At 40.9% G+C, this 144,179-nt stretch overlaps 3 protein-coding genes across 7 annotated transcripts; 1 reads left to right on the forward strand and 2 right to left on the reverse strand.

Annotated features, from left to right (window-relative positions):
- Window positions 1–211: 211 nt before the first annotated feature.
- efhc2 (EF-hand domain (C-terminal) containing 2) lies at window positions 212–11,007 on the reverse strand. 3 transcript variants are annotated; one of them, XM_006805968.3, is made up of 16 exons: window positions 10,869–11,007; window positions 10,432–10,620; window positions 10,063–10,213; window positions 8,776–8,999; window positions 8,384–8,635; window positions 7,608–7,715; window positions 6,427–6,565; window positions 5,559–5,724; window positions 5,295–5,437; window positions 4,963–5,159; window positions 4,723–4,856; window positions 3,773–3,967; window positions 2,823–2,915; window positions 1,644–1,743; window positions 996–1,080; window positions 324–412 (listed from the first exon to the last, which is right to left on the reverse strand). In XM_006805968.3, the coding sequence occupies exons 1-16, from the start codon at window positions 10,908–10,910 to the stop codon at window positions 408–410; spliced, it is 2,223 nt and encodes a 740-aa protein (XP_006806031.2). In that variant the 5' UTR covers window positions 10,911–11,007; the 3' UTR covers window positions 324–407. The 3 variants fall into 3 exon arrangements, with proteins under 3 accessions (XP_006806032.2, XP_006806031.2, XP_087685781.1); XM_006805969.3 differs by lacking the exon at window positions 996–1,080 and having other exon boundaries at window positions 212–412; XM_087829655.1 differs by lacking the exons at window positions 324–412; window positions 10,869–11,007 and having other exon boundaries at window positions 949–1,080; window positions 10,432–10,686.
- Window positions 11,008–11,715: 708 nt separating this feature from the next.
- Window positions 11,716–14,735, reverse strand: fundc1 (FUN14 domain containing 1). The gene is made up of 5 exons (XM_006805967.2): window positions 14,633–14,735; window positions 14,012–14,162; window positions 12,781–12,856; window positions 12,566–12,694; window positions 11,716–12,462 (listed from the first exon to the last, which is right to left on the reverse strand). The coding sequence occupies exons 1-5, from the start codon at window positions 14,700–14,702 to the stop codon at window positions 12,385–12,387; spliced, it is 504 nt and encodes a 167-aa protein (XP_006806030.1). The 5' UTR covers window positions 14,703–14,735; the 3' UTR covers window positions 11,716–12,384.
- A 1,044-nt stretch (window positions 14,736–15,779) lies between these two features.
- Window positions 15,780–61,136, forward strand: kdm6a (lysine (K)-specific demethylase 6A). Of its 3 annotated transcripts, XM_006805966.3 has the most exons (30): window positions 15,781–16,277; window positions 16,428–16,491; window positions 20,857–20,965; window positions 21,253–21,302; window positions 25,172–25,230; window positions 33,458–33,578; window positions 39,718–39,772; window positions 40,240–40,274; window positions 41,822–41,915; window positions 45,475–45,601; window positions 48,045–48,143; window positions 48,423–48,642; window positions 49,642–49,782; window positions 51,495–51,587; window positions 51,669–51,722; window positions 52,886–52,990; window positions 53,632–54,018; window positions 54,400–55,283; window positions 56,903–57,032; window positions 57,194–57,299; window positions 57,825–58,030; window positions 58,249–58,301; window positions 58,391–58,462; window positions 58,572–58,720; window positions 58,806–58,920; window positions 59,020–59,207; window positions 59,297–59,438; window positions 59,525–59,651; window positions 59,761–59,931; window positions 60,013–61,136. In XM_006805966.3, exons 1-30 carry the CDS (start codon window positions 16,108–16,110, stop codon window positions 60,037–60,039), a joined length of 4,353 nt encoding a protein of 1,450 aa, XP_006806029.2. In that variant the 5' UTR covers window positions 15,781–16,107; the 3' UTR covers window positions 60,040–61,136. The 3 variants fall into 3 exon arrangements, with proteins under 3 accessions (XP_087686317.1, XP_006806029.2, XP_035770298.2); XM_087830191.1 differs by lacking the exon at window positions 60,013–61,136 and having other exon boundaries at window positions 15,780–16,277; window positions 59,761–59,979; XM_035914405.2 differs by lacking the exons at window positions 15,781–16,277; window positions 16,428–16,491; window positions 20,857–20,965; ... (1 more) ...; window positions 25,172–25,230; window positions 33,458–33,578 and adding an exon at window positions 37,393–37,669.
- Window positions 61,137–144,179: the final 83,043 nt, after the last annotated feature.

Raw genomic sequence — 144,179 nt, forward strand, 5'->3', positions numbered from 1 at the left:
TTCTCTCCCCTAAAGCACCAATTTTCCAGTTAATTCAATTGTTTGAGCTTTGCGCTTTAACCACTGCTGCCAAACTGTACACACACACACACACACACACACACACACACACACACACACACACACACACACACACGCACGCACGCATACCACCTCTCCTGTGGTTTTACACATCTTCACTGTGACCCATTATGAAAACACAAGAGGCTGGTTATGTGATGTACCATGTCCTTTAATTGAGGAATGAGCAGTGTGTGTGTGTGTGTGTTTGTGTCCATGAGGTAAGGGTATGTGTCTATGCTGAGGTGTCACTGCTGTTTGAGGGCAAGCTGAATGCATCCTGCAGGAAGGCAGAGTAGTTGATGTTTTTCACGGCTGCTCGGCCACCATCAAACCCCACATCGACTTCAAACTGGAAACAGGAACAGGAACACACACGTTACTTTGAGCAGATTCAAATACTTAGTTTTGTAAATAACTGATAATTCTGGTGTCCAGCTTTATTTTACTATTTCTTTCTCTCCTCTGTGACTGTTTGTGCTTTTCTGTGATAAAGCTCTCCTTTATTGTTCTTTTATTTGCTTGACTCTGCACTATGACTTGACTATGCACTTTTGCACAAATGAAACATTTCAGAGTGTAGCAAAAAGGGCTATTTCAAAACCTTAACAAAACTGAGGGCTGTCTTTTACCTCCATTATACTGATTAAACCCTAGGAAACAAAGGAAAATCCTGCTTACAAAAGTGCCATTTAGCACTTTCCACTTTTTTTTTGAATTGTTTCCAAGATAAAGTAAAATGAACAGAACAAAAGAATGATAACAGCAGAGGCAATAAGAAAATCAGCAATGCTAAACAGTGAGTTGGAATGCAGCAAATACCAAAAAGGCACCCAAGGAGAAGTTAGTTTGTCTGGACCTGCCAACGTGACATTCCTGTTGTTCTTGACACCTTAAAAAATGTTAAAAAGGTGCAGTGGCCATTTTTGGTTTACCTTGGAGCTTTTTTAGGACGGCAGAGTAGTTGAGCAGAGACTGAGCAATGAGTTTGGGCTTAGAAGCCGGCGAGGAAAAAAGCAGCTGGAAACCATGGCAGAGGAAAATGGAGAATAAATTAAGCACAGTGTCAGTATACACATACACACACACACACACACCGTGAGCACATACACAGATTCCTTCACTCTTGTTCTATTCACGCAAGTCTGGTGAATATCTCTCCTGCTCACCTGTTTCTGCTTAGATTTGGCTGTAGCGTAGCATGCCGAATTTGTTTTACACAGGAAAGATACAAGTAAAAGAGAGAAGAAGAGAAGAGCTACTTCTTTTTGACCACCTCTGTATGTATGTCTCTCTCAAGACACTTGCCTTACACACACACACACACACACACACACACACACACACACACACACACACACAGATTGTCTTCTTATCCGATGACTGTTCCTTTCCGCTCACTTGATTCTGCCTTTGGCTCACTCATCCACTGAGTGATTGCAGGTTAGAGGAGAACGTAAACTCATTTTCAGTTACCCCTATTTAAAAAAGCTGTGCACATGCTGTGAAATCACTTACTGTCTCTCACTGAATTGACTCTTTCTTCTTGCTTTATTTTCTTTATAGTTACTGCTTTTTCTCACCTTTAAGGTGTCTTCAGGCATCACGGGTGGAGCAGGGTGCTCTAACCAGTTAATACCAGCAAGGAAGGCATGGTAGTCAATCTCATCTCCATCTGCAAACCTGAATAAAAGATGCCATCCACTTGAGAAACTGTTTTTTTTGTGCTTCATGGTCACAGGCGCTGGATCTTATTGAACCATTTTGCAAACTAAAATTTAAGAATTGCTTCCTTTCCAAAAATAACTCACAGATGGAATTACACATTAACTATCAGTCCCCTGCAATTTTTGCTTATTCTTCCAGTTCCAGCTGCCCCAAAGGTGCTACAATAATCATGTACTTTCTGTTTGTCTGTGGCTTCTGGAAAATCCAGTCTGAGACAGAATCTCTGTGGCTTTCATACATTTTTTGTTGAAAGGTGAAATATTTTCAGTTTGCATGGATGCATATTGGACTGTATTCACACCACCTGGGCCAAGTGTAACCCATATTTCTGCACTGTATCTGCACTACTTCAAAACTTTTCTTCGCAACTTGTAACCACAACTGTAAAGCCAAGTATGATTTTTTTTTTAATGTGGAATAAAAATAAACAATATAGACTTCAGAGAAAACAGAAACTACCAAACAATATTCTGGGCTGACAAAAGCAGCCAATAAAATATGTAGAAATTGTCTTTAAGATTTTTAAAATGTAGTTTTCTCAACCATCAGGAGATGTTAGTGCGGATCGTGATTGGGATGTCTACTTGATGTCTTATATTTCTTACCCAGTCAAATATCCCCAACACAAATAATAACAAATGAAACAAATAAAAACTAAACTGAGTCTAAACACTGAAACTAAATAAATCAAGCTGAAACAAAAAAATCAAACGCACACTGGAAACCAACTAAAAATAGAAACCAACATTTCAAGTTCAATTAAAAAAAACAACTCTGGTCAGAACACACTTTTAAATATTTATAAGATATGTCCCTGGAAAGATTGTAACAAGGCACCATTTCTTAATTTTTGTGGTTTTCAGTTCGGTAGAGATTTTTTTTTTTTGTATGACAAGAACAATCCTGGGCACAGACTGCGGACTGCACTTCACCTCGGTGAAAAGAAATCTTTCTGAAAAGCCTTCTGAAAATGTTCTGACATTTTTGAGGGGACCTTGAACTGCTCTACTCTAAACTGATTTGTGGGCTCTTACTTGCTTAGAAGACCTTCGAGCAGGCTGTTGGGCACGGGAAGGTGGAAAGCTTTACAAATGGTCCTTATCGCTTTTGTGGAGAGACGTTGTGTCCTAAAGAAGAAAAAAAAACAAGCGCACAACATATCCAACATATGGTAGAGCCAAGAGCTGCAGCTAGAGTTCAGACTTGCATTGGCTGTGAGCCTGCTGTTTGTAGAGACATTTGAGAAAGGCTCAAAGAAAAAAAGCAAAACAAAACATGTTGGTTAGAGGCCAGTACATTACATCAGAGACAATGTGCCATCAGCAGCAACACGAGCTGGCCTTTGTTGTTAGTTTAACATAAAGTACATGTAATTCCCATAAGGACTGACATAAATTCAGTGCTAGTGGAAAACGTTTTAAAGTGATATCGTATTTGGACAATGTGTGTAAAACAGAGGATGTCTGTCCTGCAAGAACACTTATTCTCCACAGTAATGACCGCGAGTCCAGAGGCGCCATTCTTGTCATGCCTTCCTTATTACAGGGACGCTGATGAACAAGTTGATGCCTATCAAGGGTGTCTACACTTGTGTCACATAAACAAATCAGCAAAAGTGGGTTAAAGGTTCTATCAAATGGATGAGCAGTGTGTGCGCATTAAATATGTGATTTTATGCACAAAAACAAAATGAAGGTGACAGACAATGAGAAACACACATAGTAGACTCAGGAGACTGTGTGTGTGTGTGTGTGTGTGTGTGTGTGTGTGTGCGTGTGTGCGTGTGTGTGTGCGCGTGCGCACTGGGCTAAACAGGTCTTAAGGATCCATCTGGTTCCCATGCTCCGCTATCGCATTGCTGGAACTAATCGTTGCTCTGAGGTATGGGGCCACAGGCTGCACGATTGATGCCTTGTTGTGACGCTATCTGCCTGTGTGTTTTTCTGTGTGTCTGTGTTTATGTTGCAATAGTATTTTGCCTTACTTGTGTCTATCGTGATCCGCGAATGCTCTGGCCATTTTAGGGAATTCTTCAAAGGCCTTCTTCTTGAGGAAGTCCTGGGCCACAGCCAGCATCAAGCCCACGTCCACCTGGGTCTGCTCACGCTCTGAGAAACACCGGCCCAGCACCAGCACCTCATGCTCAGACAGATTGCAGTCCAGTCCCAGCAGCAGGCTCCTATGTGGGGAGAAAATAATACACAAAAACTGATGACAAATGAACTAACCCACATCTCACAATCCTTTAAGGTTGTTTTCACACCTACAGTTCACTTACTCTGGTCCAAATCAGCTCATGAGTCTGTAAACTTGAAGATTTGGTTTCTGGTTACCAGATAAAACTTGAAGGGGAACTCCAAGTGAACCAAAATGTGTCGCTACAAAATAAGTGAGAACGTGTAGTATGCTTATTGGTCAGATGTGTCTGGAGCAACAAAAGTAAATAGAGGAAAGAGGTTGAGGTTATGTTCTCGCTGAGTGGATAACATGGAGAACTTACATTCAATTTATAGCTGGCCCATACTAACTGTTTTATTCTCCATTTTCCATAAAACAAAGAGAGTTCGACTTAGAATTTGATTTAAACTGACTAAACCCTGCAGATGTGAAAACACCCTTAATATACTGTGCACAGGATTTCTCTTTTATTTCATGTGTCACTTATTACATTTACATCCCTAGAATTGGACAGGAACAAATTAGTCTCCAGTAAATCACTATTTAAACTCCACATATGTAGTGATTAACTGTCCTTTTCATCACTTTATGGTTGGGAACTAGAACCCTTCTCTCGGTCTCGTCCAAGTTACCACACTCTGCTAACAGGAGGTGCTGGCAGTAATTTCACCTTGGAGAACTGAATACATTGATCACGTACTTCAACACTTGCGGGCAAGAGATTAAACTGCAAGTGTTTTTGCTTCATTACTGTACCTTATCGACTCAAAGGGGATGAAGCCAGTGTTGCTGGGGTCACTGAGAGTCAGAAACTTCCTGATCTCACACTGTTTCTCCTCCGGAAGGGACCTTAGTTTGCTAATGATGATGCCCATGTTGGCTCTGGGAAACTTTAAAGGGTAACACAGAAAACATGCTTAATAGCACTTAAGCTTCATGCCCCCGAGGCAAAAAACTAAAACCAGCTTGTGCAGATTTCTTATTTTTCCTCCTTACCTCCTCAGCATGCTGCTCCATGTACTTGAATGTGTATTCATCAGCATCCAGAAGCTGGAAGTTGATGCTGTTAAGGCAGAGGGTAGCTCCCACATACAGATCCTGAGCTGTAAAGTACTGAGACAGCTGACTCTTAAACAGCTCCTGGCCTGGCTTCTTTACACGACCGCGCTCCAGAAACTTACCACCAAGAACACCTACAACATGGGACAGAGTGTAGAAAGAAAGCATCGGTAATACTTAACTACATGTATCCGAACCATGAGGGTCATCGATTTGTATCTCAGGTCCTACGAGTGTCTCTGTTGCAAATGAGGACGGAAAGTTTTTACCTGAGTTCTTCTGTGGGCGTTCAAACACACTGATGGTGTCATTGGAGAGGTAGAAGGAGATGATGAAGACCCGCTCTCTGTCAACTGGATCAGCTGTAATCATCTTAGCTTGGAAATTCAGCATTTTACTGTCCAAGCCATACCTGTGGAGACAGGCTCACAGTAGAGTTCGGGGCTAGCACTAACACACATAGAGTGAGAGATAGAGTAGAGCTAAAAACCTTTCACTAATTTGATTGTGACTGTGACTTAAACTCATCGAACCTGTCTTTCTCCATAAATTTCTGGAAGTCTTTCCGTGGTGGCTTGGGCAGGAGGCGCTGGCAGAAGCTCAGCGAGTCCTCCTCTGAGCCAAAGCCGTTGTAGGGGGGCACAGGTCTCGGGGGCTTAGGGGCTGGCGGAGCTTTGTACTGCAACGGGGTGAAGTCCTCTAAGAGGAAGCAGAAGAAAGAAGAGACAAAACATTTAAAAGAAGAAAATAAACCCAGGAGGAGAGCTTAAATGATCACAACAAAACAGGTAATCTATCCCTGAGCTGACCCCTGACTACTCAGAGCAAGAAGGGACACTTCCATCACAGTGACCTGTCAGTGGGGCCTCTATTTTGTTTCCTACTGTGACTAATGCAGCAAGCCCCCAAAACCTGCCCAGGGTGGCAGTGAGCAAGGATACACTATAAGGTTTTTCCCTGCTGGGGAGTAAGTGCCTTTAACTTTAACTGGAGGCCCACGTGTCTTTTGTCAGTTCATCAGTGGTGTTGAACACTTTCTGTTTTTCTAATAAGCATCAAGCAATAAGCGCTAGCTATAGCCAGAAAGACTTCATTATCCAAGCAAATCTATCCTGTACCATTGGATTCAGGAATAACCTCCACAAGAAAGACGGATTTGGCAGATGCTTGCTCTTACTGCCCCCAAGTGTTCAGATTAATGCAATGCAAGACACAAGTGAAAATCCCCAGGAAAAAATATGTCACTGTAAGCATTTTCTTACATCATTTATTCCATAGGTGTATACTTAATGCAATTAAATGTTTTTTTCAGTTGACAATCCTGTCCAAAGAAACAATGGAAACATTTTTAGTAATACAGAAATAAAGAAATCAACAGCACTTCATTAGTGTTTACCGTACCTATGCCGTATTTGGCGCGGTAGTAGTGTTTGGTGAAGTCATCACAGTCAGCGAGGATTACTCTCCTGCCCCACACATTCACTTCCCCACCTATGATTAAATCACAGTCCTTGTAGAATTCCTCGTGGACAGCTCCGGTCTGCAGGTGAGAATGGAAATAATGGAGATAATGACATGAGTAAACAAAAAAAAAAAAAAAAAAACTCATATAGAATCTTACTTGTTGAATTGAATTACTTAAACACACATGAATTGGATGGTTATATCTATTAAGAGCCTGGTGCTGAGTGGATACCGGGACATTGTAAGAGTGGGACATGGTGATCGAAGAATCCTGAACTAAAATCCACAGCAGAAATTATATCAGCAAAAATAATGGAATAAGATTAACGCTCTGTGGAAGCATTTTAAAACCTTATTTTGGGTCAAACTCAGGAAACCTTTTATTTCTGATTAGACTGATGGTTGCATACAGGCAACACTGAAAATTGATGGAATTATTATTTAATACAGAAAAGTGTGGTCAAACATAATCTGTGTTTGATTAGCAACAGTTTCTTTTTCAGCATGACACTGCCAATGCAGTAAAAGCATATCTGAATAGAGAAACACACAATGGAACATTATCAGTCATGGACTGGCCTCAGCAGAATCATTTTAGCAGTGTGGCATCATCTTCACAGAGAACAGAACAAAAAGCAGCCAACATCCAAAGAAGAGCTATTCCTAAAGGATAGTTAAAGAAATTAGAAGAAAACCCACCTAAGAGAGTTCAGACTGTGAAGTATAAAGGTGGTCATACTTTGACTTTCAAGGTCTTGTACAACCTCTGTTTTTGCCTTATATATTGTATTTCCACATATGTACACACATGTTTCAATAAATTGCCTCTATTTCCCAATTTCCTAGCAAAAAATGGAGGAAATGAGGAGTGACACAAGAGGTTTACACAGTATTGTATTAACTGAAAAAGGAAGTGGCCTTCCCCATGACTGGATTACTGGATTGTAATTCGACGCATATTTTATCCTCTAACTCTAATCGAGTGTCTTAATAGCTCGTTTTAGGTTTAACCTCTGAGATTCACGAAAATCTCGCTAACTGCCTAGCCTCTCGGTGACCTCTCAAATAACATCCCGTTAGCATGTTTGTAGTGTGAGCGTGGCTGAGACAGGACATACTTTGAGGCTGTCCAGTATGTAGCGGTTTCCCATAGTACTGGAGGTGAGCACGTTGAGCACCGTGCGGTCTGTTATCTCTCCAGGCTGCTTGACTTTGGCTGGAACATGCTGCAAAAGGGAAACAAGTGCGGACAGGAAAAATACAGAAACTGTTAAACAAAAATTATTCTTTATAAGTAAATACCATTCTGCATGCACACAACTGGTAAGAGAAATAAAAAAACGGACAAAAGACTGAAAGAGAGAGGGAGAAGCAGATCAACAAAATAAGACTGAAGAAGGAAACGAGATCTGTCGTTAAGGACACAGTGATTTCCCACTGGATGGCAAAGTCCGCTCAACCTTTAAGGCTGACATTTAATAAAAAGGCATCGGAGCAAACAACGTTACTGGACTGAAAACACATAGTTATACACTGACATGATTGATGCCTGGATGTCCTTCAGGATGAATTAAGCTTGGTCAGTCAGTAACTGGAGGAGAAAGCCTACATGCTTGAGGGAAACTGGGTGCTAAAGCAGTCCTGTCAGAGTGAATGAGGTCTCCATGAAAGCAGGAAGACGAAAAGAAGCAACACAACCAGAAAGAGGGACACTGCAAGCCTTTAGGTTAGGAGTAACCATCTTTAAATGTTAACAAAAACAACGAAATAGCAAAACTTAAAGCTCAAAAAAGCCCTTATTTATCCTTTTGTATAACCCGGCCTGTGCTTTTTTCCCTTACTCTCTCATTTCTCGACAGCTGTTATCGTGCTCTTATCACGCTGCCTTACCTACCTTAGGTAGTCTGCAGCGACGAAGAAATTTGTTCACTTTGTCTCTGCCAGAATTTGGGGGGAATACCTCCCGGATCTCTATGGTGTCATCAACCAGGAAGTAGTGCAGTATGAGCTCCCGCATGTCAACATAAATGCTCTGTGAGTCATCCCAGAAGCAGTAGAAGCGCAGGACTTTGCGGTCATGGTCCAAGAACTGCTTCAGCGTATCATGTCTCTCATATGGCCGAAGTGGCTGCATACTCTTTGTGAGCTGAGAGCGTGAAACAAATAGATTATTCACTATAACTTTCTTTAAAAAAAATAAATAAAGGAGGATTAAAATATATTTCGACAGAGTTATATGAGTTAAAATAAAATACAAACAACAAAAAATGTCTTTCGGATGCCCACCTGTTCCCGGAGGCTGCTGTAGGGGTCCTCAGGTACAGTTGTAGGGTTATTTACATGCACCCCAAGTTTTGTCAGAAAGTTCCTTGTGAAAGAGTCACAGTCAGTCACAGTGAATGTGCGAGAGTACAGCTTCATCTGTTGGTTGATGTTGAAATGAAACAGGTTGTAGAACTGGCCTTCATTTGGAGGAGGCAGTGGGATACGGTGGCGACGAATGAGTGTTCCTATGACAGGGATCACCAACACAGAATTGGTAACAAATGGGTCTGGAAACTCTCATCATATTGCAGATTTTTGGGCCACTTGGGAAAGAGCAGAAGATGAACAAAAATCCAAACCCAACTCCAAAAGAGTTGGGACGCTGTATAGAATGTAAATTAAAACAGAATGCAATCACTGACAAACTCATAAACCCATATTTGTCTGGAGAAATGTCTTTTTGCAAGACACAAAGCTGAAAATCAATGCTGGATGCCCATGATCATCGCCACCCCGAAGGCATCTAATACAGGCATGGTTTTATCATGGAAATCGCTGCATCAGCTCAGGAACGCTTCCAGAAATCACTGTTCACTGTCCACAAATGGTTGGCAGAAACGGTTAAAGCTCAATCATGCAGAGAAGAAGCTGTATGTGAACAACGCCACCATCTTCTCTGAGCAAACACTCATTTAAAATTTAGAGAGGCAAAGTAGACTGCATCTGCAGTCAGACGAATTAAAATGCAATATTTGATTTTTTATTTCTTCACAGTGTCCTTGGGACTAAAGATGAGAGGAACCATACAGGTTGATCAGCCTCACTTCAGAAACCTGCGTCTCTGATGATATGAGGGTGCATTAATGACTATGGAATTGGCAGTGTGTACATCTGGAAAGGTGCAATCATTGCTGAAATGCATATACAGGTTTTAGAGCAACATATGCACCCATCCAGATGATGTCTTCAGGGAAGGCCTTGTATACTTGCAAAACACTGCTAAACCACATACTGCCTCTATAACAACTTTCACAGGTAGAATTCTATAACAGCTTTTCTTCTGCCTTCTCTTCTTCTTCATCTTCCTCCCATCAAATTCAAAAGTGACCTTATTTTTTTCTTAAAAATGTTACAAGTTTTTATTATGAGTAATATGTGAGTTTATCAGATTTGCAACTCATTTTATTCTGTTTCCATTTACATTTTGCATAGTGTCTCATTGTTTATTTATTTATTGAGGCTGTAATTATTTACAGCCTCAATTATTTAAATATATTCTCAAGATATTTCCTGTTATATCACAGACACCTTGGGGAATGCCACTGTTCTTGTACTCCGGCTCCACAACCTGTATGGTATCGTCTTCCAGGAAGAAGTAGATCTTACACTTTCTGATTCTGTACGTCTCAGACTGAGCCTCAGGTACAGTCTCCTGGAAGTATGCATCAAAGCACAGAACCTAGAAGGACAAAGTGATATTTTGTGGCTACAATTACTCAAATGACAAATGCAAAATGATGACAGGCTTTAAAAAATAACAGGCTTCAATTTTTTTTTACTTGAATGAGTAACACAAGCTATTGGAAGCTTTAAACCTTAATAACAGACATAAAAAATAACATAAAGCTATACCATGTCTGTCTGAGTGGAGAATTAAAATCAGTTTCTATTATTCACCTGTTTGTCAAAGGTTACCCATGGTGGTAAACCGGTACCACTTCCTATGGGATAGACGGAGTACTTTGGTTTAATCTCCTGACCAACTAAATGTTCTCCTCCAATGCCTGGCTTCTCAGACCCAACCAGCATAGGGACTCCACTGGAATAGTCAAAATGTTGGGATTTGTGGAATCTCTCCTTCCCCAGCTGTGGTACAGAAAGGAGAAAGTATATCTGAGCACTTTCTATTAAAAACATGTTAAATAGACTGGTTCTTATATGCCTGAGTACTCAAAGCGCTTTCTAAACAGCATACCTCACTCGTACAACCACTGTTATCTGAGCTTAAGTGCTCTCTAGCTAACAGGCGACCTGGGGTTAGTTTCTAGCTAAGGAAGTCGCCTGCTAACGAAACTCAGTAATTTGCGAGAAACATAGAAGTGTCGTAAACTTACTCTTTCATTGGGAGAGTTCCCTGGCAGAAACGGTAAAGCCATGGTGGTAATACTTATAACTGTTGGATTACTTTCTCCATGAAACTCAGCGGCCCCGAAGTTCCAACGGTCTGTTATTGGTCTGTTATTGGTCTGTTACCATGGAAATGTCTTTTGGGAACACGTCTCTTAGCAACAAAAAGAACCAATGAAATATTTTTATTTTCATAACAATATTCAAATTATTGCTGTTCATCGTATATTTTGATGCTAACATAGCCAATTAAATAAAAAAGAATTTATAAACACATTATTTTTCCTACAAGTTAAAAAGTGCAACAGAGCATAAACTGTGTACTTATGTACTATTTATATATTAAAGTTTACAAATAGTATCAGAGTTGGCATAATATAACCACCACTACTAAGCTAATTAAGTAAGTATCCCTGTAAATAATACCTTGCTGTTTAGCGTTTACTGTACATTCTGATGATTTGGAAACAATTCTTGCTTGAACTTTTACGGCATCTAAAAGCCCTCTGTGTCTACCTAAGAAATTATAATTTAATGTATGCCACACACATCCTGCAAAAATTAAACTTGGACTTAAGAATACATTATAACACATCCTGTTTCCTTATAAACTGTAAACTATTATGCTTGTAGGGCATACAAAAATAAATGGCCAGAGCAGCAGCTCATTTTTGTTTCTAATTATATGTGCAAACTAAAACATTTTACAAAATCCAAGTGAAAGTAAACCAAAGCATGGATGAATGTGTACTAACAGACTTCAAAGGCATCTGAGACTAGGTTTCTTCATCCGTACAGTTAAATAAACTGCACTGTAAATTAAATTAGACACAATTAAACATATTTCTTTATTTTTATTTACTTACATAATAGTCAGACCACAGCCTTCAGTACCCAAAGCGATGCTAAACATAATAGATCATAAAAAACAGAGACCGCAAAGACTGGTGTAACCCAGTTTTTACTTTGAAGATGATTGATTATAATGTGTTGAACCAAAATATAAAAATTAACAGTGGCACTGATGGAATACCCTAAAGACATGCATCCGCTGCCGGGTGTAGGTGAACTGAAATCTATTTGCCCCAACTGTGCACAACCACAATGGGAAATCTTTCCTTCTGGAACACTGTCCCGTTTTTTTAATAAATACATAATAACAGAAACATTCTGCTGGGTTTCCTTTTTTGATTTAATTTACATGATATGTATTATTATTTGGCGTTAAAACTGGAGTGTTTCAAGAGGGCCATTCTGGGCTAATAAATAAGTCCCATGTCTATATCAACAATACTTGCAAGTATGGTGTTATAAACAGAGGGGTTTGCAATGCAGCTTAAGTAAAAACACAGAGCTCCAAGCTAAACTGGTATCTGTTGGTCACTTGCTGTTAAAACACTTGAGAACTTTTCAGCAAAGACTTATAATTATCCCCTATAGATTTTTATAACATCAGAAACATAACACAAAAAACCCCCAATAACTCTTCTCATTCGGTAGGTCCTAAGATGCCAGGCCGAGCAGGAATCCTCCGATGAAGCCACTTGTGACGACAATGTTTTTCTTCACAAACTCTCTGGACTGAAAGACACAAACCATATTTCATATGACATAGTCACTTTTTCGTTTTAATGGGAGGGTGAAAATGATCTCTCATGAACCAGACTACTCACAAAAAAATTACCTTCTCAACAAATGTGTTGAGCTCAGGGACTGCCTGATCTGTTCCCTTCTTTAACTGCTTCTTAGCTTTGTTGACATCCTTCTCTACTCGCTTCCAGTCCACTTGGATATAGCCACTGTTGTTAGCTACCTGAAGAAAGAGAGATTCATGAAAACAATGTCAATGTGTTGAAAAGCTTAACCTGCACATATTTATGCAGGGCGATGCAATAATACCTGTAAAAGCAGAAGACCTCCCCCCACTGCGGTAGCAGCAACTTTTCCAACCTTCTGGAAGAGGTAACCTGCACACCTAAGGCAAATTGAAAAGAGAGCATAGTAGCTGATCTAACAATAATAATGACACAAGTTAGCCTAACAATGACCATTGTAAGGTGGCCATTCACTGTCATAAGGTTTGCATGATGTGAAAGGTTCCACTGATAAAGTGCAACTAAGACATTGTTTGCAAGATACCTTAACTGCAGAGTTATAAAGTTGGGAGTGTGAAATTTGTTTTCTTAAGTGATGGCAAAATACAATTTTGTCTCTCTGCTACAGTAACACGTGAACAGCAAGATGAGCATGCACTATATGTAATACAATACTGTACAAAACATTTTGAGCTACTCCTCATTTCTTTATATTTTGCTTCCAAGGAGCCAGGCCTCTTGGTCATTTTTTAAAGCGGCCTTGAGCAGTAGCTCTCTAGCCCTTCTGATGCTCTTTTCTGAAGTTTTGAGGTATGCCAAATGACACAAGAACTGGATTGTAAATCACTTGTCAAAAGTAATAAATTCATGAGCACAGAAAATGTTCTTTGATCCACCACCCAATGTCATCTCTAAAGTGTCTGATTTGGAAACTGAAACTAAAGAATGAAACTGCTGCCATACACGCTGCTAAAGGCATACCTGGATACCCCCCCCAACAAAAAACACAGTGGAACACTGTCAGCCACCGATTGTGCAAAGCCTGGACCTCAACATTACTGAAGCAGTGTGAGATCATCATGACAAAGAATGGAACAAACAGCATTCAAAGGAGAACTTTGAAGAACTATTTTTGAAGAGTGCTTAAAGGAATTAGACGGAAGCTTTCTGAGGAGACTTCAGGCTGTTGAAGAATACTCATGACCATGATCACTTAAAAGGTCATGAGTATTGTATAAACTCAGTTTTGCTTATATACTGTATGGCATATATGTTTGCATGTTTCAAATAATGTCTGCACACATTTCATATTTTCCTAGGAAAAGGGAATGTGAGGTGGCTAGAGATTTTTGCACAGTACAGAAATAAAGACATCCGTGTCCAATCAGCCAACAGAAGATATACTGTAAACAAGATGAGACACAGCAATTTATAACCATCTAAATCATGAGATTTTCTCATTTTGCGTTGGGGCGTTTCTCAGCCATTCATATTTACTACGCTAAAGGCAGCATAATTTTAATGAGAATATTTACCATCCACTCACTCCACCTATTGCAATCTGTGTGGCCACAGAGTATTTTTCAGCTATGGGGCCGGAATTCTTTCCGAAAAGGCGGTTCCACCATCGCTGACGTTTAGCGTATTCTGTCAGATCCACGACCTTGTCGTAAATCTCATCTTCCACTTGTGTACATACAAGGAAAAATAAAAGACAGCTAGCATGAAATAACAATGAATGCAGCAGCGAGAAGCCTTACAAGCACAGTTATATTAATGCTACAAAATCAACACACGATTCTGGACGTTATTATCCATTACTCAACGATCAATTGTAGTAGTTTCCTGCTTTTTTACTTAACAAGATTTATCATGACAGAGGCAGATAACAATAGTTTCATTACGGGCTCCATTACAACTTACTAAAATTCCTGGGCCTAACAATAACTTAGCATGACTACATAACTAAAGCTAACAGGTGAAAAGTTAATGTTAGCTGTAAATGGTGCGGCCCAGGACAGAGTCAGCGCTACAGAGGAAACGGGAAAACGGCGTCAAGTCTTCTTAGCAGCAACACGAACGTTACTAAATGCACCCACGGTGTCGAGACCGTCCTGGATCCGAATAACATGCAATAACTTTACAGGCCTCCTTACCCTTGCTATTCGCCATTTTGGAGTGCACTGGTCTGTCCTCAGCTGCTTTCACGTCCGGCGTCATTTGCATAGATTTGACAGTGAAAAAGAAACCGAGACATGGGCAGGCCTACATATACTGCAATGTTATACGTTATGTAATAATAATAATAATAATAATAATAATAATAATAATAATACATGTTTTTGTTTCTTATGAAACATTTGGAGATTTTGACAGTCTCGCAACTCCATCCAGGTTTCGTGAAGGTTGTTAGGACACAGGTATGGGCAGCTAAAGGTGTGTTGGTTGTGACTATTTTGTTTTTTAAGAATAACTCTAAATGAGTGCATTCCAAGTGGAGATGGTTAGCCCCCTATTTTCCTAACTGATATTAGGAAAACAATTCCCGACTAATTCCTGTCAATAACAGGTTTCATTTATTTAGGTTATTTTTGCACTATTGAGTTAGCAGAAGAAATTCTGCCGTGGCTTATGCACCAAATCCATGAATGAGTTTCGTAATAACCCGGTGTGCCTAGTGGTAGAAAAAGACAAAACAGACAAACAAAATAAAGAATCGATAGTAAATATATTAAAATATTATTACTAAGTTTTATATAGCTTTTTATTTTTTATGGGGATTCTTTTTTTTGGAACACCAAGGCATTGTGTTCATTCGCTAACTGACGTCCTCCTGAAGCTTAAAAAAACAGATATTATAAATAACACGGCACAAAACTTCAAAAAGGGAATAGTTTTCTGGACTGTTTCGTCACTTTAGTTTACTTTCTATGGTTAATTTCACAGTTTCTTCAGTCGTTCATTTTTTTAAATTCATGTTTATTTGTGTTATTTGGAGGAAAATTAGTTCCCAGTTTCTTGAGCTAATATCTATCTATCTATCTATCTATCTATCAGTCAAAAAATACATGTGCGACGTTGCAACAAATACCCTTGCACATATGACAGTTATTTTAACCAATACGTTACCTACAAAAACAGTTACGTAATCATAATATAGCCTGAAGAACTAATCGCAGGACGTGAGGCGGGACTTGGAAACAGATTTGATGTGTACGTGCGCGTGTTCGTAACACGTCAACAGGAGACCACCACGTGACCGCGGATGCCGCGTGCTGATTGGGCACAATGAGCAGAGGGCGTGTCGAAGGTGGCGGCATGCGTTTGCCTGTGTGACACAATTACAACAACTTTGAGCCGATGGTTGGGGAAGTTTGCGATATTATAAAATAACACTCAGTCCTAAAACCCAACATTACATCAACTTCATGCATAAATTGGCACTGGAATACACGTTGAGTTTGATGTACAATGAGGAGTGTGGAAGATAACTTGAAGGGATCATTTCCTTGAGGATTTGGCAAGAATTACACTACGCCCCGTTTTAATCCTGGATAGGTGTGCAACACTTTCGTTGTGACTGCATTTTGGTGGAGTTGCTCGGTGCCGTTGATTTTCCCAGTTCTTTTCCATGAAATCGTGCGGAGTGTCGCTCACCGCCGCTGCCTCTGCTGCTGCCCGGAGTCTCGGCGTTGCTGGTAATGACGAGGAGAAAATGGCGTCGGGAAAAGCGACTGAAATCGAAGAGGACTTTCCGAAGCTAACAGCGCAAGAGAAAGAGAGCTTGGTCGGAATTGACAGGTTAGACGCTCTGTTGTGTGGATAGTTTAATTCGCTTAGTTTTTTTGCAATTAATAAATTTTCTTCGCGCAGTTGGAAACAACAATTGCCCCCCCCCCCTCCCCTCCAAGTAATACGGAACCGCCTGTGTTGTCTGTCCTCTACTTGCAGTTCACTGTTTGGATTTCATAGGCTTCAAGAAGATGGCGCCAGAACGAAGGCCTTGCTGTTAAAGGTATGCCACAGAATAGGATCACAGTCGCCGCTCTCCAATATCTCCACAGACGAGTGCATATCCCATATGAAATACGTGGTACAGACCTCCCAACGCCACTCTTGGTATAAGGCTAGCAGCGACATACACAAACCATAATTTCCCCAACTTTGAAGCTGAACCAGCGGGCTGAATGTACAAACCAGCCCTCAGTTTTACATCATTGCATTCGCAAGACAACACGTATAGTGCCAGGTACACAGCAAGCCAACTCCAGTGTATTTCTGCTATGTTTATTACTATGTTTAGTATTAAACATGCCCAAACTAGCCGACAGGGCTAGGAGATGGGAATCTCCACCCTGCTCAAATCGGTGGTGTCATCGGTAGTTGAGAGTAGGTAGCATGTACATAGCGTTTTATGGAGTGTTGAAAACATACTTGGCGTAGCAAAAATATTGCTTTTAACAAAACTCACAATAAGTGGAAGGCACGTGTACGGGTGAAAAAACGTATTACAGTGGTTATTACTAGTTAAGTATTGCTAGATAGTCATGCACACGTTGTAAACTGTAGGACTAACAAATTTAATACTTTGCTACCAAGCCAACTTGGTGTTTCGTATCTAAAAGCATTACAGCGAGCCTGATAATACGGTAAACGCCGACTTTCTTGACTTTTACCGAGAGGCGTTAACAGAAATATCAGTGTCGCACTATGTCGTCCGTCCCCTCCTCAGTAACGGCAGGTAGAGTTTGGTTTGTGCGTCAGCTCACTCTGTTAGCATGTAGCAGCTAACTGTCCAGTGGTTACCCACCCCCTACCCCCTTCCTGATCTCACTTTTAGCTATTACGGCATAACCTGGAGAACACTAAGAATGAAAAAAAAAACAATGTTAGGTATTAATTTAAGCTTGCGAAAATAATGGTTGCTCAACTTGGCGCAAGATGGCGGGGATAGGGAGAAAATACCTAGCAAAGGTTTGCTAGCTGACTGGCTAACTAGCAGCGGTGGCTAGGCTAACCACCATTCGCATAAAAGATACAACGACGGTGGCGTTCAGTGTTTTAGAACAAATGTGCACGATTAAAGTGCAAAGAAGTGTTTACAGTTGGTTGCACGGTGTCTGTTGCAAACACATCAACCTTGCTCATTCAGTCAATGTTACTACAGGTGAGCTGCCTGTGCTGGATGTGTCTTCAACATGTGGCTTCTGGGTCTCTCGTTGAAGCGGTTTCTTGGGACGTTGTTTTGTCAGGGTCTACTTTCAGATTAGGGCCGAGCCATTACACTCGTTTTTTTTTGCACATTTGTGGTGTTGCTGTCCTTCATACTCTGCTGGATAGCTGGACAACCTGGCCGTTCAACATCATAACGTTAAACTTACAACGTCTGGTTGTTGAGTCTTTCTTGGCGATGGTGTTTTAGATTGTATCCCATTAAATACAGTTGTGTCTTCCAAAATGAATCTGCGCTTTACCTAATTCTTCTTATATTCTTTCCGCATCCTACCATTTTAAAATTTGGTGTGACTAATTCTTTGCACGATGCTCTGTTCAATGAATGGTGAATATTAAAAACAAGTAGATTTGTCGTCGTAGAGTATATCATTTGCAGAAGAAAAAGCAGAATTCGTGAGCAGAACAACAATAGTTTCAATGTGCATGGATTTTTAACCAGTTAATGATACATCACAGCCCTTTTTATGTTAGCGTAGTTGTATGTGCAGTGACGAATCATGCGGGAATGTTTTTCTTCTAGACCGCTAGATAAGGTGCATGGTGCACAAGAAAAATGTTTTCAGATTTTTTTTCATGAGGTCTTGTAATAACGAATAACTGAGTCAATTACCTTTAGTACTTTGCCAGAATCTCTCAAAAATGCCTCTGCTGTAAACAAGCAGTATACATATATGGAAGGTTGCCTTTTTTGCAGAGCAGTAGAACTGACCACAGATAAACACTATGCAGGTTTTCAGGATCAGTGCAGCTAGTTAATTACATTTGTCTAAAAACAGTGCAGCAACATTGTGCACGCAACGTAGCCGTACAGTGGGATGGATATCATTGTTTTACACCTGTCAGGAAGAAAAAGTGTCTACGCTAGACTGACGTGCATGGGATTCAGAAGGATGGAGTGCTGCTCACGAGTTCTGCAAAACAAGAACCAAAACCAAAAATAAGGAACCATTCTGTGTTGACTGTTGCTACCAGGCTGATTTCCAGTTCTTGCACTAACATTATCCACTACTACCTCTTTTCCACCAACATAGTGCTGGTGTGTAGCCAGTTCTGCCTTGGTTCCCATTAGACCTCTAGACTCAATATGAGCGTTTTAAGAATTAGTTATTGGGTAGCTCTGCTTGCAGACATTGGGTCATCTACTATTGTAAGAAAACTAAGGTGGTAAGATACCTGTAGTTTGCTCTGCCTATATTTCTTGCAGTGACTTCTCCAATAGCCACTGAGATCAATGCTTTCAGCTTCAGCTCCATCAATATGATAGTGCCAGTGTTTTAGAACAGGTTCTAAAAGGAGCATCTGTGACAGAGCCTTAAACTGTAAATGGATAAATACTACTGATATTTTTGCTGTGTTTCAAATATTAATCTGAGTCACATCACATGACCCTAACCTGACAGTGATAAAGTTAGTTCTTTGCTGAGTAGGGCTGCCATGATTAGTCGACTATTAAAATCCTCGATGACTAATTTAATTGTTGACACGTCATTCGAAACTTTGTAAGATCCCAAAAGACGCAGGAATAAGTAGTAGGATTTAAGAGTGTAATAATGGCCTGAAACAGAAGATGGCAGCACTGCATGTACAAGGATGCCAGCTGCTTTTAAACCTTGAAGAAGAAGAAGCTGTGTCCGGTATTGTAGCTGTGTCCAAATTCAGAAACCGCATCCTCCTGTGCCCGCATTTGTAGGCTGATTACGTTACAGCGACACGACGAAGACTGTCCAAATTCGAAGACTCCGACAAATGCGCCCTTCATTTCCCTAGATTTGAAGGATGGGTCGGGTGTATACTTCGTGTCACAAAATAAACGTTTAACATATTTTCAGGCGAGAATGTAGCTGTGTAAACTTCAAATATCTGCTCAGTTTATCAAGACACCACATATTCTCAAAAGCGCTCCGACGTTTTCGGAGACGTCTGTTACCCACCAGCTCGATAGGTAGCCGGGGTTCAAGGCTCACTAGAGCCTGTGAGAATACCGGACTCCCAACAAATCGTTTACGAACCCACAGCCGTCTTTTGCTACTCAGGTTAAACATATATAAGTCACTTAGATAACTTAAAAATGTTATTGTTTGGCTTTTTTTAGTATTTTATTTGTTCCTTAGTAAATCTGTTTGGCTGAGATTAAAGTTATAGTTTTTACACAGCTGAATAAATGTCATGCAGACAACTGATTATCAGAAGTGTGAGATGCTCGAGAATATACTCTGGTGTCCTGTTATATTTTAGATAGCAAGGAGCAGACGGCTGAGTTTATTAAACTCCACCGAAACAATCTGCAAATTTCATTAAAATTTAATAAACTATCATCTTGTCTTTATTTTTAGTTAGCACATACCTTAAACACTTAAAGCTGCAAGCTAATGATAGTTATATAAGAGCAGATGCATGCTGGTGCAATAAGCTGTACGTTTTACGTCCAATGGATGCATAATCTGATTAGTCGACTAATTGCAAAAATAATTGGCGACTAGTCGACTATCAAAATAATCGTTTGTGGCAGCCCTATTGTTGAGTTGTAGCTGGTATAAAGCAAGTTCTGTAAAGCACTTTGAGTAATCAGGCAGAGTAGAAACGCTGTATAAGCACCAGTCAATTTACAATTTATTTTCTGTGATTGTTACCAGCTCAACAAGACTGTATTCTGTATGCCCAAATTCACAGTACACTCTGTTCAGTTCACTTACCATTTATTTTTGTCAGTTGAGTTACATTTAATTTATTTCAGCGGTTCCAAATGATACAATTTTTTTTCCGCCTTTATTTTACCCTCTCATGTACGCACCCAGTCATACTCATCAATCATTTGTCCTTAGTGACTGCAGCGCGGGCTATAGCGCATAATTTGTATATCCATTGTTTAAATACTGACTTTCCAGGTCCATATTTGGGCACAGAGCTGGTACTATGCAAAACAGGTCTAGAAGGTTTGAAAAAGATATCCCTTTGATAGTACGTGAGTCAACTGTGTCAGAACGTTACCTCCAATAAAGCTCATCTGGTGACCTAAGCATTGGTCGTATCGGTCCTTTATAGCCTCATAACGTCTCTGTAATATGCACAGGACAAACTGAACATCTACCTTACTGTTGTCAGTCGCACCCTTTAAACTCTTCATTGCTATCACCCTTTTATTTAGGCTGTTAGCTGCTATGATGCCCTCATCCTGAAAGCAGAGGGGAAAGTGGACCCTGACATTTTCTGCCAGCTTGGACACTTCAACCTTCTGCTGGAGGACTATTCTAAAGGTGAGAGACCAGAGTGTAGATGGCTCCCTGTTCCTGTCAAATCTGCTTCTTAGGATCCACTAAGACATCTTTTTTTTTTCCCAATAAAAATTTGACTTCACTCTCGTTTCTTTACTCTGCTTGAAAAAATGTTGATAATAAAATATTCAGATTAGGTCATTTGTGCTTTCCTGCTGGTAAGCGTTGAAGTGTAACAGAGGTAAATATCTTTAGCTTTTAACATTGTCACTAATTGTTTACATCATGTTGAGTATTTCCCTCTCTCTGCTTTATGTTCTTATATTTAGCATTATCTGCATACCAGAGGTACTTCAGTTCACAGTCGGACTACTGGAAGGTAAGTTTTCATGACTCTTATAAATAACACAGCCATTAAAAAGCTGTATTCATTTATTTATTTTTTAATTTGCTAGAACTGATTTTTTTCTGGGATACACAACATCCCCTATTACCGATTTTTCTACTGCTTTTGTTTTTGAGCTGGCAGAAAGGTACAGGTCAGCATCAGAAACGGTGCCTTAAATGCGCCGCAGGTACTGAGGGGCGGTAGAGGCTAACAACTGCTCAGATGCAAGAATGTTCAGCATGTCGTTGTCCTTAAACGGTGTGCACATACCAAACAATGCTTGACTGGTTGACAGTTAGCCTGTAAAATGCGCCTCCGCAACCTGCTTTAGATTATTCACTCCTAGTCCAGAGCCACTGCTAGAGTAGATACTGTGATTGACAGTTTGATATTAGTTTATAGAGCTTGGAGATTGGTAGTCATGTCAGTGTGAATATAGTGTGGATATTCTTTATTGCTGTTTAGTTATCCTGCTGAAACCTGAAGTGCATTCTCTGAATTGGATACAATACCAGGAAGATGGGGTGGATGGATGGAAGCATACAGTTAACTAAATGTAACAGTCTTGCAAAGACAGCAGCAAACATGATTTCATATAAACTGGCTTGATTACAGGGCATTTAGTCAGCAGTATTATGTTACCGTTTTGAAAGCTGAAGTTTACCAAATGTTGCCAGCTAGTTTTTTTTTTTTTATATCTGTGCAGAGACCAGAGTCACTTTGGAAATGCTGTAGCATGAAAGTTAAAGGCACCTTTCTACTGTTTGTTTTGAACTATCGCAATTCCGCTTTTCATAGCCTTTAAGAGGTCAGGGGATTTTGTTATTCTGTGCTGTGTCAAAGGTTTAAATGTGCATTGGTGGGAGACTTTGTTCCACCTCTAACTTGGGATTTTTTACTGTAGTCGCTTATTACTTAGGAAGAGACTGTAGCAGGACGACAACCTGCCTAAATTGCAGTTCCAGTGACATCCAATTTGCATCAAGAATAACCATAGCTTTACAGCAGTAACTAACTTACTACTGAATGGAATAAAATAAAGAAATAAGGCTAGTCAGCTAGTCTATAAGTAAGTAAGTAAAATTTATTTATATAGCACATTTCACAGATAAAAATCACAAAGTGCTTTACAATAAGATCAGACATACAAGTTAAAATTAATTAAAAGCCCGTTTGTATAAAAATGTCTTCAGCTGCTTTTTAAAGGAGTCAGTAGAGTCTAGAAAACAGTTACAATTTAATCAACAAGATAACTGATTTAACCAAGGTTAAACAGTGTCCCAGATCTGGCATGTGTGTTTTGCCACCATTAGTCACATAATTCAGGAAAGAAATTCTGTCTTAAATGTTGCTGAAATGTCTTTCTCATTGTGCTGTGCCTAACACTGGACACATGATGCTGCAGGTAGCACTAGCAGCCTTCTTTCCTTGTAGATTAGTGCCCACAATGTGGTTATTTAGTGTTCTGGTTCATATGTCGGTTTCTTTTGACAAAGTCTACACAAAACCATTCATTAACGGAGCAAAGTAATGCAGAATCAGTGGCTAGCAGGGAATCATCTGGATTACTTTACGTTTAGCTAGTTTCAAACTACCTATAACCACAACAAGTAAGAGAGAGAGATGCTGGTGTTTGGTTTCACTTCAGCACTGAAAGCGACCGAGCTAGAGAGAGATGGTGTAAGCATGTTCGCTGGAGCCTTAGGTCATATCAACTTACTTAATCACAGTTTTTGGCTAAAGAAAAACTATGTCTTTAAAGCCCAAAAGGTTGATTCTGTTCATCTGGACGTAGCATTTTCAGTAGGAGAAACATTTCGTCACTCATCCAAGTGACTTCTTCAGTCTCAGCTGACTGCAGGGTTCCCCAACCTTATAAACAGTACATTTGCACAATAACTGAAACCAGCCCACTGAATGGGCTGTGAGGTCAGTTCCTTGGTCATTAATATGAAAGACCACTGATTAATGGCCATGAGAACCATTCAGAGAGTTGGGGAATGGCTGCAATCACAGCAGTGTAAGATGGCGAAAGATGTTACCTTAGGCCTCCTCCTGGAGTCTAGATCAACAGAATCAACCTTTTGGGATTTACTTACCTGGATGACTGAGCATGCATCAAGATATGCCTGCAAAACAAGCTATCTTAGTGGTCCCATTAGCGGCCATTGCTCTGTTGCTAATGTGCAGTGTAGAACTGAATGAATAGACTTTAGATCGATTGGTATCAGAGCCAGTTTTTGAAGTCCGGATTGGACTGATATCCAGTCCAGCTACTGGATCGGTACATGCCCAGTTGAAAATTAGTCTCACTGTGTAATGAATCCCCTTTTGGGGATGCTCGTTTGTTTTTATTTTTTTACACTGCTATGCTACAAATGAACTACGTTTGTTATGATTTTGTTTTCTCCTATCATCACAACTTTTTCAGTATTTTGTTGCTAACTGCTTTGAAGCAAGTTCATAGCATGGCAGTTTTAAGCTTGTTTTTCTCCAGTGTGGTCATATGATTTGTTGTCTTTGTGCAGTTTTTTGGAAAGTGGAGCGGCTGTGCTGAGAGTTTGCACCTGTATTCTGTCTAAACTAAAAGCAATAAGGTTAAGTGAAGTGTCGTGCATCCTCTTAATTTAGCAGGACAATGCATAGCTTGTCCTGCTAAATTACAAGTGTATCATGCCTGGCATGAACTAGCACATTAACTTATTTGTATGGTTCAGGAGGATCACGGACAATATTGTGAGGGGAAAAGCAAACTTAATATGGTGAGAAAGAGGATCACAAAAGCACTTCAGGGGAAGGAGACAAAAAGTGCTCTATTTCTGTCTACCCCTCCACAATTACCTCATCCATAATCATGGTCCCCCATTGTGTAATTTGTTAGCTTAAACCCCAGATCAGTAGTTTTTTTTTTCCTTACAGCATTATTTGAACTTTAGTCAAATTGTCCAGTCATCTATGTTATGATGGTTTCCAGCCCGTGCTCTTCATGTGCTTCAGCACGCCCGTTAAACAGAGGTGTTGAGAGTTCGATTGTGATCAGACCTGACAGCTCCCTGCTTACAGCTCACCACAGTGAAGTGATAATGTAAGCTCGTAGTCTCGATTTTCCCCGCCCAGTGCCAGTCCCAACGAGACTGCCTCCCTTTAACAAAGCAAAAATAAATACTGTAACAGAAAGACAGTGTTTTATTTATGTAACAATGCATCGTTTGTGTGCCATGTATAGATTACTGCACTAATATGGGGGAAGGGAGACAATGACTCTTGACTGATTTTGGACATGAGTTAAACACAAAACCTGAACCAGATTTCCATATAAAAGGATCACTGAGATAGAAAGTTAGAAGCAACATGGGGTTAGATGCTATAGATGGTACAAAAAAAACGGTGGACCTGAGAAGTGAAGCCAAGGCAGAAGTGCCTTCAGTTGCCATTCTTTCAATGGTCATCCATCCATCTTCATCCGCTTTATCCGGGGCTGGGTCGTGGGGGCAGCAGCCTAAGCAGAGCATTTTGACATTTAAAAAAACAAATAAGAAGAAGGATTCAGGGCCCCAAAATTTAAAATGGAAAGCTTTTTTCTTTTTTTGGCTATTGTTTAGTGTGGTGCTACTTTCTCTCTTCTATCTTGCTCTCTGTTTCACCTCAGGGAAGAATTCATTTAAAGTGGTATTAAAGGCCTTGAAAAGTCATACATTTAACTAGTATTGAATGTACAGTGTATAAACATGTTTTCGTGCCATCAAGGTTATCCTTGCTAGCTCTTACTTTAGTGCTAAATTCTGTACAGTAAACAATGAGCTGAAAAACGTCTGTTTTGCTCTTAACAACAATTTTCCAACCTTTGGTTTTCTCCACAGAATGCTGCCTTTTTATATGGCCTTGGCATGGTTTACTTCCATTATAATGCATTTCAGTGGTAAGTACTTTCGGAAAAAAAAAACGTTTCTCATTGCATGTGTGATCTCTGCCAGTTTTATAATTGGTTTCTCCATGAACCAAGTGGGGATTTAAAAAAAAAATCCTTTTCCTTTGCTGTGTAACGGTCTGACCTTGTGGTAAATAAACACACGCTATGTCAACCCTACTTTGTGTGAAGACCAAGAAACTTGATAAAACCAGAACGGTTTCAGGGAAAGACAGAACAATTGTAAGGCAAGGTTCCCCTCTGGACTGAAGGCTGCCTTCGTGTATCAAGCTAATATGCAGATAAGAGTAAGAGAAATCCTTTTTTGAATTCCCAGTGCTCAATAGGCACTTGACATATTATTGTCAGGCATTAGTAGTGTGTGTGTGTTTGTTGAAGTATTGCTTTCCCAGCTATTGGAAGTACACTTTTCTGTGTTTATGTGATTTATATGCTGTTAACAGGCACTTTTTGTCATTAAATGTTTACATCTGTTGCACTAGAGAAACTTTGTGTGTAATGAATGATGTCTTTCTATTCCATTAAGTATTCCCAGTAAGCCAAGAGACACTGGCTGACCCTCAAGGTTGTGGAATTGGTGAAAGTTATCACCACCTCTGCCATTTAATTTTTTAAAAATTACACATGCTGGTAAAAATATTCTTGACTCTTTTTTTGCTTTCTTAAATCCTTTTAACCTAGGGCTGTTCGATATAACGATATATATCGGATGACGATATAAAAATGTCTATTGTTTCATTTTACGCTATCGTTTGTTTCGTGGTGTCGCAAAATAAACTGTTTACAGCAATATTTTTTCATCGTTTTGATGGTCACTGTAGTGGCTATATTAATTTCTTAAAGTTCTCTCTTTCTCTTATATTTTATATAACCACACTACGGACGGACAAGCGCCTGTTTTTATGCGTTGTGGTTAGCAACAACGACGGTAACAGCATTGCGTGTCCGCTTGTTTATTTTCCACATAAACCTTTCACAATAAAGCTCAAGATCCTGTTGAGACTTTTCAAAATAAACTGAATCACGTGAAAGAGCAGATTATTTATGGATGAGAATTAAAAAAGAGCCACCAGGTGCTAAAAAATAAACCTTAGACTCAAACGTTAGAACAGGCTTTTCCCCGCAGCACGCCATGTAATAAATACTCACCGTTACAACTTATGTCTAAAAATGTATAGTTTCATGCATTAAAACACTCGACTCCAGCTACATGACGCGCAGCTGGAAACACTTCCCGCAAGTCGAGCTGCCCGAGATTCACAGAATTTACAGAAAATGTTACATTTTTGTGATTTATATCGTTATCGGGACGATAGAATTCTTATATCGGGATATGAGATTTTGGTCATATCGCACAGCCCTAGCACAACAGACTTTCCACTTGTGTATCATGATTGTATAAAATCTTGGAGGCTAAGACTGTATTCAGATTGTTTTGTTCTGCTGCTGCCTGTGCTGGTGTTGATGTGCAAAGACGTGATGAGTGTTGACACTTATTGCTTTAGAATGTAGTAGATAAGTCTGTGATGTGAGTGTAGTCATTTTGCTGCACCGACCGAAGTCCCATCAAACAAATCTTGTAACCAGACTTGTGGAAACCAGGGGTGTAGCTTTCTTATATACCAGGCTGTAGAGGCTGACCTGCTGCTGTGTCTGTGCCTGTTACCTGTGGGCCTGTTGATTTTATTGCTTTCATAAGCTACACCAGCAGAACATCTTATTTTTTTCCCTTAGCCTAAGCCAAGCTTTTAAAGTTTGAAAACCTTCTTTAGTAAGTCTTTTACTACATTAGTGCTTTTTGCCCTGTAAGGGACCACCTTGTTCCTGGGTCTATTTCACTGAATCCCCATTGTAGAACTTTTACTTTGATTTAAGATCAAATACTTTTAAGTAATGTCCAGCATTTTTGTCTAATGACCAACCAATGTATTATCATTGGTTGGTCATTAGACAAAGGCCAATATTTCCTATCAAATTTAAAATTACGTTATACATTGCATTGCACCGGCTGCATATACACCTGTCAGGCTTTAGGATCAGAAATGACTACTCGTCTGTGCTCCATCAGTTTCAGGTTCAGGTTGGATTAGCCCTCTTACTTAGAAATACTATTGTCAATAACTGCAGTCCACACCAGTATAGTTGGAGTCCACTGGTGGGGAGTGAGACTCAGCAGCATGACAAGCCTTCCTGTTGGGAAACATAAGTGGGCTCCTTAGTAGTCCCTAACTCTCAAAACTGAAGGAATGGCTCAACAGCAAATCAGTAGTTGTCTTTGGATGTGTGAAAAAAATGCAAAGGAATAGAAAAAATCTGATTGGGTGGCTGTTACAGTATTTTCCTACTAATACAAACTTGGGTCAGCTCGGCTCGACTCGAGGGTATTCCATTAGGTGCTAGTATCTGGTACCCAGTACTCCATTTTTTAGTACTGGGATTCCAAGCGATCTGAAAATGTGACGTCAACAGACTGACGATGAGTCACATGAGCACATCTCTTTCACAAAATTCAAAACTCTAATTTTTAACACCGGGCAACTAGGGAAAGGGCTTCACCTGCATTAGGTGGTACTCAATTTTAATGGAAAAACGACCAAAAGGGGGATCGGGCCGAGCTTGTAAGGTACTATTGGAAAGGGCTATTAGTGTAGCCAAGAGACCTGCGCAGAAAAGTCTGTGTACAATAAAGAGGAAAAAGATTTTTATGTGAAGTTCTAAATGGTTAATCTAAGACTGCTTGCATGTTTCAAGTGATAAACTATGTCTGAGTTTGCTGAATTGCAGAGAATTTTTTGTCTGCACAGCCTGCATATTCATCCTTTGCCCTCTTGGTCACCATATGTAATTCCTTTCCTAAGTGCTTTCTGAGTCTCTCAGTGCAAACAGTGGTTGTAGAGCTGTACAGTCATGTTTCATTCACACTAAGATGAAACCATGGTTTTGACAGGTTTTTGAATCGGTTTGTTTAAAACGGCTGTGAGTGTTGGGGGATATTAATGGGGGAGGGGAGCATGTCATGTTGGGACCTCAAGGTCAGATTACGTCAACTTGAGCCGGAGGCCCAAAGGAATGCGGAGCTGTCAAACGGTGAATGTTACTTCACAGCGCTGTAGTTTTGCATATCCAGAGAGGGATGCTAGCCTATGAATCACAATCCTGTGATTCGTAGTGTTTATTAAAAATAAAAATAAATAAATAAAAAGAAAGCCACAATGGAAGGATAAGATATTAGGTCATAAATGCCATGCTAATTTTGATGTTGAAATAATGTTGGACATTCAATTTCAAATGGTCCCCAACCAGTAGCCATATTTCAGATGTGAACCTTTTTGTTGTTGAATGGTCTTTTCTAAAGGCCTGGGTCGCCCTCTGTTCATCCTTTGGCTCGAGTCTGCCTTATGCTGTGTGTCACAACCTATTTGGTAGAGCAGCTTCACTTTGGATTGTGCCATTTAGGGAGGGGAGGGTGAACACAGAGGGGAGGGAGAGAGGGAAGGCCCAGATAAACAGGGAGGAGGGAATGAGGGCAATGAGTTCAGTCAGGCTGCCGTTTGTGTGTGCGTGTATCTGTGTGTTGCACACAGTCAGCAGTGAGCTGAGTGCCCTGTCATACAGGAGAAGGGCTTCGTGCTGATATGCAGTTGCTATTGTTGTCATAGCTACACAGTGAGTGGCTTCAACTGGAAACTAGTATTTGTCTGTGTTTTAATGGGCTCTCATCTCTGTAGGTTAGTTTATTTCAATATGCTGAGAGATCGGTGCTGAAATGTTGAAAGGCTGCTGTCATGCTGGCAAATGAGCCACGGGGTGACCGTGGCTCAGGGGGTTGGGAAGCGTATCTGTAACCAGAAGGTCGCCGGTTCGATCCCCGGGCTCTCTGTTCTGGTCGTTGTGTCCTTGGGCGAGACACTTCACCTACTGCCTACTGGTGATGGCCAGAGGGGCCGATGGCGCGATATGGCAGCCTCGCTTCTGTCAGTCTGCCCCAGGGCAGCTGTGGCTACAACTGTAGCTGCCTCCACCAGTGTGTGAATGTGAGAGTGAATGAATAGTGGCATTGTAAAGCGCTTTGGGTGCCTTGAAAAGCGCTATATAAATGCAATCCATTATTATTATTATAAATTTACGATTGCTTTGACATACACTACACTTGTGAAGCCAGACCCGCCGATATAGACCAGATCCACTCTGCAGATGCTGTTATTGAATGACAGATTTTTAGCTTGCAGCAAAATGACAAGTGTTGAAGAGAAATTTGGGGACTTGAATTTTCAAACTGCTGAGCATACTGTCATCCTTAAATAATCGCTCTCAATTTTCTGCTGGCTGTGCTATATTTGACATTACAAGGACGGATTTGTTTAAAAAAAGGAGGGAGGGTTTGCATGTGCACTTTGCTTTTTTTTTACAGATAAAAACAAAATAATATAGAGGAAAGTCTATTTGCCTTTTTCTGGGCTGAACTGAGAAATTAGTTCAGCATTTTGCTGGCAACTAGGGACCAAGATATGAAGTCCTCTTGTTAGCTTTAATGGAACATTATACCATTGTCACGTCAAGTTTATGTGAACTGAAACCTGTTTCAGACTAGAGTAAAAAAAAGTAGGATGGCAAACTGTGCAACCAGGAAAAAACACTGGTAAATAAGCTTGGCTTTTGGGTTTGTTTGTTTGTTTGTTTTTTCTGTATAGGAACAGTTGCAAGTCAATGCAGTTACCCTCTGGGAGGCCAGAGGCTGAGTGCCCTCTGCTCTGGGCGCCCAACTTTGGTCGCAAGGCAACTGCTCAGCCTCTGGGTGGGAAGTCAGTAGATTGATGAAGGTTTGCTGTTAATTGCCGTCTAATCTATAAATGCAGACAAGTTGCCAACAAATTTTAATCAGTGGTTTGCTCAATCACATATGGAACAGCACAAACCTGAGTTACTGTTTGGGCACTGAAAAGCATGTCTTATTTTGTGCCAATGTGTGTTATAGTTGCCTCTTGGACTGTTTATTTGGAATGAGAGGGAAAGATGTTACCAGAACAAGTGTGTAATTGGCACGGCTGCATGGCTTAAAGCTTTAGCTCTCTTCTGTCGCTCTTTCCTCAGTGTTTATAGCCGAGTCCCACATGTTCCTGCTCCACAATGACGCTGGTATTTTACTGAAACAGTAGAAGTAAACTCAACTTAATGGAAGGAGGAGAATTCTAATGCAAGACACATACAAGGATTGAGCTTACTTTCTCTCTCTCTCTCTCTCTCTCTCTCTCTCTCTCTTTTTTTTTTAATTATAGTGAGCAGAGCAAGTTCCAGTGTGTCTGAATGTTACAAAAGGGTCAGTGTTAGTTAAATTAATATGCAGAATATTCCAAGTCGTGTGCTTTCCTCTTCAGACACTCGAAGTCAGACACAACAATACAAAAGTATAATCTGTAAGAATTAAACGCCCTCTCCACTTAGCCAGCTGTGCCACTCAACTTCGATGTTTAATATGACATAATGGCAAGATGTTGTTAAAGAAAGAAAGAGTTAATGTTACACCGCAGTAGATTCCTAAGAAAGCACTCTACTTTGATGGAGGATTTATTTATTTTATTTTGTAAGTCTGCAGTTACCTTGAGAGTTAATAAATATGTATAATTACTCTGCATCTGTAGCATGTTTCACACAATCACCATGGACTGCAAGTTCTAAGTGTGCAGTGAATGATGGTTGGGTTAGGGTCGAGTTTTTTTCACTTAGCTGCTTTTCTTGGCTCGTCACAACAGTTGCATCATCATTTGCAAAGCCAATAAACTTTGCATGACATTTTATCAGAGATCCTCTCACAGCAAGGCTTTCTAACTGTAGGATGTGAGACTGCAGCCCCAGTGCATAGCATCAGTTAGGTTTCACACACTGTAGAAAACCCCTGATTAACCATATTTGTACACCCGGCACAGTAAGAGCATCTTCATTAACATGCGGACTGCTTGGAACTGACAATTAATAATGTTTTGTTCTTCTAAACATTGTATATGTCAGGTGTTTCACATGGATTTCAGGGTTATATGGAGGAACAGTTTGCAATAAAGCAACTCTAAGGTCAAATCCTGCGCTCCACTCGAGTCTCAGTCCTCAAGCCTTCACTCAGTTACCAACTACCGACTTTAAACAGAAGTGTTTACACTTGTATCATATTTACAGATTCCTCTTCAGCCTTGTTACCTGCTCCCTGACTTTTGGTCTTGGTGCAATGCTTGTAGTTTGCTGCGTCTTTACTTGTTTAGAAATAAATAAGTTCAAAGTTTTCCCTGTTTAGATCTGGCCCAGCCTGAGGGAGTTGATTCTGCACGGTCCAATGCTGGCAAGTCTGTCCCTGGCCCAGGGTACAGCTCTGCAGGTCGGATGTAGGCGGGAACAGATTTGAGATTGCAGTGTTATCACAAACAGATTGCATGTAGAGTGCTTAACAAATGTGTTAAACCACATGTCATAAGTGCCAACTTGTTCCTGAACTGATTCAGAGAAAAACCACTCCCAAAAAACCGTGGTAGCCGACCGACTCGGTCTTATTGCTGTTTTATCCCCATTCTATCGCCATATTGACACACCAGTGTTGATTTGAAGACGGGCAAGTTGACGACAAGTGGTCTCAGACCCTGGTCCCTGACTTTGAAGCCACAATCTACAATTTAAACATGGTGTCAGACTATGTTAACTGTTCATCTGCACATTTTTATACAATTTCTTCAGATTTACTGCAGATTTTTATTTGTGTAAAAACAAACAGCGGTGGATGGAGCAGCTACAAAGTTTTGCTTTTCTTTACATCAGAGTTTTTGATCGGGTGTTTCGATGAAGGACTCCCGCTTGCCTTTTTCCACTAAAGGCATTAATGGTGATCACAGGAACATCACTGCTGTTTACGACACTAGAAACACGTTTTTCTTTCACTTTACCCGAGCTCACCAGCTCGGTAATGGCTCCGCCTCTTTGCTCTTTATGGTGTGTAAGCATACTCTGGGTCCACGTTAAACTGTGCCAGCATCATCACTACTGCTGTTATGTTATCAGTGTTTTTGTTTAAAACTGGGGCCTGTGTGGGCTTAATGTTGTCAGACCTTTTATTCACACGCTGCTCCTAAACACATTTATACTGAAGGTCCATTTTTAGTCGCACATGCGCGTGAAACCCTCATGTTTACATCATTTAACACATTGGCGCAATACAGAACCATGCGGTAACCGAAGCATCAAAGCAAAGTTTGTGTTGAGAAATTTTTTTTAATAATCGAGTTCTTGGAATTACTCAATGAAATGTTGTAGCCCTGAAATGGTTTCTTTACCTACAAGTTATGCTTCTATATGTATGCAAACATGTACCAGCTCAAGTGAGACGCCTCTGGCTCCCACCAGACCACTTGCCATGAAAAATCATCTTATGAATATAGTAAGCTAACAAAGTGCACATAACTACATCTTTACTGTAGTGATGATTGCCTCCACATAGTTGACCCTATTGCGAACTTTGCAAGCAAGCAAAGAGGAAAAAAATGTACTTTTGGGAAAAGACACATGCGTGAAGCCCACATGGAACCATGTGTATCATAGATTTGGGCTGGTAGATACCAATGTACAGTAGTGTCTGCAGCATCTAGAAGAATAATGGGAAGATACTAGGGAAGACACTGTCCACTGACCATAAAGGCTACAGTACAATATACTGATACACTGCTGAAGCCATTTTATTTAATTGAAGTAAACAAATTGCCTGCAGCTATTTGTACAGTGAAATGATTACAATTTTTTTTTCTGTTGTAAAAGTAGCATCAAGCCTTATCTGGGCTACCTCAACCTGGATAATGTTTCGCAACACTAGAATAGATTACAGCTTAGCAGCTGTTATGTAATGTATGGGTTAAGTTGCACAGTTGCATCTTGCTGCCTTAAATGGCTAATATTAGGTCCTCATCCCTTATCTCAACCGAATTTCCGAGATGGTTTTCCAAATGGGATTTCACTCATTTTCCAAGTTTTTTTTCTTTTTTCTTTTCAAAGTAGCATTTACACTTATCTGGTTACCTTGGAGATTTTTATACTCCATATTATTACCTTATTATCATTATTATTATTATTATTGATTGGTAGTGTAGTAAAGTGTCCACATGGGCTATATTGGCATATTTTATTAGGTTAATTGTTTGTATTCATTTCTGTTCGTATTAATCCTCCTATTTTCGTGGTCTTTTTCCAGGGCAATCAAGGCATTCCAGGAGGTGCTTTACATCGATCCCAGTTTCTCAAGAGCTAAAGAGATTCATCTGAGACTGGGATTCATGTTTAAAGTCAACACAGACTACGAGTCAAGCTTAAAGGTAAATTCAATTCAATTTCAATTTCAGTTCAGTTTTATTTATATAGCGCCAAATCACAACAACAGTCGCCTCAAGGTGCTTTATATTGTAAGGTACACCCTACAATAAAAGATACAGAGAAAAACCCAACAATCAAATGAGCAAGCTCTTTGGCGACAGTGGGAAGGAAAAACTCCCTTTTAACAGAAAGAAACCTCCAGCAGAACCAGTCTCAAGGAGGAGCACCCAACTGATGCGACCGGTTGGGGTGAGAGAAGGAAGACAGGATAAAGACATGCTGTGGAAGAGAGACAGAGGTTAATAACAGATATGATTCAATGCAGAGAGGTCTATTAACACATAGTGAGTGAGAAAGGTGACTGAAAAGGAAAAACTCAATGCATCATGGGAGTTCCCCAGCAGCCTATGCCTATTGCAGCATAACTAAGGGAGGGTTCAGGGTCACCTGATCCAGCCCTAACTATATGCTTTAGCAAAAAGGAATGTTTGAAGCCTAATCTTAAAAGTAGAGATAGTGTCTGTAAATCTAAATAGATATGAAGTCTGAGACAGAATCCAGTCTGTGTTTTAAGGATTTTATTTCAGTGGTGTCATATCTTCCACCTTCCATGTATTTTCACTGAGATGGTAAAATATGTTGGACTGAACTGAAGCATGCATGCACAGATAAAATAGGTGATCTGAGGTTGCTATACTCAGGCTGCAGAACAATGTCCAACTTAATAGGATGCACTGTAGAGGACTACTGAACAGATGTTGTCTCACACATTTTAATAATGAAGTTACTGATTTCAGTTGGAATACTCTAAATATCTTGAACTATCCATCACAAAGGACTTGGGGTGACAACTCTGGCTGTGGTCTGACGTGATTTTTATAAATGTAGTCAGAAGTAAAGCCATAGGGAAGCAGGCGAGCTATCTTATCTTGTAATGTTGTCATAACAACCTTATCAGCTAATATTGGAGGGATACTGGAAGCATTTGCTATTGTGGGTGTTTATGAAGTGTATTATACAGTCTTACTTTGTTTCTTGCACATCTAAAGGTTCTGCACCCACAGCTGATAGAAGTGCAGCTAGAACAAATATATACATTTTGACTCGAGTCATCAGCAGAGTGTCCTTGCCTGATGAGAGTGCTGGAACAATTGAATCATTTTGCATTCATGCCACTTAAGTTTCATGAATTCCGATGTACAGTCACAGATAAGAGCCTTTTAACTTTTTAGATAATTCTGACCTCCCTAGTCCTTTGGATCAACACAGGCTGCAGGATCATCTGTCCCGTGTGCCTGTAATCCTCGGACACTTGTGAGTTGTCAAGACAGTAACAAAAGGAAAAAGGCATTCTGACTTTTAGCTGCTGATCTGTTGTCGGGAATCCCTTTGGGGATTGATTGCTATCTGATCCTAGGCTTTGTCCTGTTTCAGACGTTATGTCACAGGAGTTTGTAATAAGCAGTAGTATGCACTAGCATACTTATGCCAGTGCACTACAGAAGTTTAGACAAGCCAACTGGATATTACAAGTTATACAAAAGTAATATTTATTACACTGCCATCGCAGAGGATTTTATTCATGGAAATAAAAGTTCAAATAACCAGAACTAAGAATAGAAAACTAACTAAGAAAAGATTAAATTCCAATAAGTTACAAGTAAGTGTCTATTGCAGCAATAGGTGCATCAGTGTATAATCAGTGTTTAACACTCTGAATGACCACAGTCAGAAAATAGCAGGGGAAACACTGCAGTAATATTCTTCCAGACTTACAGAATATGAAGTTCATACATAGGGCTGTTCGATATAACGATATATATCGGATGACAATATAAAAACGTCTATCGTTTCATTTTACGCTATCGTATGTTTCGTGGTGTCGCAAAATAAACTGTTTACGGCAATATTTTTTTTCATCGTTTTGATGGTCACTGTAGTGGCTATATTAATTTCTTAAAGTTCTCTCTTTCACTTATATTTAATATAACCACACTACGGATGGACAAGCGCCTGTTTTTATGGGTTGTCGTTAGCAACAACGACGGTAAAACCATCGCATGTCCGCTTGTTTATTTTCCACATAAACCTTAGACAATAAAGCTCAAGATCCTGTTGAGACTTTTCAAAATAAACGGAATCACGTGAAGAAGTATGCAGAGTATTTACGGATGAGAAGTAAAAAAGAGCCACCAGGTGCTAAAAAAATAAACCTTAGACTCAAACGTTAGAACAGGCTTTTCCCCAGAGCATCCCGTGTAATAAATACTCACAAAGAAAACGGCGGCCGTTAAAACCTATGTCTAAAAATGTGTAGTTTCATTCATTGGTTAAAAATACTCGACTCCAGTTACACGACGCCCAGCTGGAAACACTTCACCTACCTGAGATTCACAGAATTTACAGAAAATATAAAAATTTTTGTGATTTATATATCGATAGATGTTTTATATCGGGATATGAGATTTTGGTCATATCGCACAGCCCTATTCATACATTACTAAATCTTTTGGGGAAGGTATAATAAGTGCCAGACACACAAACTCAGAAACATATCGCTGTGATCTCAGTCAGCAGCACAGGAGCTCCTCTCCTCTGATGCCCATGGAGGATCTAGAAGGAAAAAGGTCGAGGTGGTCACATTTTCTTAAAAACAAAGTCTTAAAAGTAAGTTGTGAGTTAGTGTTGCCTGATCTCCCTGACTTTCTTTTTTTCAGTCAGACTAAGTAACCTAGTTTGAATGTGAGTAGAAATCCTGCCGAAACATGTTTGAGCTGTATGGTTCAGAGGTCTATGAATTCAAATAAATTTGTCATTGATAGAAAAAAGCTGAAACATACACATTTAAACAATTCTCTCTCCAAAGAAAACACACTGACATCAGATTAACAGATAAGATGACACAAGAGGAAGTGATGTAAATATGTGCATGTAATCAGCAAGGTGAATTACATTTCCAGAACAATACCGACAGTCCTGTATATGTGCAAGAAACGAAGTGTGCAACACTCGGAGTTTAAGATCCATGACACGTGTCTTAACTATATCAAGCAAATATTCTGTATTGGTTAATGGTGAAAGAAGTATTTCCTAAAGCTTGACATTTTCAGTTTACAGTTTATTACCAAAGGTTTTAAGAGTTTATACACATGGTGCTCTGTGGAGCTAACTAGGCTGCACGCGTTGCACGTCTTCACTCTGTGTTGGAGGCCACCCCTCCCTGTTTGTTCTGGCTCGCTGCCAACACATATACACACACAACTGCCCCACTTATCTAAAGGGAGGGGTGGTCTCTCACGCAGAGGAGCTGAGATTGAATAAATGTAAGAAACAGAAATGAGAAAGGAATCAGAAACTGTTTTCTGTAGTAAATGCATGCAGAAGGGAGAGGGAGGGAATGTAGAAATGGACTTTCATGAAGGATGCATGTTTCAAGGCGCAGAGCATCAAGTGACTGAGATGCCTTGAGTTTCTAAGAACACATTGCAATGTGAATCACTGCATGTAACTGCACCAAACTTGGAGTTCACATACAGCGCAGACAATTTCACCCCATTAGTGTCTGCTAATGTGGTTAATGAGAGAAGAGGAAATGATTTGGCCCCAGTGTGCTTTAAATTGAGGTTATATGAGTTGGCTGCTTCTGTAGAGCTGCATAGCCATAGAGAAGAGCTTTGAGCTGAGAAAGAGAGGTGAGATTTGGGTTGGGTGAGGGAGGGGGGATGTAGAGGTGGTGTTTCCCTGCCTGTTCCAAGCTTTGAGGTATTGTGTGTCATCTCTCGGCACTCTCCACCGCAGCCGTCTGCTGAATAGTAATCAGTGACACCAGGATAGAAGAGGGGGAAGGAGGTGGCGTGAGAGAGGGAGGGAGAGAGACAAAAAGAAAGATTGCAAAGAGACAGAGAGAGAGAGTGAGGAAAGCGAGACATGGGGAGGGAGGTGGAATGCCAAGCTGACAATCCTGCTGCATTATCGGCCTGATGGTAGAGCAAGTGTGAAAGGGAAGGAGGGAAAGGATAGAAGAGGCTGAGGCGGAGATCTACTGGAGGATGCTGTGGGGTTCCATGAGGAGTGTGATGTGAAAGCGATCTAGGTAAAAGCATTTGTCTTTGCCTCTGTTGCTTGACTTTGACATTAAAGCATGTGGATGCAGTAGGAGTGTCTGGTGTTTAGTGGCTCGTAGCGCTGTTTAAAAGGGAGTTTGTCCTAAGCAGGGTCCTCTGTGTGTGTCTGCGGGCGTGCGCATGCATGTGTAAGTGTGTGTGACGCTCCACTGGCCCAGGGTGAAGCATGCAAAGAAAGATCCAGCTGGACGGCTCTTGATTTTTATCTGGCTGACATTGACCGTCTGTGCGGCTGCTGTCGCTCCAAGACAGCGGGCGCCTCCTTTTTATGTGTGTGCCTGTGCTTATAGCTGTCTTTTTCCCCAGCATGGACCGCTGATACCGGTGTTTGCCTTTAAGGTTAAAGCAAGAAATCCTCTTTGATTTGACCAGTTCAGCAACAGCAGCAGTACAGTTTGTTCCAAAAGTGTGCGTGCCATTGAAAGAAGTTCAAGGTTTTGGGATTTTCCTTGTGCTCAGGTGCTGACAGGTTTTACTGACCCAGATTCTAGTGGTGCCTTTTTAAATGCACATAGCATCATTTGGGACTGCATAGGGTTACAGTGCAGCAACCCTAGGGACTGAAAAAGGCTCCAGTGATTCGTCCAAATAATCGATGGCATCAACTATAAAAATTAATTGATGGGGGAATTTTATTGTCGATGCATCATATCATAAATTTATTTTTGTAACTGCAATACACTACAGGAAGCTATAGGGCAGTATCGCCTATATCATCTGCCGAGACTGCAGACAATACTAATGAAGAAGAACGTAGCGCGAACGGCAAAACAGGAGGACGGAAGAAAATGGAAACTGAGATTTTAAACAAAAGTTATTTGCGGAGTGTGCAAACTGGCACTTTCCTTCCACGACAGGACTACTGCTGTGCACGAGCATTTAAAACGCCGGCACCCTGGAGCTGTGACGTCAGCTCTGAATGCTTCAGTTTTAGGGAGTTTAGTGCATTGCGTTAATACTTTATGTTCAAATTTGTCCAGTAATGTTGATGTTAGATTACCTATTGGAACCTTCTCATGCATGATGCTTGCTAAGCAAACACCATTTCAGTTTTGTTAGCTAAACAGTGAAATGCGATAATGTAGCTACTCCGGTATTGTTTTTGTTTTTTTCTCACATTATTATTAGTGTTTATTCTGAATAGTAATTAGTACAAGTTTCTGGGTCATTATTTTATTTTGCTGTGGGCCGAGACAACACAGTGATATTCACAGGTGGGAAGACTTGACTATGTGAAACACTGGAGCCTAGAAGAGGAGGTTTACCCACTGGAAGTGGAGATAAGCATAAGTGAAATGATCGTTGACTAATTGAAGAAAAATTGGCAGATTAGTTAACTACCGAAATGAACTGCAATGAAAACTGTCACCTTGAAGCCACTTATAGACAGGACATCTTGCTGGAATTTACATTTCACTTTCTCGTATAATGAACTTGAATACAGTTAAAATTACAGCAATGTGTCAGCAACATCTGGGCATTTTGTGGAAGAACTAAAGGGAGTCCGAGAAGGCCAGAAGAGCTGTGTGACTTGGGCTAATCAGTTCAGTGACCCCATATAGAAGGCATTTCCTGGTACTGTGCCACGCCTTGGCCTCTGCAGACATCTGCCTTACCCAGAAACCCTAGTTCAGATGATGGAATTGGATGCCATTAATAGCCTGCCACTTGATATCAGCGTCTCATTTTGAGGACAAGTTGGACAGGAGAAAGGAGGGGTGAGAATTGTGCCTTAGCTTTTCCAGCTCTCAGTGTCCTCTCTTGTTGCAGTGGCAGGAGTTCATTTATGGTTTATTAGGAATGCTGGGGATTTGGGTAATGCACATTAGTTGGAGAAGAATAGAAATTTCTCCACGATTTCCTTAAAAGTATCACTCCTGTGCTCTGTGCTCTCGGAAAAAACTAGGTTAAATAGTTTTTGTTTGTTTGTTTGTTTTTAATCTTGTCACAGAGATGTTTGATTTGTGTGAATTTGCTTTCACACTAAAATGATTTCATTTTTTTCCCCTCTCTGCAGCATTTTCAGCTGGCTTTGATCGACTCCAAACTCTGCACTTTGTCCAAAGCTGAAAGTAAGTATAGGTGCTATAATTGTTCCAGCCAACCAATCACACGCTACAACGTAAAGTATGATCACATATGACGTGCCGTGTTGCTAGTGGTATGTAACACATATTGTAAGGGCATAGGAATATTTCTACAGAGCAGATTTTTTTCTCTCTCTTTCTGTTGCTGTTTCCCTGCTGACTCTGCCCAAGACTGGGGTTGCCTAGGAGACAGCACAAGGAGAGAGAGCGAGCTGGAAGTGCTTTCAAGCACATTGCAGATACACACTGTGATTTCAGATTACATGTACACTCTGGGGAAAGTGTCCTACTCCCCCTCCCATCTGTGCTCCATAGTGCTAGCAGTCTGTACCCACTGAGCTTCATGGATCCATTATCTATCTTAATTTCTCTCTTTGTTTTTGGGTTTTTTTTTTTTTGTTTTATTTCACAAATTTCTAATTTCTAATTTCTCTTCTTTTTTACCCCCACAGTTCAGTTCCACATCGCTCATTTATATGAGATCCAGGTAAGCAATCAATAAATGTGGGCCAAACAATTTCATATTGTACTCAATTAATATAGCACTATGCACCTGCTATAACTTTATATTGATTTAACAATTTCTCTGACAAGGGAAGACCTTCAGTGTAATCCAGCCTTTTTAAGAACTCAGATACTGCGGCTTATAAGAACAACTGTACTGTTTATTCATAAGTATAAAATAATTCTATTATTTAAAAAAAATGCCCATTATGATGAACAACACCAGTAATATAAAGCTTTAACTTCTAACTATTATTGTTTGGCTCAAAGGCTGCTGGGAATGATTCAGGGCATATATAGGTACATTACACCCCTACTTTGTACTAGACCACTGGTGTAGATGAGTTACTATATCTAGGTACTGTTTTTATTTACATGTATCTGTCCCTTTGCCTTGTTTAGACCAAGTTTGAATATGTTAATGCACTCCTCAGTATGGCATCATGAAAATATGCTGCACTGGGGGTAGAGCAGGTTATTTACTAAGTGGAAGGTTGTTGGATCGATCCCTGGCTACTCAAGGGACAGATCCCAAGTTGATGCATCCATTAGAGTGTAAATGTGTGTATGTCAGGTAGAAAGCACTTAGGCATAGAAAAAAAGGGGTTTTTTTTGAATGGGTGAATGAGGCATGTTGTACAAAGCGCTTTGGGTGCTCAGGTAGAGTAGAAAAGCGCTATATAAGAACCATTACTGTTACTATCATGTTGAAACAACATGATCAGGACCTGTTGGAAAATGTGTCATTTAACTACAGAACAGTGTTTTGTACAAGTATTATCTAAAACTAAATGACTCTAAATGTCAGATCTTGTAGGTAATGGCAGGGCTTCATTACCAACAATCCCCCCCCCCCCGCAATTCTTCAGTTGTAGTAGTTCCAAATGCAGCTGTTCATTTGGTTGTATTTGCCTTCAGGCTTAATGACAATCATTAGTCGACACAGGAAGGAACATTAAAGAATCTCTCTCGCTTGTGTGCACAAGTGTCAGTGTTTGCCCAGAGGTGTTTTTATTGTGTGCAGACAGGAAGAGTCTAGAGCCAGACTGTGTATGTGCATGGTCTGCACATACACAATCTGGTGGGTTGGTTTTTAAAAGGCTATTTTAGACCTGATAAGAGAAGATTCTGTGCATGCACTGACATTACTCTACCTGATGATCTAGACAAAAGGTCAGTAAGCTCACTAAGTTAAAACAAACCCTTGGTTCACCAGCAGGCAGCTCAGATTTCCCGAAAATAGAAAGCGTTCCTTTTTGTTAAAGCACACAAACATTTTAGTGCAGACACACACACCTGCCAGACTTGTTGAGTCTGCCAGACTTGTTGAGTCTGGCAGGCCTGTGCTCTTTCACACTGACCCTCCCCCGTGTGTTTGTCTGTGTATGGAAGGACAATATGAGTGTGAGGAGGTCTTTAAAGTCTTTGTCTGTCTAGATAGAACCCTAAAACACTGGCTTTCGTGTCTGGCTTAAACAACCCCCATGTCTACTTCTCTTGCTTGTCCTCCTCTTCCTGTTCTCCCCGCAGAAGAAATACAGAGCAGCGAAGGAAGCGTATGAAAGTCTGTTGCAGACGGAAAATCTTCCTGCACAAGTGAAGGCGACCACACTGCAACAACTTGGTGAGTGACCTTTGCTGATGTAGGCCAATGCTCATGTCCACATATGAAATGTACCGGATTAAACTGGCTGAAAGTATCTTCAGGTTTTGGCACTCAGATCACAAACTGCTTTGCATGCAGTGAAGTGGTTTTCAGATAGGCCCATAATATATTCAGACAGAGCTAGAGACATGTATTGCAAATGAGCTTAGATTGGTTAATATTGCGCTGTGTGGCATTGGTTCTTGCTGCACACTTTCCCCCATACAAATCAACATTGATTAAGTGATGACTTGCATTATCTTGTGGGCTAATACTCCTTTTTTTTAGATATTAAATCCTAGAGCCAGTCTTGTTCTGGTCATCTGGTCAGTGTTCCTGGCTATAGCTCAGGCTCAGGTATAGCAGGTCATCTACTGATCGGAAGGTTGGTGGTTCGATTCCCGGCTTCCCCTATTCTGCATGCCCATTTACCATCCTGCAAAGAATGGGGGAAAAAAACCATCTGCAACCAGTGAATGCTATAATCGTTGTATTTTTACATCAAATGTTGTAATAAGTGGATTTTTATCTAGTTTGATTAAATAATTCTGGCTTTATTTACTCAGGCATTGGTTTCTGTGTGTGTGTGTGTGTGTGTGTGTGTGTGTGTGTGTGTGTGTGTGTGTGTGTCAGTATTAATCAAAAAATTCATACATTTATATAAAAAAAAATTGAAAGGACCACACACGTTGTGATGTTGGTAAATTTTTTATATACACTTGCTGTATTACCTATACCTATTTAACTGCTTGTTAATGCAGATATCTAATCAGTGAGTCACAGAATAGCAACTTGTTGTTATTCTGACAAGAACAAGATGACTTATTGTAGTCCAAACTGAGCATCAGAATGGGGAAGGAAGATGATTTTAGTGATTTTGAACATGGCATGGTTGTTGGTGCCAGGAGGACTGGTCTGGTAGGAACTATCCAGTGAGCAGCAGTTATCTACGTTCATGCCAGAAGTCAGAGAAGAATGGCCAGAATGTTTTGAATTAATAGAAAGACAGCAGTAACTCGGGATAAGCAACCAAGGCAGGAATGCACAACATGTTGAACCTTGAAGCAGATGGGCTACAGCAGCAGACGACCACAACAGAAACTGACAGTATACTTTGCACAGGTTCACCAAAATACCAAGATAACCAAGGTAGTGAGGTGCACAGATTAGTTTGTTTGGTGTGTTTGGCTTAGTATGTTTGTATATAGTTGTGGTAACCGCTGTTGTACCTATCAGGACTTGCTGGAAATTGGTTTTTGGCGAAAACTTCCCATTACAGATGATTTACGATGCTTGCAATAGCCTTGCCAAACTAGTGAGACCACTAGGAATTGCCATAGATTGCTGTCAAGTAGGGGTGGGCGATATAAACAATATATGATAGAAACTATATAAATTTGGCCAACGATAGAGATTTTGACTATACCGCTCTATCGCGATAGCGCATGTTGATGATGTCATCAAGCTGCACTTGTTTTGGTCGAAAGCATCGCAGCGGCTTCAACCATTATCATCTGCAAATTATGCCAGGCGACAGTCATAGCAAAGAGATGAAGCACTTTTGAAATACGGGGAAAGCCAAAAACTGCGCTTCCTCCACTTCCGGAACATTGATTCATTAATGTTGAATTCTCTCGCAGCTGCTCTATTCCCATGTTGTTGCAGTATATTAATAACTAACCTTGTATTGTGGATGAATAATCTCAGTTGTTCTCCTGACTGAAGTTTGGCCCGTGTATAGCATCCTACTATGCGATTGCATTTGTCCCTGACCACCAGAATCCGTCATGTTAACTTTTATCGAGTGGAAAAAAGTTGGCGTTCATCCTCCAGCTTCACTGTGCTAATGTTATGCTAACATAGTTTTGTCGCTAGCAATCACGTAGCACAACATTATATACCAGGTAGTCCAACTTCAGTAACCCTGCAAACGTCACTGCTGTTTAGTTTTCTGTCTTTGTTTATGTTGGAAGTTGTAGCAGAGCTGTATGTTTTAATTAGTTTCAAAAATCTCTCAGTCAGAACATGGTATGAAATGTTTAGGTGGAAACTAGCGAGCTAACTTCCTGTTAACTTCTAACTCCGTTAAATTTAATAAATTCTATTTTCATGGATGCCTGGATGTTAAACTTAATTGTTACACCTGGTAAAGCAGCAACGCTGATGATTTTATTAAAGATGAAAGAATTTAGACCATTTTTAACTCTCAGTGTTCGTTTGACTTTGGGACCTGAAGTGGACGGAGTTTTGGACCCAGATTACTCCGTGAAGCTCCTCACTACGGCAGCCGTAATGCTCTGACAATTAATCAAAACATTTTTTAACAGATTTCTGCACGCCAAAATCGGTTCGAGGTCAGTAAGCACAACCAGAATTCATACATAACGCACACTCGATTTTTGAGAAAAGTAAAGGATTTTAAGTGTGCCTTATAGTGTGGAAAATATATTATACAGAAGAAAAGAATATATCGCAATATATATCGTTACCGCACATGCTTCATATTATTTCGCGATATGGATTTTAGGCCATATTGCCCAGCCCTACTGTCAAGTCTGACAGATGTCATAGAGAGCAAGAGCAGAAGCAGCGATGCTGGACTGACCAGAAAATTTCACAGAATTACTAATTGCTGGAAACCACTATGCCTGTGACTCCTTGGTCTTGATGATAACTGAAACCTGGTTCCATTAAAAAAACTTCAGACACAGCAGTCCACATGAACTCTGAGATCTTAGACAGCCATGACTATCCTGACTTAGTTTCATTCTGTTCCAGCGCGCTGTGCTTGGACCACTTTGCCTCATCAGATGCTCGATCCACCTCAGTTGGATTGCATTGCCGCGTTTGAGTTTTTGACGAAATGCATTCTGGGATATTTAGCTGTACCAAGTCACCACCGATGCATGCTTGATAAAACAGGCGGAGCGAGAACACATTCGGGAATTTTTCGCGTTCTCGGCTTGATGCGTACTTTGAATTGGAACAGTACTTGGTCTCCGACTGATGACGTATCACAAGTACACGGGAGCGCAAGTACACATAAGTACGCATATGTGGTATACGCAGGTGTATAGGAGAAGGGCTGTGGGAGGTTTGTCATTGCTCATTACAGTCTTCCTGAGCCTCTGTGTTTGCTTGAAATTGCCCAGTTTATGTGTGTGCGCGCACACGTACTTGTGCGTGTGTGTGCTTGAAAGCAGGGAGGAGCTGTTTGTAAAGGCTGGTTCATATCAGATGTTTAAGCGTTTTGAATATAACTGCTTCTTTGACTTTTTCCACTGTTACTCTCATTAAAGTTTCAGGAAGTAACAAGTTTTTATTTATTTGATCTCTGTTTTTTTTTCCTCCTTTGGCAGACAGAACTTAATCTTATCAGAAATCTTACCTTTTTCATTACACTTTAAAAAAAAAAAATGTGGATTTTGATCTGTAACACTTGTATTCTCCTTTGGTATGTAATCACCACTAAAAACAAAGCCAGGAGGTTTGTTACAGTTGAATCGTGAAGGCTGATGTTTTGTTTTGCTCTTCTCAGGCTGGATGCATCACACAGTGGAACAGTTGGGGGATAAAGGCACCAAGGACAGCTATGCCATCCAGTGTCTGCAAAAGTCTTTAGAGGCAGACCCAAACTCTGGGCAGTCTTGGTACTTTCTTGGCAGGTACGAAAGCAAAGGACGCGGCTGTTTGCGTATTATCTTGTCTTGTGTTGTGAAATTTAATTAGATGGCATTTGACAGCAAATTCTGATTTAGTTTTAGTCGTAGTCTTTTGGCTGACCTTATGAACCTTATATGAAGATTATTTCTGATTGGATCACTTCCAAACTCGTCCCACCTTTCTGCACAACTTAATTGGATCTCATCTCTTCAAATTCATTAGTTTTTATTTAGTTGTCATCTTCTTTTCATCACAAAAAAAAAACACCTGTTGCCAAAAACATGACATAACACTGTTAGAAGGCATCACAAGATAATTTGTTTGTTTTTTAGCAACCTTAAAATCTAGCTAATGCTTCAGGAGGTTAAAATGCTTGCTCCTGTGCTGCTGTTTCGGTTGAATGTAGTAGATGCCCAGTCTTGACCATGGGGCCAATGCTGTCCTTGAGGTTACAGCCTAAGCAGGGAAAAAACAAAAAAAGGCATCCCTTAACTGGGTTATTGGTTTTTGTATAATATTCCTTTTAGACTAAGCTGTCTTTACTTGAGTCACTATGTTGGTGCACTAGAATCGGCCTTGGCCGATGACCCACATAAATGGACGTTCCTCTGGATCAGGGTGCTGTTCAGTTCACCGACTGAAAGAGTTTCTAGTTATTCAGGAAAATAAGTTGAAACTTGCTGCACAATAGTCAGCATTCAACACTGTAAAATCACTTCACCATAAAACACCATCTGCATTGGTTTTTTGACTCTGTGTTTTGAAGCCTCAACTTTAAAACAGTTGATCATATGTGGACAGTGTGTAGCGTTACCAGCTTGCTTAGCAGGCTGCATGTGTAAACTGTATAGATTAGCAACACACGTCTGGTAATTAGTGCTAACCAGCAGACTAATAAATACCAGAATTTCACTCACCAGATCTGGGCAAACAGCAGGTATTCTTAATATTTTGCCAATTATTCAAAGCCCTGCAAGCCTATATGACCAATTATTGGTCTTTCATTAGGGCAAGTAGCTGTTTAGGTAGAAAAGCTTTTCTACTGCTTGGAAGCTGAAAGCTGCTCTTGCTCTTGATATAGCCATCTGAGTGAGACCATGTGCTTGGTGGTCTAAGGAGCTTGGAAAGAAAAGCGCCTGGAGTTTCCTTGAAGACGTTTCACCTCTCATCCAAGAAGCTTTTTCAGTTATAAGTGCAATTGGTGGAGAGTCCCAGATTTAAGCCCTATTGGGAGTGTCCCCAAGATGGTCATGGACCCCCTATTGATCCTCTGCCTAATCACACGAGCCAGCTGTGTGTGTGTGTGTGTGTGTGTGTGTGTGTGTGTGTGTGTGTGTGTGTGTGTGTGTGTGTGTGTGTGTGTGTGTGTGTGTGTGTGTGTGTGTGTGTGTGTGTGTGTGTGTGTGTGTGTGTGTGTGTGTGTGTGTGTGTGTGATTCACAATCAGCCAAGGTTTCGGGTGAACCCATTATGAAACCTAGCCCCACCCCATCATGTGATTTATTAAGGTCAAATGGCCCAGGATGTGAGTGGTCTTTAAGGTGTATGAGAAGGGATCTCAAAACTTTTCAGAGATGAGAGGTGAAACGTCTTCAAGGAAACGTAAAGAATTCCAGACACTTTTCTTTCCTAGCACCTTAGACTACGATGACCTGGATGACTAAGAACCTTCACAGACGTGTGCATGTTAGTTAAAAAGTACCTAAAAGCATGGAAAATGTATCTGTCTCTGTCATGTGTAGCAAATAGCTTCAGTTCTTACATTTATGCATGGGCGAACAGGAAGGATTAAAACTGTTTTGTGTGGTTTTCACAGCCCAGGAAATTCTACATGACAGTTTTTGGTTAATTTAAGTAACTTGTCTCGGTCGATTGCACATCAAGGGGCTTGGTGTATAAAGGTGTCTTAAAAGCGGGCTAAGATGCATGAAGAAAGATAGAAAGCGAATATGTTTTGGAACAAAGTTCAGTGCAGATTTTTCCTCAGCAACATCTACTAGATAGCTAAATGTTGCTCCCTTTGCTAGTTGGCAACAGAAAAACTAGTTGGTTAAACTAAATTTAATGCACAAAGGCATTTACATGTCCCGTCTAGCAGCCCTCCTCTCCATTATACAATGTTGCAGATGGATGAGATGGAAGTAAGGTAGCATTGCAAACCACTGTATTAGCACTGTATTGAAGTTTTGTAGTGTAGTATTTTAAACTACAACATAAACTGTTGTATGTAGGCTGTGTAAGCGTAAACTGACACATAACCAGTAGATGCCCAACTGTCTTCTGAATGTTTTCACATCAGTCAATTTGTTCCTAAAAACAAACATCAGACTAAACCCTGAATTGTCTGCTTTAGGGTAGAAATTGGTCACCAGAATGGTACCAGTCATATTTTTATAGTTCAACTGTTCTTTGGTCCTTATTTCTTTCTTTGTCTCCTCTCCTCAAGGTGCTACTCCAGTATTGGGAAGGTGCAGGATGCCTTCATCTCTTACCGGCAGTCCATTGATAAATCGGAGGCCAGTGCTGACACCTGGTGCTCTATAGGGTAAGAGCAAAATTTGTCATGTGTTGGCTATGCTGAGAAGTATGATTAAGGTCACAACAAAGAAGGTGAAGATCTTTAGGTCTGACTCAAAACGGCTGGTGGAGAAGCAGCAGCAGCAGCAGCTGCATAGAGGACATGGAAAAAGTGTGAAAGGATCTATTGTTAGAATTATGAAGAACAGATTATTTCTCCTGAGAACTGTGAGTTTGTAAGAGGATAATGACCTAAATCCTGGAAGATGGCAAGAGAATCATTTCCTATCTTTGCCTCTGCGTCCAGGGTGCTTTACCAGCAGCAGAACCAGCCTATGGATGCACTGCAGGCTTACATCTGTGCTGTTCAACTGGACCACAGCCACGCCGCCGCCTGGATGGATCTGGGCACTCTCTACGAATCCTGTGGCCAGCCGCACGACGCTATCAAGTGCTACATCAACGCTACTCGCAGCAAGGCCTGCCTCAACACTGCTGCACTCACACAACGTATCAAGCTGCTGCAGGTAGAGCTGGCCTTTACATAAACCCAACGCACTTTGTTACGTGTTGTACATTTTGGTGTGTGCGTGTATTAAAGTGACGTGTTAAGTGCCAAACATTGCCAAAGCAATCAGCTTTTTGAATTGCAGGCTGCGTGTTTGTCCTTTTGATTTCTGGTAACAGAGATATGAATAATAATTCATATTGGTATTTTGTTTTGGCGTTTTCCTGAAGCATTCCTTCATGGCATTGAACATTTTAATATATCACCTATATAAGGTGTGATCAAAAACATCTGAGAATTGCCCCAAGAAAATGTAACTTTACCAAATTTGTAATTTTTCCTTTAAGGTCATCTTTTTGTGGAGTTCAGAATGTTTTCAGCATGGCTGCATTTGTAATATTGCTCTCTGGAAGTCCCGTCTTGCACTTGCACGTCTGTGATCTTCAAGCAAAGACGGCAAACATCAACCAATCAAGTTTTAAACTGATCCAACTGTGGTTTTGAGTGCAGCTTCAGTTTTCACTTGAAAATTCACAACATGTCAAAAGCTCAGGAGAGGTAAAACCAGAGCGGGCGTGTGAGTTTTTTAGTATTGAGTAAGTTCCCCTGAGTTTGGCCACCAGAGTGAGACTCTCGGTGTGGAGTTCTACTATAACACCAGAGAAATGTATCTGGCTGTGTGCAGATACAAATTAAAATAATTTTTTTGGCTACAGAAAACAGTCACAATCTACCCTACTAGCAAGTGCAAGTGGTCAAAATGGGACTTCCACTTACCTACAAATAGCTACAAGCTTTTCAGACATCCACAAAAAGGTGACTTTAAAGCAGACATCAGCCAAATTAAAACCAGCCCGAGTGTTTTTATCTTCTTCTGTTTTTTTTAAAAAATGGGCTCCTTTGAAGATTTTTTGATCACCTCACATACACGAGCAGTAACGTTTCTAGTACTTTTTTTTTTTTTTTTGTCCAACCCAAGTTCAGCACTAAAGTTTGTGTCTTACACAATTTCTCCTAGGCTCAGTTGTGTAACCTACAACCAGGTAGTCTGCAGAATAAGAGTAAAATGCTTCCTAGTATTGAGGAGGCATGGAGCCTACCCATTCCTGCTGAGCTCACGTCCAGGCAGGGGACCCTGAACACTGCACAGACACAGCAGGTGAGATCCAGCTTATAAAGGAAACTCCAGTCTCTTATAAACTAGTTAAACTGTAAATAGAAGAGGATTGTTTAAGCCTTGCCCTCATACTTTTAGAGGATTTAACTACATCATAGTCATTTTCCAAAATTCTGGCTTGCATCAGTGTTCAATATGGATCCAAAGATAAACAGCTTTAAAGAACTGGAGTGAGGCCCATTTTGCAATAATCTTAATTGCTAAAGTGCAATTTCCCTTCATAGCCTCTCTCTCATCAAAAGGCACGTGCTAGAATTACTAAGGATTTCTACAAAGAACTCATCATGCCACACTATTTTTATCTTTTTTACAAAAATGCACAAATCTTATGCAGACATTGAAACAGAAAATGCTGAAAATGCATGTCTAATGAGCGTAGCATATCGAGTAGTACGAATGCATGGATTTGACCTGTGTTTGTCAGGAATGGCATACGCGAGTTTTGATTGCCACAACTGACTTGGAAAAAAAGACTGAGGCTCAACTCCACCACTGTCACATCAGTTTTAACCCTTCTTGTTTTTTCTGTTTGTCTGTTAGTAAAATCCTTAAGTCCTCATTTTGGCTTCAAATCACCATATTTGCATCATGCTTCATCTGTGCCACAACAATAATGAGGTTATTTTTAGTGATTCTAAGTATTGATCAGAGTGAACCAAGTGATATCCTGTCTGCATTAGTGACTTTACAGCATGTTATTGAGTTAACAAACAGAATATGAGATGTCCAAACTACTTTCCTGTAAAGCAACTAGGGATGCTCTCAATACGATTTTAGTAACAGACTGTGAATAATCAAGGATTCACATGAATTAAAGACAGTGGCTGCAATCTGATTTTAGTCAAACGACCAAAATTGTTTTACTCAGTGTGACCTGAAATGAGTGACTAAGCCCATTAGCTCGTGGGAAAAGCGTTTAAACCCATCAGGATCGAGGGCCGTTTATCCATAGACTAGTCATTTCACAACCACAGGTATCACCCCTCGTCACCATTACAAAGAATGCAGATTTAAGCCACTTCAAGCTTGCTTTACTTTTTGGATTCTGAAAGAGAGGGAGAGAAAGCTGTGTCAGTGCCAGGTGAACAAGAGGCCGATGTAAAGCACTCGACTGCTGGCTATAGACTGTTTGCCAGGCATTTTTTTTGGAAGGAAAAGGCTAAAGAGATCTGAAAGTCACAGAACTCTAGTGGCAGTCGCTGTGTTGGCAACATTGGGGTTAAGTGAAACGTGATCATCACTGCTGAGAGAGAGTGGGAAGTCAGGCACAGAAACTAAGGCTTTTTATTTCCTCATATCTGAATCCTGAACCCAACAAAAACTGTTTCATTATCAAATATCCAGTTACAGCCCTAAATGCAACAAATAGCACATTGTTTCACATAATAATCACAGTATGAATACTCTGATTACCACCTTAATCCATCTCAGTTATTTAGATTAAGGTAAACCACATTTGATATCAGAGTATTGCCATACAAGCATTGTTTAAATGCTCAATGTTTTTGCATGTAAATGTGTAGTATGGACCCTGTCCTTTGATCTCAGTGTGGGGAAAGTTTGGATATTTTTGTTTAAGGGCTCATTTTTTAAATTTTAGCTCACTTTTTTGGGGGGGTGGGGGGGGTTGGGGCAGCTTTACTGTTGTTGATAGTCCAGTGTGTAGTCACAAACTGTCTGTGATGCATTTTTAGGCCTGTAAAGGGGAGGGAGGCCAGCCTGCTAGCAATCATGCAGATCTGCAGGCCAGTCCTGCTAAGAAGAAACGCACTGCCAGCCCAGCCAAGGTACAGCCAGGGATGCTACTGTGTGTGATGGTGGAGAGTTAAAAATATGGGGCATGGTACATATTTGTGTCTCTTTTACAGGGTGCTGCAGACTCGTGGGGAAACACCACCAATCAACAGCAAATCAAGCTTCAGGTAGGAACATGCATTTCTTAATTTTGTAATTATTACTATTTTTCACAGAGGCTTCACATTTTAGTGGTTTACATTTGCATAATATGCAAAAGATCCAAGGTTGGAGCCCAATAGGGGATGCAAGACAGACAAAACAAAACAAAACAAAAAAAGCCAAATTAAACTTTATTACTGTTACACATGATTCTGATTTAGAAGAAAATGTAAAGTCTGATCTGACATCTGACTTTTATTAGCTAAAATGAGACATACTCAAATAGGTCGCTTTGGGGGTTTATATGCATTTCACAGAACCACTTATATCAGCTCATGATATTGTATGTTTAACATTTTTATCCTGTCTTGTCATTTTTCTTTATATTCTCCATGCTTCCCATCTGTGTCACATTCATAAAGCTGATCATGGATTGTACTTGGACATCAGTTTCATTTATAAATTCCAGTTACTCATTTATTTATTTATTTACATGGAACTCAAGTGTAAACCTAGAAACTCTTTAAAGATTCTAACACTTTTATATGAAAATAACTGAAGTAGTCATTTAAAATTTTAACATGTGTTTTTTGTTTTACTTTTTAGGTTAGTTGTCGTTAAGGATAATAATCTCGGAATACCCATATAGTATGGGTAAAAATGACAAGAATACCATTAGGTTGTGTTTCTCTGCAGGTACTTTAATTGCCAAAACTCAATGACAAATTTATATTGGCATAATGTAATCAGCTGGATCTCTGATTGGATAGACTTTTGAGTCCATTGTCTTGAACTACAGCTGCAGATGTAGTATTAATTCTGCTCAGCGTCATTGCTGAGGGCATTGCTACCTGTTGTCCGAGGTGGTGGGATTGAAGATTGTACAATGAGACAAGGTCGAATGGTGTCAGAGACTGCCACCACAAAAACACAGAAAGGGATAGGGCTAGCTTGTCATCGTGACTGAAGTTTAGAAATAAGAAAAGGAAAATTGATGACAAAATAGATGATAATAATACACAAAAAATGCTTAAGTTAATAAACCAAATATATTTGGGTGTTAATTAAAACTACATGTGTGTCTTTCTCAAGTAATAGATATGTGTGCGGAATGCTACCTGTGCATTTGGTAGTAAGCTTTAATAAATGATCTGCTAATTTTAATGCAACACTGTTGTGAAATGTACAGCACCTGGAACACTTGCGGACCAACCGAGCAAACCTCAACCCCCACCAGTTGCAGATGCTGGAGCAGCTGGAGAAGCAGTTCTCTCTCATGCAGCATCATCAGCAGGTACACACATGCTACCTTGGTTATTAGTGACGTGAGTTTCTACTGGCTAATGTATAGGAGGTTTATATTTTACATACAGTTATGATGGACATGAATGTCAAGGCATTGTTGGGCTTTCAGTGATTTCTCAACCTCTTAGTTTGGTCTTCATGAATAAGTTTTGGCATAATTCTGGTTGGAGTGGCCACACACTTGTAACAAGTACTTATAACACTGGTTTATCTAATTACATTTAAAATTTGATTACAAGAGAAGTGATTGGCTTGTGTAAATCTACCATCTTCTTTGTGAGATCTGCTTTGAGTCCCACTGTATGAGTGAGCGCTGTGAAACAAATCCTTTTCATGATACTACCTGCTGTAGCCCTTCATGGTCACCAAAGGGAAGTGCACAGGTCTAGGCAGTTGAGACACTTTTAGATTTTGATGAGCATCATTTTGATGAGCACACTCATTTGAGAAAGAAGGTGTCTTTTTTTTCTTATCTGTGAATGACGTCAAAGAAAACGAGTAGCTTACAGCAGCAATTAACAGCTCAACATAGCCTAAGCCTTCGTGTTCACATTAAGTGTGTGTGTAAACTCCTGATCAGAACAGTTTGTGTTAAGTGTGACTCTTTTCTCATTCTCTGCCCTGTATCAGATTCGGCAGCAGGCAGCAGCAGGTGGCCAACCGAGGCCCAGCCTTCCCAACGGCGAATTGGCTGGGCCCTCTCCCCACCACGCAGGCTTCTCTCGCACCTCTCCTCTCAATCACACAGCCACCCGGCCCCCGTGTGTCACTCAGCCCACAGCCAATGGATCCTGTTCCACAAGTCCTTCAGCGGGGGTGCCTGGACACCCGGACAAAAATCACAACCTGGGACTGGGAGGTGGCGGCGCAAGCAACGGAAACGTGCCTTACCCGCAGCAGAACTCTCTACCTCACAACTGCAAAGCCGCCAGTCAACCCAGCACCAGCAGCACTACCAGTAGTCCCAGTCAAGCAGACGAGACATGGAGGAGCCAACAACGCAACACTACCACTCAGGTACACCGTTGACTGCTTTGAAATGGGCAATTCACATTCACTGGCCACTTTAATAAGTACATACTAGCACCAGGTTTGACCTCCTTGTGCTGTTAGAACTGCCTTAGTTCTTAATGGCATAGATTTAGCAAGATGCAAGAAATATTCATCAGACATTCTGGTCCATGTTGGTTGTAACATCAACAGGTCACCTTTACCACATCTACACACCTAAATACTTTGAGTTGCTGCCATGTGAATGACTGATTAGATTGGTGAACTTGTAGACCGTTTGTACATGTCACCTTCTGCATTATTTTGTTTCTGCATGTTTTTCATATGAATTATTTTGGCTCATTGAATGCATCATTTATTAATCAGTATGTCTCACTCTCTCTCTAGGGGCTTCAAAAAGGTCCAGGTTCACATTCGGCAGGTCCTAATGGAGAACCCCCTTTTTCTTCTTCCTCCTCCCCTCAGACCTCGTTCACATCATCTGGCATTCTGAATCAGGTTGGACATTCCTCTGGGCCCTGCACTGCCTCTTCCTCTGCCTCGTCTTTATCCCCCACTTCCCCTCAGACAACCCCGAACCACTTGTCCTCACCTCCCCACTCCGCTACTACCTCAGGGGTCCACACCAAAGACACCACGCCTTCAGGGGGCAACACCGGCAGCAGTGCTGCAGCTGCCGCTTTGCCATCAGGTCAGGAGGCTGCCATCAGGCATTCCGGAGGGACGTCGCATAGTCCCAGCACCACCCCTGCGCAGGGATTGACTAATCACATCCAGCCACGGGTGACTGACGGCTCTGCCAGTGCGTCTCTGCCCAGCTCTCCTGCCCCCAGCGTGCTCAGTTCAGACAATCCTCTCTCAGCCTTGATAAAGGGAAAAGCTAATACTACCAGTAACGACAATAACAATAACTACAGCAACCACAGAGGGTCTTCCTCAGAGAAAATGAACAATGTCCATCCAGGTCTCAATGGCGCCACCAAGCCAGTTTCAGAGCACTCAGTGGCATCCTCGCCACTTTCTGCCACTGCGATGCCCTCTCCATGTTCAGCAGACCCTCACACCATTAACAGCCTCCCCTGCCTTAACAGCCCGTCCAGTACAAACAGTCAGGGGCCCACGCTCAATGGAAAGGGGCTGGAGGACTCCCAGAGCCCAATGAAGGTGGAGCCTTGTGGGGGGCCTCATAGACATTCTGGCCCTGCTGGCCTGGCTCCCTGGTCCTCAGTTTCCATCTACCCCAGCTCCAGTGAAATGCTCAAAGCATGCAGGTACGAAGTCAGTAAAGCTAAGACCACATATAGAATTCACTGAGTTAATATAGTGCATGCCCAAATTAATATTCATTTTAGTGTACTCCGCTTTGGAGCTAAGTGTAATTCTGAGTTTTTCAAACTTTTCAGCCTGCCATAAATTAGTCACAGAAGTTTATATAAGTACAAATTATTGTGTACATCTGAAACTGAAACACCGCGAGAGCTAAAGACACCTGCAATGCCTTCTCCAGCTCACTGCTAACACCTGCCCATTATCTGACACAAACTGTGTCGGTTAATGCAGCAGACACATTCATATGTATGAAACCATGTTGTGAAAGTGAGGAATGCCTTGATTCTTTGTTACATTTAAAAATGCCCTGATATTTTGACCCTGTACTATACACCATTTAGCTCCCTCCCAGCATCATTCACACTCTGCACTCATGTCAGACAGAGATCTGAAGTGTACATGTGCTTAAATGTTTGTGTGACCCACATAGATTTGTAACTGTCACAGTGCTAGAAACTTACTTGTTTCTTCTCGCTCTTTCCTTCTTTAGAGAAATGTGGAGGACATTTTTGCCTTTAATCTAAGTCATGCAGAGTTAGGCAATTGCTCATGTTGGTCCCTCTCCTTACCGTGTTTTTGGGGGTTTTGTTTTATTTAAGAGCAGAATGGCAAGCAGCTAATTTAGACAAATCACCCATGTTTGCCTTCCAGTTAGATAAGTTGCAGGGTTTCCAGCACAAAAGTCATTAGACCCAAAAGCTAATGCTAACTGGTGGCACAGAGAGAGGGATGCGCTGTCAGACTTGTAATAAAGAGATGTACATGCAGTGATGTGAAGTGTCAATGAACCTCTAGTGAAATTACCGTAATCCAAAAGTTGTTTTTCTTTTTTTCTTTTTTTATTACTGACTTATTGATTTGTGTCTATCACAAAGCAGGGCAGTTAGAAATAGTGGTTCCAGATAGAGAAGCAACATCAAAGCACAAATGAAAGGTGTATGAGCAGTTGATGGTAACACTATATTAGTATATGTTAGGGGTCTCAAACTTTTGTGGCCCAGGGCCCACTTGCAGCCCACATCACCCCTACTTGCGGGGGATTTGGCCCAAGAAGTTACTTTTTTTTGTTAGGGAGGATTTATTTGTTGTTGAGTGCAATGTTAAAGTAAGTTCTTTAAAAAGCAAAAAATCATTTAATATGAAGGCAATATGAGCAGAGAGCACAAACTTGTTGAGGGATTGGCTGTATTAGTTCAGTGAGCTGCATTCTCAATCATCCAGGAAAGTAAATCTCCAAAAAGTTGATTCTGTTCATCTGGACGTAGCGTTTTGTGGGAGAAACGTTTCGTCAGTTTCGTCTCGTCATTTCTTCAGTTTTGTCATTTCTTCAGTCTTCTTCAGACTGAATAAATCACTTGGATGAGTGATGAGTGACGAATGAGAATCAACTTTTTGGAGATTCACTTTCCTGGATGATTGAGAATGCATCAAGACATTATAAAAGGAAGGAGAGCGAAGGGAGAGTTCACAAAATGAGGCACACTAAGCACTGATGTTTCAGATTTCTACCTTTTACCTAAGCCGATACACAGCGTGATGATCTTGTGTTCTTCACCTGCAGGAATCTGGGGAGGAACGGCCTGTCGACCAGCAGCATTCTCTTGGACAGGTGTCCCCCACCACGGCCCCCTCGTGCACCATCTCCTCCACTGCCAAAGGACAAACTCAATCCCCCAACACCCAGTATTTATGTGAGTACAGCTGTGCCATATAAGGAGAAGTATTCATCATGTTGTTGATTCTCAGTATCTTAGCTACAGCTAACAAGTACAAACACTCTAAGCTCCTTTTTAATGCACTGATACTCTCAGTAAGCCTGGAGTCAGTTCACGTTTTCCTGTCTGACATACAGCTAGAAAACAAGAGGGATGCCTTCTTCCCCCCCCTTCATCAGTTCTGCACCAATCCCACCAACCCGGTCACTGTCATCAGAGGACTGGCTGGAGCACTCAAACTAGGTAAGAGGATGGGATGGCACTGCAAAGTGCTTTAATGTGTAAGCATCAACAGTTTTGTAAATTAGGTGTTTTCTGTGTTGAGGGTTGCAAGTGCGGCTGGCGTGGCTGACTCGATGTTTCTTTCCCAGTCTCACATGGCTCTGTGGGTGTGTCTCTGAAATCACAGGAGGGAGCATGTTGTGTGGATGACTTTGTATGACATGTATGACAACAGCACCACCTGCAAGCTGAAAATGTTACTGCACACATTTCCTGTGGAGAAAACTAGTTGGATTTGCACCAAAAAAACAATATAAAAAAATCACTACCATCAGCTCTTTTCCCCCCAACTATTATATAACAGATTGTCCTCAGGTTATTAATAAAGAAAATAAAACAGAAACCAATTCATGTAACATACGTGTTCCACTCTGTTCCCCTTAAGTTTATATCAATGGTTCACTAAAATCTATTTTAACACTTGTTTAAAATGATGTAAGATGCATGGAAGCTGTTCTAAACACTTCCTTGCTTCCTCATCCTCAGACTTGGGCCTGTTCTCCACTAAGACACTGGTGGAGGCTAACCCAGACCATTTAGTGGAGGTGCGGACTCAGCTGGCTCAGCCCACTGATGAGAACTGGGATCCCAGCGGCAACAGGAAGATGTGGCGCTGTGAGAGCAGCCGCTCCCACACCACCATCATCAAATACGCCCAGTACCAGGCATCGTCCTTCCAGGAGTCTCTGCGGGTCAGATTTTAATTGAAGTTCTTATTTTGGCTTTCAAGTAAAAAGATAATCAGGATCAAATGCTTCGTTTTGTTTGTTAATTTTCACTACAAAACTCTGACCTTGTATTATGTTACAAATCAGCCACCTCCCATGTTACATTGAAAATATTTTCACCGTGTTGCTGAGTATGTTACCAGCCTATAAAAATCTACCAATCCAAATGTTTTCTTTAACAGGAAGAAAATGAGAAGAAAAAGGAGGTGGAAGCGGAGGCGGGTTCCTCAGACAGGTGAACTTTCTCTGTCTTTCTGTGTAGATTTGAAAGCTTTGCGAGCTCTTGTTTCTGTTATTAATGACCTTTTACGCTCTTGCTCTTAGTGTGAGGCGAAGGAAGGGTCTGTTCAAACACATCAAATTTGGCACCAACATCGACCTCTCAGATGACAAGAAGTAAGTGACTCATTCATTTTAGTCGATAAAACGTGTAGAGCGATTTGCAGTTGAAGAAAGATGAAGCACTAGTCCCTTTTCCTCGTTTCATTGACCTCTGCCCTTTCAGGTGGAAGCAGCAGCTGCAGGAGCTGACTAAGTTGCCTGCCTTCGCCAGAGTGGTGTCAGCTGGTAACCTGCTCAGTCACGTAGGTCACACAATCCTGGGCATGAATACTGTGCAGCTCTATATGAAGGTGCCAGGGAGCAGGACACCAGGTATAGATCAACGCAGTGACCACAAGTGTCTGTGCAGTCTTTTGTCTCACTCTGTCTCACTCTGAGTAATCGTGCTTTTTCATAGGTCACCAAGAAAACAACAATTTCTGCTCCGTCAATATTAATATTGGTCCTGGGGACTGCGAGTGGTTTGCTGTGCCTGAGCCATACTGGGGCGTCGTCAATGAATTCTGTGAAAAGTACGTCGACAGAAAAGATCGTTTGAAGTCTGTTAGGTGAAGCTCAAAGTGGTTCATTGTATCTGACGATATATTTCTTTATTTTACCTCCTTTTACAGGAACAACATTAACTACCTGATGGGCTCCTGGTGGCCCAACCTGGAGGACTTGTACGAGACCAATGTGCCTGTTTACCGCTTCATCCAGCGTCCCGGGGACTTGGTGTGGCTTAATACAGGCACAGTTCATTGGGTTCAGGCCATCGGCTGGTGCAACAACATCGCGTGGAATGTCGGACCCCTTACAGGTTAGGAAAGGAAAGCTCCTTCTCCATCGGGGCCAGCTGTATGACTGAATCATGCACAGATGAACATAAATATGTGCTTTTTTCTTCAGCCCATCAGTACAAGCTGGCGGTGGAGCGCTACGAGTGGAACAAACTCCAGAGCGTCAAATCCATCGTTCCCATGATCCACCTCTCATGGAACATGGCCAGGAACATTAAAGTCTCAGACCACAAGCTTTATGAGATGATCAAGTAAATGCCTGTAGATTCATCATCTCATTCTTGGTTTTGTGTGCGTGTTACCTTGATCTTACCTCAGGTGTGTTTCTGTTTCTTAGGTATTGTTTGTTGCGCACTCTGAAGCAGTGTCAGATGCAGAGGGAGCTGCTGCTGGCTGTCGGGAAGGAACTGGTGTGGCATGGGAGGACCCAGAACGAACCGGCACACTACTGCAGCATCTGTGAAGTAAGCGCAGCCCTGCTCATTTGTATTTTCCTTCCTGCTGCAGGAATGCCATTCGATCGTCACTTTTCCTACTTTGGTAACGCTTGTGCACCTGCTATTTTGCACCTAGGTGGAAGTGTTTGACCTGCTGTTTGTAACCAGCGAGAGCAACAGCAGGAAAACATACGTGGTGCACTGCCAGGACTGTGCCCGTAGGGGGAGCGCTAACCTGGACAACTTTGTGGTGCTGGAGCAGTACAAGATAGAGGACCTCATGCAGGTTTATGACCAGTTCACACTTGTAAGTATCGGGCACAAATCCACCAGGGCGGGCCACAGAGAACCATGAAATGCTTCAGTGTGTGCTTCTTTGTCCCCACAGGCGAGTCCCCTGCCTTCCTCCTCTTGATGGTGATATTCTCTCGTTCGGAGGACTTTTAATACCACAAATCAGAAACTCCCCGGAAACCTTGTTTTTTCTTCTCTCTCTCTCTCTCTCTCTCTCTCTCTCTCTCTCTCTCTCTTTTTTTTAAGTTTGTTTCTTCTGATATTCAGGAAGTAAGCCGGCAGTCACCCAACTGCACCCTGTAGCTAATCCCATAAGGCAGCTGCCTGAAAGCTGTGTGTCTATGCAACCTGCCCAGAGTGGTGTGCCACCCCCAACCCCCTCCAACCCAAACAAGTGGACTAGAGGGGGTGAACGGTAGCTCCACCTGTCATCACAACCAGACTGTTCTACTGCTGGCTCAGCTGGACTTCACCCCAAAAACTACACAAAATCACAAAAGGAGGGGAAAAAAAGTCAAATTTTGTACATATTAAGTTTAAACTGGCAACATCATCACGCAAAGACTACTGACTCGATAGTTTTTCTGTTCTCCGCCATTTTTGTCTTCTGTTTGTGAGTTCACAAGAGCTTTGTTCCCTCCTTCCCCTCGATGACACAAGTACATTAGCATAGCGGGTCTTTTGTATGTTAGACACCTCCTTGGTCAGGAACATGAGTTAAAAACTGTTTTGTAATGCGAAACGTTGAGTGACAGATTCTTTGAGACATTTCCCTTCGTTTGTTTGTTTTGGATTTTTTTGTAATCACTTAAGTTTTTTTGATTATGCTGCAAATATGATGAGACTTTGGTTCCTTTCGGTTGAGGGAGAGGAAATGAGTTGTAGGCCATGTCACAAAGAAAAAGGGTTGCACATAGTTGAAAGAGTGAACTTAAATTTGTGATGTTTTCTTTTTGTATTTGGTTGTAAATTACACTATTTATAAATGCCTATTTATTGCCTGAAAAATATTTGTTGATGGAATGCTGTACTTTTTTTTCCCAGAGTACCTGCCATTAAATTTGAAGGAGCCTTGTGATTTTTAAAGCAGGGTCCCTCATAACGTTTTCTATATGAATAAAACTGCTTAGTAAGCATTGTACAGAGACCTTACATTGAAATGGGTTTATTGTTTGAAGGATGTTTTATGCGTCAATAAACAAAACCGGTCTTTATTTACATCTGCAGCTGTGTTGTGTCTGTGCAAACAGTGCTGTCTGCTTGTTGGGTGGAAAGTTATCAGCTGTGCACAAAGTGAAAATATTCCGTACATGCCAGAATTATCATCATCATCATCCAGCAATATAAAATTAAATGCAGTTGTTTAAAGTTTATGTAACACAAGATGAGTGTAGAGCCTGCAATACAAAGGATGTAGATAAGATACAAAAATTTATTATTTTAAAAAAAATTTAAAGACCGGTTACTGAAAGGCTTCCATGTGGATGGGTGGAATGCTAATTTATCATTGCATCCAGAAAATGCAACATTCATTCACTTGTTCTGTACCGTCATTCTAAGATTAAATTTATTTTTCACCTCAAATTTCTACACACGATACCCCGTAACAACAAACTAAAAAAGGTTGGCTTTAAATTCTTTCAAATTTAGCCATCGTCCTGTCCTTATCAGTGCTGCTGGAACCCATCCCAGAGCGCTAACACAGTGAGACAGACAACCATTTGCACTCGTCGTCAATTCGTGCATGTTCTTGGGAGGAAGCTGGAATACCGCGAACCACTGCACCACAGTGCTGCTCCAATTAAATGTAAGATGCAAAAATTACAACATGTGCGCCAGAATCCAAGCCTTTCCCCAATACTTTGTTGAAGCACCTTTGGCAGCAATTACGGTCTCAAGTCTTTTTGAGTATGATGCTACAATCTTGGCACACATATTTTTTGGGCACTTTCTCCCATTCCTTGATGGGGAGCTTCACTGCACACCCATTTTCAAATCCCAGGTCAGTCAGGTTCATCATCATCACCCATGGGTTGGAGAAGAGCATGCTAAACGTCCTGTGGTGAATTTGGCTTTCAGGCTAACACATACTCTGCAGCTCTTCAGCTTTCAGATGTATTTTATGTTTGATTTGCTATTTTCTCAAATTAGATGTGTTACCATAGCCAGCTTTGCCTCGTACAAATGATGGAAATGCAGAGATCACAAGTTGCCACAAGTTTTGACAAGTTGCCACATGTGAGACTGCTTTCAGCTAGCCGCTGTCACAGCTGCCCTGAGTGTTTGTCATGGCAGGACTGTCATTACATGCCCTTGGGCTCATCGTTCCTCTAACCCAGATGTGCTCTGGTATGGAAACTTTTGTATAAATCGGTATTCAGTAGCACTGATGCAATTTAGTCGGCACCCAGCCTGTATTTTGTAGCAGGCTGTGAAAATGCTCTTGAACACTGTAAAGTTGCAGATTTTTAACACTGGAGTCTCTGTGTGGATTGACTTCATTTTGCAGACAGCCTCAAGTGAAACCTAAAGGAACTGCAGTTGTTATCAATCCCTCATTTTCCAGCTCTGGAGGTTGCCCTTTGGGTTTCACAGCCTGCTCCAGTAGACTAGCATGGGTTCAAAGGAGGTCTATTATGCTCAGTCCAGAGTTAGAAATTTACAGGGCAAAATAACCCTTTAGTTAATCTTATACTGGCGTTATGGTTTAACGGGCAGTTTTACTTAGAAAGCTTCCTGACTGAGTGAAGTAACCTGGATGTATCTGCACAGCAGCTTCAAAAAGACTGTTAAATTCTTTTACTAATGAAAGGTGTTTCAGTGCTTCCTCTATTACCTCCTTTATCAGATGATACTGGAGCATCTTTTCTAAAGAGAAAAGGAGATAATATCATCACACAGTTTAAAGCCACACACCATCTGACTGTCCACAAACGTAAGTAACTCGACAACTAATGCTAGATAGACTGGTTCTTAAACACACCGTTTCTGCTCTACTTGAGGACTTTATAATAAAAAACGTCTCATTCATACAAGTGCTTTTAAAAAAAATACATCTAAGTGCTTTCTGTCCAACTGGAGGAACGGGAGTAACTCAGGGTCCAGTATCTTGCGCAAGACACTTCAGTAAAATCTACTTCTTATGAATTTGTTTCCTAATAGCTGTATTGAAATGATCAAAGTAAAGAGAAGGTTGTAGAGTGACCCGGTATGCATTGCTTTGTCTTGAGGATTCCTGGTAAGCCCTTTCCTCCAGAGATCTGAAGTTTTAATAAAGGCAGTGTTGAAGTACATCAAACAGCAGGGTGAGCAACATCTTTTAATACAACTGTTTCATGTTGCTTTTGTGATTAACATTTTGCTTTAACCTTGGTTTTACCCCGCCCTGCCCACGTTTATTTAGCCTGCATAACAGAGAGCAGGGTATAGACATGAGGTGATGTGTCTAATATGCTATAACCTTTGGGATGTTGTAGTTTTAACTTCACCTTAACCTTAACTTCATCTGTCAGATTTAAGGATACTCATGGAAGGGTCGTTGGATTGTCCTCATGAATACTTTTCCACTACAACAAGAAAAAGACTGAATATATTTTAGGCCGAATGTCTATATCAGCTACAAGCATTTATCTCATGCTACAGCTTCACAGTTCATCTCCTGTCTGAAACAAGCCATTTTGGATCTTCTCCCTTTCTTCTGATTGGCTTCTCCTCACAAGCAAAAACTAAACTAACATAACAATAAAGAGGAAATATACTTTGTACTTTTAGTCTTTAGTTATCGAAACTTGCCTGATGAGGCTTTGACAGACGTATTTATTGAGACTGTAAGTCAGCTGCTTTTCAGCTGTGTTTTTATTGTAATACCTGTAATGATTTTCCTAAATCTTGCCTCTGACATGTGTATTCCGTACAGTAATAATTAATAAAGACTAAAACTAAACTAAGACTAAAATCTGAAATGTGCAGGCTCACTCTGGAAGCTAACTGAAACTAAACTGAATTAAAAGTAAAAAGTCAGAATTTAGAATAAAAATAAAAATAAATTAGAAAATGTCAAACTCATAACTCTGAAACAGCAGATGGGTGTAGCTGTGGCACTGAGAGGTCAAAAAAGCTGCAACTTAAGAAAACAGGCTACAAAAGAACAAAACACAATGTAAAAAGAAAAAAACACAGATGAAGTGTTTCTTTGTGACAATAAAGCTGCACAAGTTTTACATGCTTACAGTAAAGAGCTAATGGCAAACATGCAACTACAGTATTGCATGAATTGTGATATAAACACACATTACCTGCATCCTTTTCTCCCTCACAACGCTAAAGAATCCTCCAGTTCTTTTAACTGTGTCTCCTTCACATGTTTTCATTTCTTTTGGTCACTTCTGCACTTTGTGCTTCTGCAGCATTTTTTTATTTGGGATTTCTTAAGTTGCATTGTACCTGACCCTTCAGGGCCACCATAATATTGACATCACACAGACTAAAACGTAGAAGAAAAAAAGTGTCTTGAAACACTTTTGGGTTTTTGGCTCATAGTGAAAACACGCTGACCTAATTATTTGACACTATGGCCACATTTCATATGAACAACTAACAGAATGAAAAAACATTATTTTTTGTTTATTATATATTTTATGCTAGTAGAATGACAAATGCTGACAATTATAAGACGGCTCGGTGTGTTCAGAGACAAACATAATCAGATTGGTGGGGCCTGACTGATGCAACAGTGCAGATCAGCCTCCCACTACCAAAACTACAGGTGGCTGAAAACTGTTTGATAAGGTGCCAAACAGCAGTTGAGACAGCTGTCCTGTGTTTGTGGCTGTTTGGCCCGTGCTCTGTGGGTGGTCATTTCCACCTTCACTGGAGCAAAGCAGGACGTGAGTCAGTGTGATGGCCATCGCCTGTGTCTTTGAATGAACAGTTTTTGGCTCTATCTCTGCCTGCACTTTTTGTTTGTTCACTCACCTTGCTGTTCCTCCTACTAATACGATCAATTTAAATACTGTCCACTGCCCTTTAAAAGAGAATCCTTTAAAAAAGCTAAAGTCATGCTTGGCCTGCTACGTTTTGTAGCTGATGCACACATCAGAGTGAAAATAGATGAGCCTCTTGTTACGGGTGAATGCATAGGTTCTCATACAAAATGATGTATTTTAGTTGAGATTCCTCATAGCACACATAAAGAAAAAGAAATCTGGAAATACCCTGGCTCTAGTTACCCTTTTGGATTTTGGGATTTCTGCCAGCTCAGTGCATTTCTTCCTGTTAAACCCTAACTTCATATTAAAGATCCTTTAATAATACTACCTGCCTTCAGTCCTGCAGCGTCAGCAACTGGGTCCACGCTTGGCTGCTATTTGTCCATTCTTTGGTTTTTCTACAGCAGGCTGCCAGTAAAAATTTTGCCAAGTGGATCAGTAAGAGAGCAATTAAAATAGTTTTGCTCACAGGGCTTCAGTTTTCTTTAAATTATTTCACAGAGTTGTTGAGGTGTGCGGTATACTGCTTAGGGTAGCGCTTAAAATATTACATTCAGAATCACTGAAACATGCATGAGTGTGTGAAAGCACTTCCCCAAAAAGAAATAAAATATGAAACAGGCCACCTAATGTCTTGTTTGTTTTCTGGTGTAACTTGTTTGCTTGAACACAGCTGAGGTCTGCTTCAGTGCTCGCTGGTTTTGTGCACAGAATTCACGAGGGAGCCTGTTATCCCACCATATTCAGTCCAGTGCAAGTGTGCCACAGTCAGACTGTGTGGCATAACAAAGTCATGATGCCTCATTAAATGTCCCCATGGTGCATCCAGTTTCAGTGAGGAACTGTTTCTTTATAAAATCTGAATGAAGTCTATAAGTACAGAAGTGGAAACAAAATAATGACCCAGAACAAAGCAGCTGAGAGAAATCAAAAGCTTCTCTGATGTTTCTGCCTACAATCAATATAAAGTTCTGTCTTTATCCTCTCCTCACTAGGTTGTCACATTTGGTAATTAAACAGTGTAGTTTTTTTTAGAGGTGCTGTGCAAAATCTACTTTACATTTTCCCCCTAAGAGAAGAACAGATGATTCCGTGATTTACAACTGAGGAAAAGAGGAACTTTGATAATTGTCGGTTTGTAAAAGAGGAACAGAAAGTGCCTTCCACCTCCGGGCTAATAATGGTTCAGAAATGATACAACCAGCTAAATAAATAATGAAATGACTGACTGGCTCCATTTGATTGAACTGTTTCTACATTTATGATCAGTTTAACAGCCTTGATTTAATCTGACTCTATGTAATGACAGCCCAAACCTCAAGTAAAAGAAAGAATAAAGATATCTGTTATATTCACAGTGTTTTAAAATGGCATGTGATAGCAGTATAACTCCAGACTCAGTTATATTAATGTCTCAACATAAACCAAGCCCCTGGCCTTCATTCTGGGGTTAGAGTTTGAGCTCAGTGAACGCTCCTTTTTCACCTTTTAGAACTCCCTTGTGGGAAAGCTCATAACAGAAAAAGGGTTAAATGAATGTGCCCTGTGGCTAAAACAAAAAAACCCAGTCATACCCCTAACCTTAGATAAGTTAAGGTTGACTTGGACACGAGATCTGGCAACTTTGCTTTTATATATAGGAAGTTTACCAGAATACAACCTTACTGTAAAGTGCATTTATAAATCTGTCTGCAGTTATTGAGATTACACTCAGTCTGACCTTGACCACTATTGTCTGGAGACTGGTTGCCTCCCACCAGTCAACCTGTGCAATTAACTTGTCATGGAAAGTAGTTTCCCATTATCAACCTCTGGGTGACCAATTTATTGCAATCACCGAGCAGCTACCATTTTTTCATTGTCACACAGAGGTTGGTGCCTTATTTTGAATCTACCGTGACTGAGCCATGAGTGCCGTAATTGGCTAGTGACCGGTCCAGTACCCAGCCTCTGATCATAGGTTCCAGCCCTCCTTCAACCCATCTTGATAAACAGCTGGAAATGGATTGATGTTTCCACTGCAGCTGGATGGATTGAAATTGATACATTTTCCAAAACTTATTTGATTCTCTTTCTTTTCCATCTCATTAGAATGAAATTGTTGAGAGAAATGGACAGATAATTTGCTGTGCACATCCATTTCCTGTTACGTTTGCAATGTGAACCAGCAGTATGTCTGCAAATGTCTTTTATTTCAAACTACAAAGGTTTTTTTTTTTGACAACTTTATTTATAGTCAAAGGAGCTTGCAAAGAAAAGCGTCTGGACTTCTTTAAGTTACTTGAAGACGTTTCACCTCTCATCCGAGAAGCTTCTTCAGTTCTAAGGTCAAATGGTGGGGATGCCAATGTTCACATTTTGGACAGAGAGGACAGATGGTTTGAAAGAGGAGTGAAAGAAGCCATCTATGTCCACTGTGAGCGACCATCTTTGAACAGAGGCGGTGGTTTACGACACCAACTCTCTGCCATCTATAATCCAGTTTTGAGATCCCTTCCCAGACGCCTTAAGGCCCACTCACACCCTGGGCCATCTGACCTCAGGAATTCGCATGATAAGGTGGGGCCAGGTTTCACAATGAACTCACCCGAAACTCTGGCTGATTGGGACCCACACCCAGTTCCACACCTTGGCTCAGGCGATTAGAGGATCATCAGGGGGTCCTTTTGTCCCTCTGTGGGGGGACACTCCCACCAGGTTTATATCTGGGACTCTCCACCATTTGACCTTAGAACTGAAGAAGCCTCTCGGATGAGAGGTGAAACGTCTTCAAGTAACTTAAAGAAGTCCAGACGCTTTTCTTTGCAAGCTCCTTTGACTACGATGACCTGGATGACTGAGAACCTTCACAGACAACTTTATTTATAATTTTCCAATATGACAAAAGTACAAAAAAATATAACTCGAATTGCGATTACAAACACTGCCATTGTGAAACTGGTTACACCACGCAGTGGCAAACCAGTTGGATGCAGGAAAATGTGTAATCTATGGGCACATCCAAAAAAAAAGTACTATCACGTGAACAAGGCAAAAAAAACCCCAAACAAACAAACAAACAAACAAACAAACAAACAAACAAACAAACAAACAAACAAACAAACAAACAAACAAACAAACAGGAAAAAAACAAAAAACAAAAAACAAAACCCACCAAAAAAACAAAACAAACAAAAATAGAATAAAATAAATACATAAATAAAAGGGGGGGGGGGGGGGGCTGCATTGTGCGCAGTAAATGACAACTTCTCCACATATTCAACAAAGGATGACCAGGTTTTGTAGTATTTACTTTGAGACCCTCTCAAACTGTATCTCAAATGCTCTATCTGCAAACACCTCATTACAAAGGTTATTTTTAAACAGATGTGACAGTACCCTGCAGTCCACCATTCTTTGTGGGCCTCACAAGCCGGATCAATCCAAATATTCATAGTATTGATACCAATCTCGGTATTGGTGTATCAATGGAAGCACGATCGGATCTACGCTTTAGTTTGTTTCTCTCTTCTAAGTTCAGAACGTAGCTGCTGTTCATCAGAAAATAGACACGTCTGTGCAAACACCACTCTTCTCATGCTGGCACTCTTTGCTCCGTCCTCTCCTCCCTGCAGTCACGTGACTCAGCGGCACTGAGCAGAGCCAGGCAGACTGACGTGAGTAAGAAAGAGGAACATGGTGTAGAGGTGCTTTGTGGCTGTAAATGAAAACATTGTAATCAGTGATGTGTATTTGAAAGAAACTCAGTACTGCACCAACTCATGTAAAGACAAGAAGGGGCACAAAAGAGAAAAACCTTGAACATGAACTGTGAAAAATGTCTGAACACATGATTGTCAAGTCTGTTTTATTTATGTGACAAATTTAAGACAGAACTGATGCAAAGCGCTTTTGAGACAGGCACATTTACATTCCAGGTTTCCAAAAAACCCGGAATGTAAATGTACATGAAATACTGAAAGTTTTTTTTTACTGTGTTACCTGGTTACTGTGGAAAGTAAAACTCTCATAAATTATGACACACTGCTCTCCGCTGCATATGCTTCCTTTATAAGTTAAAAGCATCAATATTGGCATTGGTATTGGCAATAACGGCCCTCTATTTACTTGGTATCATATCAATATCACAATTTGCAGTATTGCACAGTAAAGTGCATAAACCTGGCAACTGACCTCATCATTCTCTCACGTCATTTTTTATAGTGCTGGTTTAGTTCATTTTTTAAGGTATTCATTTGTGCACTGCTGTCTTCAGGTCCAGCTACAGGGCATTTTAATCAGGTCTGGGTTTTGACTTGGCCATTGCAACACCTCGATTCTTTTCTTGTAAAGTCTTTATGTTGTAAATTTGCTGCTGTGATTGGAATCATTGTCCTGTGTCCTGCGAACACTTCAAAAGCTTGATCCAGTTGTTTTTTTGCACATATGAGTGGAGTCATCTCTCCTCATTGGTAGCGTGCTTTGTTGCCTGTTAAACATACCTTAAAGTAAAAACAGAGGTTGTTAATAACCAGCAAAGAATGGCTGTCATAACAGAGCTCGTTGCTACATTTGAAGTGTTACCAAGTTTTGTAGAATTCCTACTGTATAGCTTTTTATTTATTTTTCAACTTAAAATATCACCCGCTTTAACTTAAAGTAGTTGTACAGTGATATTACTTTTTACCACTAGATAGCAGTAGAAGCTTTGGTCTCTTATTCAACCCCCCAAAATAATAAATACCCTGGATTTTCTGGATTTGATCCACATAGAAGCTTCAACAAATTAAAATAAAATGTTAAAGTTGGCTAGCTACTATTTTAATTTTTCAAGGAAAAGAATGCAGCAGCAGCTATTTACCACCAAAACTCCAGCGACCTCAGTACTGAATGTGTAAACTGCTGCTAGTATAGGACAAAACAAAATCCATCTCTGCTAAGCTGCAGCAGGAGTGTCAAACAAAAAGTATGGCTTTGGCACTAAAAAAGAACCTGTGAGGAAAAGAAACCTTAATCAGAGCTACTCATTTAATAACAAATATCATACTTGTTCTGTGGTTTCACCAAAATGTAATTTGCAATTACATTTGTAATTGTATTGAATTGTATTGAATCCTAATTACAAATTACAATTTGTAATTTGTAATTAGGATCATCACTGGAAATCATTGGATCTCAACTAGATTTGATAAAGTTTGGTGCATTTGAATAATTTGGCAGCACATATATGACTATGAAATGGCTTGACGCTAAGTTTCAAGTCAATGTTGAAGAGACGCTTTTCACAGACGTTTTTCTGGCATGTGACACTGGGAGTTGGACAGGTGTAATGAATAGTTGGCTGAATGGCTGCATTCAACTTAGTTGCTTTAATTTCAGGCTCCTGAAACTGTACATGCTGTTTCACTGACATGCTGTGATTAATCACTGGGACATTTGAATAGTTTGAGAGCATGTTGTTAAAACCTATTTTCTATAGTCAGAAATTCATATCTTGTGAAAAAAAAGCCTCTATATTATCTTTCTGTCTTTTATCTCGCCAGTCCTTTTTAAATGGTAAATGGTCTGTATTTGTATAGTTCTTTACTTAGTCCCTATGGACCCCACTACATTCAGTCATCTACCCATTCACACACTGGTGATGGCCACAGCTGCCCTGGGGCGCACTGACAGAGACGAGGCTGCCGGACACTGGCGCCAACAGGCCCTCTGACCACCACCAGTAGGCAAAGGGGAAAGTGTCTTGCCCAAGGACACAACAACCGAGACTGTTGGAGCCAGAGCCCGAACCGGCAACCTTCCGATTACAAGACGAACTGCCAACTCTTGAGCCACGATCGCTCTTTTTTTATCAGTAAAAAGAAATATCCTGGTAGTGTGAGTATAGGATCAGTTCATGCAGGCAATGCACTCAAGCTCAACCAGCAATCTTGACAAACTGGCAAATCTCAAATAGGGTACAGTATTTAAAAGCTGCTTCAGCCTGCCCACTATTGCTGCTTATCGGCAAGCTGCATTGCAATCCACCTCCACCCAAACTCCTCCTTTCCATGCTGTTTCTGTTCTATTTGTTGTCATATCTTCTTTTCTGTGCTAGAGGTTATCAAACACTTATCAAACTAAACAGATCACCCGCTGCACGGCAAGGCTGACACAGACAGACAGACACAACTTACACGCCCGCAGCTGTTGTTGGACTTTAGGGAATAAACCAGACCAGCTGGAGACAACCTACACCTACTGTTGTACTTTTTTATTTGGAAAGCTTTGTATAACTACTCTACAAAGTACCAAAAGTGAGGCTAAGAGAAATGTATTATTATTTATCTATGTGCGAAAAGTGCTTTCCATTAAAGCTATTAATGTGTTACGCCCATCATTCAACTCAGCAGGAGGAAAGTGCTTTGTCCTAACTTCAAATCAGACATCTTTCTTCGCTTTCTTCAACACCTGATGGCTGGATTCAGTTTATTCTTGGCAAAAGCTGTCACTGCTGTTACTGTGTAGTCAGATCATTCCGGTTACAGCTTATTTTGTCCATTAGTTTTTCAGTTAGTCCAACAGAAGTTTAATACATTTTGTACTACATGGACCCATCAACACACACTGGTGACCTCCACTGGTGACCGTTCTGACAAAATGGGCATTCAGTTTGTTATGGATCATTGCAAGTGACCCTATCCTGCTGGTTAAAAGCTCATTAAAATGCTGTTTTAGAAAGATTTCAAATATAAAAACAAAAAACAATGGAAGTTTCAAAGTGCTGAGAGACGGACTAATGCAATACTGAAAATTTGTTGATTTGAACAACAACGACAGCAGAATGCATTAACACCCCGCTGTGATACTGCCATAGTGTTGGTTGGTTTGTTTGGCCTCTGAGTGGCCACCACTTTCCTTTTTGTCTTGGCTTATGGGTAAAAAGGATCGAAGTATTTAAAAATCTGGCGAAGGCAGGTGCTCACTGAATTACTCTGACAACCTTTTACATGAACAGTCGGTGTGAAACATATGAATACGAGGCTTATAATAACACTAAAATTAGACTTTTTGGTCCTTTATGGCGCCTGAATCTTTAAACAATATATTCCTTAGCTAAATCTTTGAAAATCTTTAGAAAGCATGTGATGGGGGACATTCATTGTGCTCACTGGATGACATTCATTGTGCTACTGTAATAAAATGAGTCATAAGTGCGAGTTCATTCATCTGTAACAAGGTCTGTAGGCACTGTGCTTGACAGTTACTTCATTATCACAACCACAGGTGGCTGTGTTGAACCGATGGACTGACAACCGCTTCAACCAAAACACTTTTAATTTATTCATGATCCCTTTTAAATTTTTAAGTTTTTTTTTAAACTGTACTGGCAGGCTATGTTTTTTCTCCATTCTTCACTTACCTTCAGAGTGAGGATGGGGTGGAGGCTGACATTTTAGAAAATATCAAAGATGGAAGCTGAAGTCTGGTTTTGTAGAGATGTCTGTTTTTGGTCTGTCAGGTATAAAAGGCAGTTATACACATTTATAAGTGCAGTTATGCACTTTATAATTACAATTATGAGGTTCAGTAACAAAGTGGATTCGTGGGTCTGTGCACACACATATTATGGATGGACAAGCTCGTGCACAGCATGCACCACGGCAATGGCTGAGCACAATATCAGTAGAGGCTGGGGTCTATCACACCATGGTCCCAGGTGCTGGCTGTGCAAAGATGCCCCTGAGACAATCCACCACATAACAGCAGAGTGCAGGAAGAGAGAGGCAGGGGATGAGTGGAATGCCATAACCAAGTGGCTCGCATATTATACAGGAACATCTGTGCCGACTAAAGCCTGGAAGTCCCGAGGTCAAAACTGAAGAAAAAAAAAAAAAAAAAAAACGCCAAACATGACCAAACTAAGATCCTGTGGGACTTCCAGTACTAGTGATGGCTAACCAACCAGACATAGTAGGGATGGATGAGCAGAGAAGGAATGCCGTAGTGAGACATATAGCTGTACCAAATGATAGCAACATCAGAAAGAAGGTACATAAGATGTGGAAGGGTAAGAAAACAGTGTTCCCTATGCTAACTGTTCTCCCACTAGGAGCTCAGTCTGAGTGGAGTTTTTTTTCTCCTCCTCTTACCTCATGTTATGTATTTTCGTTGTTTTTTTCCCTATCAGCCTACCTTTCTGACATGTCTCCCTAATGTGATGTTTGTGTAAAGTTGGCCAGAAGGTTCCTTTGTAAGTGCGCATGCGCCATTAGCGTGCTGCCTGCTGTAACCCTAATTTCCTTCTGGATTAATAAAGTATTCTGATTCTGATTCTGATGAATCGAAGGACTGGGGCAGTGACTGCAAACTGGGCGAGTTGCTCCAGTAGATCCCAGGAACGGCATCTGAGATCTCCATCCAAAAGAGTGTAGTCCTAGGAAATATTGTGCAGGACCCTCAAGCTCCCAGGCCTCTGGTAGAGTACCGAAGCTTGAAGGATAAAGACTGCCCACAGGGCAAGTAGGGATGTTTTAACAGTAACATCAGTAAAAGACAGCTACTATGGAAGCTGACAATCCAGATATTACAGTACAGTGGAAACAATAGTGAGTAGAATGGAAATAATGAGCCATCCCTGGTAGTCCAATGTAGCCACTGATAATGACAAATGACCTACTACTATTACTACTACTACAGCTACTGAGCTGAGGATAAAGAGTGTGACCAGGCTGAAGGCAGTCACGCAACAGCTCTCCTGGCTCTTCCATCAGATGAGATGCTTGCAGATGTGAACAGTGCTCTATTCACCATCCCTGCTACCAGTATCACTGAAACCAATGTCAAAGCAATCCTAAAGCACTTGACTATAAAATCAAGGATGCTTGTAGAGGAAGCCCCCTGTGGAAAAGAAGGTTAGAAGCCAAAGTCAGGGAAGACCAGAAGGATGTTAGTCAGTTAACTAAGATGCTACTGAGGTAGAAATTAAGAAACAAGGGTTCACAGCTCTGATCACTTGGCTCAAGAGATATGGAGTGGAATGACCATCAGACACCTCCTGTATATGGATGACATCAAGCTGTCAGTGTGTCAAAATGCTTGTAAAATGTATGTCATCACACATCTCAGCGTCATGGTGAGTGATAGCTAAGCTGTACTTGAAGTGAAACCTCAACGTTTGCTGCCTAAAATGAACCAAACAGCGAGCAAAAAGAAAAGCAAGTGAAAGACTGATATCGACAGAGTTTGATGAATTTTTAAAAAAAAGATGATTTATGGTCTTTTCTAGTGTGCAGACCTACATGTCATTTCAGGAATGCTTATATAGTTTGTTTGAATAGCATAAATGAAGTACACTACCCACGATTTTTCTAGCTCACCCCCATTTAAAGTTTACAAGTTTGTTGTGTTTTACTGGTGAGAGTTGCGCCACACAGTTTGCAGTGCTAGTTGCCCCCCACTGAAAGAAATGTTCTTTGCTGTACTGTTTTCAACAGTCAGATTGGTCTAACCTTACTGTACTAGTAGTTTACATTTCATTGGCTCACTTACAAAGTCGTACTGCCTTTCTACACAACTTAATTAGTTCTGATTGGATCTCATGTCTCCAGGACACATTTTTATTCTTTAATGAAAGTATCAGTCCATTTCATCATAGTTTTAGTTTTAGTTTTTAAAATATAATGATTGTCTTGTTTTTGTCAGGAAAAAAAGGTTGTGGATAAAAACTAAGGAAACATTATTGGTCAAAGAAATAAACATGGGAATAACTGGTAGGAGGCAGGTTGAAGATATGCAGCAGCTACTGTCAGGGTAAATCATATGAGCATCCTATATGAACAACAAAATCAGCTGTGCCATTAGCCGATGTTGTCTGGCAGTGCGATCAAAGGTCCTCTCTAAAGATGAACTTTTTTCTTATTAAAATTTCCTCCAAATCACACAAACTCCACTGCCTTCATTTAAAAATCAAGCTCTGTGATGTTAACAATATTTTTCGTTTCAAAGAAAATGTAACTTTCGGAAACAAGATGGCTCTCACTCCAGGGAAAGTTCTGCTTCCAGTGAATCGCAGTTGTAAGTTTCAAGTATCCACACCACTTCAGCTCAGAGTGAAGATGAAACATCCAGATAAAGTATCAGGTTTTGAGAGGATTTGAAAGCAGTCTTGCTGAGCAGCAGAGAAAGCCTAACACTTCACATCAGTCTGATCAACCGATGACCCCACTTGCCATTAAAACCATTAAAACTGTGATCAGAGCCAGTTTAACACAAAGCCAGCAGATGTCACTATAGTTGTGAAAAAAATGGACACTAACTTAAGGGTGTGGAAAGCACCACACACACACACACATTACTAAACGGGATCAAAGCTGTTCCTAAATCCTTAAGGTGTATTCCAGATGCGTTAGTCACTCATGTGAGTCAACTTGTATTTGTTCCGTTTACTCCTAAACAGAGTGAGTCACGCCGGAGTTGGCAAAGAAAACACATGCAAGTATTTTAGAACAGGAAATGGATGTACAGAAGGGCAGAAATTATATTTCTTGGACTGTGTGCATCAAGCACTTTCAGCAGCCAAGAGGAAATCATAGTCATTTGTGGAAGTGCTGGGTTTGTGAGGAATGTGTCTGTAAGAAGCATGGACTGCTGTTAATGTAGAGAGCAAAACATCTGAAGTCTGACAAGGCTGAGATGAGAAAATAAAATAGCTTTCTGGTAGAGAATGCCACCAAAAGATAGTTTTCTTCTTCTTGTTCAAGGATGATTTATTGAAATATAGCAAAAGTTCCAGCTTGCATCCAGCTGCTTCAGTTAAACTTTGGTATGAAACTGGGATCAGAATAAATTGCAGTAATGCATTAGCTTTTATCAATGAAGAAAAGGGCTGAATGTAGCTGAAACACAGCACAAAATAACAGTGTATCAGTTGTTCAGTCTTTATAATAAGTATTATTCTTAATCTTAATTATTAGGCATCGTTATGCACCATCATCAGCTTAGTCTGAAATGAGGTGTGAAAACATGTGATTTCCACACAGTTAACAATCTTATAATATTGTATAAATTAATATCCATCAAATATAATCTTGAAAAGGAATTTCCATATCATGGGAATCCCAGTAATTTCTGTCTCCATTACTCACTAAAGGAGGTATCCACACCTGGTAACTAAATGGAACAGACACCATAAATCCAGCAAGTAAGAAAGGAAAACAGGTCTTATCATCTGCATCGCTATAGAAAAAGTCTTAATAAATTAGTGTTAAAAAAACAAAGAAGAAGAAAATAATTCACTTGTGAATATTAATGGATAATAACATATAACACAGAAATAAAAGGCAGGATAAAAATCTGGAAAGGATTCAGCTTTAAAAGCAAAGGTAAATTTGCTGGGTAATATGTTTGTATGTAATATGTAATATGTGTGTAGCATTTCCGTTATTTCACTCCAAGTAAATTCACAGAAAGACTTTTGAAAAGAACACCGTGACGACCATCCACAGCGCTTATACAGGGAAGACTGGGCATTTTTTTATTGCTTTTATTGCTTTTATTTACGCAAAGGCACGCTAAAATACACAGGACATACCACCCACAAAATTTATTTGAATAAAAGAAGTATTTTTCATTAAAATAATATTGTAGTAGTTAATAATTATACAAGCATGTTATGCTATTTGTACAGCTGTTTCGTAAAGAAAGTAACCGTACTCTTGGTCGGTTATTCACTGTCGCTTTTGAACTCTTCCTCGTCTCGGCTGTTTCACACGTACACTCTGTATTGAGAACTGCGAGCCGAGGTGCTCGGCATCGGCTCTGTTCGGTTTCTTTATATACAGGAGCGAGACAGGCGGAGGCGGAGGGTTGGTGTGGTGCGGTCCAGTTACTCAGCCGAGAGTCAGAGCCGCCGCGGTGGGTCGCGTGCGTCTCCCGGGGCGCGAGGAAACCGCAAAGTACAGGGCTGGGACGAACAAACAACCGCAAACTTCATGCGACCTCACAAGGCAACAAAACCGCAAACTCTCCTGATAATGCAAACACAAGATAGTGACAGGAAAAACGCTTAAAACGAGGCGCAGGGTGACTGGCAACAGGCCAACAAACTGTAAGTCATCCATTCACAAGCCTTCTTTATTTGGGTGGGAAAAGTCCCTACACCTCCGACAGCCATAACTCATGACTCATTTCCTATGGAAGTTGTTAGTAAGCTGTTTATGTAGTCAATGTGATAAAGACAAAAATGGAAGAGTTAAATCTTATGATTAAAGCACAAAAAATGGGAAGGAAAAAAAAATAACACTTGCAGCAAAAGCAACTGTTCCCTGCAGTGAAAAACCTGTGTCAAGCCAGCCTCCACTTTTGTATTACGGCAAGAGACGCAGAAACCTAAAAAAAAAAAAAAAAAAAAAAAAAGCTCTTGAAATCTGATTTCAAATCAAAAGCATTTGAAACCTTATTTCAAAATAATAGCCAACTTCGAGTGAATTTAGCTTTCACATTAACAGACACGTTAAGAACATAATAATAAATATCATTTCGTCTTGTTTCCACACTCTAATGTTAGATCCAACTGATTAGACCCTTGTACTCCCTGTCACTATCAAGGCCATCTTCTTGTGCATTTCAAAGTAAAAGCCCTCTGAATTTTCATTTTTGAACTACTCTTTCAATGACTTCAGAATTTTCTTAGAAGGACAATTCATATTTCCACAGGATAATTGGAGTTTATATCGACAGTATACACCTTCACAGGGATGCCATGTCAATATCAAGACAATCTGCCATTTAAAGATGCTGACTTCTTGCAGAGTATTGGTGAACGAGATGAGGCCTGTTGTTTGTATTCCTAGACTATTTAATTTATTTAATAAAATATCAGATTTGGTATTCCTATATCAATATAATATCGCCACGCAACATGCCATGAAACTATGGTGTATCATTTTTTCCCCCCAACCCCTAAAATCTAAGATGAATGAAATCAAAGGCTCTCAACTGTAACAGCTGTCATGGTGTGCAACGTACTCCTTCATGTTCAAAGTCCTCCGCATAGTCAAGCTGATTTTCCACTTCCCATCAGAGACTCTTGGCAGCCTTATTCTCACAATATAAACTCAGTGAATAAATGCATCTCACAGCCCTCCCACATTCACAAAAAAAGTTACAGTCTTTAAATTTTCATGCTCCTTGGGAAATCAGAGATCATGTCACATCAGAATGAATATAAGTGTATAGCAGTGCACTAAGAGGATTGAGGGGGATTGAGCCTTGATGCCAATTCCCCAGTGCATGTCATTACGGCAGCTTCTTCAAAGCCCCAAGCCACTAACTTTGCTTTTCAATCATAGCTGTCCAACATTTAAAGTACTATAGCTACTATAGAATAATTTGTATCTAGTATATTATAAAAAATAAACCTCTATTTTACATATATTTCAGCAGTTTTCTTCAAATGTACCTTAACCTTGAGTTGATGCTCGGAAGTGTGTCTTGGTAAGGGTAAAACCAGTGCTATTCAGTGGACCTTGACTGACGAAAAGTAAACATGGCCTGCAAAATACTATGCTAGCTATTAGTCATTGTTGCTCCTGTGCGAATAGAGGAAGTTTGCCATCCTCTGGATGTGGTGAAAGTGAAAAAGAGCATGTCATTGACTGATTTCTTGTTTGACTCTATTGTCTGCCAGAGTAAAAGGGTTGGAGAAATTCAAGATCTTAGGTAGAGAGGCTTCATCCATCCACCAATGGGACTTTGCTGAACTTCTGACCTTAGTAAATCCACTGCTCTAACAGTCTCTCTTTCTTGCTCTCGCTCTTTCATATACCTAAAAAAATGTCCTTAAAGTAGATTGGCAACAAGATTGGAAGTAGCTACAGGCAACTATACTTCCCGATCACATAGTCAAAGTTGTACCCAGACGAGCATGTAAACACTACACTACATCAAAATCTAATTGGTTCATGATACAGTGACTCAGTTGCAGTTGCAGACAATTTGTAGCATCAAGTGTCAACAAGGCTAGTATTACCACAAGAGCTGATCAAAAGAGTCAGGATTAGCACCAAGAGAAACCATGGGTTATAAAAACCTATTGTATATACAGTCATCAGTCAAGGAGAACAATTTAGAATGCAAGAGACAGCAAGAAAAAAATAAAAGGAATATGAGGAAAACATAAGGGATGAGGAGAGAGAATAGCCCGCTACCACACATTTGAAACCGTTGGACTCTACTGTGCATCAGCGCAGCAACATTGGCTAATACAATAATCGGGTTCATGTCAGGCTCGTAGGCGAAAACTAGCTTTACTTTTTGTCTGGGTCAACTTTGCTAGCGAGAGACAGAGAGAGGCGTTGAAAGGCTGCTCCAACGGAACTTATTGTTTTTGGAGGAAAACAAAATGGCACCAAAAATGAAGGTCCACAAACCCTGCAATTCCTGTCTCAGTAAACAGGTGGACTGGATGTACACACATATCACACTCCTCCTGTATCACTGGAGGGGACGCAGGAAGTTCAGCCGCTTTGCCTGCCAAGTGTGCAGACCGTTCAGTGTTGAGCAAGCTCACCATTATGTTTTCAGAAAGTATCCATTTTCCCACATGTGCCAAAGCAACAACAAGGTCTCCATGTGGTAGAAGTCCCCCAGATTCCGCTGGTAAGAGCTGGAGTATTTTGGAGCTGAGTCACAGGATGCATCGGGTTAACTTGATGAGCTTCTTGTGATTTTGTGCACACACACATACATAGTGAATTAAATGTGCATGCATAGTAAAAGTACTCATTACAATGACTCACCACCTTGCAAAATGTTTTGATGCTAGAACAGCACTGTAGGTCCAGGTGGTGAAAGAAAAACTTCTGCATAGCCAGAGGATGTTCTGTGTAACAAGCACAAATAGAATCCAGCTATTTTAGCCAACAGAACAATGTTTCTGTTGGTTTAGAAGAAAAATTGTCATACTTATCATCTAGTAATCTGTTATCCCACAAAGGTTTTTTTTATAGACAAAGACAGCTAAGTCTGAGATGGTTTGGACATGTGCAGAACAAGGAGCCTAGAGCTGCCAGGCAAGAGCAGTTGTAAATGGACTGGTGTACTCTTGTACTTTAACTGAGCACTCAAAGTGCTTTTCACTACAAGTCACATTCACCCATACACATACAGCTATATTTCTTGCCTTTATACACTTTCTAACTACTACGCACATGCTCACACTCCAATGGATGCATTAGGGGCAATTTGTGCTTCAGAATTTTGCTCAAGGACACTCTGACATGCAGACTGGAGGATGGACCTTCCAATAAGTTGACCACCCGCCTGAGCCACCGATGCGCGCAATACAGGAAGACAAGGAGAATTCACTGATGTAGTGATAGACGACATGCATAACAGATGGTCTGACAGAAGAAGATAGGATGGGATGGAGGCAGACGATCTGCTGTGGAGCAGTTGAAAGAAGAAAAAAAAAGTCAAGGTAACTTTAGTTTACATAGCACACACCTAAATGTGGAATTTCTAATTAATTTGATCAGTAATAGATCATTACTATGAGTTAATCTCCTATTCTGGCTCCTATGTGCTGTATAGATCTTTCTAAGAAATGTCTCACAATACTCATATTTTAATCCAAATTTTCCTGAAACTCTGGACCTTTCCATTCTTTTCCATGTGTCAAAGAAATCATTACCTATAACAGAAATTTGTTTAGCCAAATGGTATGAACATCCACTTTGCAGATGCTGGAATACAACAGATCCACCTTCTTTGTATTTAAAAAATTGTGTTGTTCTGCAGATTTTCAATCAATAGGATCTTAAAATCAATAGGTTTTAGAAAACCCTTTACAACACAACCTAACAGTTTAAAAATCTGTACTTAAAATAACTGTTCCAATCACCCTGTGGCTTTCACTGGGAATAGCCAGTAAGGATTCAGGGTTTTGGCTTGCTCCTTATTCCTTAAGTTGGAAGGTGGTAGAGAGCAAGTGAGCAGCAGGGTTCCTTGCAGAGAGTGAGGAAGGTAAGTAACTGGAAAAACTTCACAGAAACACAACTCAGCCTGAACTAGTCACCACTTTGATAGCTATAACAATCTGGCAGTAAGCAGGCGATGAGCTGTCCTTTGATGTGCAGGAGGTTGATGAGTGGATGAGAAGCAGGTGTGTCTGCCAGAATCTAGCCAGGTCTGTTTTGAGGACCTTCAGAGGGTCCTGACAGGCTGGTACGCCCTCCCATATACTCATACCCAGTGGGAGAACAAGTAGCGAGAGAGAAAGGGAGAGAAAGACAAGAGGAAGAAAGAAGGTAGGGGACACTGGAATGTGAGGAATCATAACCCATACAATTTGAAATGGTCAGGAAATGTTACATTGAGCACCATGATAAGATGACAGTCTTATTTAAAGAACTGCAGGGATTACATATATTTTAGGCCATTTTAGTCTTTAGTTTCCCCTTGGTTCCCTTAACAAGAGTCCACTGGTATTTTTTTTACAGGTCTTCTTTGGTTCTCGGTTTGAGTTCAGAGTCACTGCCTCTAACCTCCTGGGTTTCGCTTTGATAATGTTGGACGCCTCTAGCTATGTCTTAGCCATTTGTTAGCTAAAACCTTTACTGAGATACACAAAGACTTCAAAATTTGTGAGCTACATCTATATTTATGGATTTCTGAGATTGCTCAAGGACAGATTGATGGATGGATGGATATTATGACTGCTAGTGCAAAATCCAAAATCTATTTCCTGCCACACTGTATTCTGCAGAATGTATCACACTTTTTAAAAAAGGTATTTGCAGTTGTACTTTTTATTAACTTCCAGCACTTTTACGCTGTGCAGAGGTATAAGCACAGTTTGACCATCTTGATATATTTGTTATGAAAGCAGTCATGTGTTTTCACTTCCAGAAGCTCATCACCAGGAACTGCAAAGATAGTTCTTAGATTTGTCATCCAGCAATGTGGCAGACAATATATTACTGCTGTCACTCATCAAGCTACTGCAAAAGTACATGGCACATTTTTGTGGCATGCTTTTTCCTGTTGTAAATTATTAACCATTATAACATGAATCAGTGGGTGTTGACCTCGGGACTGATTCATACTTTTAAAATGTGCGGGGGGAAAATATTTATCTGCTCATTCAGTAACACTGCTGGTTGGAGGTGATTTTCTCATTAAACTGTGTTAGCTGCACAGGCTAATCTCAATATTAATTCATTAATAGGTTGATTTTAGGATTGAAATGGAGAGCAATTACATAACTAAAACTGGCATTCTTGAATAGTAATTAATCAATTAGCATTAATATTAATGCCAGTAAATTGTCGTGGGTTTGATGCATGACATGAAAAACCTGATCTGTTTTCACAGCAGTTTGACTCTGTGTCAGTACTGCCTGTCCGTAAATAAATGTGAATGAACTGATATTTCAACTATGTCAAAAGGAATTACAAGAATATGCACTCTCCATTTAATCTCAGCTGTGGCTATTATAATTGGATCTATAATAAAAATCATTTGTGTGTGCACAGTTAGTGTTTGAATTGAATACCAGCACTCAATGCTACTTATGTGAATTGAAACCTGTATTTTTTTCACCTACTAATATTGCTACTATTTACTTATTATTTGCAGTATATGTTGCCGATATTTGAGTTTGATCCTTTGCTGTGATGAACCTCAGTAGAATGGAAGGAGCCACTTGGTGGCAGTGTCCACAAATGCTGTCAGCTTGTCTCCAGTGTCCACATGAAAACAACTCTTGCTTGTGGCTTCCCTGTTTACAAGGTGATTGCACCTCCAGCTAACAAGCCATGTCTGCTGTGACAAAATTTAAAACAGGAGCGATCTTTGCAAAATACAGATGGCAACCCAACTGGCACCTGGCCAGTTTTCCAGAAATCTTGAAATTCCTTCCGCTGTTATGCTTGAGTCACCGTGACTCTTCTGACAATCATCAATCAGCAGAGAGATCACTTGAACAGCTATTTAATGGTTCACATTGCTAATTCGAAACAGTGGTTAAATCCTCCAACAGTGGTGGCTTTTAGTCATTTTTTATCGCATTTTGTTGCCAAGAATATCTGGAACATTAAACAAAATAAACCAAGGGGAAGATCAGCAGCCTGAATATGAGTGATAACGGCGATGAGTAATGATGACTTGATTGTAAAGCAGATGGAATAATAAAATGTATAAAAAATATTTTGTGAACGGCAGGAAGAAAAGCATCAGTGTTCTGTTTGTTTAAATCATAAAGCAACGCTCTCGTAGACAGGTGCTCCGCTACCTGGGCAGCAAGGGAAACTCCACAGTTCCAACAGATGGGAATAAGAGACTCCTCTTTATCTGCTATGTTGACATAACTTAATCCAGTTCTTCTGTCTTGTCAAAATTCTGGCACTGCTTCGAACAAAACGGCTTTTATTTTTAATTTAGAGAGAAGTCATTGTGTTCTTTTTTAAAGTATGACAAATACGTGTGTATGTGAAATAGTCCACATGCTTGTGTGTAACAACCAGAAACAGGAGAAACAGCTGAAGTTGGGATTGAGTTACTTCCTGTAAAAACAGACCACAATGTTTGGTCATCTGAAGTGCCTCCAAAAGTCATCAGATTATCTGGCTTTGCCAGATAGTACGGTGCTTTCCACCTACTAATGCAGTATAAGTCACTGGCCCTTGACTAACCAGAAGCACTACAGCGATGCCTCTGTGCCGCCTGCAGGCTCCACATGACAGATGTTGTTTAGAAGTTGGCCAGCTGGCTCCCAGCTATGACCTGCTGTTGTCCTGGTGCAGAATGACGCAGGTACTGCACAACATTTTCCTTGGTTATGACTGTGTGACATCACCAGCTCCTATTAATCCTCACTTTCCCAGTTGCCCTGACGCGTGACACGCACTCAAACGATTGCACTGTTATGTGTAAACACCACAAACAACTCAAAGAGCGCATGCATACACACATAGACCTTCGCTGCCTCAGGTCCTGCTGTATCTACAGAGGCACCTGTCGTACATGACGTCACGTGTGAGTCAGGTGAATGCATCCATGCATGGATATGGGTGTGAGTACAGGCTCCTACTGGCTGTGGGATGTTTGCATAATCAGCACAGCAGCACACCTTGGTCACAAGGTAAACTTTCCACTGTGTCAGAAAAAAAGACACTTTTTCACACTTGAGTAGTCCGGGAATGGCCTACTTTCAGAGAAAGGAGGTAAAAAGGAGGTAAAAGGTCACAAAGAGAGCTGGGAGGGTCTGACTGTACATGCTCTTTGTATATGCAGTGAGTAAAGGACTTATTGTTACTTTAAGAGAACTTTAAGAGTACTTTTTCACTGTATTACAGCAGTAGTTCTTAAACTGGGACTCTCCAGCTGGAGTATCATAGGGCGAAAGGCAGGGAGACTGATCGATTGCTGGGCTAATATAGAGGGACAGGCAAATATTCACACTCACATTTACACCTATGGCCAATTTAGCAAACTAATATTCATGTCTTTGGATCATTGGAAGCCAGAGTACCTGGACAGACATGCAAACTCCATACATAAAGACACTAGCCAGCTGGTGGATTTTCTCACTTTGATGCAGTGCTAACCACTGCACCAGTGTGCTGGGAACCATTTATATCAATAGACCAGTAATATTGTGTCCATAATTCTTTCCACCGTATATTTGGACCAATGCTCTGACATGGTTGTGATGCATTACAGTAAGCTGGGATCATGGAATCACTGCCTTCTCTTAAGCAAACTGATCCCACTACTTAGCTTGGCTTATTAGCTGGCTAATATTTGAGTGAGTCCCATTCGATACTAAGCCTAAAACCAGATAAATCCATCATTTCATGTTGAAAATCTACACGTTAGTTGTTTGTAATAAAAATTTCCTCAAGGAAATACATGTATTTGCTTTCTTGCTGAGATTTAGATGAAGTCTATATAAACATGTAGTTAGCATAGCTTTTGTCTATGGAACCAACTTACCTAGTGACTGCTAGCATAGGCTCCAGCACCCCAAAGACCATGAACTGAAGAAAATAGATGGAAAGAACTTTAAATATGTACTAACTGACACAAGTAAAGTAAACTTATCAACTGTTTTCTCTCTGTTTTTAGTACTTGTGCTAAGCTACAAATCTTAATATTTGGTTGCAGCCGTACTTTAAGGACAGAAACATAAAGTGGAACATTTCATGCTTGGTTAGGATCCTATTACTTCCCATCACCTTTTCATACCCACGATTAACCTTCAAAGAAATTAAATTCAAAATAATTTCAATATGAAAGAATTAACTATAAAGCCAAAAGTCTGTATTAGGAGGAACACAGAGGTGGTGATTGCATAAAACATTTGCAGTTCACCTCTTATGAAATTGTGTTAATTTTTGAATTTTTTTTTTGTGTGTGTTCATTTCCAGTTGCTGTTTAGCTAGAATTATGCAACAAAACTACTTGGTTAGATTTAGAAAAATCTCATCTCCTCTCAGGATATTATGGGTAATTTTGTGAGAAGCCAAGGTAGCAGAGTTACACGCAAAGTATTTTATGCCTGCGCTGCCTTGACACACTGGCTATGTGATTACTGAATACTGCCAGCTAATTGTCCTGCTTGAAAATAGAAACTACATTTAAATCTGATGTGAGGAAGTCTGGAACATGCATCCATATATGACAAGTTTTGAGGAAGACCTGTCTGACAAGTGCCATAACCAACACCTTCGGATACCTTGTGTACAACTGGAAGATGTCAGCATTTTTGGCCAAATGAGCGTTTGATGTCCTGAGATAAAGAATGGGATGTTTCACAGTGTTAACCACATGATAGAAGGCAAACTTTACCCACCAACAACAAGCTCCCCTCTGCTTGCCACAATGAGCAGTCCAATCCAAGTGCCACGTCAACACGGTGTCATGGTGTCTATTTTAGACTGTAGGACTTGTGAAAGGGTAGCCAGCACATTAAAATGTAACACCAAGTGGTCCTGCCCAAGAATCAGTTTGTGGCAGCTAAATATCAAACTACAGGCACACAATACAAATTGCTTTAAGGATTTTTCTTTGAACGTCAAACAAATCATAGAACAGGGACGTATTGGCCGGGCATGTTAATGTTGAAATGATTCCTGGATGCCGCACCAGCTGTGATCCGGACTCTTTTTAGCTAGTATTTATAGTGGGTCAAGTACAGTAAACTTGAGACAGGAAATAGAAATCAACACACTTTACATGAAAACACATCATTTCCTTTGCAAATACTGCAAATCATGCTTTTTTTCTATTTCTGTATGACTTACTTGGGTTTGACTTTGGCTTTACTTTCTTGAGCTATAAATGAATGTTCAATTAGAAAATAAAAACAAAGAATAAACACGTATATTTATAAATAAATAATAAACTCAAGGAACCTTTTTTTAACCGACTATTTAAAAAAGAATTACTGAAGCTCTAATAATGTGATTTTTTTTAGTGCTAGCTGCAAAATGAGCATGAAGTTTAAAATTAAACTATTCTGTTTGCCAAATGCTAATTTTCTCAATGAGAATTTTTTAAAACTTTGGATGCCAGCTATCGTGTTACCCTGTGAGTGGCACTGTTGGGTGGTGCTTTCGCAAAACATTGCTAATGTTCTGACAGAAATTGCTGGCTCTGACCTTAATGTGCTAAAATGAAACTGAAGGGAGGATTCATTTCTAATATCCTGAAGTCAAGGATATACACTTTAAATTCTAATGATGGCAAATGAGAGCTCTTGTCAAACCCCTTTTCATAAAGCCTCTTTTAACTTAAAGGTCATTTCATACAAAGTGGTATCATCCTAAGAAGATTTTTTCTGGTTTTACTTGAAGAGGTTTTGATAAATCCACCTTTGTAAGTTCTGCTGCTTTCTCAATGGGATTTTGCTTGTTGTATTGAAAAGACCTGAAAAGTATTTACTCTTAAAAAGTATCAACACCGAAGAAATGCTGACCCATCTGTTTTCAGTGTCTAGTGCTGTCACATGATGTCGAATAGCCTGGATATTCCTGTTGAACATAGCTTGGTCATCATATTTGATATCCATCCTTGACTTTCTAGCAAGGGGAAGTTTGTGTACAAGAAATATGATAATTTTTTCAATTAGAAATAAATGGCATAAGCAAAACATTTGTGGAAAAGAAGACTATGAAATAAATGAAAAGCTTTCTTCAGAGTGAGAATTGAATATATGACTTTTATCTGTGTTTTCCCAATTGCAGTAATATGAAAGGACTCTGACAGGAGCACTACCAACTGTTCCTATATCTATGTATGTATGCATGTGCCATGCGTGGTGCACTTTTTTGCCATTGTAGCATATCTGCGTCTGATTGTGGCAATAGTAGTCTAATGTTTCAACCATGTTTGCTGGGTGTGGTTTTCAGACAGTGTGCTGAGGCTCAATGGTGTCCTTTGAGACAAGTAAAAGTGTCCCTAAAAATTCAAAAACATTCTGTATGAACTTTCAACCAACTATATCAATGCTTTGTACGAACTCCTTTCTTCTAAAACAAGTAAATAAATAAATTCTTTAAAAAATGTAGTCAAAGGTAAGCCCAGTCTATGAATGCACTTGCTGGTAATCAAAAATATCATTTATAACAGTAAGGAGGCTAAAAAGGGGGGAAATGGACCACTTTTTGACCACAACTACCCATCACTAGCGACCAAACGAAAAGAGCAAATGTGTTGCGAAAGGTACTTGTCTTTTGGCTTCGCCTTCATTAGACACATCAACAGTCCTCAGTCTGAGGGCGTCATCTGTCGGGAGAAGCTGACTAACATGGTGCCACAAGCTAAGGAGGAACTAGAAAACCAAATGTCTTTTCTTAAAGAAACTTTGCCTATTTCAAAAGAGCACTGGATCTAAACCAGAGCCAGCAAGACCATGTTGGCCAAAGTGCCACGTTTTATGCTAGATGAGTGGTGATGCTAGCTTAAAAACATATTCCAGTTGTCATGCTTGGGCTTGGTAACCCCTTGAAAAAACACTGACAATGAAGCTACTCTGTGCAGATAAAAACCCAGGTATGGCATGAAATGCTCTTTCCTTTGATGTGATTTGCCACAAAAAAGTCAAAACTACTAGTCTAGTGGATCATATATTTAAATGGTGTAAATAACAAAATAAAATTCTAGGCAATGACAGTCTCACAATCTTAGAAAATAAAACCTAAACTGTTCAGTTGAGACAGTGACATGAAATTGAATTCCCCTTATCCTGTTGATAATAATCCTCCACACTCCAGCAGTTAATTGTTTTAATAAGAGTTGAACTGCAGTTGACTTGCCCAGGAGACCCTAATGGTGGACCTGTTGTTCGCCTGGACGATGCAACAGAGGCCCATCTGTTCTGCTCCTGAATGATCATAAGGCCAGGCTGAAGCATCTAAATATAGGAGGGCCAAATTAAATTCAAATGACTCAGATGCTTGATGACTGAGACGAGTGACTTATTCCTCCTCAGTGCCCTGCTTCAGTCAGTCGGTGCAGTGCCTGCCTTTGAGCAAACATACAAGCCCGGAGTCACTTATTCCACTCCGGGTCACCTCTCAAACCTTCAAGTGTTAGAGGAAGGAGGTTGGTGGTATGGGATGGCGGGGGTTGCGGGGGAGTGAAAGGAAGACGGGTGGAGGGAGGGACGACAGAAAGGCTAAATCAGTTGGCCGAGGAGAGGAAGCTCTGTCATATCCAGGAGGAAGTGTGAGTCAGTTGTTGTACATTCTTCAAGGCTGATTCAGCGCTGTACAGGAAGTGGGAAATGCTTACTGCTGGGCTTTAACACCAGGAGGGAAAGAACCTCGTCTGGAGCGGTGTAACTGTAAAAGTTGTCCCCAGTAAAAAAAAAAAAAAAAAAAAGGAAAAAAATTGAGAACACACACGCGTAATATTTTGTGCACGGAAATGACTGACTCATTGCTTACAAGTTCGAAGGAGGTGGCTGCCACTCAAAATAGATTTAACACAGACAACAGAAAGGAGAAGAAAGACTGTATCAACAGGGAGAGTGGCAAAGAGCTGTCAGAGAAGAGGAGGGCAAAGGGTAGCGCTCTGGGTCTTCCTCTTTTTCTTTGCTCCCCAGAAATCTCCCCTTCCCTCTCCCATCACTTCTCAGATTTCACAGTTCCCGCTATAGCAATTTAACTCCTTCTGTTCCAGTAAAAAAAAGCCTTCAGTTTCAGCTACATCCAAGTGCTGTAAGTCACTCAGAAGGAGGAAGTGAAGGTCTGGCACAGAGAAAGGCTGAAAGCTTGCTTAATTGTGCCACTAATGCATCAGTCTACGTTTGTTCCAATCGAGTTCGAACTTTGGTGTCACTCAGCTGAGGTTTTCCAGGTTGTGACCTATATTTCAGTTCAAAGCCAATGTTGATGACATCATGGTGACCATGTGGGTGGCGGTGGTGGTGAAGGGGAAAGAGGTAGTTGTTTATAGGATGTCTTCCCCCATTTATACACCCATGGACAGTCTGTCCCACCCAGACTCTCATGGTCACTGCCCCCGTCCTCGTGATAAAACGCTAGCTTATCACCAGTTTCCATTCAGCTTCTTAGTCCTTATGTAACGTCAACCCAGGGAGGAAGTGCTGTCCGCTGTGAATGAAGAATGTATCTGTGTGTGTGTTTGTGCTGAAAGAGCAAGACGACGCGTGGAGTGGAACGAGTTTCCACATGACAGAAAAAGCCTCCAAACATGTATGACAGTGGAAAAAGTGTGCTCAGCTGATTAGTGCACACACACACACACACACACACACACACACACACACACACACACAGCTCAACTGGTTCCCAAACTCTCTCACACTTCTTACAAACACATACACACACACATTACTCTCACACTGTGTCTCTGTCTCACACAAAACCATGTTGTATTGTACGGGTTGTTGCTAGGAGACAAATTCCAAACCTCTTGAAACAGAGGGACTTACTCCTCATTTCTAAGCCGGTATGTCGGGAGAGAAAAGGGAGAGTGAAGGAAAGGGGCAAAGAGGGATGGGGATGAGGAATGGGGGCTCTAAGAGACAAGAAAGCAAGTCTCCCACGCACAAAAGCTTTCGCTCTCAGCAGGAAGAAGTCCACAGACTCATCAGCCTCTTGCTTTGACATCAACTCCGCTTCTCAAAAGATCCTACAGGGAATGGTGATACACATCCACAGTATCGTTGGTGCAAAATGGCTCTGCAGTACTATTCTTCACCTTTTCAAAATGAAACTATTTCTAAGGAGGAACATGAGAGTGACAGCTGCGGCCAAAAAGACTTTTAGGATTCATAGAAGAAAATGTAATTGGGGTCTGTTGTATTTTGGAATCCATGTCTCAGGATAGAACTCAAACCTAAACCATTGTATTAAATCCCACCATCCGTTTGAAATGGCTATAGCTTTACTAAGTTTCATATACTGGTGGAAAAAGCCATAATTTCAAAACTGTATAAATGCCAGATATTCATTCATGTTCCTGGGTGAAACTATTTTTTTTTTTGCTTAGCTTAAAATACAAGCATAAATACAAGAATATTTTTTAAAGAATGTTATTTTAAGAAATAAAATCAATATGTGGAGTATCCTTATTCTCATATTTTCTGAAGCAGATTGTGTGGGGTGTGAATAGTGGACCCAAATGCAGACACGATGGAACCTGGAACGTAACTTGAATTAACAAAAGGCGAGCAGTTTAATAAAGCCGATGAAAATGCACAAACAAAGGGCAAGGCAAACTGATGCAAAACTAAACATTAACCTAAACTGGGTAAACTAAAATAGAACATGAAAAACCCTGACATGGACATGAACAAACCTGGAAACATGGCATTAAACAATAGATGACCAGACAGTGAATAAAGGAAGACAGAGAACTTAAATACACAGAAGGGTTATGAGGGAAGTGAGAACACAAGGGGAACACAGCTAACACAAATGAACCAGCAGGCCAGCAGATAGATGAGGGAAATGGGAGGCAGGAGGAGGAGAGACCCAAGGCAGCCGCCGGTCCGAGCGTCAGGTGAACTGAACTTCAGGTAAGAAGTTATGACCTGCAGTCTATCTGGGTCAGATATAAACCAAGTTTAGGTGGAGTTTATTTTCGTTGTGGTGATTTTTTACCGTCAGTTACAATAACTCGTACCGCCTACTAGCTAGCATGACGGAGTTTCTACAGCTGGGTGGGTGCTATGATGTTACTGATAGTGAACTTTATTTTATTCATAAGGTTAGTTAGTAGAGTTGCCAACCGTCCCGTACAAACCAGAATCGTTTTCGAATTCATAGAAAATATTACGCGTTTTGTATTGAGCTGAAAAGGAGCACAGTTTGTCCCGTACTTCAGCTAGAATGGAAAAAGACACAAAGCTGGAGTTATTCTGTCTTTATGCTGCACAGCTGCTGCTTCTTCTGTCATTCTCTCCCCCTCCCTCTCCTGTTGCTACTTCAATCGTGAAACTGATCAATGATCAGCTGATCGGCTTTTCTCTCTTGCTTGTTTATTACCCACTTTGCGCCAGAAAGAGGAAACCGCCGGATGTCGCGCTAAACAACAGCAGCACATTTAAGCTTGATCAGCTGTTGTTAGAATTTATTTAATATTAATTTCTAGTATCAGCTGATGTTTGCTGGAGCCACAGCTGTAAAAGCTGCTGGTCATGATGTCGGTTTGGATATCTGGTGAGAGGGAAACATGAAGATGAAACCAGGAGATGTCCTTACTGAATCATCAGAGCTGAACAGGTGATGGAGAAACAGGTTTATCTTTTAGGTGACATGGATGAGTTGAAGGGAAGTTATGAACTGTTTCTGAGAGACAAATAACACCAGGATCCTTTCTGTGTAGCTGGCAACTGTGCAGGGGCGGGTCTAGCAAAGTTTTGCCAGGGGGCAGGTGGGGCATTAACAGGGAGAGGGGGGCACAAATAAATACTTTTCATTGTTCTTCTCATTTAAAATGTCTGGCTGTTATTAAATAATTATCTGAATTTTACAACCAAATTTTTTATCTGATGTAAAATGTATAGAAATCATACATATACCAACAAGACTGTACATCACTGTCACAACAGCGTTTGTTTTCATTCAAAGGCTTTATGGCTTTTCCTATAATACCTGGTGGGCCAGTCTCTAGTCAAAATGCCCGGGCTGATTTTTTGTCCCAGTCCAGCCCTGGCCACAGGGCAAGTAAAACCAAACACACTGAGCAAGGAAACGCGAGACTATCAAAATAAAACAGGAAACAATGATAAGAAGACTGTGGCAATACGACATGGAAAACGCAGACATGAAACACATAACAGACTGGGGAGACTGAATGATACGCAAGGGGAGGAACATGGAAACAGATAAGGGGAACAAGGCACAGACATAACTAAAAATCATACATAGAGGACAAGAGACTCACACAGGAAACAGAAAACGACACATAAACAAGGGAGCATGGATATTTTTCTTCATGCACACACGATGATCCAATCAAACATAACTATGCAAACAGTAAATTATGTTATTTTAATGTGTCAGGGAGAGATCCCTCTTCCATTTAGCGCTACTTGTCCAGCTGTGCTGCAAAGCAGCAGCACAAAATGTTGTCATATTTAAAAAAGAAAAAGTAAATATTCCATTACCACAAATTCTGTATGAAACAGTTTGCTTGGACTGACTTTTCCTGCTTTCCTGCGGTGTCATCCCCAGTAGGATTATTATAGGTAAATAAAACTAAAGTAAAAACTAAAACTAGATTCTACCTAAAGCTAACTGAAAAGATTTTGTGAACTTGTAAAACTAAGATAAATGTTAAAAATTAAATAAAAAATAGAGGCAATATTTTTAGTTTTAGTAGTTTGACTTGAAACACTGATTGACATGTTTATTGAGACTCTGAGTGAGACTCTGAGTTCTTGCTTTCCAAAAGTTCAGTTTTTTTAATACCTGTACTGATTTTTCCCTAATTTTGCAAAAGAGTAACACTAACACTGAAACTTATAAAACTAAAACTAAACGTAAGACTAAATCTACCAAAACTAACCAAAATGAAAATGAATTGAAATCTAAAAGTCAAAATGAAATTAGAATAAAAAACAATCAGAAAACACAAAATTACAATAACTCTCCAGTGTGCAAATTTCTGCTATTGCATTTACTGAGACTGGCAGCAGACTTTTGAGAGTAAATGAATATGTCTGATGTGTTTTATGCATCATGGACCATGACTAGTGTGTGAATCATGCATTGAATAAGAATCTGCTTCGGGTTGATCTTTTTACAATGGAGTGTGGCTGCAGCAACCGCTCTATCAGTTGCAAGTTTTTTTTTAAATCCCTTCATTGCAAGGCTTTCTAACTGCAGGATGTGATGAGTCAGTGAAGCTCACTTCTGTATGATGACAGTGATAGATTTCCTGAACCTTTCTGCCACCTATGGGCAATTTAGAGTTTCCAATTAACCTATACCCACTAACTGCATGTCTTTGGACTGTAAGAGGAAGCCAGATACGGGGAAAACATGCAAACTTCACACAGAAAGACCCCGGCCTGATGGTGGAATTAAATTCAGGACCTTCTTGCTGTGAGGCAACAGTGCTAACTACCGTGTTGCCCATAATAATAGTAATGATAATAAAAAAACACAATGTACAGACTTATGCTAATAATTATTAATCACTTATTTGGGGATGTGTTGTGCTTGGACATCAGAGTTTACATTAGTGAATCAGTCATTTGTACCTGATATTTGTTATTTTTATTTGAGATCTTTCACCAAATTCTTAGCTTAAGAATATAATTAGCATCACCATGAGCGGAGTGTGAATTTAAGATAAGTGGTAATTCATCTTTTTTCCAACAGATGTTTTATTTGTTACCAGTGGATCAAAAAAGGCAGTGAGATTCATCCTCTGGGGAACAGGAAAATCACAATTTTGGTCAACTCCATTCCAGAGATATGAAGATATTTCCCATGTATTTTCAAACATTCTTCTGCTGGTGTGTCTAAAGTAGGTGAGTCAAAATATGAGCCTTTGGGCCTTAACGTGACCAACAAATGGTCCACCCTTGTTAACTGGATGGTTCTGCAAAAGGTAAAAATGGCAGAGTTTGTGCATAGTTTAATTTTGTTTTGCAAGTGCATTTACTGCAAGTCATCCAGAATGACTAATACCATGGGACTGATTTATTCTTAATAATTTGAGTTTCATCGCAACCCTAGTCTGAATAATTGTCAGTTTTTTATCCTTCTCACTAACAAAGACGCTTCCATGGGCTGCCACTCCACTTTGAAGAGAGGTACTGAAGCCAAAGAGCCAAACCCTGTGTTTCTTTAATTTATGACAGGCACAAAGTAATGCCAATACACCGAACACGTGTTGAAATATTTAGTCTGGACCAGAAAGCTAAATGACCAAGATATATACTGAGCTTAAGACAGCATCCAAAACTGCTAAAACAGACAACTTTCTTCAGTTATAAGAAACAGCTAAATGCTATTCAGTGAAGGCAGCAGTCATAATGATTCATAAGTATATTATTTGAGACTGTTTGTTGTACATATGGCATTGCAACAAAGTCTCAAAGCAGTTCTTGAATTATTTATGAAATTGAATCTGTTGATTCATGTTTGTTTTTGATTCACATTTCCACTTGGTTTCTCTTGTTATCTGTTTGTGTCCATGCACTCAAACAGGGTATTTCCAGCTTTAACGTATAAAAAAAAATCAGGATTTCAGTGTTGGGTAAGTTACCTTAAATTAGTAACTTAGTTACATTACTAGTTACTTCTATCAAAAGTAACTCAGTTACTTCAAGTTACTCGTCACTTTCAGAGTAACTAGTTACTAGGGAAAGTAACTTTGGTTTTACTCAGAATTCTCTTGTTGTGCACTGTGCCACCTACCAATAGAAAGGAAAAAATTATGTGCACATTTCCACGAGAGAAATCCCACACCTGATTCTATCCTAGCCTGCTTTTTACATCCAACACAAAAACTGCAGTCGTGGTGCTTTCGATTGTACTCAGAACTTGGAAATTCTGCCTTCTGAATAGGAAGATGTAGGTAACTCCAGACTGCAGATGAGCTGCATACAGGGCTGGACTGGGACAAAAAAATCGTCCCAGGCATTTTGACTAGAGACCGGCCCACCATTATAGGAAAAATCATAAAGCCTTTGAATGAAAACAAACGCTGTTGTGACAGTGATGTACACTGTTTTGATGGTATATATGTATCAATCTATCAATTGTTTGTTGTAAGACTCAGATAATTATTTTTTTTAAAAGTGAGACATTTTAAATGAGAATAAGAAAGTATTTCCTTGTGCCCCCCTTTCCCTTTTAATGCCCTACATGGACCCCTGGCAACACTTTGCTAGATCCGCCCCTGCACAGTTACCAGCTGTCAGCTACTTAGAAAAGGATCCTGGTGTTATTTATCTCTCAGAAACATATTATAACTTCCCTTCAACTCATTCATGTTACCTAAAAGGTAAACCTGTTTCTCCATCACAGCTCTGATGATTCAGTAAGGACATCTCCTGGTTTCATCTTCATGTTTCCCTCTCACCAGATAACCAAACTGATATCATGACCAGCAGGTTTACAGCTGTGGCTCCAGCAAACATCAGCTGATACTAGAAATTAATATTAAATAAATTCTAACAACAGCTGATCAAGCTTAAACGTGCTGCTGTTGTTTACCGCGACATCCGCTGGTTTCCTCTTTCTGGCGCAAAGTGGGCGATAAATAAACAAGAGAGAAAAGCCGATCAGCTGATCATTGATCAGTTTTATGATTGAAGTAGAAATAGGAGTGGAGAGAATGAGAGAAGAAGAGGCAGCTGTGCAGCAAAGACAGAATAACTCCAGCTTTGTTTCTTTTTCATTGTAGCTGAATTACGGGACAAACTGTTCCTTTTCACCTCAATACGAAACGCGTAATATTTTCTCTGAATACGAGACGATTCCGTTTTTTACGGGACGGTCGGCAACTCTAATAATTAACCTTATGAACAAAATTCAGTTCAACATCAACATCAGTAACATAGCACCCACCCAGCTGTATAAAAACTCCGTCATGCTAGCTAGCACGCAGTACGAAAAAGTCATAACGAAAATAAACTCCACTTAAACTTGGTTTATATCTGACCCAGATGGACTGCAGGTTATAACTTCTTACCTGAAGTTCAGTTCACCTGACACTCTCGGACCAGCGGCCGCTTCGGGTCTCTCCTCTTGCCTCCCTTTTCCTTCATCCACCTGCTGGCTTCCACCACTTGATAATGTTATTGAATCTGTGGGAGCTCCGCGATAGCCACCACACGAAGTAACGAGTAACGACCCTATCTAAATCCCAGTAACGAGTAACGCGTTCCCGGTTTTGGCATAATAACTAGTTACCGTGCTCGTTACCACAATAATGATGACTTTTTTTTTATTCGGGGTGGCTGTAGCTCAGGTGGTAGAGCAGGTCATCTACTGATTGGAAGGTTGGTGGTTCGATTCCTGGCTTCCCCTAGTCTGCATGCCAAATATCCTTGGGCAAGATACTAACCCCAAATTGCTCTCCGATGCATCCATCGGAGTATGAATGTGTGTGAATGTTAGCTATGAAACACTTAGAAAGATGTGTTTGTGCGAATGGGTCTGAATGGGTGAATGCACAAGTTGTGTAAAGCGCTTTGAGTGCTCAGATGAGTAGAAAAGCGCTATATAAGAACCAGTCCATTTAATAACGTAGTTACTGTAACGCGTTACTTAATAACGCGTTATTCCCAACACTGCAGGATTTACAGGTTGGCAAGGTGGCGGAAACTTTCACACAATGATATGCAGTTGTTCAAATCCCACCTACCTATGATCTAGTGATTTTTCTTTCTTTGACTCCTGATATGTGTGTGTTTAGCTGTTTTTGTTGTCATTTGTCAATAGAAAATTGTATTTGTTTAGTCAGCATAAGCTTTTAATGATATAAGTTTTTTTGTGATAGAATGCTGCATGATGATCTTTTCCTTGCTCAGAACTGATTGTTCTTTATAAAACGTGTTCTGATATTTGTATCTGAATCTTCCCACAAGCGATAGTAAGAAGTTGAACAAGCAGTTCTGACCTTACACACACACACACACACACACACACACACACACAATCACACAATCACATATGCACATGCTTATGTCACTGAACGAATGTTTTCATTTCTCTTGTATAAATAAAGAAAGCAGGACGGTGACAGACCACAAGTCCGTGAGTGTCTCTTACGTGTACGAGCACTCTGTCACTTGTCCTCGCGAGTAAAGACAACTGCAGTGTTTGTGTTTTCTAACTCAAGTGTCTCAGCTGAAGAATTGCGGGGTGATTTTAAGTAATCCCCTCACACCATTCTTTGTTTGGTTAGGTTAAAGCTCCAAAGAAGTCTCGACAACATAGTGCATGGACAAAAAAATTTCCATTTGAAATGCAACAGATTTAAAGTCACGTGGACTGTAATGAAAACAAAACAAGACAGGACAGTCTATGTCTGTGTAGAAACAGATTTTTGCCTTGTTTGTTTCTATTTCACATAGATCACATTAGATCAGGTGGGCACTGACTGAAAGCTGTATTTTTCAATTAAAAGTAGGGAAGGGTCAACAGTCTGAGTTCTCTCTTTTGATTATTAACATTTCTTATTTTTGATATTTAACCCTTCAGAAAGATTCTCCCGACACCTACAGTGATAAGTCTAGGCCTGCAAACTGCTAGGATGACTAAAAGTATGCAGTGTAAAAGCTTGTAAAGTATTAACTGGAATGCAATTAAGGAGTTAAAAAAAAGGATAGTAAACAACAGCACCTTGAACCCTCTCAGCACTAAAATCTGTTACTATGTGTCAATCATAGTGGCTGTCCATACTTACAATGTCATTACCTGAATAAATGGTAAATGGCCTGCATTTGTATAGCGCTTTTCTAGTCCTTAAAGACCCCAAAGCGCTTTACACTACATTCAGTCATTCACCCATTCACACTCACATTCACACACTGGCGATGGTAAGCTACATTGTAGCCACAGCTGCCCTGGGGCGCACTGACAGAGGCGAGGCTGCCGGACACAGGCACCACCGGGCCCTCTGACCACCACCAGTAGGCAAACATGGGGTTAGTATCTTGCCCAAGGATATTTGGCATGCAGCCAGGAGGCAGCCTGGGATCGAACCACCGACCTTCTGATTAGTGGCTGACCTGCTCTGCCACCTGAGCTACAGCCACCCCAACAACAACAACTTCTGCATGTCAGCATGCACACACATACATACAATGAGAGAGAAAGACACTTTCTAGACATTTCTATCGTACCATTTCAGCTGCTCTGCTCTACTCACTCCCGCTTTAGTGTTTGCATATTCTCAGCTGCCTGATCTTTACTTGTCTCTTGTGCTGTGAAAGGCAGACCTTTAGCTAAAAGATTGATCGTTGGAGAATTCACACCCTTATTTGACAATGCTGTCCCCTTGCTGTCAGGTCTCCCCCTGACACTAGCTGATCCTCTAGCCCATAACGTCACATACTGTGATGGTGCGAGGTCAGCTGCCTGCCTGTCCATCTGTCTGACATGACAGGGAGTGTGCCGCATGATTTGCAAGGTCAGGGTTTCCCGCAAGATGAAAACTAACCAGAATGCTACCACACATTTCCTTAGGGATTTGATGCGAGAGATATAAAGGCTACTGACAGAATGTTATTCACTGACTCTCCACCTGTGACTTGTCACACCCACAAACACCTAAAGGTCACCTACTGAGGCTACTGTGTTTGCCGTTGAGTCACCTGCATGATGAAGACTGATGAAGGGACTCCAATCTTTAAGAAGACTTCAGTGAACCACAGCTAATGCAATAACTAAACACATGACTGACTTAGCCTCAGTTTCCTATTCTTGCCCTGTAGTGGCATTAGCCTTTACCTGTGGTATCTAGCTACTGTAGCCCATCTGCTTCAAAGTTCAGTGTGTTGTGCATTCAGAGATGGCCTTCTGAGTACCTTACTTGTAAAAAATAATTTGAGTTACTGTTGCCTTCCTATCAGCTTGAAGGAGTCTGGCCATTCTTCTCTGACCGCTGCCATCAACAAGGGATTTTTAGCCAGAAAACTGCCACTCACTGCATATTATCTCTTTTTCCAATGGCTCTTTGTATAGTAGTAACCAGCTATGAGGGCACAGAGGTCTGAACCACAGACAAGATAGTAAAATGACATGACTACGTGTGTGATGCTCTAGGAGGCTTTTACTTTGAAAAGGCTAAACAGGAATTCTATGAAGTTATGCCCTTCCCTGCAGTAACTCCAACTGAGTTGTCTTTAGGGGATTAGGTTGACACATGAGTCATGAGAAATGATGATTGGTTGGTTTGAGGCACGACGTGTGAATCAGAGGTACAGTAGAACCAGAGCCGCGAGTAAGTAACTTTTTCCCTGGTGCAATTTTAATTTCAAGTGAAGAAAAATTCTATATTCTGTTGTTTAATATACAAAACACACTCATTCCACATTTCTATATACACAGTTGCCCTGGAAGAGGAAAACTGTACAATATAAAGTCCTATAAAGTTTCCAGATTTTCTGTCTTTGGTTCTGTCGAGGCTTTTTCTCTTCAAAAGTGTGGCGTTTTCTATGAAATATGATATACAACCCCAATTCCGAAAAAGCTGGAACACAGTGCAAAATGTAAATAAAATCAGAATGCAACAATATGCAAATCTTAGAAATCCATATTTTATTCACAATACAACACAGAAAACATACCAAATCTTTAAACAGAGAAAATGAAAATGTACCATTTTAAACTATTTTAAGAAAAAAGTGAAGCAATAAATTACAGTTACAGCTCATGAAAGTACATAGAAGTAGGTTTAAATTTGATGCTTTTTAAGTCACCTTATTTTAGAAGCATTGTTGAGCCCTCATAACTTCTTAAATAGAGAGATTTGGACATGAAATGAAAGCTGTTGTCAGGTGCTGGGTCTGTGACCCAGCACTTTCAGTTGGTTTTGATCTCTTTCGTTATATTTTGAAGATAATGTACAATTCTTGGATTATGATTAGTTGGCTTTGAATTTTAGTTTAGTCTATGTATCACCTAGGTGTTCTGTGTTACCTGTCATTATATCTTGTCTGCGTTTTTCTTGTTGTCAAGCCTGTGTTTTATTTTGAAAGTCTCGTGCTTCTTTGTTCGGTGTGTTTAGTTTACTCTTCCCCTGTGACATCGTTATGCTCATTTGTGTCAGCTGTTTCTCCATGTGTTTCCACTTCCCCTGAGTTTCCACACCTCCTATGTGTATTTAGGCTGTGTGTTTCATTCAGTCTTTGTCAGGACGTCTGTTTTCATCCCTTCATGTTACGTCAAACGTTCAGGTCCTTCATGATTCAGTTCAGGTCATGCTCATGCTTCATGTTAATGTGTTTTCCCACAGTTTCCCGCATGCTCCTGCTCTGAATCATGTTCATGTCTTTTCATAGTAATCATAGTCTAGTTTTTCCCAGTTTAGGTTTTAGTTTTAGTTTTTGCCATTCAATTTGGCCTTTAAAAGCACATTTAGGCTTAGTTTGGAAGATACCATCATGGTGCAGTACTAGCAGAACAATCTGAACAATCTGAAATAATTAATGTAGTGTATTCACTGAGTATTTTTTTTTTTACTTTATTTCTGGAGGATCCCATAATGTACAGGAGAGATGACAGCCCTGAAATCCTATATGTTGCTGACTGACTACTGTATGTTTCTATTTTATAATTGCTTTGTAAAACTGCAAGTGATGTGGATATTTTTATACACACTGCAAAGTAGTAATAATGTCATAAACACAGGATTTCCAGATTCTTTTCTCTAGCATTCACGTTGGCACACAAATCAGAGTGGAGGATTCTTCACACAACTTTCCAGCTTTATGTCCTTTCAAAAGTATGTAGTCAGAACAGAAGAAAATATCATACATCAAGCTTCTTGATGGTCTATAAAGAAGTGCAAACATAAGATCTTCTATTAGGGATAACAAGGGAGCAGCAATACAACAGCTACTTGTATGATTTTGTGTGCAGATTCTTTGTGTGTGAAGATGCGGCTGTTCTGTGTCCTGTGTCTGGGTTAGTCTGCTGAGATGCTTTCACGCCAGACTCAGTGGTAGGATTCTCATCAGCCTGACTCACCAAGTTTGATATTTGATAACAGAGCGGGGAACATGTAGTTGTTTGCCTTACTCACCCACCTTTTGAAATTCTGGTGAGCTGTGGTCAAACCAAAGTAGCGAATGGCACATTATGTAAAGCCTACATTACGCTGCTGTAATTACTGGTCTCGTCAGCCCATGACCTGGACTATCATGTTGCAAGTGATGGTTAGTCACAGGTTTGGTTAAGGTTTTACGTAAATGTCATGATTCAGTGTGCGTCATTAGGAAACACAATCAAAGACACTGACCTGTTGTAGTGGTTGTCTAAGTGTATGTAAGATAGGTATTTAGATGCAGATGTGGCAGACCATGAGTTATTTTCATATTTGACTTTAAGCCTCCATTTTTGTCTGTACATCAAGCTATTTTCTTGTCACATTTGTTATTTTTTTTTTGTGGTGTTCAGGATTATATCACATAAACTGTTACCTTTACTGAACCCATCCATATGACTCCGAGGCTGCCAATTACTATAACCCTCTCAGAAAGCACATGTTATTTGAAATTCATGTTATTCATATACAATTCATTTGCACAAATGATGGTGAAAAGCCCACTCTGTTTTATCATCTTTTTGGTTCCGATGGGAACCATAAATTACAAAATGAATACAGGCGTCTTCCATATGACTGAATCTAATGATCGAGACCATGAACTCATCAGAAAGGTGTTTAATTGGGTCACAGATCAAATGTCCTGATGCCTAGCTTCACTTTTTCAGAAGTGGCAGTCCATCATTTATAACTAGTTTATGTTTCCTGTGTATTTTGGTGTATTTTTCCCTTTTGTTGTTAATCGACCGTCGACTGAAACAAGCAGAGAATTTTTTTCTTGAATAGCTGTGAAGGATAATGAGATTCCTGTCCTTGTTCACATGCCTTTTCTGTGTTTGCAAATTCTTTTATAATAACCTCTTTCACAGACGCATGTTTTATGAATAATTTTAGAAATATGTGCGCTTTGTTGAAAAATTTGTTGCTTGTTTTAGGAAAAAACAAAGATAAATTGCTCCAATTAATTATTTACTAATTATTGGACAGACCCTTGAATACTGGGTGAGGATCTCTGTAAGAGCTCAGTGTATGACCACTGCAGCTATATGTTAAGGAGCCAGTTTAGGTTCTTCTGAATCTGATTAACTAGCAACTTTAACTGGCAATGAGGACATAGCCACTTACTTTGATTATGTGGTCATTTTGTGTGTTTCTTCATTAAGGCATATATTTCTTCATTCTTCATTAAGGCTGTCATTTAATATTTTACTTAAGTCAGGAAAGCTTGAGTAAAAGTCCAGAAGCTCTGTGTCCTATGGATGCTCAAATGGAATGCAAAGTGTTAATTTTTCTACATGTTTTTCTGTATTTTTATTGAATATCTTTATAAAACCAATTGGATAATTGGATAATAAGCAATTTTACAGACCCTCTACCAGACATACTAAGAAGTAACTCTGTTCTACTGAGAGGTGGTGAACTGAAGTGCCTCCTGATACTGTAACATTTACAAAAATTCAGCTCTGTCGTGGTTTTGAGTTTTTGTCTGGACTTGAAAGGAGGAGATAATAATGTCTGGTTGCTGAATGCTATTTTCTAGGTTACCATGAGTTTTGTGATTGAGTCTCAGTCATTTGTTTGTGTTCTTTATTCCCAGTTTCTCTGTTCTCTCGGTTTCATTTCTTTGTCTCCCCAGTCTGTCTTGTCCCCATGTCTGTTTCTCCCTAGTGCAAAGCCTGTGTGTTTTAGTCTTTGTCTCTGCAGTTATCTTACTTCCTGATTTACTTTGATAGTTTCCTGCCTCGTGTGTAACATATTCACTTTTGCTTCCTTTATCTCATTTGCCTAGATTAGTGTCATCTGTGTTTCCACCTGTGGACCGTTCTCTCATTACCCCTTGTGTGTATTTATCTCCTCAGTTTCCCTCTGTTCCCTGTTGCCTTCCTCGTTTTTGCGCGTCCTGCATTTGGGTCCTACCTCTGCCAACCACTGTGACACAGTTCAAGTGGAGTGTTGATTTATTATAGACAGTAAAACAGGAAAGGAAATTTAGGTTTTTTAATCTTTTAACCTTGCTTATAATTACATTACAATAAAATAAAGAGAGCCCGAATAAGACTCTGCGGCACTGGAAATGACTTTGCTGGAATGCATGTTCGAAGGAAATTGACCTCCTAAATATACGAGAAGTGTTTCTAGAATTACCTCCGTCTCTAAAGTTCAGTGCAGGGACAGCGCTTTTCCAGGGATGTGCATGACGTTATGAGTTTATATCTCAAACTGTCACCTCTATCTGACAAAAATCCACTTATAGAACAATTTGCTTTAGTTCTTCTTCTGCTTCCTCTTATCTTTCCAGTTTCCTGGATCATAGCCATTCACCTTGATCACAAATAACAAAATAAACTTTTGAATGTGAAACCCATTTCCAGCTACTAGCTGCCAAAAAAATAAATAAATCATATACTGTACATATTCACATCCACTAAAAGGCTTTCTCTCTAAGGTAATGAAACCTTTGTCATCTTAAATAAAACAATATCTTTGTGAGTAGAAAAAAGAAAAAAACAAGACCTCCTTTAAGAACTTAGTTCATTTCAGCTTGAATTCATTTATATTCTTTAAATTCATAATTGGATAATCTCTGCTAAGAGTGTTCAGACCCCTTTTTTCCCAGTTAGTCTGAATTAACTACAGACTCTTCTTTGTCAAACCTCAAAATCGACTCTGTGAATGTCTGTGGCTTATAGAAAATGATGTTTGGTTACTAAACAATATAAGATCATTTTTCAAACACATACAGTGATTTTCGTGACGTAGTGAAAGAAAATAGAAAGGCTCTGTCCCATTTGCATTGTTAAACCTGTCAGTGACATTTTGAATGAAGTTTTCTCACTTCTGGAACAGAATCCAGAAGTTTTATTTTCACTTCACCTCTCTTTAGGGCACTGTATTTTTTAATTGAAGTGAAACTCACATGCACAATGTCAACAGGTGTTTCATTCATTGTACATAACAAAGAACCAAAGTGTGCCACTGTGACATGGTGTCCATTCAACAAAACAACAGTACGGGAAGGTCAGGTGGTAGATATAAACTTTTTGTTAGTGAAGATCCCATAACTGTTACACAATAACCATTAAGGAGTACATTTTTGTAATAAGAAGCTCCTTTGAAACCCCAAAATGAACTTGGACTGTTCTTCATAACATATGTTATTACTATCTATTGGCTGCAGGGACATTTGTAAGTGATAACGTTTGTCCATAACTGACTGACTTTCCTGGTACAAACCAACCAATCGAGACTCTTCTTATTGACTGTTGTTTTATCTAGAATGCTGCAGCAATGAGTCCTAAAACCCAGAAATGATGTAGCATTTTGCACCACCAGTTCACTTGTCTCAGTGTTTCTTTTTTTGAATGGGTGTTCATTAGATGTCTGCAATAAGGTCTGTGATTAGCACAAGTTTTAAGCATGTTTGCTTTCTTTTCTACAGCGTATAAAAATATCGATAAATACTTCACTTCTAAATTTTGTAGTTTTTCCATGTCTCAGACAAGGCATTTGCTAAAAACCATGGTCCAAAGATTTGTGGTGGTGACGCTAAAGAACTATGACCATGGTGTTGTTTGTTTATGGCACAACATTAATTTAGCTTTGGCAGTTACATTTACACTTCAGAATTCAAAAATACATTAGTTTCTAAAGATTAACATGTATGCTGTAGACTTATTTTTTGCACACTTAATGAAAAAAGCATTTTTGAAATATCACATCAGGTTTTTGTTGAGGGATCTCAGGGCAATGCTAACTTGTGAGTTGGCCTACAGCACTCTATTAGGGGCGTACCCTTCAAAACACTAAGAATACACATACTCTCTTACTTTGGTGTTTTTTCACTTCAATTCATATCAGTTCACTTCAATTCAGTTTTATTTATATTGCGGCAAATCACAACAACTTGAGTAACCTCAAGAGGTTTTATATTGTCAGGTATTGAACCCACAATAAAAAGATGATTTTGCATCTAAACATATTGAACCATTGCTGCAGACTTGTAAAGAGTTCAAATATTTCTTTATGTCTTGGAAGGTACAGAAAAATTATGGTACACTATCTGTAGGGTCTATCCATCCCTCGTTTTGCAAGAAAGGGGCTTGCAAAAGGTGTCACAGGGCGAGGGGTGGGGTTCACTCTGGGCAGGTCACTGGTCTGTCATAGTTATCACTATTAAAAAGCCTGAACATGAAACCCAGCGGCACCAATTTAATGACTGTTGTTCAAGAGAAAAGCCAGTTAACTGTATCTTACGAAACCATAAACATCTTGTGACCACTGTAAACCATGTCATGTAAATCCCCCTCTGAAGGCTTACTGATGGGGAAAGCCCTACTGTAGAGGTCACTGAGAAGGGCTCGGATGACTTATTACAGCAGTGACGCAAACAAGAGAGGGAGTGTACGTTTAGCTCTGGGACGACATGGGACGATTACATCACTGATGCCACCTTCAGATAACAGCACCTTCACCTTTTACCCTGTCCTCCTTGAAAGTGTTTAAATGTCCAATGGAGGACGACAGATGGCCTCATCTCTCTTTCATTTTCCCACAGATTTTTTCCCCCTCCCCTTATCGCCATCATCATCAGTCATTTTTTCTCAGCATTCTGTTGTTTTGCATTCTGACTGTCCTCACACCACGCACGTCATCGACAGCTTATCAAAGCAACAATAAACCGCCCACGCACCCCTCCCATTACAGGCCATTAGCAACCACTTGCATTGTTGGGATTCTCATAGTGGGTCCCGATGGAGTCGCTCAGCTCGCTGTCACAAAAACAGAGTTGGTAAAGTTGAACTTGAGGGCTTGAGTAGCGAGAGACTGACAAGACCTGTATTGATGATGGAAATGAGACGAGTGATTCAGTGTGGGGGATGTAAATGCAAATCCATTATAATTACACCCGAAGGGGTTCCAGGTGTTACGTTTTTTTTGTCCTATAAGGCCACATTTATGAGGTCATATCTTTTGCATTAGCACGCTTGTTTCATCAACTGTCAGCTCGGCTTCTATTTCATAACAATCCCTGTCTGAAAAATGTAATTTTCCACACGAATATATAATCACCATTTTCTCAACTCCTTTGTTTACTTGCACAGACTTTATGCAAATCTTTTCAAGCTGACACATGAATGGCACCGATTCACTTCTTTAAACCATTAGCACTGAAAGGCTTTTACATAAAGAGTTCCTTCACGTTTTCCCTTTTAACACAATGCTGACATGCCCGCCTGTGTGTACACTGAAAAATCTATTGTACAGCATGTACAGTCAGATCAGTAGAATGCCTTTCAAACAGTCTTTTGAGCGCAGAATTTGCTGATTGTTGTTTCCCCAAAAGATGCGAGCGCTGCTTTCATGTAAAATCATAGATGGTGGGAGCGTTATTTACAAGCAGCAAATAAATCTTTGCGTCCTGTTGCACGGGGACAGGGTTTTGATTAGTGAAATATGCCAGACTCAGCTGGAGAGGTTCTTATCCTGTATTATGTATCGCAGCTCATGTGTTAGTTTGGTATAAATGAAACAGCATCACTCAGCTACCCCTTTTTTTAAAACTTGCAGCGATAGGAGGATCTAGTGTAGGTAATTTTACACTCAACAAATAATTTTGTCTGTAGAATTTATTATTTATTGATTTGTTCGAATGACAGCTGAAAACATACACGGAGAGGAAGGAGGCACATACGCTCATGGTCACTGTCAGTGCAGCTCATATAGAATATCCCTCACCAAAGCCCAGAGTCATATTCGATTAGCAAAAAAACAAACAAAATTGATAGATGACTGAACTTTTTTCCCTCGGTTGCTTAATGAAGCGAATCATTTCAGCCTCACTCATATCAGCTCTTGAACCTTGGAGCTGTGGAAAAAGTAAGGCACAAAACCTTCACTCTATATTTGTCTTTGATTTGATTATAAAAGAAATAACACTGTTATTCAAAAGACCCGCTGTTGCGAGGGAGTTTTGCCTCGGTTTCTTTTCTTAGCTGCGGAGACTTATTATATTTTCAACTGTATTGCCGGAGCGTTGCTGGAGGGCTGCAACAGGACAAAGACGCTGCTGCCGAATCCCTGCTGAACACACACATTAAAAGTAGAATCGTGCCCCCCTCCCATCCCTTTTTTTCGGTTTCTTGCAAGGCTCGGTGCCGTAACATGTGTTTTCAAAGCCGGCTGCCTGCTGCTTTATTCATGTAGGTATCAGTCTAGTTAGTGTGTGTGGAAAGGAGAAGTTGCCAGCAGAATTTGTCAAATTACAGTTTGACTGCATTTCTTCTGGTTTTGTTTTTTTCAAATTAAAATCGTTTGTGAAGTAAGAACACACTTTGGGATGTAGAAGTTGCTTTTGGGGTTTGCAGACTTTCACAGGTAGGGGTGTCTCGTGAAAGCACTGTGTGAAGTTTTGGTATAATCCCAGGTGTGTGTGCGGGTGTGTGCTTTATTTGTACTGTGTGTGTGTGTGTTGGCTGCAGGGGAGACAGTGCTGCCCCACTAATAAGGAGCCGGTCTGACAGCAGCCTGACAAGCTCCTGACAGACAACAGCCCAGCTTTGTGCTGAGTTACTAGAATATTCCTGGCATCTCTTGCTTGGGGTTAACTCCTGGGACACAAAAGCAACACTGAATCAATTTAGATTTAGTAGATTTGGAGATTTCTTTCTTTCTTCAAATGTGATTTTCAGCTTGACAAACGACAGTCACTCAGCAGTATTAATGTGAAATATTTTCTCTTTATTGAATTGTCAGGGTCAGGCATTTGAGCCACATTGACAGAACAGATGAATGCTTACCTTTTCGAGCGCCCGAGGGATTATATAAGAGCTGCTTATATTGCTTGCCAGAAACCCAGCAGACAATGTAGCTGTAGAATTGAACCACACAGAAATCTACATTGTATGCCAGGTTCAGGACGAAAGCAAAGGTCTCTCCGAGGGCTTTTCAAATACACGTTGCTGCTTTTCCCTTGGAAAAATACGCTCCTTTAAATTTCTCTCACGGAACTTTAATATTTACAACCAAGGACATTTCATATTAAGAGAATCTTGCAGAGGCCAAGGAGAGAAGGCAAAATGAGTGAGAATTTAAAGAAGAATGACAGAGGAGGAAGGAGTGAAGAAAAAACAACAACACAAAAAAGCCTTGACAAGGGGCCCTTGTGGAGTTGTGACACAGAGAACATCCTGTCTGTGGGGTCACAGGATGGAGCCCCCCTGACATCGCAGCCAATGCGGGGACTGGAATGTGTCACTTAGCCAATAGGAAGAGGAACGAGCAAGCTTGACTGGGAAGTAGGCAGAACTGTCAGAGACCCAGTAGCCAGATGTAGCTGCTGATTGCTACACAGGATCTACACTGCCTACTGAGCAACTGACAGCAGCTAGAGAGGCGTGAACTGCGAAGGCTGGCCCGTTTGGTCGTGCCTGGGTGGGGAGACTCTGGACCCCATCTGAAGAAAGAGTGAAGAGAAACAGAAAATAGGTCCATTATGAACACATACAGATCTCAGGGACAGACAAATTATGTAAAACAACAAAAGGAAAATAAGAAAGAAGGAGAAGGTGTGAGTGCAAGATGCAAATAGAGTCAAAGGAAAGAGCACGGCGGGCAGCAAACTGCAGAGGCGAGATCAAGCGGGAGAAAATGAGGAGCCCGAGGGAGGGGAAGGATATAGGAGATAATCTGCTGACGAACATCTCCAAGCATGGCATTATCAGTTGCAGATTCCTGTCATTCTTTCCCATTAGCCCTGAGGCATGACAGACAGAGGCCACCGCCATGCCGACTCAACGCTGAGCCCTACGCATAAAGAGAGCGCTAACTCAGTCTTCATAAAACTGCAACCTAGATACATGTGATTGGAGGAGATGGATAACCTGGAAGGAGACAGCGGGGCTGATCTTTCTCCCTTTATTTCGCTCTGCATACCTGAGGCCTCATGACTATATTGATCAAACATTTTCTGACCAGCTGATGGTCACTTGACTCCACTTTCTTTTTATTAAGGGAAATGTGCTGGCTTCTCTCTCCCCCTCTCTCTGCTCTGCCCCTCTTTCCTCCTCCTTTCTCGCATTCCAGCGTTCTGTCACCGTAAATGCTCTTTCTGTCATATGCGTCTTTACATTTCCCCCATCTTACTTTTCCTTGTTTCAGCACCTCATTATTTTTCACCATGCCAACTATGTCATATCGTTTGTCTCATCTTACCGTATAAGAGAAATTTCTCTGACAGGTCCCCAACTGAACTTACCTGTGAGCCTAAGGTTTAAAGTGCTAATACTGTTTGGGCTCCCTGCACTGAGGGATTTGAGGTTCGGAGAAGGGGAAGTGGCCTAGGGCTCTGTTCTTTTGACAATAGTGGCAAAGAAGCTGAGAGAGGAGGGGACAGTGGCGAAGACGGTGTTTGATGCTGATTTTTTTTTTTAAAGAATGAATTTCTTACCTCTTGTGGGAATGGCTCGTGGTCATTTATCTGGGACAATCCATGCAAAATCAGCAAACCTGGAAAAAAGAAAGGAAAGTGATACTTTAGACTTCAGATGCTAATTTTAAGATGTAAAAAACAACAACAAATATAACAAAAGATGTCGTTTAGCATAAAATAAGGACAGGTGTGTGTTACAGCTGTGCTAGTGCAGTGTCAACAGGTCCAGACTGGTGAGGCTCAGTAAGTTCACTGGGCTAAGTGGCAAAGTGATAAGGTCTATGTGTTATCGCTTCCCTTTTTTTCCACACTTTGGTGATGCTGCCACTGCCGCTAGGCAGAGAGGTCAAATGTACATAAGCCAATCAGCTTTTTCAATTTTTCAATCGAAAGCAACACATTGAGTTGGTGCGATATGGACATGCTTAGGAGGACAGAGGGTGAAGGCACACAGAGACAACAGAGGAAGTGAAACACCATCTCAGATAAGCCAGATTAACCGGGGTTTTCATCGAAGCAACACCAGCTCTCGGTTTTTAAACACACGTCTTGTGCATACTCAGATGCTGCGGCGTTTGAGGAGCTAGACTGAAATAAAAGCAGCTGGACAATCTGATGCCTAATACTAGCCAGGAAATCCAGGAAAGCGAGCATGCGTCTGTAGTTCTTCCTTTAGAGAGGAGTGAAATGAGCAGTGATGCGGAGCGCTACAAAACTGCAAGAAAAAGTGGGGAAACGCAAGCAACCCAAGCGACAAAGGCGATTTGGACTAGAGGAAGAGGGGGTGAGCGCTAGGAGGCCTGGGGATGGGTGAGGTGGTTCGAGGAGGGGCGAGGCCAGGCGTGCCATTCCATTCCTGCCTGCGCTGGCCTATTCTATTCCTAGAGTGTGGTATATGGCAGTTGATGTGGCTTTCGTCTTAGCTGCCTTGAAGATGACTGGGCCTTTACCACATCCACATTCACACACAGACACACACACATGCTCGAAACACATTCACAAAGTGGCAAATGTGTTCACATATACACCATGTAGTACACACACACACAGACACACACACACACACAAAGAGGAACTGAATCATTACCCTGCTTTAGCCTCAAAGTAGGGGGTGACCACTGTACAAGTATGTGTGTGTATTTTGTGCAAGCACGAGAGTTGCAGTTCTACAGTGAGCGACACTGGTTCACTGGTAGTGTGCATGCGCTCGTGCTGTTGCTCAAGTATGTGTGGGCATGTGTGTGTGGGTGGGTGTGTAGGATGTGTGAGCTGGGTGTGGATGCATTCCCTCCCTCGCTCTCTCTCTCTTGCTCTTTCTGCGCGTGTGTGCGTGTGCAATACGTCCAGCACTCCATCTTTAAAGTCCCCTACTGTTCCAGCTCTGGGCTTATTATCTACAGTTGCTCTTCCAACAAAAACAGCCTGGAACTGTATCAGTTTATTTTTGAATACTAAGATTTGGATAGAAAAATTGATGGTAGAGAAAATTGGACTTTAGAAGCGCAAGCACATATTTTACTTTTTCTCACTGAAGGCTATCAGCTGTCAGTGCTAGAAGAGAATTGGTGGACACTGTCTTCTTGCAGAAACTTTTGCACAGACTAAAATTCAAGAGTTTAGATTAAAATTTTTAAAAAGTAAAAAAACAAACAAAAACAGTCCACTTAATCTTTTAACTTCCACCAGGTCAACCGCAAACCATTGAGCATTAAGGGTTCTAGGTTGCTTTTAGTTGCACAGGAAACGCACACGATTTCAGAAACTAGTTTTTGTTTTTCAAAAGTCTCCTACATGGATTTCAGCCCTCTACTCCATCTGTTATTATTCCATCTGCGTATGCCAAAATAGGTGAAAATCCATCATTCGAACTTAAGTGTAACTCTGCCCCAAACAGACTGCTGACAACCTGGTGAGTGTGAAGACGTTCATACTTAGCTTGTTCCCATACAGCCTCGGCAATTTTGCTGGATTCACAAAGTGAACATTGCACCAATCACTTTGCTTTCACTCACACAAAGAGATGTTTAGACTACAAGATGAGACGAGCCTAAAATGCAGTGCTCACCAACTGCTTGCCACCAATTAAGCAGCCGTTCCATGAGGCCTGCTGCCAATCAGATATTAGTTCTCAGCTCCCCAGATTTCAATATACCCCAGCCTGACAGTCTAATTGGTTATGATGGGGGAGTGAGAGCTTCCAACCAAAGAGAGGAAGCTCATATTCGGTGGCGGCAGAGGTTATGGAAGCTCTGTCTTTGCTGCTACCTCTGTTCGCCATCCAAAGTCATTCCCTGTTCCAGAATATTCTCCTGCTATCCTGTATCCACGCTGCTAAAGTCACTTTCCCCGCCACCCTTTCCTTTCCCTCCCTCTCACTTTCTATCCTTATTATAAATTGTAAAGATAAAACAGGCCTTTACTTGTAAAGCTATCCCAAATGGTTCCTTTGAGTGCTGGTAGGTGGCTGTCGGTCGAGTTACACACTGAATCCAGACCTTTAGACTGAACAGCCAAAGAACCTCTCCAGAGGGAGCCCCAGCCTCAAATATACAGCTTGTACCCCAAACCCAGGCTCAGCCCCCCGGCCTACAGAGAGGGATGTCTGCAAGCTCTTCGAGGGGGCTGGACTGATGGGAAAGACCTGGCGAGATGACCAAGGAAAGCTAACTACATCCTCGAGCTGCTTTATGAAGGTTTGGCAAATGTGCAGGGAGCACAGAAAGAAGGGAGCCGAAAGGAAAGGAAGGGAAAAGGAAAAAAGTATAGAGAAGGAATGGAATGGATGAAAGGTGTCCCATTGTCCAAAATCAGTGTGAGGGTACTTTGCTTTGTCGGGTCACAGGGTTTAAACAGGACCAGCGCTGAACCCTGGCAAACATAGCCATAAATCTGCTTCATTAGTGCCAACATAAGGCAAAGCAGAGGCTATAATGTAATAATGTAAGCTCTGTCTGCAAGAGGCACAACCCGGCTACTGATACCTTCACTACCTCCACCCTGAATACTAACGCACGTCTTGACAAATAGCCCAAAGAGACTGAAAGTAGATAAGTCAGTTGTGGAAAGTTTGATTTTTAGCAAATAATCAGAAAGTCTGGATGTTGTTGTTGGGAAAACTGTTGAGCCCACTGTGTGTCTTCTTTTAATCAAGAGTTTCACTCTTACTTTAATAATCCTGCTGATACGCAGGGATTTCATTCTGCTCTCTTGAGTGTTGTATGCAGCTTGTCTAATAGCAACATGACCACAGTTCCTTCTTGACGTCGTCCTACTGAAGCCACTTTGAATAATCAGCCAAGCTGAGTCATTGTGCTAACTGATTACCTTTGGAAAACAAAAGGAACACCTTAAAAACGCAGCTCTGCGGGCCTTGCCCATTGATCCTGGTTTTCCATGACGTGCATCCGTCTCTACAGCCTCTTTCTCGCGCACGCACGCACGCACACACGCACGCACACTCACATTGCAACTTATTGGAATTCAGTGAGGCCCAGGTAGGGGAAGCTTTGCCCATATATGTGCAAAGGAGGAACCAGGCCAGGTGTGTGTGGTTAGTACACGTTGGAACGTTCTTGAACACACACACACACACACACACAAAAGAAATGCACACAAGACGTATGCAAACACACAAAATCTCTAACGGGCTTTTTCTGTTGTGCATGCACACACAGTGCTATGAGCCCTGTGACATCTAAGTTATCTAGCTAAGCTCTTAACGCTACAATCTGCCTGTGAATGACAGACTTGTGTAAGTGAGCTGTTGATGTATAAACAAAGACAAGTCGTGCGAAAAGGAAAGTAGGGAAAAGAAAAAGGAGAAATGAGTCAAGTCATAGTTAAGATTGTTCTTGCGCCGCTTAACCCAGTTTCAGTTACATAACTCCTGTCAGTGTTGGAATAACTACGGTATGTCACAACGCCTCACTTCCTGACGCCAGCCGCTATGAATGCAGTTCAAAGTAAAGCCTGCCACAGGTGACTTAAGTTCTAAGTTCCTCCAGCCATCTGCCACCTGTCATTATGCGGTCCACGTTTGCCCCCTCCACTCAACGTCACGAGCACATTGTTCATGACATTAAGTGTAGCCGTCATATCCTTTTGTTGTCAAATTGAGTGTGGTGGAATAAACAGAAAAGCTGCTTTTATCACTACCATGTAGATATGTGACCATTCCACAGCAGTTTGTCAGGATGACACCTTTCTAATGAACCTAACCTGCTTGCTTGAGGTCCTTTTCAGTACATTAAAAACAGAATTCTTCCATTTAAAACTCACAAAGAATAAATATTTGGTATTAAAAAAAAATTCCTGCATGTTTATCTTTGACCATAAACTTTTATTTGTACATATTTTATTTCCACTAGTTAATAACCAAATAAAAGTAATATAAAAAGAAACTAATTGGTATTAGCTCTGCATCTCTACATTATGTCAAATGTAGTTATGTCATCGAACGAAAAAAGTATCACATGTCAATATATTCATTTTTTATGGGTTAAATCTGCTCAGCCAGTCATGGCCTTTTAAAACGATTTAAATCTATTTAAAAATGGAAAGTTTAACCATTCTGTTGAATAGTTCAGTTTAGTTAGATTGACTGAGCTTTATAATGCTGCATCACTGCCAAGGTTGAAATTAGGTTCAGTTTGACTAAAAAATGAAAGGTTTGTGGAGAGCTCACCTTGCTGTTTTTTCAAGCCACTTTTATTTGGTTGTTAATGGTTGTAATCCAATAGCCCCTAAAATGTCTACTCATGCCAGTAATATAGTCAGCAAATAAATGTATGATGCAAATGCAGATTTCTCACCTTTTTTGTAACCAAATCTCAATGTTGCTTTGACATCTGGAAAATTATCTTAATCAACGTCTAAATAATCATAATAATAATCATAAAACGTAAGAAACTGCTACAACATGCCCTGGATTTGTATACGTGACAAAAAGAAATGTGCTCTCCTTTTCTTATTATCCAAAAACCAAGTCATTACGTTTGCCTATAGAAGCTGCAGAAAGGTGGTTGGCCTGAGATGGTTAGCTGCTTATTGCCAAGTAGCACAGAGCAGGGTTCACCGTGTAGGCAGGGTGATAAGACAAAAGGGCAGATTCCATGCTAATCTGGACTTGGGAATTTAATCTTCCTCATCAAGATACCTGCGATGCATCTCGCCGCCAATCTCTTTTCTATCGTGCACTCGCGCCGAAAACGCTGCCCCGATAAGTGCCGACGGATCCTCGCGCACCAACGTGACAATTCCTTATCACCACTCCTCACTCTCTTTCTCTCTGTCTCCCTATCACACCTCCTGATAAACCATAAACTAAAGTGGGGACAGGAGGAGTGTAGGAACTGCAGTAAGCGCAAGGAGTGGCCATTATTGTGTCGCAGTAAAACAAAGGGTGTGCATGTCCGTCTGTAGGGTTGGCTGTTGGCAGGCACCGGCATGGTAACGTGGTTATGGTCCACACACACACACACACACACACACACACACACACAGAGGTCACCCTGATAAATTATTTTCCTGTTTGTTTCCTGAGAACGGCCTCTTACATTATCTCATCATCTTGATGAGATCGACAGATTGATAGCATGACTTCCTTTTTTGTTGAAATTCTTTAAGCGGAAATCTAAAAGTGTAGACGGTCACAAAATAAACCTTCGTCCCCGAAAGTGAGTCATGAGGGAGCATTATTACGTGTTAATGCTGGAAACTTTCCCTCTTATTACATGACAAGTAAGAGTAATGATAGCTGGAAGGAGCATTATGTTAGTCAGAGAGAGTGGGAGACAATTTGAAGAACAACAGCTGGGCAGAGAGCCACAACTCTTTAAAAAAAAAAAGAAGATGAAGAAAAGAAGAAAAAAAGCTCAATGCTTCAAGACACACACCCCTCTGTTCAGATTGTGACTAAGCCCGCTTAGGCAAACACATGTCACCCACAACCACTAGCACTGATTCACACGACTCCTTAAAACACTCTCTCTGTGTCTTGCACAGACCAATACATATACACACATGCGGCGGCAGCGCTTTAAGAGGTGGTAACCAGGAGGGACAGCGGCGACAGCGTAGGGGAGAATGACTCCAGAGTGCCGGCTCTGCAGTCATCAGACGTCACTCCTTTGCAGCCAATCATGTCAGCTGCCTGCCATGTCCATTCATAAAGAAGCCACATGCTCGCTGTCCATGCTGTATGATATTTTATCCACACCCCACCTCCCGCTCCACCACCAACGCCACCGCTTCCACCTCCACCCCACCCCAGACGCTCAGTTCATTCATGCCTTCTGCTGCAGAGCAAAAGGACTGTGCTATCTGTGTCAGTTGAAGAGTCACACAGCGTGACTGAAACAGAGAGGAAGTGGTGCTTCTGTATTTAAAAATGGCCTATTGACCACAAAGACCTATTTTAATCACAAGACTTCATATCAGCGTTGCCTTCAACAGACTATGTCTGGTAAAATTACCGCAGCACTGATGATAGCACACACCATACATCGTGCTTCCCATCTAATCCTGGCTGTGCGACTGTAAGTCAGCCTCAGAGCAGAGTCAAACAAATCGGCTGTGTGACAGTGAATCAGCTCCTCTGTAAGGCGATCGCAGCGCTGCGGACGCTCACGCTAGTGACCATTCAAACTCAGAGCACTTCGAGACAAGGTGAAGGTGACCAATCACCAACTTCAAAACAAAACAAAATTGAACAGAAAGAAAAATCAGAGCACAACTTCACTACTTCAGGCTGTGTGAGAGTTTGCCGACAGCCTACAGACTGCTCTTCCTCTCCACCTATTAAGGATCTGGGAGCAGTTTCTCAACCTTAACTTGTAACATATGATATCCATCAACAGCAGCAGCAGCAGCAGCAGCTCCTCTACTTTCTGGGAATCTTTTCCCTTTCTTTTCTTTTTTCTTTCTTTTTTCACTTACCCGTCTGGGTGAGAGCAGTGTTTCCTCCCAGCGCTGAGTTTGGAATGAGGGAACCCCCCCACATACGCACACCCCTTCCCTCAACCTCCACTTGAATTTCTTCTTCTCTGGTGTCTTTTCTTTAAGTTTTTCCCAGTGTTTCTGGGCGTCCTCTTGCTCTGTCTCTGCTTCAAAGAGGGATTCCGGGTTCCCTTTCACTTTGACTTTGCTTGGTCCAACAGAGGGTGAAAGAGAGAGGGAGGGAGGGAGAGACGATGTTGGGTAGCGGTGTCTCACCCACGTCACTGCCCAGGACCGTGAGGGCAAGTGACATAAAGCTCGCCATAGCTCAGCTTCTGAGAGATTTCATCCTTACATGTCTCCTCATCTGTTTCCCTGTCTTTTTAGCCTCCTCCCGTTGCATTCTTCTGAGTGTAATCAGTAACAGGCTTAAAGTGACAGCAGCAGCACTGTAAAACCAGCTCTCTCACTCACACACAGAAACACACACTTTCACATACGCACAAAGACACACACACACACACACACACACACAGACAGCTTGTGAGGCTCCCTCTGGGCTAAAGGTGCTTTCCCAGAGCTCTGGAGACACTACAGCCGTTAAACTCCCTCTAAGCCCCGCCAAAGTTGCACTATCACATGTTTCACAGCAGTCTATCTCTCTCTCTCTCTCTCTCTCTCTCTCTCTCTCTGTCTCTCTCACCTCCTTCCTTTTCTCTTACCCTTCACCCTCCCCTTCTCTCCCTCAACCCCTTGACTGACACTGTCGGACATACTCGCTCACACACACTCACAGGACTGATGCTTCTCCCTCTCTTATACATAGCGTTTAGAGGGGGCTGAGCCTAAAGCAGTGTCCTGTTACAGCTCTCAATTGAGGTTAGGGAGAGGACATCCATTCAGAAAAAAGAGAGGAGGGAAGAAGGAGGGGGAGAGGGAGGAGGAAAAAAACTTAAGGGTAGCCTCTCTGTCTCTCTCCGTTGCTCTCTCTCTCTCTCTCTCTGTGTATGTGTGTGTGTGGTGGGGTCTTCAAAAGCAGGAAACTCCCCCGCTAGAGAGTTGAGACTTCTATTTAAAAAAAAAGGGAAAAAAAAGGACTGCTTCTCATATAGTGCTTTGTTACTCGAGCACTTTATACTACATATATCAGTCAGTCATTCATACAAGCGCTTTTTACAATGCCAAAGTGCTCTCTGTCTAACTTTCAACCTGGAGGCCATTCAGGTGATCAAACCTCCCGCGCTACCTCCCGAGCCGTAGCCACCCTGAAATGAATATGAAATAAGGCAACACAAACAAAAACAACAGCAACAGTCTTTGTGACTTCCAGCCTACATTCTCCACCCATAAATACATACACCCACATAAACAAATGCTATATATGCGCATCGTATCTCGACTGCGCCACATTTAAAGATGGAACTAACAGATGGGCTGCTGATCGAGACCGCAAAGAGAAAGTACCAGAGTTTACAGAACCGGACGGACTCATAAACAAGTGAGTAACCACATGTTGACCACAGCTACTAAGAAGAAAGTACCCAAGTTCACAGGTTAAAAAAAGAAAGAAAAAGAAAACAGGGGGCAGGAATGGATGAAGACAGTTCCTGGGGAGACTGTGATATATTAATTTACAGGAGTCTTTGGCACCTTTTGTCCCCCTGATCTGAAACTTTTGACCTGAAGCTGCCCTCAACCTCAGTCAACCCCCCTTGGTTTCTACCTCCCTCCTTGGAGCTTGCTTTCTCACCTACATCCTGCTATTTTACCCCAACTTCTGCCAACCACACCTATGAACCATCACCACCCTGCCCCACCCTCAGCTTCCATCCTCCTCCTCCCTGCTCGTGTGTATGGGGTAAGAGTGGGCTGAATGGGAGTCTCGAACTGAAGGAATCACATAGTTGGTTTGTTACTCACACAGGAGGCCATGTGACTCACCAAAGCCCATGCTGCACCCATGCTACGCTCCCGTTACACATATTGTGGTACGGAAACACGCACATACATTTTAGTGGAGCCGGATAAATGCCTTTGTCAGACCTCATTCATAACTATTTAAATAACCTCTGTGAGTCACATAACAAGTAGGGTTAAGTAATATTTAACCTATATACACACATTTTGGCATTAAAGCCCTTAAGTGCAATCTCAGGGCAACTTGCAACCTATTGTTTTTTTGTATGTACAAGAACGCCACTGATTACCTGACCTGACTGTCTTGAGGAGGTAAAGCTCTATCACGTTATAAAAGAAGCTTAGGAAAGTTTCTCACCTCAGTGATGACGTGAGTGGGATCCCAGCTTCCTGTGAGCTGCGACAGCATCAGTTGGCTCTCCTGTTTGGGACACAATTTAACCTAGTATGAGGGATTGTTTGTGTATGTCTTGTTGTTTCGGTGCGTTCTCTTGTACACACATGTACACTGTAAAATTTCATGCTACCTGCCCAGGGACTGTTGACGCAAGTCAGCATTAGTGCTTAAAAGATTTGGTTGTATATTTTTTTTAGAACAATGTCCATTAAAACACTGAGATTCGGTCAAATAAAAAAGAAGTTTTAAAGGGCTTATAAATAAAGCCTTCATGAGAAATATTATATAAGATTTTTTGTTTTTAGCCTAAATTTATATTTCTAGTGTTTACAAACTACATTTCCATCCAGTGTCTTTGGACCTCATGAGCTGACATCAAAGACATCATCGCATATAGCTCTGCTTGTCGCGCAGAGAGAGCGAGTGGGTGAAGACTGAATAACAGCTCTCTCTGTGTGTGAATGGGTATCTGTATGCGCTTCGCTGTGTTCAACGGGTGCCGCTGAGCCTCGGCATCAGGCTGCACTCAAGCCAGGGATGACTCAGGGTGAGAGCGGCTAAATGACTCCAGACCTGCCGACAAACTGCGGCATGAATGCGCGCGGGTCGAGTCACCGGGGGGATTTAAATGGGAGCTCTGTGCGCTTGCCTGGTTTGTTTTTGTTTCGTTCTGTTTGAAATAGCTTTGTTAATTTTCTCTCGTGTATTCCTGTGTGGAGCTATTTCGGGTCGACCATTTGATATGATGTGCACTGTTACCTGCCAAAAGCAGCGATCTGACAGATTATTCCTGATCTTGTTATTCAGATGCTCTGCAAGCCAGCGACAATGAGTCATTGATTTCTTTTTTTCCCTTTCTTTTTTCCCTAACAAGTGGGTAATTTATAGTTAAAATGAAAAGAGCGCAACGGGCAAATGATGAATCTGCAATTATTGATCCTAAAAACAATTTATAAAAACACAAAACCAAAAAGGAGTCAGATAAACACGAGACTGAACATATTTTCTTCTAAATGATGTAATCAGAAAATATGAAGAAAACTGTTCTGTTTTGCGGTTAATTCACGTGTGAAAGACAGCAAATTAATTAGCGTGTGTGCTGATGAAATTCACATGATGTGAGTCTCAGTTTGACATTAATGGGTTTCTCCTAAAAAGCAAAGTTGCTCAGTAACTAAGAGGTTTGCCATTTTAGAATGTGACTCAGTCTATTGTGGGCACAAAGTGAGCACCGCCTGCTCGCTTTCTCTGGGTGGATACAAGGGCGGAGATGTGTTTCAACACACATGCACAGCACAGGCGGGGGTCTTTCCTTCATGTAGTTACAGACACACACGTACCCCCCCACGCACCCCCACCCACACCCACACATGCACACACACACACGCATACACACACACACACACACACACACACACACAATGGAGATTTCAGTGGAAAGGAAACTGGGGATTCCTAAGATTCCTGTGGACAAAAAGGTGTGAACTCAGGCGGCCGAGCAGCCTGGGAATTCTGCTGGGTTGACTTGAGAAGCAGTTAAATGGCTGACCAGAGTTAGTGGTGACACACAGACAGACAGAGATAAAGAAGAGCTGGAGAGATAGAGCGAAGGAATTCAAACAGCAGGAGAGAGACGAGAATGTGGAGAGAATGCAAGAGAAAATATTGAAATGGTAAAATGGGTCAGCGGGGCTGTGTCTTTACAAGTAACTATACCAGTGCTTAATGATTTACATGAAAAAAGTAACGCTGTTCTTCTGCAGTCAGATGTGAAACAGAGTAGTCAGAGAATAATGGCACAAGCAACATACAGAATTTTGCCTATTTCAAGAAAATCAAACTGTGTGTGTTTGTGTTTTAAATACTTTCTTATCCACCTTGTCTTAGCGTTAGTGGCGTTTTATTCATCCTACCCAAGTAAACAGGGTCAGAGAGATAGCAGTGAGGTTGGGTGGGGGAGACACAAAGACCAGGAGTGAGAAGACCTACAGTAAGTTTCCACGGTGCTGCTCAGAGTAGTTTTAAGACATGACAGTTTAAAAAAAAAGTTCACTTGTGGAAGATTTTCTTTCAGCTGGGTTGAAGTGAATAAACAGATTGGCTGTCCATAAAAAAATAAATTAAAAAAAACGCTTAAAAAGAAAAAGTGAGCAGCAAATAAAAGCAAAAAACCCCCAAACAAAACAGCTAGAAACTGTGTTTCAGAGAAGTAGGGAAAAGGTCAGCGAGACAAATAGAACGTGCAGCTAGATATTTCCACAGACGTGTCAGAACATTTAGAGAATGTCTCTAATGCCCCAAATTCTTGTGAGCACTGAAAGTTCTTTCTCAAGTGACATTCCACATAGCCAGAGAAAGTTTGAATTATAAAAGCACAAACTCTCTCTCACACACACACGCTCAAACACTATGTCACAGATGCACCTGTCTGTGCCAAGACAGAAACTCCCAGCCATTGATAGACAAGAACAGACGTAACAGTGACGTCATCTCATTCACTAACCCGGCACACAAAGACACACCTCTGAACAAACGCACGCTTGCAACCAACCAAGGACAGGAGATGGAAATATGGCAATCAGACTCCCTCCCCCACCAGTGTAGCTGTGTGTGTGTTCTGCACTGACTATATTAGGCCCGTCAGTTTCTAGCATGGGGAGACGGCGCAGATACAACTGTGATGTCACGGTCACGTTGGAGAGGCATGACTCTACATCTTATCTCTCATCACGGTGCTTGTTCTGCATTGCTCTCCACTGCCCTGCAGTGACGCGCGTGTCTATTTGTGTAAGTGTGCATGTGTCTGTCTGTGTGTGTGTGTGTGTGTGTGTGTGTGTGTGTGCGCGCACTTATTGCCCTGTGATAACCCTGGGCGTTAGTGACACGCAGGGATCTCACAGCAGCTCTAGTGTCACACGAGCGCCTCTGAGCTCAGGTGAAACATTTTGACAATACTTGAAATTTCCATTACTACTGCAAGTCTCTGTAATTGCATCATACACGCATGCTTCTATTGTGACACAATGCATAACTATTAGGTTGAGCTATATAAAGTAATAGCTGCCATAACGATAGTGTTAATAACATAGTATTAAAAACATAATTTTTGCTTATTTTTTTTTTACTTTAGACGATACTTTTTAAACATTTTATTTCCAAAGCAAATTCAGTTTTGAGCTCGTTGTATTTTACTTTGCATGTTTTACATTGGTTAGGCCTGACAACCCCCCCCCCCCCCCCTCCCCAAAGAAAGTCTATTTAAATTATGTTTATTTACATGCACTGCTCACATAAATGTACTCCATTAATAGTTCAGTGCTCATTTTTGACAGTTAAGACAACTCGAAAAAGAAAACACGGCAATGTTACGTTTTATTAAGTCACAGATACTCATTTTAAGCTCCGCAGTCCATAGCAGGCCCACCAGAGATGGTTCCACCTCCGTTTAATATTATACACACTCTTTCAAATACAACATTTGGAAGTACATGGAGCTAAAATCTAGTTGTGCCTATTGCACAGAATTGAATAATATTTACCTGTCTTATAGGCTTGTCCCTATTCTTGTATAAATTATTGTGGTTAATAGGTCAATTCATATGAAAACAAACAATCGTGCCCTCTGATGAGTGAAGGCTGAGTATTTCTGTTTTGATTAAATGCAGTAATAACAGTTGCACTGACTGCAGTTTTCATGCTCTTGTAGTAAAATGCATAACGTGCCAGCATGATCTGATTAGTGCAGAAATGCATTACTTACATATGCATAAATGTATGCCTGCCAGTATTGTGGTCCCTTTAACAGAACCCACTAATGCATAGCACTGACTCCCTCACTTACACTGCAAGACTTTCTCTCTCTATTCCACAACCACACAGCGTGGGCTATACGAAGGCTGGGACGGTGCTGCAGGCTGGCCCACTCCCAGGATATAAGAGCAGTGAGCTCTGCCAAGGCGGTGAGGGGTCACACTGTGGAGAATGTGCGCATGTGTGCGTGTCAGAGGATGACTATGTCACACATGAGCTCCCTCGCTTGGCGGGTGGCTGTCTGAACAGTGACACCAACAGCGGATGCCCACATCTTGACGCTACAGTGCAGATAAAGCTCTTGTGAAACATTCCACCTCCCACTCCCACTGCTCCTACCAGCGTTTCCTGCTCTCACTTCCGTGTCCTTCCCTCCCATTCCTCGCCTGCCTTCCTTTTTCACCCGTCCACATCCCTCCAGCACTTCCCACCGCCTCATCGACTGCTGCTCCACACCCCTGGGCTGATCCCATAGCTGGCCCACTTACTGGTCCTACACCCCAGACTGGTGGACTCCCTCTTGGCTTCCTGGAGAACCACCTTCTATTATCAGAACAACTGGCCCAGCCCAGAAACACCGCTGCTGAGTTCACTGGGACATTGTGGCCCTGAGAGTGGTGTCATGAAATCTCCTAAAATGGAACTACAACAATTTCAGGTCTGTTTCCTGATTAAGGTGGAGAAGGAGCGTTAATTTGATTTTAATCTTATCAATTACTGATGTCAAGTACGTATGTCAGTATGTGAAGCTAGCAATGACACTTGCTTCAGCTTTTCTTAATAAACATAATATTGAGATGCAAGTTTCACATTTAGAAAGACAGTTTACAGAATAGTAGGATGACAAACCTATTTCTTTTTATTCATTTCAGTTTTGTTTTTATAGCAAAACAACAGTCATCTCAAGGTGTTTCACACTGTACCGTAAAGACGCTACAATATCCCCTATGTGCAAGCATTTGGCAACTGTAGGGCAGAAGAACTGCCTTTTGACAGGATGAGACGCAGCTAGGCTGAGGGACACTCAAGCCATCTGCTGTGACTGGGTTTTAAGGTGAAGGGAAAAAGATGACAGAAAATGAAAAATTCAGAGACAACTAACAAGTCCCCTTAAAGGTGAGTCATTAGTTCATTGACACAAAAGCATGATTTTAAAACTCAAAAAAAAAAAATTATGTATCTGATGAAGCATGAATACCAAACACTACTCTACATCTAGAAATATTTCCCACCCTATACAAAAATTTGTTCCATCAGATACAATATTTATTCTCATTCTTAGAGATATTGAGGATGACTGCTGTTTTCAGCTACCTGTATTAGGCTACTTAACCCCTAAAAAAGCATGAAGAATTTCGTCTAAGCTATTTTTTTTTACCACAGTATTTACAGGCTAATCATGCTCCTGTACACGTGAAGAAGATTTACACATCAAACCTCGCATTTTCCTTTAAACAGCAGCTCTACTTGCAGGATGAACGGAGAGCATTCATGAATGATCCTGCAGTGAGTAAATAACTTGTGATCTGCAATGCAGGCTACACGCCTGTGAGCTTCACACTAGAAAGCTTATTAACCTGGCAAAAAGCACCAGAGACAAACGCTCCCTGTTACGTCTGACTAATGGACTATGCATATGCATAGTGTGGAGTGGGAGTGTGTCATTCACAGAAGATTAAATGGACATGCAGCATGGAGCTTTGTTTTCTCAGCAGACAGAGTGAGAAAGAGCAAGTGGTTCCAGCAGATGGGGCTGGGCCTGATACCGCCATCTGTCTCAGAAGTGCAAGAAAATGCATAAGCAGGCTGAGACTGTGGTATTCAGAGCTGTTCTGTGGAAATACACGAAGGTCTAAAAGGTCTAAAAATACAGAAGTGGTCTGCAGAGCCACTCTTTGATCTAAGTTTAACATTAGAAATTCACATCAGTAAAATAAAGAACCAACAAAGATGCATGCAACATCTTTGTGTCCCCTGCCTTTTCCTGTAGCTCCTGACCATGTTTTGAGGAGCCGTCAGCCCCACTGAAATTGTAATTTACTCCATCTTCTCAATACCTTCAGAGCCTTCTCCCACCACTGCCTTCTGTCCTATGTGTAATCCCAGCAGTTACTTCTCCCGGGACTCGTAGACTCTTCGTAATAAACTTAACAGTTTCTTCAAAACGCTGGCAGGGAGAGGACTCTTGCCCGTGTGCTTCTTCCCTCAGCGCTCTCTTGTCTAGGGGCTCAGCAGCAGCCTGACTCACAGCCCCAGCCCACTCTTACCTCCCACTCTTCCCTCCCACTCAGCCCCAGCCGTACCCCAGCGTGGGAGGCAGTGCAGCCCAGGACCAGAGCCTCCGGCTGGGCACACACGCACGCAAACACACACACACACATAGCCACCATGGGCCCACGGCTCTGGAGCTTTGGCTTTCATTCCCCATCACCCACACAGAAACAAAAACATGCACACACACAAAACCCACATGCAGTACCTACAGTGATTTTTCGATCACTTCTTTAATGATGTCATGTGCCTCACATCTGAAGAGAGCAAAGGCAGGGGAAACACGTGGGAGTGTGTGGGCCGTGCATGCTGCATGTGTGTGTTTGAATCTTTTGCCAGTTTTATATCAAATGCACTACATTTAAAAAAAAATGTTGACATCTACTGTTGCCTACTGTACGTAAAGAGCTTTTAACACAGCTGAGCTCAGTAGGTTGTAGTTATTTATAAATTGCAGCTACAGGGGAGGATTTGGATTGTGAGAGTGATGAGGTCTCCGTAGATATAGTAGATGGATTGGGAAAGGTAAGATTTCAAGAGAAAAGACTGATGCAACATTTTGATCTAAAGCTCGCAACGATGCGTGCAGTGCAAGGTGCATTAACAAAAACTTCAAATGGAACCTGGTTTGCTGCCGCTCAGGTTCAACTTTTCCATTTGAGAAATGAATTCAAGCTATTTCTGCATCAGTGAAAAATCACAGAAAATGTGTGATTCTTACCAGCAGGACAGGAGCCATGGATTGCAGGTCTTTGCCGCCTTTTCCACAGATGTGCATCGTGAATAGCTCGAGCTGTGAAAAACGGGTGGCAGAGGAGCATGTCACTCACATCATATGGAGCCTTTTCAAATATTCTTATCACTGACACCTTTATCAAACAGAAAATTTTTGAGGAAAGAAAAAAAAAGAAGATATTTGCACGAAATTGATAGACTCGCACAATGTCACACATCGTAGGATGCTTGTACTGTGAATAATATTCAGAAAGGGCCAGATTGCTCATTAGAATATCTCACATTTGTGTGTGGGCGAGCTTTTAGCAGTCCATCTCCCTCTAGTCCCCAGCACTGTTCCAGAAACACTGATTTGTGTCCAATACCAACCGGGATCCTAACCTCAGTCTGTCCATTAAAAAAGTAAATCGATGCACCAACTTCTGTCAAAGTTTCAAGTACAGTACATGGCATATGCTATCAGCTTTCAGATTATACACTCCGACTGTGTATAATCAGATAAAACTCAGTCTCCTCCAATACTGTCACTAATGCTTATTTTCCCTTAAGGGTGAAGTCACATTTGTGGCATGTTATGTTTGATATGAGCAGGGTTGCAGAGGCAGTCTATGCACTTTGGTTCTCTACTTTCTGTACTGACTAAACAACAGATACAGCTGATGGAGGATCAGGAGGTAGGGACAACCTGTTGCGCATGACTGCGCTCCTCATGGCAAAATGAAAATCACTTAGACTACTGCAAAGCTCCCACGAAGTCCTGAATCTGATGGACTCCGAGTAGACTGAGGAGCAAGTTTTGATCAAAAGTTTGTTTGTTTTTAAAAAGCTTCTAATTCTGCAAACTCCTCTGAAATTCTGTTTAACGTGCTTATTATCAAGTCTGGAAAAATAAAAACGACACTAAACGTGCAAAACAATATTAAGCTTTTAAAGAAAATACAAAATTTGGAATTGACATTAACGGCCAGAGTTAATACATTAATAACCACAGAGATCCAACTGCACGTGTCACAAGTGCCCCCTGTTGGATACAGCAACACTCTTTCTAAAACTAACGGAGCATGGTTTCAATTATAGTCCTCTAAAGAAAGAACAATAAAATCAAAGAGAAAAATGTGAATAATTCGAACAGACAATCTAATTCACTTAAAAAAAAACTCAAGTCCCTTCACGCCCGATTACTGTGATATTCGCATTAACAAACACATCAAACACACCATTCAGATATTTCTTAGAAAGCCAGTGCACTCACAATAGACCGCTCACTCTCTCTCCTCACGCCACATGCATCTCTCTCTCTCTCTCTCTCTCTCTCTCTCTCTCTGCGCCCCTCGTCTATCCCGAAGTCACGGGTCTCCCCCGGGGTAAACGCATTCCAACACACAAGAATTTCCTCCAGCCCTCAACTCACGCCCCCCTCCTCTTTTCTTTTCTTTCTCCCTCTCTCACACGCGCGCGCACAAACACGTAAACGCGGGCGTGAAGTAATAGCGCTCGCACAAGAGGCCTTGCCAGAGAAGACCACACACTGTTGCAATGCCATGTTCAAGTCTCGCCGCATGTAAACAGTGCCAGCCCTAATAGAACTTCTACACCACACTGACAAAGTCAAAGCACACATTTTTAAATATTTAAGTCTATGAATAAAATAGCCCTCTTCATTTTCTTATTCACTACTGTTTTTTGGCACTGATAATAATAATACTAATATTAATACTACTACTACTACTACTAATAATAATAATAACAATAATAATAACTGAAATAGTAAATTCTTATCATCAAACTGCGGTACCTGTGTGTATTCGTCTGTGTTGCAGATCAGCTGAAGCTAAAAAAGAAGAAAAGAAAAAAAATGAGCCCAGTTTGCAGACACCTTCCTCGAGCGCAGCGCTCCGGGATCTATCCGTTGCGCGTACGAGAGCACGCGAGAAGCAGAAGCTGAAACAACACATCACCGAGGGCTGAGCGCAATAAAAAGAAAGAAAAGAAAGAAAAAGTGCTGGTGGAACAAGCGGAGACAACCGCAGATATATGCGGGAGGAAAGGAGGAGGATCGATTTATCACGTCTCTCGCATTTTGTGCCGTGGTAATACACCGCTCTATTACTCATCTGACGTGAGAGTCCCTTCTCTCTCTCTCTTTCTCTCTCTGTTTTATCTGTGTGCCTGCCCGCCTGCCTGCGGGCCTTTACAGCGGATCGCTCGGAAATGCCACTGACTGGTTCTTGTTGCCTCGAACTGGAGGCTGTGTACCCCCCTAAAAAAAAAACAACCAGTCACATCAGTCGGCCACAGCTCGGTCCCCGCATCGACCTCAGCCCGCGAGAAATCCCCCCCTCCTCCCGTCGCCCTCCCCTTGAGCTCCGGGGACTGTCCCCTGCTCGACCGCGGAGACTAATATCAGGATAGTGATGCCACTGTCAGTGACACACCTAAGAGAAAGAAAAACACCTGCACACAGAGAACAGAAGTGAAAAACGAAGAGGGGAAGGCAGAGAAAATTTCTACATTTCTATGTGATTTCAGCACCCAATTTCAAACTCCAACAAACCAGTAAACGCCACTCAGCTGTAGATAGTAAAGAATTTCTTGTGAGGGGTCATCTAGGGAGAAAAAGGTCCTTTGCAAGCTGAGCACACAAGGTGAATTTCACTTAAAACAGATTTCACTTCTCTGCACAAGCATACATGCAATGCTAATGTTTTTGTGGGAACCCCTGTGTTATTGTGCCAGGTCCAAATAGCTCTGCACAGACATTTAATGATGATTTGAAGAAATGTCACAGCTTAGCATCATGTTTTTAAAAAGAAAAAACCTTTAAATATCAAATCTCTCCTGTTCAATTTTTTAAAACTCTTAACTACTCCAAAAAAAAAAAAAAAAAAAGACAGGCTGAACAGCAAGCAGTCACATTTAACAGTTTTACCAATGAGCTGAAGGATTCTTACAGTTCTGCAGTTCTGCGACTGTTTCATTTAGCAGCTCAGCTCCCCACAAGCGCTCAGTCAGAGCGTGAAAACATTTCAGATATAACAAGTTGACTGAGAGCTGTCTCTCTGTATCTTTCACTGGGGAAATACACCTGCAGTGGGATTGTACCTGCACTGTTTAATGTATGCGTCTGCATTTGTATAAATTTCCTATGAAATATGTGATATGATGTGTTCTTGCTCACCTGCTCCCTCCCCCCCCCGTTTTGCTCTTGCAGACTGTCTCATCACTCTCACTTTGAGAGTGAGAGTGATTTCTTTTGTTTTGTTTTGTTTTTTTTTGTGACAGCGATCTGGGAAATTAACAAATGTTTTTGCTGCTTGTTTCTCTTCAGTCCACCGGCGCATGGTTTTTGAGGAGCTATGAGGTCTCTGAACCACAATGACAATATCACCGCCGGTATGATGACGAGGGGTTCATATTGTGAAAATTCCCTGAATAAATTACTGTGCCCACTCTTTCTCTTATCTGGTTATGAGTGCAGTTATGACCTCAGTTTCTGGTATTTGGGATGGGTATTTCTTCAATGTAAACTTCCCAGAAATATTTCTGTGTTTGCAGGCTGTTGTTTTTTTCTGTAAGCCATGTGACCAAATTAATTTAACCCTATGGCGCTTGGCAGGTCACCTCACACGGCTAAGGAGGACTTCATCTAGAATTTCACCCGATTGACGGAGGCAAAGAGGCAGCTTTTTCATACCTGACGGACCTTTTGATGAGCTCTGCACTGTTAAGACTTTTGATTAACTGACTGAAACGATTATTTAGCAAACTAAGAAGGCGGGTAAAAATTGACTTGACGCTTTTAAATTTTATCATTTCACAATCCGATTTACTAGGGAATGTTTGGCAGTCACAGTTAGACTAGATAAGCATGAAATCTGAGGAATTTGAATTGGTTTTGCTCACAGAACAGATTCAGTAAATTAATGGTAAACAGTTAAATAAAGGTGCATTTTGCAGTGACCTCAAACTGATATTGCAGGGTGTGCAAAGACTGCAGCGACTGGGGATAATCCCACACTTTCCCCCTTCATGTTTCTCAGCAAGAGGACCCGGGCTTTCGATTCTGCGTGTATACTGATCTGACTCGGAGTGAGCAATATTGATTCCAGTTCTGTACAAATGCGACCCCGTCACCTCGCCCTTCCCTTTCCTCCTCCCCGACACACGTCATATAACGTCTATAGTGCAACAGTACATCAGAGGCAGGAGGTGCGGGGAAAGGAGGGGGTTGACCTGTAATGTTCATTGAACTCCAGTCCCCTTTTTTCTGTCTGCCTAAACTTGAACAGCAAACACCTGATGAAATCTCAACTTGGGAGATACCGAGCCGACTTTGAAGTCGCAGATAAACACTTTCGCAAGGCATGTTTATGTGTCGCAGACTTTGATAATCTTTACTTCATGATGTCAACAGAACAAGTTGAAACCGCAGTGTCTCTGGAGACTCAAGAAACTGCAAAAAAAAAAAAACACCCCTAAAACTTCTAATTGATATAATTGCTGGAAATGTCATAAAGTGTTGGCATTTTGGCGGAAATCTCTGCATTCTTTCCGTTGCTATTGTCCTTCACAAAGTGGCACGTCAGAGTTAAAATGCCTTATCTCGATTGCTATAACGCTAATCCATTCTCAAGACTCGGCCAATTGGTGTTTATGAGCCCATTCAACAGTTTAGTCCCGGGTTGATGTTTTACACATGAAGCCTTCAAAGAAGCGGTGTTGCTTTGTCATACTTGAAGAATTTGTCACTCACAGAACTCCCTTTGAGCTATCGGCGGTTTTTTAAAAGAATTCAATACAGCGTTACCATTGAAGTAACTGGCATGCCGCAGCTCCAGTACCTCCACCAGTGTGTTTCAGCACTGGTATTTTGGCTCCCAGGTTCATTGTGTATATGAAGGCAGAGGTGTGTTTTCACCGTCTCCTCCCTGGGAATTCCCCTCTGTTCCAGACTCTAACAGTTTGTTGGAGCCGCAGCTGTACATATGTGTATGTGTGTGTCAGGATGTATACACATTTTAGAGCTCAGTTATTCACATTTCAGTGTGCATAGGCATGCAATAATGTAAGTGTGCATGCTTACAGTGTGTGCGTGCGTGTGTGTGTGTTTCCTCCCTGATTCCCAGGGTTCTGCCGAGTTAAACCCTCTTAAATGTCCCCCTGGCTTTTGTCCTCACGTTTCAGCTGAATTTCCCCGCATTCATCCCACCATTCAGACTCTGTGTGTTCGAGCGCTCTGGAATGCATTGGGTTTGACAGGCGCCTGAACTGTGTGTGTGTGTGTGTGCATGTGTGTAAATGAGCACACAACATAAAGAAAGGAACGTTTTTTTTTTTTCTTTCCCCTTTTCTTTCCTCCACCTCTTTCTGCGAAGGTGACTCGGAAACACACAATCACCTCACCTTTTGCACACACGCGCCCGCGCACGCACCACTTTTCATCTTTCTACACACACACACTCAACACCCACACACACTTCGAGTCACATGTGCTCTCACTCAAAGAGAGCTCTGCACCCACTCACCCTGACACCCACACACCACCCACACACTCACGTGCACTGCCAAATAGCTCACTCTTTACCCTCCCACTCTATCCCCTCTACACCCACCCACCCACCACCATCACCACCACTGAGCACACGCATGTATTTTACACACATAAACACACGCACGCACACACACAGTGCTGGGCATGCGCCTGATCTGGTTTCCTCTTTTGCTTTGCAAGCGACCCGCAGTGATAAAATAAACACAAATACGTGATAATCACATTCCAGGCATTTCTCTCCTGCCGGTGGGAAGTTTCAACTGGTTTTCTGCAAGAGTTGGTTTGTGTGAGAGTGTGTTGTGTGTGTGTGTGTGTGTGCAACCCCAGAGGGAAAAAAGGAGAAAGAAAATGAGAGAGAAAGAGAAGGAACAAAGAGATCTGGGGAGAAGTCTCACACATTCCTCACTCCTGCCAATATCCTACCAGTATTGTAGACCATCACACAGCTCACACACATGGACACACACACACACACACACACACACACACACACACACACACACACACACACACACGCGCACGCACGCACGCACTCGCACACACACACTGTGATACAGCCAGATCTGAATAAAATCTCCCAATTTGCACTGCATCTGTGGTATCAGTCCAACACGAGCAATTCTTTTTGCAAATCACAGCATGCAACACTGAACCAAAGGAAAAACTTGCACTGACAATGGCATCATCACATTAAAAAAAGAAGAAGAAAAAAAAAGCGGCACTGCATGGGATTCATAAAGGCAGAAAAAGAAGTGAAAACACAAAATTCTTTTGAGCCCTGTGCCTCTGAATAGCAAGAAGAAAGCCATCCTACCTTGTTTCATTACTGATTTTTGTAGAAAGAGACAGAAACAGAGAGGGAAAAAAAGAGGTTGTAAACGTGAGAATGGAGGACCTCCGTTGGAAGTAGTAGATATAGATAGGACCTACCTGAGCACATGGCCCGCATGGCACGCACACTTCCTCAGTCAACACGCTTTGTTTCTCCTCCTCCTCCTCCTCCTCTCTGCTGCTACATGCTTCTCCTCCATCTGTCTGTCTCACTGAGCCTCTCTTCTTGTCTTTCTCCCCCTTCCCCTCTCTCTCTCGCTTTCTCGCTCTCTCTCACTGTCACTCTCACTCTCTCTCCCTCCCTCTCATGCTCCACAAACCCTCTCCTCTCACTGTGCTGCTCTCTTCAAACTTCTCCACTTTTTGCCCCCCTAAAACAGCAGCAGCCCGTCCTTCGTTTTTCACCTTGCTCTTCTTGTCGGGCACCCAATAGAGTCATCCCTCTTTATGCGAGAAGTGAGAGTGATCCATGAAGGCAGGCTTAACTAGAATGTCACTCTCCTCCCCCCATTGCTGTTTGTGTGTGTTCGTATATACTGGATTTTATGTGTTGCTACCTTGCCAGTTATTCACCTCCACGCATATGTCTTCAAACATTTTTTTCACTTTCCTTATTAGTCCACCTTTCCTGTCTCATACTTTTGCATGGTTTACACGCAAACACAAACACACAAACACAATGGAGTCATATGTCAATTAACAAAGATGAATTACTGTGTGTCCGTGGTACGTTTTCTGCGAGTTCATTTCTCCCGCATATTCCTCTCAAAAGAAACACCTGCATGTGTAATTTATTCAAGCAAGAAAATCTCGGCTGCAGATTGTGAGTGAGCGTGATGGAGGAAGGACAAATGGAGATTGAAAGACAAGGGAATAAAATTGGTAATACAAGCCAACAGAACCAAAACCAAAAAACCCCCAAAAACCCTGACATGCATATCCTTGTGAGACCTCTTTGGGTATCATATGAAATCGGTGCACACATGTCGCTAGACTATGCATTTGGTTACGGATCCATAGCCCTTTTTTTTTTTTGAAGCATGGCGTTCAGATTTTAAACTAAATGTAATGCAATATTTGTTTTTGTTTGCTAATTGAAATCACATCACAAAATAAATAAATAAATGTAACTGAACTGAAAGCAACACGTACATATTTATTTTTACGTGACTATGGATTTGGAGAAAACACAGGCAACAATTTTAATCAGAGGCAACGCTATAGTCTGGGAAGAGCTACGTCATGAGAGCTTATAGAACTGGGCATGTCGATTTGTGCACAAATTTAAGAGCAGATGTTAAAGATGCAAGTTTTAGAGCATAGGACTACTTTGGGCTAACAGAGATTTAGGTTAAAACGCCTTATGTTAAAATCTAGTTTTTCCATATTTATCCAATACACAGTCTTTGATTTGTGAAGATAGAACGATGAATTTAAAAAAAGAACCTTGCTTTATCTGCTTTGCACCATGAATATTGTTAGAAAAATAGAGAAATTGCAAATTCATTGTACATCTTTGCAGATAAACTGATTAGAAAGACATTTCAGACATAGCTCCTGTACAAGCTCAGTCATCTTCCAGAGCGCTGAGCCACAGCAGGCACAATGTAGCAGCACAGACTGTGTCGAGCGTTTTTCATTTTTTAGCTCGCTGTGTGTGTGAGTGAGTGAACATGCTTTGGATCAGTGGTCACAAGAAGCTTTAAAGGCGTTTGCTTTATAGAAAACTGCAATACTTTGTCCACACAAAGATCTGTAAGTACTGTACATATCTTTGAACCAGCAATTAAAGACGATGTGGGCATTCCTGATGTGAGCTAGAATATCTTGTTTCATTGCACTGGACAAAATTTTCAGCATTGATTTTTTTTTTTTTATCAAAACTGCGTAGATGTGAAATACTCATATAAACAACATTCTTAGAGCATATGTACATAATATCTTGTGCACTTCTGTAATAAATAGACTGAAAATAAATAATTTTGCAAGTATACAGTTGTAATTCTTTTTGGTTCTTAAACTACCTGATGTGATGGCTGACCTGACCCCACTTTATGCACACATATCACCAACTGCGTTGAATGTAAATTAGCTTACTTTTCTGAGTGACTGATTGTAACTCCATTATTTAATGGGCACATTAAACCAGTGCCACTGTTTTTTTTTTGTGTGTGTGTATGTTTGACTGTTGGGTTTTCCTTTTGTTTTGAACTTCCATATTTCTACGCATGAGTGCGTTTTCCAAATGCTATGAACATGACCTCCAAACAACTCCACAGTCTTGTCAAGGATGCTTTGTTAACGCCGGGATGGAAAAGGTGCCCTTTGTGAGCGACAGCCACACGGTGGTCGGTGATATCCAGCGGCCATGAGAAAGTGAGAAAACACATGGTTATTTTGACGCCGCAATCAGAAATTCCAAATTTGCTTCAGTGGTGGGATAGTGGGAATGCAAACACACCTCACTGGGCAGCGAGAGAAGGGGATGAATGTCCGTAATGTGCCGTTGTCTTTTCCATTCCCCTTTTAAATATTAGTCCGTGTTTCCACTGGCTCCATAATAATACGGAAGGGAAGCTGATGGGATATCTGGGTGCGTTTCCATGTGAAGGGACAGCAGTCACGGTCCAGCGCTAATGTGTATGGCTCTCTGATGAACAAGGGGAGCATTTGTCTGTCTTGTCAAACACGCTTTGTTGTCTTTCCTGCTTTTGACAGAAATTATGGCCAATGTGATGTCTCAACTGAGGGAACGTCCTCCAGCGTGCTCCATAATGTCAAATAATAACACAGATACACCCGTCCGTCTGTCACCGTGGTATAAATTTTCTCCGTCTGCGATGAGAAATTAGACATGAAGGATAGAAAGTGAGTAACAAAGCAGGGCAGGTTGATTCGTAATGCTTGATTTACGAGGCACGTTGCCGACTGTCGGAGCCCACACACACCAACAATCAAGGCATAATAAGCGATTTCATCTTTTGCCTCTGCTTTTGTGCAGCAGATTAGAAACTCTACTGAATGACCATCCCTTGCCCACCTCTTCTTTGCATCCGCCCTCCTTTCCCTGGCCCAGCTGTGTACTGTATGTGCACGTATGAGTGTGTGTATATATGTGTGGGAGTGTGAGGGTGAAGGAGTACTCTGCGTGGGCTGAAAACAGTGCTTGGGCTTCATGTGCTGTGGTGTTAATAGGCCTTTTCTCCCCTCAGCGGGACACAGAGAGCTGTCATTTACATGGAGGTAATGGAGTGATGGAGAAGTGGATGGAATATATGTGTGGGCGATCGATGATGAGGGCCTAGCACCTCGCTCTTTCTCTCTGTCTCCCTCACTCATTTTTTCCCTACTCTTGCTTTTCTTTCTTAGCGTCTTTCTCTCCTTCCCTGTCTCAATGTAAGTCTCGTTCTCTGCTTTTCTTGCATTAGTCATCAAGCGGTTGTTATGATTGCTACCAAGAGAAGAAATTCAAAGATGGGAAAGTAAACATTAAAGTCCTTGAAGATGTTGTGGATGCAAAGAATTTCTGTGTGAAGTTGAACAAAGAAAGGCAACAGTAACAGAAGCAGGTTAATATTTTTTAAATGTACCCGCTGGCTAATTGAATATTCTTCCACAATCATTTGGTGATCAAAGAATTTTTGCCTTGTTTGGCAGTTGCTCAGTGTCAGTGGCTGAGCTTGAGCGGTGTCCAAACACATGGGAGAATCAATTCACTCTGTGGGAGAGTAAAATAGCCTGTGTGGAAGGGAAGGCACCCATCCAGCCAAGCTGCTATCTTGAATTTAGTTGTTCTGTTAAATGACACAAATTTCAGTGAAAGGATCCTCTTGCTGTGTCAGTTTTAATAAAATCCTGTATCATTTAACTAGATTTTTTTCCCCACAATGGGGTGAATAGGATGGATGGAAAACAGTCTACTTTTAGCAGAAGTCTTGTGTTCTGGAGTTTTAAATCAGCTAAGTTTCTGGTTACGTCTTCTCGGCTATTGCTCTTATTTTATTTGTGTTTATTGTATTTTCAGATTCCTGTTCATTCCTTTAATTTTTGTAGTATTTTTGTAGTATTCTTGTGAATTTTAGTTCTGGGAAACGTAAGCTTTGGACTGCTTTCAGTCTGAACTAAGACTTGTATTTTTATTTTTTGGTTATTTCTGTCTACCTCTTTGGGTCCAAGCATCTCAAAATTCTTGTGTGTATATGTAAAGATTTTTTAGCCTTAATAATAAAGTTAGGAGACTAAAAAGGAAAGGAAGGAAAGTGAGAAGAAAAAGCTAAAAAAGGGTTTGTGGTATGCTCCAACCCAAGCTTCTTCAGCACCTTTGGTACAGCTCAACCAGGTGAGCTATACCAATGCCCCCTTGTCCTCACTTTTTGACATTACACTTTGATCACAACAAGCTCTTTGGACAAGGAGGCATTTAATGGTGGCATTTCTTTTTCATGAAACTCTTTGAAATTGTAGCCAATCTCATCCCTGAATATGGGCCCATTGTTACGAGGACTTAGCCCACTACGAGATCCCCCAACTGAAGGTGTGGTCCTTCCTGCCATGCCTGGTCTTGGGCGCCAATATTAGTCCACTCTCCGTCACAGCTGGGTGGGTTCATATGCAGCTTGCAAGCCATCCACCTGCTGCTGCTCCTGCCAACTGCATGCCTAAGGCTGTTTCCTTGAATTCACCACCTTCTTCAAAGAGAAACCATGACTTTCAAGGTCACCATTAATTTCCAACATTCTCGTCCCTGTGCTGCCAAGCTGTCATGTTCATAACCACCTGGAATCCCAGTCTCCTCATTGCTAAGCTCAAGCCTTTCAGTGTCATTATTTACATCCAGCCCAGCATTCTTGACCCTGCCCAGCACCCCAGGTGACTTTATGGTAGTACCTGCACCTGGGTCAGGCCCAGTTGACACCAGGTCCATGCCTGTACCCATATCTGGATTGATTGCTGCCAGGCCTAATCCCATCCCTGCTAAGAAGGCAGTCAATGGTAGTCACAAGCACATCTCTGGTCCAAGGTCGGTTAGCCATAGATTTTGAATAATAGTCTAATCTAGTCTATATCAGTAAATCACATTACATTGTGTACATACAAGGAATGTATAAAACATAAATGTAATAATATTAACATTCTTTCCTTTGATCAGCTGAGCAGCATAAGGGGGAAAGAAGCAAAAATAAAAATTTTCCATCTATCTCTGTAGGTAGAAAACGGTAATAAAAAAAACTGCATTGTTTCTCCTTATGTCAACAAAACAAGTGATTTATAATTATAGAACTGTAGAGAAAACAGCTGAAAGAACGCAAAGTAATGTTATTTCTTTACCAGAGAAATCAGATATTGTTTGGGCGCATCATACTCTGAAGGCAGTGGGGGTTTTCGTCCAAGAAAGGTACTTTTGCTTTGCCTGTTAGCACCGAGGCGTGATACAGTTAAGAAGATGAAGGGATTGCCCATGGGAAAGTTTGGGATGGTTGTTTGTGTCATTTACTGTCACCAGAGAGTAAATGCATTTCCTTGAGTTTATTTCTATTATTACCATTTATGTTAATTAATCTTACCAGAGAAGATAAACTCGAGAATTTCCCAAAAGTGAAACGTGTTTAAAAAAACAACTAAAACCAAAAAAACCCAACATTAATCAAATTAGAAAAACAACAATTTTAACTTCTCAATTAAATCTTTTCCTTAAGTTTCTTCTAATATCAAAAACAAAATTCCATTTGGTTGATCTAATATCCATAATTAGATATTAGATCAACTAAACCACTTATTACAGCTTCTCATGAAAGCCAAATGTTTGCATCCAAAAGCATTTTAACACCTTTACATTTTTAACAACACAAATTTTAAATAATAAAACCTTCTGCATGCAAATGTTCATAGCAGCTTAAATAAATGTATTAGTTGTGTTTGGGAACTTTGAGCATTTAAAAAAAATAATTTAAAGATACATTTGTGTGGGTTTGCAGCGATGTACGTGGAGATAAAGTCACAGCTTGACAGAAAACATAACTCTGCAGGGTGTATTCTTGATAAGAGATAAACTGCTGCAGGTAATGATTCCACATGCTGAACTAACGGGAGGAAGCCGAGACAAGTTTAGTATCAGGAGATACACTGGGGGGACCAGGGGGGGCTCTCCCCACCTCTTCCGAGACATCGGTGGTCCTATTAACTTGTCACTAACAGGAAACACTCACCACAAACTAACGTCTTCTTCCACCCAGATCGCACACACACACTCACACAGCTCATTGCCTTACAGGGACCACATGACAATAACAGCCATTAGTTTCTCACTTATTCATGTGCTATAACTGCCCATATAGTGACAGCATCGGGGAAATACTAATGTGAAAATGTGACAAAATAATACTTAAGTGAGCACATGCATGTACGCATATATGTGTGTGTGTGTGTGTGTGATTTCCCCATGCACCTCAAAGAGGGAATTCCCCATCAGCTTTTTGACTGCAAGGGGACTCTACTCGTGTCCCAGCAGAGAGCACACCTCTCACTCTGAGTGCTGGAAACTTTTCTGATGCTCTGCGCTCTACCTTTCAAAACTCCTTCTCATCTACATCTTTGATGACTTAATGGCGACAGTCTCAGTTTTTGCAGCCCAAACTAAACTTTTCAATTTCTCTGGGTAAACATATAGAAAAACATGTTATTGCATCACTGGCCTCCAAGTTAGTTATTCTAACTAGGCAGAATACAATACCTTCATATCAAAGGAACAACATTTTAAATCTTTACTTTTCTTTTCTTAAACCTTGAATACTTGAAAAAACTAAAGACTTAATTTGACCTTTGGTTCCTATACCTTGAAACTAGCTTAAGTGCAGTGTAGTACTGAACAATGAGCCTACTTCATTGTAAGTAATAGAAAATGCAGTTTTTCTCTTTAAATCAACCTATAATTAAAATACTCTTAAAGAGTAGACTTTATCTTTTTCATTCCATTTTAACATTTCATTAAAAATATATTCGTTTTGATAATTTCCATAATTTGTGACCTATTATGACATGAATGGGTTTTATTTTTTTTAACTGCTTTACAATTTATTACTATGTACTATCACTTTTTACATTTGCATTTACATTTTACATTTTTTTTTAACTACAGCTAAGCTATTTAAAATAAATAAATAAATAACAGAGGGCCGGTATGATGTTAAGGGTGTCGTAATCACAGGCTGTAATCCCAAAGATTGTGGAGTCAAAAGCAGGACAGAGACCCATGATGAAAAAAGCAAAATTGCTTGTTATTCCTTGTTTTTCTTTTACTGTTCACAAAAATAACATAAGCAACGAATTCCTTTCATTCCTTTGCATGTGATGACTTAATTGAGAGCAGTAGCTGAGTTGACTGTTTGTTGACAGTTGGAAGCATTTCCATGTTTTGCTGAGTTACAGGTTGTTTGGGGGTTCAGTCATTGTCCAGACTAGACAGTTCACAAAAAGATGGATGAGAAAATATAGTCAAGGAACTGACTGAAACAGGAGCAAAGGGCTAACATTTAGAGAGCCTGAAAAGTGCCCTAAGGGGGACAGCAAATGGAGGTGTAACTGGTCCTTAAATCCAATGATGCAATAAGTTGATGAGATGGCATGTGATGGGTAAACAAGAGAGCCCTAGAAGAGGCTTTCTCTCTCTTTAACTTCTTTGTTTTAGCATGGCTATCCCTACAGCTTACTTACTTAGCTGTAGGGATAGCCATAGCTTAAGTTTAACTGATTACCAGTATGTTTAGCAAACAATTTGGTGTTTACAGTTAGCTATGTACTGGAACTGCTTCTCCACACCTATTTCTTTCTTTTCACTGTAAATCAGTGCAATTAAAAATTTCATTTTTATATTTGTAGCTAGCTATTTCAAAGTGTTTACCATTAGGTTTAGCAGTAATTTCAGTTCTCAATCAATTTAATCATATTTAAAATCAGTTTCTATTTTCTTTTTTTCTGATTCGTTAAATCAGAATCAGATTTACGACATCTGGGATGAGACATCTGGGATGAGACATCTGTAGTCTCGATTGGGAATCACTGCTGTAACAGAGAAAGAATTCCAGTATTCCATTAGATTTACAGACTGTATCTACAGTAGACAAACAAACAAAAACTGATAGATACACAAAAAAATTCTATTCACTTTGAGCACTTTGAGTTTGTTATTTCTTTCTGCATAAGTTTGGACTGATTTATGAATATTTTGCGACAGGCCAGCTAGAAAGTTGTGTACCGTGTGACAGAGACTCAAGTGTCCTTGTCCCTGCTGATCCATAAGCACATTATGATGCAGCTAGTTGAACCTTCACCGCTCTGATGGGAAAAGCACTAGAGAAAAGTCAATGAGATGTTCTGTCATTTTAGGGCAGGATACAGAGAGGCATTACAGAGATGAGTGACATTTTAATTCACATAAGTGGATGTGAAGTTTTTGTAGATGTAAACACCTCAAAATTTTGATTCAGTGGGAGAAGCAGACAAGTGTTAATCTGTCAAACAAGCATTTTAGCGGTTTTCTTTAAGGATTTCATGTTCAGTAAAATGCTTTTTAAAATCTGCTGTTATTTTTATGTATATTTAAGAAATTTTTCTTTTTTATATTTGATGAAAAGAAAGTTATGGAAATAGATCAGAGATGGAGGGGGCTGGGAGGAAAGAAGGTGGATCGTTTAGACTGCTGTCACAATTTATCAGCCTCTTTCTGTTCTACCCTCAGATGAATGGAATCACAGGGCTACTGATTACTGTCATGCCAAGCCTTTCCATGTTGTCTGCAGTGAGTCTGAATTATTGGTGGGGAACCCTGCTTCTCCAATCACATTACTTGTCAGAAACACAGTTTACCCACGTGATTAACATGTATTTTGCATTTGTTTGTCTTAGTGCATGTGTGTGGGAGAGAGAATAACCATTACATAAATGCATAGGTATGCAGGTGGACAGGTGTGAGTGTTACCGTTGTGGGAATTCCCCAACCTGAATCCTGTCAGCTATTTGTGGGTCAACTGCTTTAGCCTGAAGCGAAGGAAAAACTGTGTTCCTCACCACAGTGGCATTTAGCTCACTTCGTTGTAAACAAAGCAACATGTTTGGAGCCAGAAAAATGCTCTAGATTTTTTTTTTTTTTCCTTTTTTGACAACTTTATTTATAATTTTCCAATATGACAAAAGTACAGAAAAATATAACTCGAATTGCGATTACAAACACTGCCATTGTGAAACTGGTTACGCCACGCAGTGGCAAACCAGTTGGATGCAGAAAAATGTGTAATCTATGGGCACATACAAAAAAAAGTACTATCACGTAAACAAGGCAAAAAAACCAAGCAAACAAAAGAACAGAAAAAAAATACAAAAAACAAAAAACAAAACCCACCAAAAAACCCCCAAAACAAACAAAAATAGAATAAAATAAATACATAAATAAAAGGGGGGCTGCATTGTGCGCAGTTCTTTTTGGCTTGCTACAGATAGTAGGTGGCTTTAAAGAAAGAAAGAGAAAAAAACCCAAACCCAGATAAAAGCAGTATTACATCATACTTCAGTAAATGACAACTTCTCCACATATTCAACAAAGGATGACCAGGTTTTGTAGTATTTACTTTGAGACCCTCTCAAACTGTATCTCAAATGCTCTATCTGCAAACACCTCATCACCTCTCTCACCCACTGAACAAACACTGGCAGACCTGAATCCTTCCATTTAAGAAGCCTGCGTGCCAGGAGAGATGAGAAAGCCACTGCATTCATTTGATAAGAAGTTATCCCGTGTTGGTTTGGGAGTACACCAAAGACTGCTGTCATCGGATTAGGATCAATTGTTTTCCCACACACATATGAAAGAGCTTTAAAAACTAATTCCCAGAACCGGTTCAAATCAGAGCAGGTCCAGAACATATGGCTCATAGTGGCGGGTGATTGCTTGCACCTTGGACATCTATCATCAGAGGTACTGTATATTTTGGCTAGTTTAGCTTTGGTTAGGTACACCCGGTGAAGAATTTTAAACTGTATTATACAATGCCGTATACAGATTGAGGATCCATGGATCCTGCTAACACTAAGGTCCCATAGGTCGTCTGGGATCTGGAGGTTTAAGTCCAGCTCCCAGGCATTTCTGGCTTTGGACACAGAGTCTGCCTTTATATGCTGCAATGTGCTATATGTTTGAGAGATGTGACCTCTAGCCATAGATCAAAATTGCAGACAGTCCTCAAGTGGACAGTCATTAGGTAGACTTGGATAAGAAGTGAAGTGTTTAACTGCAAAGCTACGCGCTTGTAAGTATCTCGGGAAGTGGTTCTTCGGGATTCCAAAATCTTTAGATAATGTTTCAAAGGATAGAAATGACCCTTTAACAAACAGATCAGAGAAGCAGATAATTCCTCTGCTGTACCAAACCTTGAACCCTGCATCGCTCTGAGCTGGTAAAAAAAAGATGATTTGACGCAATAGGGGAACAGACAAGTGACCGCCTCAGCCCGAAATGGCGTCGACACTGAAACCAGACATTGAGAGAGTTCTTAATCACAGGATTTTTAAAATTAACATTGCGACTGACTGGTAGACCTGAACACATTATTGCAACAGGGGATATGGTGCGATTACCGTCTAGCTCCATAGTTGACCAAGGCGGCCCTCTGCCCTCTCTAAAATCCCGCATCCAGGTGAATAGTTTCACAATATTGGCAGCCCAATAATAATACATAAAGTTTGGTAGGGCCAGGCCGCCTTCTGACTTAGAACACTGTAACAGGGATTTACGGATTCTTGGAACTTTTTTGTCCCAAATAAAAGATGATATGAGTCCGTCTAACTGGGTGAAAAAGGTTTTAAGAAGAAAAAGGGGTATCATCTGGAAGAGGTAATGCTCTGGATTTCTAAATGCTTTGGACATAGTGTAAGAGCTCATTGAGAAAATCTGAGCTGAGTAAAGTAATAGGACACATCCTAGAGAAGTAAGCATACATGAACGTGTGTCTGCTGCATGAATATTGTATATTTTTTAATAACTTTCAATAGCCTACAAAGGTTATTCAGTGGTCAGTCCTATATAGATCTACTGTTTTAAACACAGAAGATAAAAGACTTCCACTTTATCCATAAGGTCGATGAATTAAAACTGAAATTAAAATTTCAGTATTTGTAACAGTAATATTTGTCCTTCTACTTAAGTACAGAATATGTCTGTACTTCTGCCAACTCTGTCTTTTTTTTACTTTTAGCATCTAGTTTTTACATCACACCGTGCATTTCAGGACTATCAAATATGAAACGTTTTTTTCGAGAGTCAAACAGTAACTGGTACTTACAGTTATATTGCTGCTGATCTTATGAAGTGACGATTTTCGCCCATATAATCTGTCAAAAACGATCCTGTAAATAAATGAGAGAAGGTGAGTTCGTGCTGGTCACCAGTGTTTTGATTCTGTTTACTAACTTCTGGATCCCGTCTGCCTTTTAATGTCCTGTGACGTCAGATGCTACCGTTCTAAAGATGCATCCCAGATAGCGACAACTTCGGGCCGATCCGCCTTCAGTTCAGTTCTGGCCGCTTATGAACAGCGTCATTAAACATTTCATTTCATTTCTTTTCACACTTAACCGACACAACAGCCGCTTCTCACACAGAAAATACTGGGCAAGTACTGTAAACTATCATGTCAAATGTGCTTCTTTCATGGAGGTACCATTTCAGTGCATTATACTAATATGAGAGAATGAAGGTAACTGCTTTGTTTGCGTTTTTATTTAGAAATGTGAGTTGTGGTGATCAGAGTTAGCTTATAGCTCATTAGCTACTGGCATATCAGCTAATATAGAGTGAAGCTCTAAGAGGTACAACCTTTAAAAAGCCCCTCAGTGATTTATTTCCATGTGGCAAGTGATTCCATTTTCTGTCCCGGTAGTTGTTACTCCAGGATTGAACACATGAAGGAATTTTCCCGCCTCATTCAAGTACAAACTGCAGTAACATTAAGCTAACAGCTCTAAGTTGGAGCAAATCCATCAGATTAAAGTGGGTGATACTTAAGACGGGTTTGACTGAGTTAGGAAATGTGCTACATTGGAAAAATACATGATTTGTATTGCTCAGTTTCAGAAATACTCCAACCAGTCAGTACGCCACCTAAATCATACCAAAGGTCAA

Source organism: Neolamprologus brichardi, chromosome 16 (assembly GCF_056152115.1).
Source record: "Neolamprologus brichardi isolate AB-2024 chromosome 16, ASM5615211v1, whole genome shotgun sequence".
Taxonomy (NCBI): domain Eukaryota; kingdom Metazoa; phylum Chordata; class Actinopteri; order Cichliformes; family Cichlidae; genus Neolamprologus; species Neolamprologus brichardi.

Excerpts from the sequence above, each read along its gene's own strand:
- fundc1 (XM_006805967.2), bottom strand. The coding sequence starts at position 14,702 with ATGCAAATGACGCCGGACGTGAAAGCAGCTGAGGACAGACCAGTGCAC. Across the intron at positions 14,163-14,632 it reads CAAAATGGCGAATAGCAAGG|TGGAAGATGAGATTTACGAC; the intron begins GTAAGGAGGCCT and ends TATGTACACAAG. Across the intron at positions 12,695-12,780 it reads GAGGTCTTCTGCTTTTACAG|GTAGCTAACAACAGTGGCTA; the intron begins GTATTATTGCAT and ends CTCTTTCTTCAG.
- kdm6a (XM_087830191.1), top strand. The coding sequence starts at position 16,108 with ATGAAATCGTGCGGAGTGTCGCTCACCGCCGCTGCCTCTGCTGCTGCC. Across the intron at positions 20,966-21,252 it reads GCTGGAGGACTATTCTAAAG|CATTATCTGCATACCAGAGG; the intron begins GTGAGAGACCAG and ends TCTTATATTTAG. Across the intron at positions 58,031-58,248 it reads CCTTCCAGGAGTCTCTGCGG|GAAGAAAATGAGAAGAAAAA; the intron begins GTCAGATTTTAA and ends TTTCTTTAACAG.
- efhc2 (XM_087829655.1), bottom strand. The coding sequence starts at position 10,671 with ATGTTTTTAATAGAAAGTGCTCAGATATACTTTCTCCTTTCTGTACCA. Across the intron at positions 10,214-10,431 it reads GGGTAACCTTTGACAAACAG|GTTCTGTGCTTTGATGCATA; the intron begins GTGAATAATAGA and ends TTGTCCTTCTAG. Across the intron at positions 8,636-8,775 it reads ACAGCAGCCTCCGGGAACAG|CTCACAAAGAGTATGCAGCC; the intron begins GTGGGCATCCGA and ends TCACGCTCTCAG.